At 41.1% G+C, this 144,179-nt stretch overlaps 5 protein-coding genes across 5 annotated transcripts; 2 read left to right on the forward strand and 3 right to left on the reverse strand.

The window, feature by feature from the left end:
- Positions 1-11,621: 11,621 nt before the first annotated feature.
- On the forward strand, positions 11,622-14,490 carry LOC114548075 (docking protein 1). The gene is made up of 3 exons (XM_028567782.1): positions 11,622-11,677; positions 13,061-13,230; positions 13,396-14,490. The coding sequence occupies exons 2-3, from the start codon at positions 13,078-13,080 to the stop codon at positions 14,290-14,292; spliced, it is 1,050 nt and encodes a 349-aa protein (XP_028423583.1). The 5' UTR covers positions 11,622-11,677; positions 13,061-13,077; the 3' UTR covers positions 14,293-14,490.
- Positions 14,491-23,790: 9,300 nt separating this feature from the next.
- LOC114563074 (neuronal membrane glycoprotein M6-a) lies at positions 23,791-49,506 on the reverse strand. The gene is made up of 7 exons (XM_028589858.1): positions 49,470-49,506; positions 35,500-35,692; positions 33,088-33,244; positions 30,884-31,037; positions 27,517-27,593; positions 27,366-27,431; positions 23,791-23,943 (listed from the first exon to the last, which is right to left on the reverse strand). Exons 1-7 carry the CDS (start codon positions 49,504-49,506, stop codon positions 23,791-23,793), a joined length of 837 nt encoding a protein of 278 aa, XP_028445659.1.
- A 14,360-nt stretch (positions 49,507-63,866) lies between these two features.
- On the forward strand, positions 63,867-93,393 carry wu:fc21g02 (formin-A). Its single transcript, XM_028589871.1, has 14 exons — positions 63,867-63,972; positions 69,325-69,370; positions 72,002-72,149; positions 72,235-72,292; positions 72,742-72,823; positions 77,125-77,240; positions 83,603-83,771; positions 86,533-86,663; positions 87,547-87,630; positions 87,773-87,802; positions 87,956-88,024; positions 88,181-88,336; positions 88,871-88,993; positions 91,172-93,393. The coding sequence occupies exons 2-14, from the start codon at positions 69,325-69,327 to the stop codon at positions 91,280-91,282; spliced, it is 1,323 nt and encodes a 440-aa protein (XP_028445672.1). The 5' UTR covers positions 63,867-63,972; the 3' UTR covers positions 91,283-93,393.
- A 15,423-nt stretch (positions 93,394-108,816) lies between these two features.
- tmem109 (transmembrane protein 109) lies at positions 108,817-114,166 on the reverse strand. The gene is made up of 3 exons (XM_028600563.1): positions 113,589-114,166; positions 112,647-112,749; positions 108,817-109,640 (listed from the first exon to the last, which is right to left on the reverse strand). The coding sequence occupies exons 1-3, from the start codon at positions 113,787-113,789 to the stop codon at positions 109,270-109,272; spliced, it is 675 nt and encodes a 224-aa protein (XP_028456364.1). The 5' UTR covers positions 113,790-114,166; the 3' UTR covers positions 108,817-109,269.
- Positions 114,167-128,550: 14,384 nt separating this feature from the next.
- LOC114573414 (putative claudin-24) lies at positions 128,551-129,828 on the reverse strand. The gene has a single exon (XM_028605610.1). The coding sequence runs from the start codon at positions 129,705-129,707 to the stop codon at positions 129,033-129,035; it is 675 nt and encodes a 224-aa protein (XP_028461411.1). The 5' UTR covers positions 129,708-129,828; the 3' UTR covers positions 128,551-129,032.
- Between the last annotated feature and the right edge of the window lie 14,351 nt (positions 129,829-144,179).

A 144,179-nucleotide genomic window follows, 5' to 3' on the forward strand; every position in this document is an offset into this window, starting at 1 on the left:
GGTGAAATAAGGAAGAGGCTCGATATTTATATAACTTTATATAATTTATTTTTATATAACTATTTTACTGAAATGGTTATCTGAAACAATCTCAGAAATAATTTGTTAATTAAAAAAAGACTTGACTTAGATACCTTGACTAGACTAAAATGACGAGACTTTTAGTCGACTAAAACTTGACTAACAAAAAAAGATATGTGAATGACTAAATATGACTAAAACTAACAAGGATATTTGGCACAAGACTAAAACTAAGACTAAATTAAAAATAGGTGACAAAACTAACACTACATATTGAAACTCAGCTGAATGAGGGATATGCTGCTGTCAACCCTGGGAACTACTATCATTACTTGTCTAGGACTTCCAGAGTTTGGCTGCCCATGCATGTGAATCTACAGAGCTGAGCTTTGGGCTGCCAGGCTACAGGTAAAGTGAGTAGGCCTATGTGTCGGCGCTCTGGCATGTTTTAATCCGCCACTCGACCAGCTGACTCCATGGTCTGGCTCTGGTTAGCGGCGATACTCCGTTGACAGTTCACAGATTAACGTTAACACGACTTAATGGGGAAAAGGATTCTCAGGTGCAACATTCAGAAACAACATCGGTTCCTTAACTCCGAACCCTTATCCCCACTCAAACATTCCTCTGACCTCCCCAGTCACTCAGACTAGACTAGCCCCTCCTACCTACAGCTGGCAACATGCAGAACAGCCAATAGGAAGATAGTGCTGTGAAATTTCAAACGATACCAAACTCCATCCAAACATTTCACCCATTGTACATGCGTTACCCTGATTTTCCACTGTGCTGCGTTCTGGTTTTGTTCCGTCCTCCACCTGACTCACAGATTATATGGTCTCTACAAGTACTTTACAGAACAATCACATATTTATTAAGCTACTACCTACTTTCCACTCCAAGCACTCCTATAGTTAAACTCCAGGCCTTCTCTTTTCTGGTGTTGTCTTTATAAAAAAAAAAAGGATCTGTGATGTCTATGTATACTCTCGCTGTTTCACTTCCTGCCCGGCTGTCTGAACGCCCTGCGGCTCATCGGGAAAATAGACCTGGCGCGTATCTCAAGCAGAGTGGAGAGCCATTTCAGGCATGCTTCTGGGACGTGCCGTGGCCCGGCTGGTGGAATATCAAATGTTGACTTGAATGGCAGTGATTGCTCGCAAGGCCCGTGGCGCCTCGAGAACGCAGCGCAGACACGCCCAGAGAAAAGGGGTTATATAAAATGTGGTATGTTTTTCAGAAGTTGCATAGAAGGAGCTTTTCACACCGCTTTTCTTTAGTAAAAGGAATACAAGGAGACATTTACAAGCAAAGTGATTTCATTTATTTGAATAGAAAAAGTATACTGGGTTTTTAATAATCTCTGTTCAAAACTTCATTTATTGAATCATTTTGTAATTAGTAATGCTTTAAACTGCTTTAAACTGTATGTGGTTCAAGGTTCATTTTGTTGTCATTGTACAACAGGGTTAAACAATGAAATGCAGCTTTAGTCTCTTTATGCTACACAAGACAAACTAGCAGTAGTGCTTCCTGTAGTGCATGTTGTGAATGTGCATAAGGAGGAAGGTAAACAGCAGCAACAAAAACAGATAACATGGCTTAACATTAAAAATTCTACATCAGGAAACATTGTCTGTCAACTTTGATTCAGTTTGAGCATCATTGATGTAAACTTGTTTCCATTAAACAGTACAAACAAACACTCAGAATCAAAGAGGCACAATACACACACAAACAACTGACATTCATTCGGGAGTTCATAAACACAAACCGATTCTGGGAAAAATGGAAATACCTAAACCTGTAGAACTGGCAATACAGAATGGAGACATATGATTGCTCATTTGAAACATTATGAATTTTTACCAAGCAACCCAGACCCAACTCAACCAAATAATAGCAAAAAAAAATTAGCTAGAATTGGCAGTAAAAGAAAATCAGAAAAAAATAAATTTGACCCAAATAATTACAGAGGCATCTGTGTGAACAGTAATCTGGGGAAACTCCTTTGTCACATTATCAACTCCAGACTCATAAACTTCCTTACCCAACACAATCCCTTGAGTAAAAGTCAGATTGGATTCGTACCCAAACATTGTACTTCAGATCATATTTACACCCTACACGCCCTGATCAAATCTTGCATGTGTCAAAGATTTCAAAAAGGCATTTGACTCTATTCGGCACAGTGGTCTATTCTACAAAGTTATTGAATCTGGTGTAGGCGGTGAAACATATGAGCGCAATGCTGATTGGACTGAGCTATTAATGAGCCCGACCCAAGGCTTTAGTTTCAAATCATTTAAAAAGTATACAGCTTTTAAGAAAAACTATAAAAGTAAAGTAAGATTTAGATGTTTACAAAGCATCTTTATTACCATAACGACCACAGAGTTCCAGAGAGTCCTGCATGCTCATTACACACCATACAGTAATATACCATAAAACATTGAATGCATGTAGGCAAATCATAGGCCCCTGAACATGCAAATATCTGTAATAGCCTATTGAAGGCGTTTATGTGTTATTGTAAAGCACATTGCAGCAGTTAAGCTAGGTTAAGGATGTTGTTAGACATCCAGCTGTCTCTCCTTCTCAGCCAATTGCAGGTCAGTATCAGTGCGCACCTTTCCATCATCAGCTAGCATAACACCCCATCCCAATTTGCAGCCCCTATCAGTGGGAGTCCCTGACGACCCAGGAATCAAATGCAGCTCAAAAATCATGGTCCTGAATCTTTTCTTTTGATTTCTCCAATTTGAAAAGCCTTTCTCTTTCAGGAAGAGACTCTCCTTTTCCTTTTCCACCAACTTGCTCTTTATAGCTGACCTGCACACGCCGCACACAATGTATTCCTGCCACTCTTTGAACCAGGCGGCCTTGCAGGAGCGAGTGAACGTCTCTCCAGTGAATTTTCAGACAGGGAATGTATCATTTTGTGGTGGTCTGAAGGACAATGCACCTGCACTTTGAGTAAGCCTTTTATCAGGAGGTGGGGAAGAAGGAGTAGGCCTACCGGGTGAGGACAGCTGGTCCTGTTGCTGTCGGCCTACTGGCACAGATGATCTGGGAGATGCATCTGATTTATCTGGCTCAAAGGGAGATTTTCAAAAGCAGTCCATTATTCATTTTTGTGACATCCTGAAGTTAAACAATACAATACAATTGAACACTTACTCGATAATGTGCACACGCATCAAAAGTTCTACTTCTAACATAAAAATGTAAAGAATTGCTGTGTTTAATCAGTCATACTGCATACGTATGAGTAGACTAGCCTTATCATTTCTGACAATCACATTACTGGACTGTGAAATAGGCTATACTGAGGAATAATGCACTAAGCCACTTTCCCAGAGCCACTCTCAATTACAACTGAGAAGAGTCTGTTGTCAACCAGGCTAGGGAATCTCCCTCTCTTCCTTCTTCCTTTCCTCTCTCTTTAGTGGGGTTCAAGATTATGTGTTTGGTTTACTCAATAAATGGTCTTAATCTAACAGTCCTGTGTCCATGCTGTGTCCTCCAGGTGCTGGTGCTGAAGGCGATCATGTTTCTGGGGTCAGGAGACACCTCCAGCCTCATGTGGACAGGAAGCTGAAGGTGCTGGGACTGTCCGAGCTGATCAGCGTCCTCAGACTCCCCCCGAACGCTGAAGCCTGTCCTATGGTCAGCCTTTCTGCTGCTGCTCATGTTTGCACCAGTGACTAGATCCTGACTAAAAGCTTTGCTGTTTGCAGGAGAACATGTCGGCGTTTTGTGTAGAGACCCGGGACAGAACCATGGTGTTCGCTGCACTAAAGGACGACTGTGTGGAGTGGGTAGAAAAACTGTGTCTCCGCACGTTTCAGGTGAGAGGAAAACAGAATTGACATCAATAGTGTTAATTAATCAGTTTGTCTACAATGACTGGTTAGTCTCACATAGCCAGACCTATTTTCACAGCGCTGTCGAGATAGGTCTGACTACACCACAGATGCATTCTGGGATAGGAGAAAAAACGCTCTGGGTTGTTTGCATTTCTTTAAACCAATCACAACCGGTTTGGCCGGCGCTAAGCTCCGAACTATAGACTGTATAAAACTATGGACGGCCTGTCCGTGACGTCACCCATTGGTGTCTGAAGATCCTTAATGAAGCTCAAAGTGGGTGGCTCCCGCTGTCACCACGTTGTTAGTGCTGACATCAGGAGGTGGGGTGTGGGTGGAGCTGAGGTGGGCTGGGTAGGCTGGATGAAGTCCAGTTGCTAAAAACTACACTCACCTAGCTTGATCCTCCCAAGCTAGCAATGTCTGAGAAGCTAGGCTAGGATGTGCTCCCTGATGGTAATTTACTCATTCGTCCCAACTTGTTACTTGAGGTAAGTTAACCCGACTTTAGTCTCGCTTTGCCAGACCCTCCTCCAAAAGCGCTCTGAATGAGTGTCTGGCTACTCCACATAGCATTCGGGGATGGTAGGGAAATGTGCTCTGGTTTAATGGCATTTCTTTAAACCAATCAGAATGGTCATGGGCGGTGCCAAACTCCGCTGCAAAATAGTCGTGCAACTGAAAACTTGGACAGAGTCTAGCTAGCTGTCTGGATTTACCCTGCAGAGATCTGAGGAGCAGTTAACCCTAGTCCTCAGAAATCCACTTACCATCTCCAACAGAAAACACTGTTCACCAACTGCTCCAAACAGCTCTATTGTAGTCCAGCCTTTACTTCAGAGACAAACGTGGTCACTTTGTAACACAAGTTCAAATGCTCGCCTAGCTGCTAGCATGGCACGCCCTTATACTCTGCAACTGACTAGCAGTGGTTACCTAGTTGCTGTGCATGTGCGACTCCCAACAAAGATGGAATAGAAGTGTGATGCCTCACTCTGTAGCTAAAATAGAAAGCTCAACACACAGGGTGAAAAGAGGAGCTGCAGCAATGTGCAGTACAACAAAAATATGGTGTTTTTTTTTTTATTAAACCATGTAAACCTATTCTGATACAACCTCTAAATACAATTATGAACCTGAAAATGAGCATAATATGAGCACTAAAGAAGTGCTCATCATATGAACCACCAAGAACTCTGAGATCCACAGGCAGCGGCCTCCTAACCATCCTCGTTGTAACTCTAGAGCAGGGAGGCTGCTTTCTGTGGCTCTGCCCCAACTATATGGAACACCCTGCCAATAGACCTGAGAGAGGCTCCCACACTGAACACTTTTAAAAACAGGCTAAAAACCAGCTTTTTACTAAAGTCTATAAATAACTTAGTTTGTTGTTTGATTTGATTTGATTTATCGGGCTCTATATTAGCTGAGCCCGTAGCCACAGCTAATATAGATTGGTCCACCCAAAACTTGTGTTCTGTTTTGCTTTGGTTGGTGTGTGTGTGTGTGTGTGTGTGTGTGAGAGAGAGAGAGAGAGAGAGAGAGAGAGAGTGAGTGTGTGTGTGAGAGAGAGAGAGAGTGTGTGTGTTTTTGTGTGTTCTACTGTATATATTTTGTATACATTTTACTCTGTATAATTGCACAGTTTTTATGTCGCTTTTGTACGAAGCACATTGTTTTACATTGAATGAATGAAATGTGCTATAGAAATAAAGTTTGATTGATTGATTGATTATAGAACCAAACTCAATATAATTTGTATTTGTTATTGAGATAACGTTACTATTGTTACACAAGCTTTAAAAAGTATAAAAACGAAAACATCCCAGTCCTATAGCTAGCCAACGTTAGCTCACCTGCAGGTCCTCCTGCTATCAGGAGGAGAGGGGTCGGCAGCCTTCATACGGGCTGGACGGACTTTATAGCGGTTGTAGCAACTTAAATTCAGCCATTTGCAACCCCACCCTGGTGGTCACTCACAGTGGGTGGCCAGCGAGAGGAGACGGGGCGCTCCTGGATCAGACCACGGCGCTGGGGTTTGAGATGGCTGAATTCGAGCTGCTGCAGTGGCTAACATAACATGGTAAATGGTGCCAACCTGCCAGTATTCTCAGGAAGTGTAATATATATAAAGCGTAATAAGGGCTCAGTAAGTTTGAAAGAACAGAACACTGGTCATGTGACGATGGGTGGTCTTGTTCGACTCCTGTTTTGCAGTGTCTGCCGTAAATGGGCTTCATTCCATTTCAGATTGCTGCCGGCTGACCGAGTAAACAGTACATAATACAAACAGTATTTTGTTATTGTTGTTTTTATTGTATAAATCTTACGTACATTATGTATTTTTTCTTTCGGACTTGCTGAGCAGTTATTACGTCACTTTTCTAAGAATCCAGGCGGGTTGGGTACACGTTATTACGATGCATAACTTACTGTAAAAACTGAGCAACTTGTCCCACGGTTGCTGGTGACAAAACCACTGATTAAATATGTAGAAGTGACTATAGAGCTGCCTGATTGCTGTCTGATTCTCTGATATGAATGACCGCATTGCATTGTGGGACATTGGCTATGAATGCGTTCTGCGCATAGTCTTCTGACACTGTAATATTTTACAACAGTAACAAGAGCAACAAAATAAAATAAAAATAAAGAAATGAAAAACATGAGACCATCTTGTGAATAAATGTTGAGTAAAGTAGCGGTTATAGTTGGAAAAGATCTATAAAGAACAAAGCGATACAGCTTCCCTGATGCAAACCAGACTGACAGACTGGGAGAGAAAAAAAACATGCAGAATGTCACGAAAGATGCTTCCAGTTGAAATACATTAGTTTAAAAATGTCGTGACTATTTCAGGAATTGCCGTGAGACTGGGTTGGCCATCATGCAAACGCTTCAATTCGGCTGTGGAAGAGAGTTAATCCAAAGTTAATCAGCGCTTCCCCTGGCGGATAAAGGGGAAAAACAACAGCGAAATCCCAGGGCTGGGATGATATGCTTTTGTCCCGATTTGATTCTTTCCCGATACATGGGTGCTAGTAAAAGTATTGTGATTTGATAGCCTTGAGTATTGTGATTTTCTTTTCCTTCTTTAACACAACAAAAGTTGAATAATACACTTCTAGAGACAACACGTTTCTAAGAACAATGACATTACATGTCCGTCAGTCAGTCGGACTTTTATTTTACTTTGTAAAGAAGAACATAACATGAATTTTCTGCTTTTTCTGCTTCTGCTGGAAACAGATATGATGTAGTTGCCGTCTGCAGTATCATATAAACTGAAAATATTTAGCTCAATCATTGGTAAAGAAAATATCGATTCTAGCGGAAAGAATCGATTCGTCCCATGGCATGAAAATTTCACTTGATGAGGTTTTTTAACATTAATATGAGTTCCCCCAGCCTGCCTATGGTCCCCCAGTGGCTAGAAATGGTGATAGGTGTAAACCGAGCCCTGGGTATCCTGCTCTGCCTTTGAGAAAATGAAAGCTCAGATGGACCAATCTGGAATCTTGCTCCTTATGCCCGCCCAGAGAATTTGGCCCACCCATGAGAGAGAGAGAGACATCATGGCTTTCAAACGAGCAAAGTGGCAGTTGGTCAAGGCCACACACCCCCCCACCCCTCTTTAGATACAGTATTAGGGGACCACTAAGGTCTATATAAAAGAGACTTCAGATACAGTATTAGGGGACCACTAAGGTCTATATAAAAGAGACTTCAGATACAGCATTAGGGGACCACTAAGGTCTATATAAAAGAGACTTCAGATACAGTATTAGGGGACCACTAAGGTCTATATAAAAGAGACTTCAGATACAGTATTAGGGGACCACTAAGGCCTATATAAAAGAGACTTCAGATACAGTATTAGGGGACCACTCAGGTCTATATAAAAGAGACTTCAGATACAGTATTAGGGGACCTCTAAGGTCTATATAAAAGAGACTTCAGATACAGTATTAGGGGACCACTAAGGTCTATATAAAAGAGACTTCAGATACAGTATTAGGGGACCACTAAGGTCTATATAAAAGAGACTTCAGATACAGTATTAGGGGACCACTAAGGTCTATATAAAAGAGACTTCAGATACAGTATTAGGGGACCACTAAGGTCTATATAAAAGCATCCAAAGAGCACCATGTCATGGGACCTTTAAAAAATCGGCGCTAAAAACACCACGACACATACTTGGATCGATTTTTTTCCCCACCCCTACAGAATCCCATCTACTTGGTTTTCTAAATATTATTCTATCAATTTGACGATATTGGAATGTGCAAAATCGGTATTAAGGAAAGGCCAGGGCAGGAAGTACCATAACAATGAAGGAATAATTCCAATTTTGTATCGCAACGTTCAATGACGTGGGTTCAGGCAGTGTTAATGTTGTTACCTTTGTTTAGAGTTCTTTCTTTAGATTATTTGAAAGTTCTTTTGCAAAATGTCCTACTTTTAAGGTCCAATTTTGTATCCAAGTCTTGATGCAGCTAATCCTCATGGTATTGCTGTCCTCCCCTCAGAGAGGTGTAGCCTCCAGCTCTACTTATCTTCACATGGAGGAGAACCAGATCTATGCCTCAGCAGATGAAGGTAAATCTTTTGTTCCTATGCTTTTATCTTCTTTCTCCTGTCCTCTGTTATCGTAACACTTATCATTTAAATAATAAAATATCCCTAAACTTCTTTCTGTTTTGAATGGATTTGTTTTTTAATGTTTGAAGAGTAATTGCCAAGTGAGCATATTTTCATGGAAAAGACGTTAAAAATGTCTATGGTCACCGGTGAAAAGACGTTAAAAACTGGTTAGTAAAAAGTTTTTTTGCAATGGTAATTGGTCATTTCTCAAGTAAAAACCACGGCCTTTTATTTACCTCAACTGTAGAAGGTAACAGGCTTTTGAATTTGTGTTTGTTTTTTGGTTTTCTTTTTTTTTTGCAAAATTGTTGATTATTCCAGATAAATTAAAAAAATTAAAAATTATTTAAAGTATGCTTGTGTTAGATGCAGGCCCCAGATTCATTGATTAACGTTAACGTTAGTCTCACGTTACATACTGTAGTTAACAAGCCTGAACATAATCAACAAAACAATCAATGTTTCCTCATCAGGTAGCGTTCCCACAGAGCCATGTATCATATGTGTAGAACATATGATCAACTGTCTATCTTGTCTATTATCTCTAATGCACCTTCAGTTGTGCCACTCACAATTTCATCGTATGGGACTCTGGGCAGTGACAGGAAAGGTTTATCTTATCTTATTTCTTATCTTAATTGAACTTGTGTGTAACATTAGTATGACCAGCCACGTAATGGAGGGTAAATACGACTTGTGTCACGAAATCAAAAAAAAACAAATGAAAGGTAACGTTACTCCGGATACCGCATGACACCAGACATTCCTATCAACTAAAGTTACAGAACAGTCAAATATTTAATAACACTAACGCTTTATTTTTTTAATCATTTTTCATCATACTTGGTTATGTTTGTCCCGCATTGAAATCCACTTGGGGAGTTTTGTCTCTATAGCTCCAGGCTACCGTAACGTTTTTCCTCCCACCTCCAGCTAGCTGTGCTCTGCTCTTGTTGGCTAACAGCAGCTCATTCTTCGTTTTTTTCTTTTTTTTGTTTCAGTACCTTCTTCTCGGGTCAATGTCAAAGTGCCTAGCTGCTAGCCTTTTCTTCTGAATTATCCTCTGCATACTTCAGAAATTGTCTTTAAATTCAAAATCAAATTTCCATCTCGGTACCAGGCTTCGCAAGTTGATTCTCTGAGTTGTGGAAAATTCCGTCACTTCACTTGCACTCAGTGTTGCCAACTCTTCTCCAATGAAAGTAGCTAGCACTACCTCCAAAAGTCGCTAAAAGTAGCTAGATGACTTCATACGCTTATTTACATATTTTTGACGTTATTACGCAATAATGTGCATAAAGCTAGCGGTTGTGTCAGGTGCAGAAAGTCAGAGATAAAGAGCAAGGTAGATAGAAATAAATAAAAATCTTTAGCCAAATAATCACAAACTCACTATAACTTACTTAGGTATATTTGAAGTAAAAAATAAAGTTAAAAAAAAAAAAAACACAAAAGGAGAGGCTAAAGAAGGCTGGTTGGTTCAGTCACCAAGGACTGGATGCTCAGGTCCAGGCCGTGTCCCCCCCTCCCCTTCTACCTGCCTGTGCAGTTCTGCTGCACATGAGGAGAGAGCAGAGTGGGGGGAGCCTGCCTACTCCTCAGTCTCTGAAAAGAAGAGAGAGGTGACTGGGGGCCACAAGAGGAAAAGACCTTGCATTCTCGCGGGACAATACTGGCGTCTCTTCTACAGGAAGTCGCCAGATTTGTCGCTAGCAGTGTTGGGCAAGTTACTTCCAAAATGTAATACATTATTGATTACTAGTTACTGTCATTTAAGAGTAATTAGTTATATTACAATATTCAAATGTATACGAGGAAAACTGGCATAAACTGGTTATTCACTTATCCGTTACTGCTGTGGATGTAAACGCACTGACTCAGTGGTGGTTCTAGGAATGTTTGACTAGTGTGGACCAGGGGGGGCAAAGCGATGTCTGGAGGTGGCTGGGTGGATAATGTGCATGCACAGCACAAAGTATTTTTTTTTATATGCTTTAATATTCTACTCATTATAGGCTAAAACATACATTTCTACAATTCCCTCAGCACACGGCTCTCAGGTACCGAAATTTCAACGTTTAACGTGTTAAAAAAAAGAGGCACATTTACTGGTCGCACACTCTAAAATTTTGGTCACACTCTGGAGCCCTGCTGGCAGTAATTCTATTGTCTTAAATCAACAAGGTCATTATTGCGTTATACTGCCACCTACTGATACAGAATAGTATTTAATTTCTCTGCCAGTCATATTGCAGGCACAGATGCGCAACAATGGCAAATTATTTGCAGCAACTCAATAAAAAAATTTTTTTGGACCAATTAAGTAAAATCGGATAATTTCTCACGGCACACAGGACGATCTCTCACAGAACACTAGTGTACAAACCAATAGGGTGTTCGAATGGTATATGTTTATACTTCTCATCCAACCATAATCAAATTCACTCTCTCCGGATGGCGCGATTTATCTGGATAGGTTGTTTTTTTTGTGTGTTTTTTTTTGAACAATGACAACCCGGAATGAAAACCAGCTGAAATATGAGTAATGAGGCTATTTTTAAAATGTAAGGAGCAGAAAGTACAGATAATTGCGTGAAAATGTAAGGTAACAAAGTATTTGACACCTCTGCAGCCAGGTTGACTGACCTCTTTGTGGTGGCTCACAGACAGAGTCCAAAGGCAGGCAGGCAGGTAACAATACTCATCATCATGAACAATAAACCGACAAGGAACAAAAAAAGAGGACCGGTATGCAGTATGATGGTGCGTTCTCTTTGTCCACCGAAGTCGATCTACGAGTCGTTTTTCTGAGTTACGAACCGGAAGTTGCAAAAAGAACGCCCCCGAGGTTGTATATACGACTCGTCAAGTCGTCTGAACTCAGAGGACCCCGAGTTCGTTTCTTGTTTTTCGACACGGATGTGACGTCACACTCGAGCTACTAGTCGCGATTACAAGACGAAAAGAACGCACCATAAGTCACTGATAAGGGAAGTGAGAGCAGCTGAGCAGGAGGTCAGGTGACTGCAGGTGAGCTGGCAAGAGAGGCAGAGGGCATCTGGTGGAGGGGTGGAAGATGGCAGGTCTGGGGAGGGAGAGGAGTGGACGTGAGCAGGAGACAGGGACAGAGAGGAGACCAGGTAAAACAGCAGAGACCAGACTGTCTTTGTGACTAGAGCTTCTCAACCATAAGTCCTAAACTGGTCATGTGATAGTTAGAGAGCTACGGAATATGAATCCATTATAACTCAAATCTTTTGTATTACCATGCCAGAGTAATTGAAGACACAATGAAGGAAATAATAAGACTTCTATCCTCACCTTTCAAAGGAAATATCTCCATTATAAGCAATATCTAGTTAACAATAATGCAACTGAATGTCTTTCTCTACTGCTTTACTACAACTGTATCTGTGAATTTTATGAAAATAAACCAAAATACAACATTAAGGCCCCTCAGTAAAGGTGTGAACGCACTCGGGATGCATGGAGATGAGATAGAGCCCATTCAGAGGGGCCCTGGGTCACATGGGGCTAGATTCTCATAGAAAGTGTGTACATTAAGGATGGTTGGTGTATCTGTTCATCTTTTCTTCTTTTGATGCACTTCTAAATGGCGTTATCCATAAGCTTGTTCTATATACTATAATTATTAATAATGAAAATGAAATGTTTTATCATTAAAAATGAAAATGACGTAATAATAGATTATGATGGGATTTTTACCACCCTGGCCACCAAAATGACGGACAGCGAGAAAGTGGAACCAAACCACTGGCTGGTGGAGGCCAACAGCTCTAGTTTAATCAGAAATCAGACATGCAACTAATTTAAATAGCAATATCATATAATTCAATCAGCATCTATAGGGCCTGAACTATGAACTCTGCTATTAATTCTTTTCTTTTTTTTTTCATGATCATTTTCTCTGTTTTCAAGCCATATTTTGGATGTTCCATTAAAACTGTTGTAGTGGTTTAAGGAGAGTGGTTGGACATGTGTCAAGAACAAGAGGACACCACTCAAGTTCTGAAGCTGTATTCATCATTGGCACACAGCTAGCACACACTCTCTGTTGAAGTTGAGATGTGGTTCTTAAAGGCATAATTATATTCATATTAATAATAATAATATGAATAATCATTAGAAATGATCTATCAATATCTATCAATCTAATCAATATCTGTAACTCATCAATCGCCACAACTTGAGGTAAACCTAAAGGTTTCCTGTGCAAAGATGTGCTTATGTTCACAGTTTCTCACCAAAATGCATCGCGTGTATCCTTTCGGCCTAATTGTTGAATGCATTTCCATCCTCCTACAAATATTTTCAGTCTTCTTTGTGTATGTGGTAAACACTATGCAGTCCCACATTCTACTTGTTATTCCCGAAATTTTTAAGGATAATTTTGCTGTGAAAAATAATGTTGTCACTCTATTTAGTATACACTACATGAACAAAGCGTGTTTGGCTTGATCAAACTGCAACAATAATAATAGTAACGCCTATCTTCTGTCCAGCCTCAGAGTTCTGGGTAATGGTTCAAAAGACTGATGCAGCGACACGCTGCGGCCTGCAGGGGTCGTACTGGCTGCAGGTGGGCCGAGAGGCGCTGCTGCTGAGAGAAACACAGAAGAACATCGTTAGGGAGTGGCCGTATGAACGGCTGAGACGATACGGGAAAGATAAGGTGAGGTTTTCAATATCAAACAATCCAGCTTCCCCCTTAACTGCTCATACATACTGTGTCAATTAAAACTGAATTGTACAATTTTTACAAGGGCAGGCATTATGACTGGGGTGTTTCCTCCGATTGCTTTCCATTCTTAGTGTCTTCTTTGTGTTTTCTCACCAGCTGGCCTTAACCATCGAAGCAGGACGACGCTGTGACTCTGGTCCTGGAACATTTATCTTTGAGACACACCAGGCTGAGAAGATATTCGCCCTAATTCAGAGTACCATCAAACGGAAGAGTTCGACTATTACTTTAGGCAACCAAAACCAAGAGGGTCAGAAAGTTGTGGTTACCAACATACAGGCTCATTCCCCGCTCCCCAGAATACCAGATATGATCAGTATTGCTGCGATTCCGGAAAACAAACTGAGGACACAGGACAGTAAATGTGCTGCTTTAGAAGAGAGTGCACGTTCCCAGGAAGATTTGGTTGGTTCATCAGAGAGTTCATCAGCGCATCCAGCTCCAATTACCCTCATGCCTCTTCCACTGGTGCCCACACATCGCAGCCACTCCGGAGGACATCTTGATGGCCAATCAGAAGCTGTATATGCTGACCCAGCTGATTGCATCCAACCTGTACCAAAAGCGCAACCGACCATGGCTCTGTATGTAGACCCTGCAAGTGTTCTCCCGTTCAAACCCTTCAGCCCCAGAGAATATGTCACTCCGTCTCCTAACTCCTCTATTTCACATCCCTGCTTCCCCCCCGATCAGCCAGATTCAGTCTACGCAGAGGTGTTCGACAAAATCAGTTTGGCTCAGAATAAAAACGTTGCATATGACGAACCCATTTATACTGAGCCCATGAGCAAGGAGGAGAAGTCTGATAAAAAAGAAAGCAAAGCAGACCCATTTGCACACCTTTATGCTCAAGTCTGCAAAACAACCCAATCATTTAGCCTATTGTCGTCCTCTAACACCATCCCTTCCTGCTCTGCTTCCTCTCCCGCTAATACTGCCAGTATGAGCACAACTAATGATGATGTCATCTACGAAAACCTGGGCACCATTTAATTTAGTTTTAGTCAATTGTAGCTTGATGCTACAATGCCTAAACCAAGTCTATGCAGAGCTTGACATATATTTTTGTACAATGATTGTAAAGAAGAAATAGAGTAAGCACATCTCCTGCATGGATGGGCTTTCTGTGGTATATCCGTATACAAACTATTTTTCATTAGTTCTGAAGAAAACAGGACTGTGTGACTGGCTATTCATTAATAAAGCAAGTTACCAATAAAGTAGAACTTGTAACAAACATGGCAGTGGCGTAACTAGCCAACACCGGGCCCCTATGCAGGATTATCAAGGCGGGCCCCCCTACTACAGCACGTGATGATAGCGCAATGTCCCCGAGTAGGCTACCATGAATAGGACAGGATAAGATCATAGAGACACGGCATATAAGAGATGAGATGACTGACTGAGTTTTTTTTTACATTGTTGCGGCCCAAAATGCCTGATTTCACGGGAGCTTTTGTAAAAAATTGCAATAAAAGTTCCAATGTCTGTTTATATGTTTGTTGCAATGAAGTTGCAGAAGACAGTGAAAGTTGCAAAAAAAAGTTGCAATTTTTTTTTTTTATAGTTCTTTATAAATAAAAGGAAACTTGTTTTGATGACAATAATAATTATTACTGTTAATTAATTACTCTGGGCTGAGATTTCCTAGGAAACCTTACCAAAAAGGCTCAGGATGCTGCAAATGTTGGTATAATAGGAAAATGGCTGATGGATTTAAGACAAAAAATAATAATTTATTGAATGAATCAAATATGAACATATATGTCACTGTCAGTGGCTTGTTGATCTTGACATTGTTAGTTTATTTCCTATCCTGGCCACACACACACACACATTCATACAGTTTGATAAAGTACTTATTGGACTTTAACTTATCATTGCACTTACAATAACAAACTTAGCTGTCCTCAATTTAGGTCATCGTGTTGTCTCATCTGCGTTGTTTCCCTGCATCCTGATGTGTGTGTGTGTGTGTGTGTGTGTGTGTGTGTGTGTGTATGTGTGCCCGTCAGTCGCGGGGGAAATGGAGCAGCAGCCCCGCCCGCTGCAGAGAGCCGACAGTATTCAAACAGCAGCCGCTTCAGTGACTTTATGGTGAAAAAACGTTACAGCGTACATTGATGTTAAAATGAACACACGTTGGCAGGACGATCTGAAATGTTTTGCACGGTCTTTCGCTGTACGTTTTGTTGGTAAATGTGAGCCGTTCGAGTCACACATGTCTCGTCTTCATAAGAGAAACAAGGAAATTAATTTGACCCGTTCTCGCTCCCGCTTGGTCAGTGGCTGCACGTGGGACTGCTGGGATTGTCACGAGTAATGAAAATGCGACAGGGGACCCCGGCTGTCAATCAATATCGTCCAGTGATGCGGGCCCATGATCGGTCCGGGCCCGTAAGCACCGCTTACCCTGCTTACCGATAGTTGCGCGTCTGAAACATGGTGTGCTCACTAACACTTCCTAGATAGCACCATCATGCTTAGCATAGCACTCAATTAGCATTGCTGGACTCATGGTGAATGGGTTAAAAACGATTAAAAAGCAGAACCACAGATATTGTGTTCAATTTCACACATTCTTCCTTTTCAAAACATGGTGTCGACCTTACTCACAATACAACTCGACCGCTGATGGTGGGGGTTTAGTGTGTGTTATGCTAGTAGCAGCTAACGTAGCCTCGGCATAGCCTCGAGCAGAGGTGATGTAGTCTTCAGCCCCAACTGATGCTGACTCAAGTGACCTCATTCTCTCTGAAACACTAAAGGCTTTAGACAACCTTTTTCACATATTACAGTAACACTTCCCAACACCACTGAATGTGTAAAATGTATGGAGTTTCCCTTTTAATTAAAAGGCTACCGCACTAATAGCAAGTCTCAGACTTTTCCCATGTCTACACCCAGTGATACATGATAGAAACTTTTTGAATGCCATAAAGTTGACTATATCTTAAAATGTTACATGCATGTTTGTTGGTTTGCGTATGATGTTCTTCTGCTGTATAACTATCATATAGTCCTTTCATTTAAGATCTTTTTTTTTTTTTTTTTTTATTAAACTGTGTATAGTGTATAAATAGTCAAGATGAAATCAGTGTTTGTTACTTTAACAGAGTGCTGTATGTATAAAGTGTTTCAAGTTGTGCTTTCTAAGTCCTGTCCCGGCATACATTCTAACAATTCTGTAACCACTGTGGATGTCATGTTTTCTTGTTGGTCAAAGCGATTTCATACAACCCAACCCATTTTTTTGCAGTGTGTAATTAATGCAAAAAACAAGGTTAAAAAGGTTATGAAAAATAAAATGAACTGTCAGCACTTAAAACAGCTGTCATCAAAGCATCTCTATTATTATATATTTTTTTCTTTTTTCCGTCTTCTAGATGTAGAAAGTACAAAAAACACATTTTATTCTTTTTTTAAAATTATTTTTTGGGCATTTTTAAACCTTTATTGACAGGATAGCTGAAGAAATGAAAGGGGAGAGAGGGGGGGGAATGACATGCAGCAATAGCTGCAGGTTGGAGTCAAACCCTGGCCTGCTGCGTCGAGGAGTAAACCTCTATATATGGGTGCCCGCTCTACCGGGCACCCTCTTTACTTTTTTTCAACAATGTTTTTATTGATTTTTTTAATTGCATTTACAACTTGTAACATGGCATCTGTTTCTCACATAGGACAACGATATCATTCTGTGGTCAGGTTGGGATCTTTTCACTGCAGTAGAGCACACTCTTAATAACTCTGGGCTGAAAAATAACCGAACCTTAAAAGAACATGCCAACTTATTGGGACTTTGTCTTATTCACCGTATCCCCCAGAGTTAGATAAGTCTAACATCATCATCATACCCTTCTCATGTGCGTGTCTTAACTCTGTCTGACACACCCACCCCTAGCCTCGCATAGCACAGATGCTGGAGTAACCGGCTCCATCTAGCCTACTGCTCCCAATCAAACGTGACAAAATAACGTTTTTATAATAACTTTGTCCTTCAGCACACGTTTCATGGTCCGTCTGGCAAATTCCATTTTTTCGAAATAGTCGTCCTCAGTGAAATGTTCTGAGCAAACACGATGGTACTTGATGGTGGCTACAGGTGTGTTTGGATCTATAGCTAGGCTAGCGGTGGGTGAGTCAGACAGAGTTACGACATGCACGGAGATGAGAAGGGTGTGTATGGACTTATCTAACTCTGGGGATATGGTGAATAAGCTAAAATCCCAATAAATCGTGTTCCTTTAATCCAACTGCTGATCACCTGGGTTTTCTGGGTTAACCCAGGTCAACCCAAATGCTGGGTTGTTTTATTTGACCCAACCATGCTGATTGGAATTAACTCAATTGCTTTGTTAAATATTACCCATTCACTGGGTTATTGTCTCATTCACCTTTATTATATAAATATTGTGTAATTTACACCACCATGGGATCATTTTCACCTCTACACTTCTTTTTCATTATTATTGATATTGAACAATTATGGTTATACTCACAATAAAGGTTGGCAGTAGTCTGTAGGGAGTTGGGTTGGGTTGGTTCACTGTGTCACTGTGTCCACCGGAGTTCACCTCATGGGCACTGCCAAGGTGCTCTGGAGCAAAGTGCCAAACCCCCAATTGCACTGGGGGCCTGTCCCCATTAGTCCATGTAGGACCTGAGCATGTGTGTGTATTTCAGGCCTGTGTGTAGTGTGATCTAACAACAGAGTGAAAAAATTGTCATTTCCCCAGTGGAGATCAATAAAAAGTATAAATAATTTTTTTTTTTTATAATTATTTATATTTGTTTGGACTATTTTATTGAGAATGTATTGTTTTAAATTGCCCACCAGATGGGGCTGTTTATCTAGTAAAATGATGTCTATAGTAGGATAAAGGCAGGTAAAGTCAGAATATTCTGAGAGTGTTGACAATGTGTCCTCAGAGCAGCATGTGTCCTCAGAGCAGAATGTGTCCTCAGAGCAGAATGTGTCTTCAGAGCAGAATGTGTCCTCAGAGCAGAATGTGTCTTCAGAGCAGAATGTGTCCTCAGAGCAGCATGTGTCCTCAGAGCAGAATGTGTCCTCATAGCAGAATGTGTCTTCAGAGCAGAATGTCTCCTCAGAGCAGCATGTGTCCTCAGAGCAGAATGTGTCCTCATAGCAGAATGTGTCTTCAGAGCAGAATGTCTCCTCAGAGCAGCATGTGTCCTCAGAGCAGCATTTGTCTTCAGAGCAGAATGTCTCCTCAGAGCAGCATGTGTCCTCAGAGCAGAATGTATCCTCAGAGCAGAATGTGTCCTCAGAGCAGAATGTGTCCTCAGAGCAGCATTTGTCCTCAGAGCAGCATTTTTCCTCAGAGCAGAATGTGTCTTCAGAGCAGAATGTGTCTTCAGAGCAGAATGTCTCCTCAGAGCAGCATGTGTCCTCAGAGCAGAATGTCTCCTCAGAGCAGCATGCGTCCTCAGAGAAGCATTTCCCTCCGTGAGTAATTATGTGTCTTTACATGTATTACTGCCCACACAACATCATCACATAGGATACACTTACCTGGTTGTTATTATTTGTTATAGTAGTAACCAATCAAAAGAATTCTATAAAATTGAAATGATCTACAAAGCCTTTTAGACAAGCACAAACGTGCTATAATGTAAAATAAAGACGCAATCATTCCCTTATTAACAAGTACACAAGTGTATTATTTTCTTTTATTTATATATGCAAGCAAGTTTATGTCTTTACAAATAAAAAAGCCACTGTCTGCCCAGGCTGTTGGCACACATATGTACAAAAATGGAGGCGTGAATCAGATAAAGCCTGCTACTAAGCAACCAGAGTGAAGTACAAAAAGTCTAGATTACTATGGTGAAACAGAAAAACAATACTCCCATTGTCCAAGATGTCCAACCTGACATTAAGCATATGTCTGGAACAAGTGATGATCACAGACTGACATTATCAGCTTTAGATCTGGGCTGCAGAGGATCCTATCTTTCCTCCTGTGAGACAGAGCGGAGGGTTTATAGCTGCAAAAACAGATCAAATCTTTTTCACGGAGGGCTAGATATCAGATTTCATGTTTTGAAATCCATGCTTTAATAAGCTGACATTGTCAGTTGTCTGAATCCTTTCACAATAAGATGTGGCCAGGGGTGGACATGAAGGACGCAGGATTAGGATGCAGGATTAGGACACATTCATCTTTACTAGGAGACGTGGGTTAGATGAGGACACTTAAACAATGGAGTGCGGGCAGCTCACATCCTCTCACTGATTCCAATAGCAGGCAGTAAATATCAGATTTCATTCAGGCTACCTTTAGATCACCTGGCAAACATGACCCAATTTGACATTTTTGCTCAAATGAAATCTATTTATATGTGGAGATCCAATTCAAGAGGAATATATGTGCCAGGGTTCAGTCACTGCAGCCTGCAACCACGCTGAACTCTTCTTCACCTTCAAATGGGATTGTGCAGCTCTAATATGCTTTGAAAGTAACCTGAACTGTTATTTGTTATTTGTATATTACCCCTTGTTGCCACTGTCCATTACAGATGGTGATCTGGCTGTGTGTTGCTAGGTTACACGCAGCTTTCCTCATGCATCACTGACTCTTGATACGCATGTGGGCACACAGCAAATCAGACATGGGTCAAATTTAAATTCAAATATGGTCACAAATGTGAATTGGTTACCCAGATTTTAGTCCGAAGGGCCAGAATGAGGAAGACAATGTGAGCAGGGTGATGGCTGGCCAGAGCAATACATTACACTACATCTGCAAATGTGCTTTATTAGGAGAAACAATTAAAAACACCATGATCATATCACTTAAGACTTGCAATCATAGATTCATGCACCAGTATGCCAGAAATGTACGGCTATGGATTTCTTGTATACATCTTGATTTTGTCAAATTGCTACAATATATTGCTCTGGTGGTAAACAACTGAGCAAGCAAGCTAGCTTAGCAACACCATTAGCAACAGGAACCGCAATACTGCACACTGAAAAGTGGAAAACAAATCCAAACAGCAGAACAGCACCAGTGGAAAATAAGGATTTTTTTTGTATAGTTTTAATCATTGAAATGATGACCATTGAATGCATAACCATGCCACAAACAACAACTAGATTCACTGTCTTTTTTTACCTAGTATAAGATTATCGTCATTATTATCAAGTCATTTGTTTTCTTCAGATTATAACCAATGCTGCAAGACTATACACAGATCCCACAATGGGATCTAAATGCACTTACACACCAATAATGAGAGAGAGAGAGAGAGAGAGAGAGAGAGAGAGAGAGAGAGAGCTCACAATGGTCAATAAAATAAGTGCACAAAAACTATTTTTTTCATTTATCTGAAGTTAAAAACACTGACAAGACATCCATTGTCAGGCAATGAAATGATAGAATACTGTTACTGTAAAACTAGACCCTTAAAAATACTGAGTGAGCAGCCGAGACACACCTGAACAGGACACGAGTCTGCTGGAGTCCACACTCATCGGAGCGTCTTTCATTCTGTCAGAGCTACATTTACACAACACAGATTTAAGCAAAATAAGCTTGGAACCAATGAGATTGCCCTTGGTTTGGGAGAAAGATCAGATGAGCCAAAGCTTAGTGTCTGCATGGACACGGAGCCACTCAAGGTCTTCTAGAAGGGTGAAACCTCAAGGCTTCTCCCTGACCAAGACCAAGTCAAGTATCAAACAGAGAGATGTGGTCACACAGTGAGGCGCCATGTTTGCCTGTTAAAGGACCATACAGGTGCACGGCTGCAGAACCTTTTCCAAGGTACACCATTAGTTTTAGATAGTCAGCCAATTGATTACTGCCATGTTGGAATCATCTGGCACAGACTCAGACCTCTATATTCCCTCTATATTGATGTATACGTGTGTGTGTGTGTGTGTGTGTGTGTGTGTGTGTGTGTGTGTGTGTGTGTGTGTGTGTGTGTGTGTGTGTTTGTGTGTGTTGGGCTCCTCCAGACTCGGTTCACCAACAGGTCATCCTTCTCCGGCTGCTCACCTCCACTGTTTCACATATATATGTATATCTTTTTACAGAGTTCATGTAGGTACAGTGCTTAATACTGCCCACAAAAAGGAAAAAGAAAAAAAGAACATTTACTTTTCCCCCTTAATAATCAATAATTTCACATTTAAAAAGTCTCATAGATTAAAAGTTGATAATAAAATAGTGAAATGTTCTTGGTGAAATAATTACGGCTCAGAGCAATGGCGGTGTGTGTGTGTGTGTGTGTGTGTGTGTGTGTGTGTAAAATGACTAATGTCTTCCTCAGTACAGTAATGACATCTCTACTGGCAGATAGAGAGTCTTCTCTTCCCTACACAGCTGGACCAATCCTCTCCCTCTAATGCTGGCTCAACACAACTTTACGTATGACACAAACATCCCGGGCGTTCCCCCTGGCCAATGAGGATTCACATCTTTGACATGTGACATGCTGAATAGGGACCTGGTCTTTCAGCGCCTCTGATTCACTGTTCCCATCTCTCATATCAAACACCTCAGCAACTCAACCCAACTCTTCATGAGAGGGACAACCAGCTCAGCCTTTACAACCTGCACCACCAACACAGCACCCACAATGCATCTGGGCACGTCACCAATGACAAACACAACTTGCTAAGAAGTGTTCATTTTGGTCACATTAGGGCTGGTTGAAAGAAAGTTATAAAAAAGAAAACATGACAATCAGAGATTAGAAAGGTGATTGATGTATACGTGTGTGTGTGTGTGTGTGTGTGTGTGTGTGTGTGTGTGTGTGTGTGTGTGTGTGTGCGTGCGTGTGTGCGTGTGCGCAGAACCACTGAAATATAGTATCATAACATGAAAATGTGAAAGTGATGTTACCCACCCCCCCACACACACACACACACACACACACCTGCCCTATATAAGTACCCCAATGTTGAAATTACACATAAATAATACTGATAAAAATGTGGCAAAATTCCAAAAAGTGAGAAAAAACATTATTTATCAGACTGATAAGAACATGACACATGTAAAAAAGATTGTGCTGAAAAGATGTGCTGTTTCTGAGGAGAGATCCCCAGTTTCCACTGACGGGATGAAGCCCCGTTTCATTAGCCGTTTCAGTTCCCGTCGGCATCTCAGCTGCTTTTATTCTGAAAGTTTAGGTGAGCTTAAAGAGCCCGACGTGTGATATAAAGTACAAATAGAGCTATTTTTGGAAAATAAGATCATTTCTGACATCATCTTCATCTGCGTCTTTTCTCAATCAAAATACATTTTCATTATCATTATTACATGAAACTATTAAGCCTGCGTTTCATTTCCAAAAGCCGGCTGTGAGACCGTGTTGAACAGGAATATGTGGAACCGCTAATGAAACTGAGCTCAGGTAGAAGAGGTACCGTAGCAGAGAAAGAGGAAAGGTTGGAGAGGGGGGGGGGGGGTTATCAAAGCTACCCATCTGTACCCGGGTACACGTTTCATTGGTCTTTCTCTGCAATACACCTTATCATAATGTGGTGACACGACACGACACCACCATAGAACACTGGCTGCACAACACCGACTGTGTGTGTGTATGTGTGTGTGTGTGTGTGTGTGTGTGTGTGTGTGTATGTGTGTGTGTGTCTGCTGTAGATCGTTGACTGCAGCGTGCCATGCTAACAGCTGTGATGTCACAGTTTAACACGGTGACCAATGGTTAGCCAGGAACACTGACACAACCAACCTTTTTCGGGTAATCTTGGCATTTTTAAAAGGAAAAAGCACAGCCGGCCAAACATATCAAACCAATCAGACGCTGAGGGCCCCTAGGGGCCATAAAGCACATTAACATTTGGAACACTTCACTGCTTCTCTTTCTTAAACCCTTATCATCTTGTATGTTTTGTGTGCTTTTTTTTATACAGGCACTGTACTGTTTTGTTAGTTTGTAACAAATGGTTATTTGAGTTTCTGTCAGTTTCAGCTGTTTCTGCACACTGACGCACTGCAAAGCTACTCTGGGGAGTTGAAGGGGAAGGAAAGCTTAGGGCCCAAAAAGGCTGAGTCCGGGCCTGGTCCATTTAGGCCTTTATATGAAGAAATCTTCAGAGTGAAATATTATGAACTCCTTAAAGTTGATTCAGCCAGATTTCCTATCTGGAACCATTTAAATTGAGAAATGATGTAATGATGGAGTTTCAGCAGTCTGCCGTCAGCAGCACCGTGCTCTCTCTTGTTTCCACTCTGAAGGGAAAGCTAAAAGTCCGGCTTAATCAAAGTGGAGCAAAGCAACATAGCGGATGCTAAGGTGTTAGCATAGATCACCTGAGCCAATGATCTACTGCATGGTGTCTGTGTTTTATCATTTTTATGTCATCAACTCATCCCTGCCTTCTCCTGTCTTTGAATGTATGTTTCGGTTTATCACTCATGTATGTACTGTGTGTGTGTGTGTGTGTGTGTGTGTGTGTGTGTGTGTGTGTGTGTGTGTGTGTGTGTGTGTGTTTGTTTATGTGTAGGCATTGAGACGTTCTTTGGAGCGTGTGGAGTGGATGTCGTGCAGCTCCTGCTCCTCCTTGGACTTGATGTCCTCGTACTTCTGCATCCGGCTCGCGTCCTTCAGGTAGCCCCAGTTTGCCGCCAGCGCCATCAGGAAGTGGACCTGAGCAAGGAGAGGAGAAGCCCGGCTTCATCAAAGTACGCATCTCAACTTCAAAATCACATCACCAGTATCACCAGAACAGTGTTTCATAACTTAACAATATATCAAATCGCATTCATCCTGCTAAATGGGACAAGCTGCCTGGTGACCTGAGCTCCATTACAACTGTCCATTCTATCAGGCATTTTATTTATATATATATATATATATATATATATATATATATATATATATATATATATATATGTGTGTGTGTGTGTGTGTGTGTGTGTGTGTGTGTGTGTATTATTATATGCTTTGTTCTCATGTTACAGTTTTGGCCAATTGCTTTCACACTGAAATCAAAAGTATTACACAACTATCAAAACCTTTTTTCTGTATTTGTAACCTGGATACAGTATTGTTGTTGGCCTTGACCAACTGCCACTTTGCTTGTTTGAAAGCCATGATGTCTCTCTCTCTCTCTCTCTCTCTCTCTCATGGGTGGGCCAAACTCTCTGGGCGGCCAAAAGCAGAGAAAGGGGAGGGAACCTTGCTCCTTATGACATCATAAGGAGCAATATTCCAGATCGGCCCATCTGAGCTTTCATTTTCTCAAAGGCAGAGCAGGATACCCAGGGCTCGGTTTACACCTATCACCATTTCTAGCCACTGGGGGACCATAGGCAGGCTGGGGGAACTCATATTAATGTTAAAAAACCTCATCAAGTGAAATTTTCATGCCATGGGACCTTTAAGCAATTGAAAAAAAACTGTAATGCCAATATTTTAATATTTTTTCTTTCAATGTTATATACTGTATGTGATGTAAAGTGGCACATTTAGTCCAAAAGGTGCTCCCAAGCCAGACAGACAGACAGACAGGCAGGCAGGCAGGCAGACAGAGATAGACAGATAGACAGTCAAAGGCTGACTAAGGCCATAGATGGGTGGGGTTGCATCAGATGCATGTAGGAAGATTTACTCTCAAAAAGGTGCATAAAAATTCAGTGTTCAAGTGTTACATGCTCAAATTTTTGCTGGGGGAGGACCCCCAGACCCACCCACATCAAACATCACCCCACAAATAAGAAAACCTATGGCTATGGGTTTGCCGGCCAGCTGTGATGAGGCCAAATGTTTGAGCCATCTAACTAACATCTACATACTGGGCAGCTAAAATGAACCAGCACTGGCTGTAACAAGCTGGGCAAGCCAATCACTGTTTTTGTGATCTGATCTGCGTGCGTTGCCTTCAGTTTATTTAAATGTGTCCGGGCTAAGCCCCGAACCTCCTCAAGTCCTACAAACACCCCTGATGTGGACCAGTAGGCCTGAGGGAGGGTCACACAAGTTAAACGCTGCAACCAGTTGGGATGCCACAAGGTTGTTTCAAACCAACACTAGGGAGCAGCAATTTACATTCTGAAAGTTTCCCCCTTAACATATTTTCTGTGACATTCTGCCAGTTCTTCTGGACGATGGTTTCTTTCCCCAGAAACACTCCCAGGTATTTTAAACCATCTTATCTCCAGGCCAGGCTTTGGGGAAGAAGAACCTTGTAGGTTGGAGCGTAGTTTGTTGAGGAGGGGTTCCAGGGAGAATGCGTAGAGCATCCCGGACAGGAGGGAATCTACGCTTAACGTCAAACAGCCACCAAATCCCCAAACCCACCAGACTCCATGTAAATAAACAGTACTTTTATCATTGTAAAACAGACTTCATTCAAAGTCGATAGGAATAAAATAAAACTATCAAAGGAGGTCTTAGTTTCTCTTTCCACTGTTCCAACAATCACCACTCTGGTTTGGTTAAAATAAACCCTTAATTCACCCATTTACATGTAGAGATATGCTGGCTTTATACACGCTAAAAGTACTAATTATTTACATGGATAATGTAGAGCAGGCAAAAGGGATTTGTGGAAGAGAAAGCATTCAGAATACAGGTTTGTTCTATTGGCAATGTAATACAATAAAATAAATCACCTGGGGAAAACAAGTCACAAAGGAAAAAAGTGCTGTCCTGTATGTGGTCACTAGGGGGCACCAGAGTTCAACAAGCTAACACAACACAGCTGCTGATGCTCAAAAACCATGAGCTGAAAGGTCCAGGTCCAGACCACACTCTATAATTTACAGAGACCCAACAATTTCCCATGTGCAAGCATTTGGTGCAACAGTCATGAGGAGGTGGCACCATGTACGGCAGCCTCGGCCACAAAGTATTAAAATTAAATGAGCTGGTTTGACCATGGAGATGGGAGATACGGTTAGCTTTACCGCAGGCATTGTTTGCATGGGTGGTCAGTTTCAGTGTCAGTGGTCAGTGTAACGTTAGTCCGCTAGTGTGGCACGTATAATTGTACAAAACCTCTCTGGGTTTTCGTTCTGAGATGGGATTCTGTAGAAACACAGGCCAGGCTGGCCTCCTTTTGGTTTGTGCATCCAATTAACCAACAACTATCTGACATTTTGGCTACAGTGTGGTTAAAGCTGAGCTGACTCATTGGCGGACAGTGGAGGGCAGCTTCTTTTTGCTGTCCAGGTGGGCGTTCCCATTAGCCTTGTGAGACCGTCCTGATCTTGCGAGCTCCAGTTTTCCACTCGCAGATCAGTCTGGCATCTTGAGGCAGAGAAAATTTGGAGCCGTTAACCAAACGACCGGGCCAATCAGTGTTGGTTTTGAGGTGGGTTAGGTGGTGATAGACCGATGGTTTATCCAATCAGCTAACCAGTATTTTCAGACAGCGGTAGCCCTAATTCTGTTAGCCGCTCGCTAATGCTTTTTTTCTCTTGGATCCTTCTTTTGGAATATGGTCCAGGAACCTGAAATGGTGACTTTTATTCCTAAATTCTCGTTACACAAACGGCAAATCTCCTTTACCGACATGTTGCTTGCATGCTGAGCTAACGAGCTATGCTTTGCCTGCAGCAGCAGGGGCGGGCTTGTGGTTGTATTTTCATACGCTTCGTGGATCTGATTGGTTGATTTGGCCCGTCGATCACCAACATAGGTGATAGACAGATGGTTTATCCAATCAGCTAACCAGTATTTTCACCCCTTCCCAAAAGTTCTCCAACGGAAAGTTCCCAGATGGATATGCCGAGCAAATGCGAAGCAATCCATCTGGCGGAGTCAGGTTACGTTCCCATAGTGCCATGACGTGAAAACTACAAATAGGTGCTTTGAGAATTGTTTCTATCATTTGCACTTCTAAGGACAAAAACTAATGCAAACCCTTCAAGGATAGAACATTGTCTTTTTTTTTTTTTTTTTTAAAGAGATTTTGTACAATATTAGACTTTTGAATATATAGCACTGTAGGTGTGTCCATTTCATTCCTACAGTAAAGTAGATCCACGGGTTGGAGGCCATGCCTATTAGTGCCGATTAGTACCCCCCGCCCATGGCCAATCAGATATGAGTATAATGGTCCTCACCATGGCGATGACAGCAGCTCCTGCTCCTGCCAGTGTGCACACGAACAGATGGAAGGTCAAGTCCAGCTGTAACACAAGAAATTCTGAGCTTACATTGTTCTGCTCTTTGTCTTGAAACAGGTCACACATTATGTCAGCTGGCTCTTCTCACCTCGTTGGATTCACACATCTTGAAGAACTTCTCAGATCCTGTACACACCTTTCTCTCCTCAGAGATGGCCACCGCTCCTGATGAACACACAAACTCCTCATTACTCTAGCCATCTATTTAACGCTGATAAATCAACTGAAGAACTTTCCTGCAGCTCTGAAAGTGTCTCTGTAGTTATTGAATTAGATTGGCAGAGATTGCTGGTGCTGCACTGTGAGCAGAGTGTGCTGCTGGGGACAATGCACTCACACTGACCTCAATATTATCCAAACTTTCATGAACCAGTGAAATGCTGTAATTATTCCCTATGAGAAATGCCCATTAGATGCAGTAATGAGTCTGCTGACAGCAGGCCAGTCTGCACTTTAAAGTGGACAGCACATGGCAGTGCTGCCAGAGACTGCACAATGCCTCTTGGTGTCTTTGGTTAATCAAACAATTATAGACCTATATCCATTATATGTTCTGTTCTGTTGCTAAAGTCTTTGAAAAATGAAATATTCATATTCAACTTTTACATGATCTCAGTACCAACAATAACACAATTTCAATCTGGCTTCAGGTCTAATGACTCCACAACTACTGCCCTTCTTTAAATCACCAATGATTTGTCCCATGCTCCTGATAATGGTGAACTCACACTGATCATGTGATGCGTAAAGTCAACTTTGGAATCAATATCTTACATCTATCTATATACAGCACATTATGGTTGCTTTTAATCTTGCATCAAATAGTGGACTACATACTAGACTTGCATGCATGTACAAATCACCAGCAGTAAATATTGTGCTAGTACTAGTATTGAACTACAAGAAGCAAGACAGTTGCAAGCCTTTAATTAGAGTTAAGTAAAGCTTTTGATGGGACAGTTAGGTCCTAGAGATGTGGTGACAACAGCTGGGCAGAGGGGGCCCAATTTGATTTTTTGTCATGGAGCCCAAAATTCCTGGCGGCGCCCCTGCACCGCACCGTCTCGTTGCATTGGTGTGAACTAGCAGCTTTCAGAGCGTTGCAGACCGGAGCGTTGCGAGTAACTGGGGGATTCATCTCGTCTCGTCGCTACTCTTTGGTCTGAACTCGCTATGCACCCTCCCCCCAACACACATACACACACGGATACATGCTAATATATTGATTACACCTAGTGTGTGTGATACAGAGTGAAATTGTAAGTTGTTTTAATGACCTGCTTACCTTTAGCTACGTTTTCTTGAGGTAAAGGAAAGGGGATATTTTGGTTTGCTATGGAAAACTAAAGTCTAGCTAGAGTGAACGAGGGAAATACAAGAAATGGTTAACTTAACAAGCTAATCACAACTCTTTATTCATTGGCAATAATATAGCCTATCTCTATAGTAGGCATATTCTAAAACAATATCAATCCCCATAGAATGTTGTTGTCACTGAAAACTAAATGTCATAGGGTCCCTGTTAATGCTATTGTACCGTTATGTCCTTCAATTCATGGAGCAGATGAGATGGGTATTGGAAGATATTTCAGCAGAGAGAGAGAGAAGCATGAGATTGGCAGAGCAGTTGATCCTGATTGAGGTCGGTAATGGTCTATAGGTCTAAGGATTGTTTTGTAACAATAAGCATTTGTTGGCAGGCCTAGGCACTATGCATAGCCTAAATTATTTCATTATATTTATTATATTTGCTAGCTATATTCTAACCAATTTAACTTTCTTCATTCATTGGCTTTGATAAATTAAATACATATGTATATGTTGCCTAAGGCAAGGCTAAAGATGAGGACATGCCCACAGATACACATGTGAAAATAAAATGAAAGCAATCCTACATACAGTACATACAGCATATAAAGTAATCATGCTGAGTGGAGAAAAAGTTTCCCAGAATGTTGTTATGTCAAGTCTTTTTTTTTATTATTATTTGCAAACTTTACAAATATGTTATACAGTGTTTGAACAATTTGGCGTTGATATGTCTGGTCGGTTAAATGTGATATAGCGGTATAATGTCAATAGTTCGATGTCTGTTGCTAACCAACTTAGCCATAGCAGGTTTCAGATTTGTTTATCAGTACCATAGCAACGCTAACTTCCGCTCAGATTGTCGGATAGGAACCGTCCGTTGCCTGTCGTACAAGTAAAATTTTTTGAACGCATCCGGATGACCAACGGACACACCACACCACACTCATTCGCATCGGTTCGGACCCATTCGCATGCGGTCTGCAAATCTCCATAGGAAATGAATTACTTCCGGTCGTTACGCAGCCGTAGCTACTGTGCCAATGTAAGGGTTAGAGTTCCTTTCGTCGAAACGTCTAGCGGATCCGATCTAGCATCTACCAGTTATAAGAGCTCCAGACTCTGCATACGGAAGAAGATTGAGATGGTGGATCGCTAAAACATGTGAAGCCAAAAGTCAACTTTGACAGTTTTAAGCCACTTGCGTGATCCCTGGAATAGCACAAGAACTGAGACAAACACGTGTCCAAGTCCAAAGGCCGTCTAGCAACATCTTCTAATAAACTCAGAGGCACAGACTGGGGTTGTTCAACCACTAATAGAGTCCAGGTTAGTTCAGCTTCATCAGTCCTTTTCAGTAGGGAGAAGATTCTGGGCTCCATTGTGGCACATGGTACACTGTGGGCTTTCTATTGGTAATTTGGCAATGTTTTCGCACACACACAGGTTTTTCCATCGTGTGTGCCAGTTACTTGCCTGCACAAAGTGGGAGGATGCACACAGTATGTGTTTTGTCAGTAATCAGGCAGTGCAGGGAGAATTTGCAGTCAAGGATTATGAGAACATGTATTGCAGCACAATATGAATGGCAGACTGATTTCAAAAGCTGACCAACACCTTCGGTGGACAAGAAGAAACCCATTTCTACTTTAATAAATCCATAAGGGAGGAAAAAGAGATGTTTCTTTCAAACTGTATCATTTAGAGTTGTGATCTGAATGATCAGTATGGACAGCAGTTCTCCTCAGGCCAAAGCAGCATGGAAGAATTTGGACTCAGAAAGCTAAGACAGATAGAAGCTTTCCTCTATCGTCTCCATGGTTTAAATTCAAGTGAGTGGAATACCAGTGTTGAAAGTTGACTGCACCGTAAAAAGCAGTCTTTACTCCCTGTGGCATATGAACATAGAAGATAGGTGTCTCTCTTATCAGATGCATTCTTTACTTTTTTATGTTTCTTTACTTTTCTGCTACAGGACTTGTGAATTTGCCCAACATAATGTAGGCATAGGTTGTCTGCTGCCCTAACTTTAAAGAACATTGCATAAGATAAAGCAGAGATGATAACTATTTTTATTTCAAGAGATGGATATCTATTTTAATAATATATTAATATTTAAATATATGTAATGTTACCATGGCACATACCAAACTGACGCAGGTCCAGGCAGAGGTTGGCTCCCTCCACCAAGCTGGTGTTCTGACACATGGACCAAACATTGAAGTACATAAAGACCGGCAGGCTGGTGAATGCTGTCACTCCGAGCCAAACCAGGAAGAACAGGTAGGCCAGGAAAACGAGCTGAGAACACAGAGACAGCACATCAGCAGGGACAGACAGGAGGGATGGGTCACACCATTCAATGGAAACCATTTGTTAAAAGTTGTAATTGCAATGAAAAATGTATAAAACATTGTTAAATAATAAAAACCCACACCATTCAAAGATCCATGGTGTTTTAGTCTCGGGTTTACAATTTTTTATTATTGCTAAACGACTCAGAGACTGGTCTCAACTGAAGCCACATGTGCAAAAGTCTAACTACAGTCTGCATTACCAACAGTCACCTGAACTAAACAGTTCACATCTCCTGCAAAAGTCATTCCTAACAACACAACTCTTCACACACGTCTCAACACAGGCTCAGTGCAGCCACACACTCACAACACAGAGTAAAAACACCAAGACACAAATTACAGTACTTTACACTAATCAATATTTTATTTAAAGAAACAATATAGATTGTAGATTGATGTGTTACCAATTTTTACGTAAGGTAACAAAGCAGGAATGAAAATCAGCAGTTTGCTTCAATATAGTATTTTGTCTCTAGTAATTAATGGAATTACTGGAAAAAAACTAAAGGTGCATAACAGTAACAAAGAACAGTGTGACTAATAAGAATGAAACAATTATACACTTTACTGTTTGAGACAGTGAACAGGTAAAAGAGCAAATATACCAATATGTCCAGGTAAGATGTCTGAGGTTACATACTCAACTATAAAAAAAAATGTAAAACACTATATCTTTACCATAGTAAAACTGCATTGTTACTGTTTTTCAGAAAGTAATGGAAGTGAAAGCAATGGAAACACCACATTCATTAGTATTTAGAGATGACGCAGACCCCCAATGTCATGAAGAAAACATGACGCATGATACTGGAGAGAAGCAGGATTAGTCACACTATTCTTTGTTACTGTTATGTACCTTTAGTTTTTTTAAGTAATTCCATAAATTACTAGAGACAAAATACTATTGATGCAAATTGCTACTACTATTGAGTAGTGTGAAGTTACTCAAACTGTAAAGAGGAAAAGTGTGTCTTTGTGTCTTGGTGTTTGATGCAAGTGTTTTTACTCTCAGTGTGTTGTGAGTTCTGAGTGTGTGGCTGCACTGAGCCTGTGTTGAGACGTGTGTGAAGAGTTGTGTTGTTATGAAAGAGTTTTGCAGGAGATGTGAACTGTTTAGTTCAGGTGACTGTTGGTAATGCAGACTGTAGTTTGCGTTTTGCACATGTGGCTTCAGTTGTGACCACTGTCGTTTAGCAATCGAAAAAAAAAAACTGTAACAAATTACTAACAAGTCTTAAACAATACAGCTGCTTAGCCTTTCAGCAGAAATTGCAATCAGCAGTGTTTGATAGGCACCAGACTAAAATCCATTCTGTTTTGAATGCATGGTTTTGACAGCAGTGTGTTAGCATTTGAACAAAGTGCTGTAGATCCACAGTGTTGTGCATGTTGTGGGATCAGCCATGGGATAAGTGTGTAGACTTTTGAAAACTGTGTTCAAACAATGAAAGAAGAACTTGAGTTTGGTCCACATGAACTGCTGCTGTGCAGGCTGTAATTAGAGTTTTACACATTTGGCTCCAGTTGTGCCCACAGTTATTTAGCAATCGAAAAAAAGAATATTTTAATGTAATTCACAGGTATATATATATATGGCTTGGCAGTAGCTCAGTCTGTCATGTGACATGAAAGGTCTCCATTTGTACATGTATAGGTCTGGGCGTGCATGTAATAAAAAAACAAAAGAGTGAAAAAATGGAATTTCCCCTTGTGGGATCAATAAAGCAATCTTAATATAGCTATCAGTCTAAGATCATCAAATGTGTGACAAAATTACTTTTACATTCTAAACTGCATTTAGTATGCAAAGTAGACTCATTTATATTCAATTGTGTGTGTGTGTGTGTGTGTGTGTGTTGTGTGAGGAAATATCATATTATTAGACTTATCATTAACTACACAATCAGTTACTGCCAACTAGCCAAAACATCTTACTACAAGCCCCCTTTCTGAGAGAGTCACAGTGGAAAACAGAATGTCCGTGTATGACATACGAATGCAGTGAGGCAGCGTCCACACGCAGTGATTTTGAACTCTCCATAGAGATCCCTGATGGCTCCGGTGGTGAAGAAGCCCTCCACCAGCAACAGCACTCCAAACACAAAGAATCCAGCTGCCAGGCCATAGATGATGTACTTCAGGATGTCGATACTGTGCAGAGAACACACACACACACACATAAGAAGTGAAGATGGAGGATGTCGCATAGTAGAGGAATTACCGTATAGTACAGGAGAAGCTCACAGGCAGTTTCGACTTACATTAGCTGTTTAAGTTTAATTACTAATGTTAACTAGCATTTTAGTTAGCAATAATTAGTCTGTGCCTATGTTATCTCCTTACATATACCTATGCTCTCTGTCTCTGCAAGATTTGGAATGATTTCTCTTGGCACAGCTACCAGAAGACTTACAACTTTCAGACACGTTGCTCACGTCACACATCTACGTCGTCAAGCTCAGTTGGAGGCTGCTCAGTAAAGGCCATTTTACAGTTGTGGAGAGGCTCCATGCAGAGCTCTCGCCGTAGCCTACATAGGTGGCCTGATGTTTATACTTGTGCGCCGGTGTGTGCGTCGAGCCGGCATGTGTGTGTGGGGGGGGAGTGGGTGATAGAGTGAGGGAGAAGTGAGAGAGTGACGGCGATTAGCTTTGGAGCGAGTAGCGACTCCAGAGTCGTAGTGAGAGAAACAAAGCGTCTCCTCTGTGTTTTCTGACCAAGGTGGGAAATCTGTAGCAGGTAAAGTTAACCTCTCCTTGATTTCACGTTGTTTATGGAGAAGGAGAACCAGGAAATGAGCCGGGGGAAATGCAACGCTACCAAACCACGGCCCGAGCGACGCGCGTCGCTGTGACGTGTAGTTACATTTTTCGAGAGGTGCGCGTCAGGCTACGGCGTAGAGTCCGGCATAGACGCAGAGGGGTCTGCGGGGTTCTGCGGGGCTACGCCGTTGATTTTACACCCAACTATAAAATGGCCTTAACACTCAGCCATCACCGGAAAAGTGCTTCTAATAGACTTCACTGGTCTCCGTGGTCTCCGGCGTCACATTGTCTATATATTTAAATGTCTATGTGCGCGCTATGGTTTCGTCATATATTTCCACAGTCATGTGACAAGGGCCATCTTCAGGGCTGTTTTTGGTTTTGCAGTTACCCATGTTTTGTATAATGTAATTTTATTATATTTTTTTAAAGGGATCGATAGCTTGTAAGTATCAAGTATCGATACCACAGTATCGATCTGCCCATCCCTAGTTAATGGTACACAGAAGTCCAGTGGGACTTGTGGGAGAGAACGAAATGCATCGGATAAAGTGATTATTTTCTCTAATACAGTCAGTAATAAATAAGTCATGACAAAAAAATTATTTATTTTTCCAAAAGTCTGCTATGTTGGCAATTATTACTTAGCTTGTTTGGTAGCTTGATGGATAGTTAGTTAGCTAGCTTGCTAATTCCACCCACCATGTTTTTATGCTACACACTAGAAAATGAGACAAACAAAGTCGCTCATCTGACGAAAGCCTTGTGATTTTCTACGCTGTGAGAAGAGTTTGTGAATGTTACACAGTGTGTGAATGTAACACAGCCTATTTACTGGAGTTCCACAACTACACATATCCTATACAAGTACAATTTTGGTTGCATTTTTTGTGTCCCCCTTCAGAAGTTTGTTGTCCCTACCGTGAGCATGGTAAGTAACTTTCATCTAACAGATGGGGATCTGTTAGATGAAAGTTACTTACCGTGCTCACGGTAGCCACGCCCACTTCTTTTATACAGTCTATGGTTGGACCACATTTGGCCCTGACAGGTGACAAACTGACAAAGACTAAAGGCGGCGTTTTATGTTTTCCTCTGTGGGTGCTTATGGGCGCACGCCCTTTAAAAAAAATGTTTGCATTTCAGAACCTTAGGAAATGGACAGCGGCCGACATGAACACCTATTAACTTGATAATAAAGCCACAAAGTAGGCTATCTTTCAACTCAGGATGGCGCCACTTCTCACAAATACAGATATGGATATGGAGCAGGGGACTGATAGTGACATAAGCAATCACACTATGACAGAAGCTCCACTTAGCACCAACTGCATTGTTTAATTTTAAATGAATGTAGTCTACTGGCATTCTGGCAGACGTGGGTGCTCGGTATTTTATCAGCACCTATAACAAAGACTAAAGGCTGCAATGGTCTTTGCAAAAGTGATGGAGAAAAAATGCTAGAGCCTTCCCAGTAATGTAACTCAAAAGTAAAGATTTTTCCTGTGATCAGTCCATCCCTACTGTTATGAGAAACTTGTGGCATGAGTGGAATGTAAGGGGATTGCAATTTATAGTTATAATGCCAAAACATGAAAACCCACAGGTTAGGGTCCTTGGAGGTAAAAATAAGTCACTCACATGGTGAACACATCCAGTGTTTCTCCCGGGGCTCTGATGACTTCAAAGTAGTTCTGAAGGATGGTGACGGTGCCGCTCAAAGCCTCGTGGCCACACCCACAAAACAAGGCCACGCCCATGTAGAGGAGGACCGTAGCGATGAGGGAGGCCCAGGGCAGACTGCCCACGCAGCGCTCACAGCACTCCTTACAACCTTAACACACACAAACAAACAGAATTCATCTTTCACATATTCAGTATGATGAAATAAATAAAGTTGAATCTATAAATGAGTACAGTCCAGGCCGCAGAATGTTCATATGTACGAATAAGATGATTCAGAAAGCTTTAAAGCACATATACGCACCATGGACATAATGATATGAGGCACGCGCATTTCTGTAGGGTTAACACTCAAAGTGAACTAATCAACCCGTCAATGAGAGTGAATATACTGCGTCTCAAAGTGTCTTCTCAGACTTTATCACCTCTGTGAAGAAAAGTCATCTTTTTTTCTTTTTGTGATTAACATTTTTTTTATCATACAATTTACAACATTCCACTCCTCATCCTAGCCATCTCTTCCCTTCCCAAAGCCCATCTCTGACTGGCTCAGTGAAGTAAGAAAACACAGGGTGGATTGATATTTATATGTGAACGCTACCAGCCTCGGATAATAAAACTATATTGGGGTGGAGGTTAAACTAACTAGCTGTCAAATTGATGGATGATAACTGTAGTGTGAATGCACAGCAGCTGTTGGTCACATGTCTGGGGATGAATGGACTCACACTCTATAGTTAGGCTACCTGTATCACACACACACACACACACACACACACACAGTCATCGTGCAGGTTTAATTGACCAGGCTTGTTGCCATGCCAACCGGGGTGTGGCAGGAGCCTGCTGACCCACTTTGCCTGTAGCGTTGTCATGGCAACAGTGTGGCTCTGCAAGTATTACAGTCACACTAATGCACACTTTCACACACACACACACACACACACACACACACACACACACACACACACACACACACACGGTCAGTGTTCAGCTTCCTGAAGGAACAGAGGAACAAAGATGGCTGCTGCCCAGTAGGAATCTACCATTTTACACTGACTGAATCCATTTAATAAAAGATTCATGGCTGCTATGCTACATGCTAATGTTGCTCTGTATACACACAGCTGAGTCATTTCATGTCAGTTTATGTTTATAAAGCCATGGAAGCCTTACATAAAGACTGTGATTGGTGCAGTGTGATCCAGGAGTTAGGAGCATGAGTGAATGTGTTTCTGACACACCTTGACACTGTGTGTGTTGGTGAATGTGTGGCAGCCATGTTATAATCCTGGTCATATTTCCATATTTGGGCTGTAAGCGCAGGAAAGACCCGCTGACCTGCTAAAAAGTGGGACAGGCTGAACACACACGACTGTGTACTGCATCACTGTACGGCTGGCTCTTTTCTTTGTTTAGGAAGATTTGCAGACGTGAAACGACAGCGAGCATCTATTGGCTGTCCTGAATGGATCTGCAGCATGGATGTAATGCTTCTTTAGTGATGCACACAATGACTCTGATCTGTTTATCAGACATAAGTTACACACATGATGGCTGCTACATAACATTCCCTCAGAGCATAAGGGTATCTTAATATCTTTCACTATTTCATTAATGGACATTTATGGAAATGTATATACATATACATATATATATATATATATATATATATATATATATATATATATATATATATATATATATATATATATATGAATAAAGAAATAATTATAGAAAATTAACAGAATGCTTGAAGATGTAATTTGTGGCAAATGTTATTGTTAGTAAATGTCTTTTTCAAGATAAAACCTTTACTGCTAAATATATAGTTGATAATAGATGAGGATATATTTGGTTTGTTTTTAGCATTTACCATTTTTTCCAACGGAAAAGGCCAAGCCATGTTTGTTCAAACAACGTATTGTTTTTTATTTTTGTTGTTTTTTCATTTCAGGTTTTAATTTTTCAGATAAAATCTCCTCCTTGACACATTGTTGTAGTTAATGTAATATACTGACATAGATCAAACGTTTATATCACACATCTATGACATGGTTTATATTGGCTTCATGGTGTTTGAATGGGAGCGTCCTGGATCATGGATACATTCTTGCTGCTTTCTGTGCACAAAACAACTGGACACTGTGATGTTAGTACAGCCCAGTCTCTGCCTAATGATGCTCATACCGTCCGTCCCACACTTGGGTCCTGCGCAGCTTACTGACAACATTCTTATTCACATGATCATAACTAACTCCCTTGAATGTGATCAAGTTTACGCAGTTAACAAGCTGCATTCAAGTGGATCAATCCTTTTGACTTGAATGAATGAATGAGATCTTTAGTTCAAACAATTAAAAATAGTATATATATATAAAATGAATACAAGAACAACAAAACAAAATTAATAAAAGATAAAATCAACAGGGATGGATAGAAGCCATGGGCTTTTCAGGTCTTTACCATGAATGAAATCACAATCCAATAAGATAAACTAAACATTTTCAATAATACAAAAATACTACTATTTTTCTTGACTTTACAGTAATCACGGATCTCTCCTGCGGCATATATTGTACCAAATCATCAGAATGAACACACATACACACACACACACACACACACACAAACTCACAAATGATTCTCCTAACTGCCAATCAAATTGTCTGTTGGTCCACAATTCCCTCTGTCCATCACTCACAGTCTGAGCTGTGTGTGTGTGTGTGTGTGTGTGTGTGTGTGTGTGTGTGTGTGTGTGTGTGTGTGTGTGTGTGTGTGTGTGTGTGTGTGTGTGTGTGTGTAAGGAAGCAGTCGGTCGTTTCAGGAGTCAAACTCTGTTCCTGTTGTGGGTTTGACATGCCAGATTATGACTCCACATTATAATAAAGGTTTGTCTGGATATGAGTTGTTGTACGGGATGCTTTTCCCCTTCGTTGAGCCACAGTAGATGCTGACTGGATGAAGAAATGGTTCATCACCAACAAATTGTTCAGCTGCCTCAGAAATCACTTAGAGAAGAAAATAATCCATCAAAGTATTGCACAAACAATAGGCTAGGGTCTGCCTGGAATGGTTTAAAAAATATTGTAGGTTCAGAAAGCAAACGCACTAAAAACTCCTGGGTTATTTTGTCAACCCAGTTTCTGGGTTATTTGTGTTGGGTTAAAATTATGGGTTATTTTTTCAGAGAGTAACCCATTTTCTGGGTTTTAGGGCTAATATTTTGACCCATTGCCTGGGTTGTTTGGGTTTCTGGGTTATTTTTCAAAGAGTAACCCATGTTCTGGGTTATAGGCTTGGCTTTCTCTCTCTCTCTCGCTCTCTCTCTCTACAATGTATTTTTTGGTTAGTTGTCTTGACATCGGACCATCTTATTTTCTCCTCTAAACGACACTTTGGTCCCTGGGGCAGGGAGGCGAGGTAAGCATTTTTATCTTTCTGGTATATTGTTGCAGAAAATGTGCTTGTTTAAACCGTGCTTCTAAAATAAACGATCTTACGTTCCATTAGCTAACTTAACTAGCTAGCTAGCTTGTGAAGAGTAACTGACATTTACGTTATTTCAAAGGAGTCGTTAATGGAGACATGTCAATGCTGTATCGTTGTTAACTATCTATCTAGCGCTATGTCGGTTTGTACATTCAAATTAACGTTATCTAAGTAAGTAAGTTATCGGTTTTCTTTTTATTAAGATGTATCTGAGTCACTGTATGCTACATTGGCTGGCTAGCTAGCTAGCCAGGTTAATGCTACCACAAATGTTAGCACGCTAAAACGTAGATAACATTGATTTAAGTCGGTTTAAGAAGATGTTTATGAATAAAACGTTACTAACGATAGCTAATCCACCGACCGTTAGAAATGTACGGACATTATTATTATTGGATATTTTCTTGCTGAAAAGTGAACATGCAGAAAAAGGAGGGAAATTTGTATTCAGCTATCACGTAGCCTATTTTGAATGCTCACGTTTCCATGTTGGATGTATTTTTAATTGTTTGTTAATGTTACTAAAAGTTATGTATTAAGTACTTTATCTAGTTCCTTTTCAATAAAAAATGCTAAAATGTAATGCTGACAAACCGCCGGTTCCCGCCCGGGGCTGTGGTGTACCTCTGATTTATACACAACTCCCTGGAAGTTCTCTGTACATTTATTTTTTAGGATGAATATACAGAACAAATTTGTAGAGTAGTTTAAACTCGTTTTTGAAGGAGGGAAATTTGGACAGCCAAGAAAAAAAATCTATTGTTTTTTAAGGTATAACCTTTTACATAAATCAGGCTTTGAATGATATATGAAGTAATACCTAATGTAAAAACCTTAGGAATATAAAGAGGAAGGAAACTTGAAAGTTTGGTCTAACGTTATGTAAGTTCCATACATTTTACAAGTGAATAGTGTAATACATTTTAACAACATTAAGATTAACATTACCGACATTAAGACAATTATTTTCCTGTATCATAATTTTTCTGAAATGTTTCTGTTTAAATGCAAACAAGGCTTTATCTACTGCTAACTTTTGGGGAAATAGACAGGGTAAAATAAACATGTAATTGTGTATCTGTTTTTTTGTAATAGTCTGAAAGAAGAAAAATAGCCCTCAGCCTCCTCAACTGCACACCCCTCAGCCTCAGCAGCATCAGCCACCTCCTCAACACACCAACACCTTTTATATTTTACCTGGCAAAGGGACAGACTGTATTGTTCAGTTTGCTATTTTAAGGAACATTGATCCTTGATGCCAAGATTTGGGTCAAATATTTAACCCAAAAGTTGGGTCAAAAAGAATAACCCAATTTTCTGGGTTGAAATAAACCAGAAATTAGTTGGTCCCTTTTTAACAAAGGAGTTGGGTCAAAAATAACCCATAATGGGTTATTTTATAAACGTATGCGTTTATAAATGAATGCACTTCACGCAAAGGTTGTAATTTATAAAAAACAAACTTGACAGGAGACAATAATATGAATTGACGATGCAGATGGTGAGGTGGTGAACTGAAGTCAGACTGCAGAAAGTAAAGTGGGAATAACAATTACTCTTAATATTTTATGCCAAAGAGTTGGAAGCAGTCGATAGTCATCCCTGTGGCCAAAAACAACTATCCCAAAGTTCTTAATGATTTCAGACCTGTGGCCCTGACTTCTCTTGTAATGAAGTCCTTCAAAAAACTGATAAAGAGATATCCTTACCAACTCTGAACATCTACTTTACACTCTTCAGTTCGCATATAGAGCTGGCCGGGGAGTAGAAGATGCCACTGCGACCTTAATAAACCTTGTTTTAAAACATCTTGAAGGAAATAAAAACCATGCCAAGCTGCTATTTGTTGACTTCGTTGATGGATGCACGTCTTGGGAATTGATATCCACTGGGTCACCCAAGGGCTGTGACCTTTCCCCCTCTCCTCTATATTCTTTATACCGATGACTGCCAATGTCGGCACAAAAACAGGTTGATTTTAAAGTTCGCTGATGACTCTGTGATAGTCAACCTGCTACATGACAATGAGAACAGCCACGGTCCTGTAGTTGATGAATTTGTAGATTGGTGTAACAATGCATTCCTACACCTAAATGTGCAGAAAACCAAGGACATGTGCATTGATTTTAGACACAAACCCACTAACAACCAAAATACCATTAAGAAGGGACAGACCGTAGACTCTGCTGAAACCTATAAATATCTTGGGACCACAGTGGATAACAAGCTCTGAAGCGTTATGTAAAAAAGGCCAGCAGCGCCTGTATTGCCTGAGGATACTGTCCAAGTTTCATGTCGACAAGTCCCTCATCATTCTGTTCTACAGATCTTATATTGAGTCTGTCCTGACCTTCTCCCTTCTCTGTTGGTTCGGAGATCTTAACTTCAATTCCAAAACTGCACTAAACAGAGTTGTGAAGATGAGCAACAAGATATTGGGTGTCCAACAGTGCACATTATCAGACCTGTTCCATGGACAGATAGTCAGGAAAATAATGCTAATGCTAACCGCTCCGACGGTTCCCACCCCTTATTCCTTGAATTTCAGTCCGTGCCGTCTGGCTCCCGTCTAAGATGTCGATCTGTAAGGAGTAACAGGTAAAAGTACTCCTTTATACCTGCAGCCATTTCCTTCTTGAATAGGGTTCAGAGGAGGAGTCTTCTTTGATCTTTGATCTCTTGGCTACCTCATTTCGTCCTCTTTCTTTTCTTTCTTTCTTTATTCCTTGGTTGGTTATATATTCTGGTCTGTTCACTATGTGTTGAGGATGTCAGAAATGTTGATAAAAGGGGTTGGTGATGTAATGTAATGGATGCTGATGTTGTTGACGATGGTCATTGTTGATTATACTGTGTCAACTTTGTAGGCTGATATGCACTTTTTCCTACCCTATGTAGGTTACTTTGACGCTGCTATCCATGCACCTTTACTGGTATTTATTTGTCCACGTACTGTTACGGTTGTGTTCCAGTTGGACTATATGTAGAACTTGTATGTATTTATGTGTCTTGTATGTGTTTATACTTGCTGCACACCTAATCACCCTTCATGGACACAAATAAAGTTGAAGTTGAAGTTGCTCATATATACACGGGATTCACTCACAGGCAGCACAATGGACCTGGTGTTTTCATTTCTTATTTTTGTGATCCAATTTTTATTTATATATAAAACAAACAAGACAGACCAGTTTGAGTATAGAAGACAAAACAAACAAAACCAAACGAAAATGATAATATATGAAAGATGCTAACAACATACAATAATATCTAAAATAAAATAAAAAATCCATCCACACATAAAGAGGATAACACACTTCCTTTTTCAAACTTCTACAAACTGCCAATTGTTGTGCTGTGGACTGACTAATTAGAGAGTTAAGTTTGGATACAAGACTAAACTGAGTGCCTGAGCTATAAAGTCTGTGTATTGTGTGACTGTCCATATTAGAGCCCCAGGGAAATCCATGGGCATTGAGAGCCGCTCTAAGTTGTAAATAAAAGAAAACTGTATAGCCAGAAAGACTTTAATTATCCTTCAGTCCTGGAATGCTCAGTCTTTTGCCATGTGCTGTCAGATAACACGTGTATAGCTTTTCTGCTCAGTGAGGAAACAAATAGGCTTACCACCCAGTGTAATGGAGTAGTTATTAAACAAAGGAACATGCAAATTATATTTATGAGACACTATCATTTTTCCTATGGATCGCCAAACCAGCATTAGATGAGCGCTGACGGACCCAGACTTAACCAAACTGTTTGTGGAATATTGGAGTATTATTGAAACATTTTCGATGTGGTTTGACTCTAGCTTCTCCTATAGGGTGCCAGGAATTTGTCACCTCGAAGCTGAACTCTGTGCTCAATCAATGAATAGTGAATGACCAAAAGTAAAAAATTTCAAGTTTGGTATATTTTGGCCACCTGTGTTTTTCGATAGTTGGAGAATAGCCATTATTGTTCAGATAAATTTGTTGAATAAAGAATGACAGAATGACAGTGTGTGTGTGTCTGTGTGTGTCTGTGTGTAAGGAAGCAGTCAGTCGTTTCAGGAGTCAAACTCTGTTCCTGTTGTGGGTTTGACATGCAGGATTATGACTCCACATTATAATAAAGGTTTGTCTGGATATGAGTTGTTGTACGGGATGCTTTTCCCCTTCGTTGAGCCACAGTAGATGCTGACTGGATGAAGAAATGGTTCATCTCCAACAAATTGTTCAGCTGCCTCTGAAATCACTTAGAGAAGAAAATAACCCACCAAGTGTACACAAGCTACTCATTCTGTATTGATACATATTAAAAAGTATTGATTACAAAAGGCTTTTGTTCTGTAAACTATGTCCTAGGGCACTACCTGCAGAACTTCATTCTGTTAGACGTTTGTGTCAAGGAACAGAGCACTATCCCCTATATGTAAGCAACCCCAGTCTGTCCTCATCTGGCACAAGGCTGAGCTAACATGTAGGATAAAATAGTATCTCAGGAGCTGTGTGTTTGCTACAGCACCATCCTCTCTCTCATGATCACCGTAACTCTGCAAACTTCTCAGGCGTTACGCTGATTACGAGATAGAGAGAGGACGAGCAGCAATGTCAGAGAGAGGAGGAGGAGGACAATGGATGGATGCAAACCCCAAAAACTAGGATAGTCATTCATCAGCTGATAATTTGAAAGGGTACACTTTTGGAATATAAGAATTACAGCATTTAGTTTTTGAAATAACAAAAAGTCCAACCTGCTCTTCCTTGTTTCTGATTGTTTCACAGCAGTGATGTTTTGAACATAGACTGTTAATATTAATGGACAGAGCATGTGTGACGTCACCCATTGGTTTGTGGAGATCTGCTATGAGTCGTTGAGTTTGCTGTTACGGGCGCAGCCATCGTGGTTGCGGATGTGATGATTTTAGACGAGAGGGAGGAGTGAGGGAGGAGCCATAGACTGTTGGGCGCTATCTGACTGTGACGTTAGCTGAGAGTTGGCAACGCTGCTTACACTCCACGTTACACACTTTCACTGGCAATCTGGATGCAACTGCTGCTGAAAGCTAGCCGACCTAATTCGAGGTAAGATTTAGCTTCGCTAGGTTTTAAATATATCTTTGTCCCATAGTTATATTACATATAAGACGCAGACTGTCAATCACATCATAGCCACGCCCTAAAACACCCCCTTTTTTTAGGATAATACTGAATATTATACCTAAAACAAAAATCAAATGCATTCCATGCCGGTAAAAATACTCCAATAAGACGCTATAAGGCTCTGACACACCAACCCGACGGCCGACCTTCGGCAGAAAAGGCAGTCGGACTGACTGCCTCCCAGAGTTGGTCCAAAAAGTTCCCGCGGAACACACCGAAGCGACGCAGACTTCAGCGTATGTTCTGCGCGTGCGCAAGACATAAAACGTCTCCATAACAGCAGGCGGCGCTAATCTGTATTGTCACCCCAAAAATAAAAACCGGCAGCTGATTGGACGAACACATCACGTGGGTCTGGCTGCTCCCGGATTTTACAACCGGGCATAATGGCGGCTTCGGTCGGAATACGATCTCATATTTTACGAAGATAGTTCACCGAAACGTGTTTCTGGAAATGTTTCAAAGCAAAACTATGTAACTTTTAGCTGCAGCTGTAGTTCCAACAAGACAATCTGTAGGGGGACCGAAGCGGCGGGTAGAGCGAGCTGTAGTTCTAATGAGACACCCTGTAGGGAGACCAAAGTGGGAAAAGTTACATAGTGTTGCTTAAGCGAGAAATAGGCCATGCAGTTGCTGAATCAGTCTTCATTTCAGATCGACAAAGGTCAGTTTAAAAGATTTTTGTCAGATTTTGAGAGGCGTTAGTTATCCTGCAAAAAACTCATCCCGCTCATCATTTCTGGGTTAGCGCTCCACCAATCAGATTGGCCATTGAGTCAGAGTGCACGCCTTCCGATTCAACATGTCAAATTGGCCCAAATGAAGGCCGACGGCTCCCTCCGACTGACGACAGGACGGAACACACCAAACAGACTCGAGTCACTGACCTCGCCAGACTGTCCGACAGCTGATAATCGGGTTGGTGTGTCAGGGCCTAACCGATAACTGTGATAACTTTCAGATCCATAAGCTGTTCCGACCACAAATTGCTGGTCGTCTGTGTGACATCATCAGTCTGTGTGACAACATCCTATCTCTCTCTCCTTCACTCACTGTCTGTCAGCTGCTCATTGTTTGCCTTCTTCTAAAATAATACAAACACTAAAGCAGAACCAGAAAAACCAAGAGGTTATACATATGGTGTTGCGAGTTTCAGATATTCTGTCCAATGAACAAGCGATCGTTTGGACCATGTGACGTGTATTTACAGTGTTTGGTGTGTTTCACAAAGTGCAGTGTGAAAGCAAAACCAACCAAATGAAAAATGCAACTTCACCCCCGAATCGCACCGAGTCCACCGAGCTATATGTGTGAAAGCGCCCTAATACTTTAATCATTGAAATATACTGTGAGCCAAAACCCATGTCTTCCAGAACCTGCCAAATGTAGTGCCATTCAAGGCTGTCAAAGGCCTTCTCAGCATCTAAACATATAACAGCACATGGTGCCGACACTTAAGTAATGCCTTCAATGATATGCAGGAGACGACGGACGTTATCTGGAGCAAGGCGAGATTTAATAAAACCAGTATGCTCATGGTGTACTAGGTGGGTCATAAATGGGTCAATTCTAATTATTTTAATTTCTTATGCCAATGGGAGGTAAGGGAATTACCTTCAGAGATTTCCTCCTCTCCAGTATGTTCTCTCTCCCCCCCTTCTCCCCTGCTCTCTCCACTCTCACCCTCTGTGGGCCTGCTAAATCAATTTGTATTGACCTATCCATCTCTCCATTAAGTTGCTTTCTATTAGTGGTCATAATAATGAAATGGATATGAGGCAAATACACAAAGTCCACTTTTAGTTGTATGACTCCTGTCAGATTTCCCACTGACCTCTACAAGAAATCAGAAATTAATTTTTCACGAACTTACACACCAGTACCAACGGTTCTTATTGCTGATGTATTCAACAGTCAGTTAGAGTAGCCAGTTCTTTAGGGGTTAGCTCCGGAGACTCCAGCCCTGTCTCCCCCAGTGCTGTCCCACCACTACTACTACAGCTACTGTAAGCTATTTATTGAGTTGCCTTGGTAAACAATTCCGCGGTGTATACCATACAAATGAAGCCAGCTAGAGTTTCCCCTCCAAACCCAGCCTTGTTCCTCCCAATCTCCAGCCAGATTCCAGGCACTGGCAATCCCTGCTCTGACTGACCAGACTTTTCAAAAACACACAATGGTGTTACTTGTTGAGTTAGGGGTAAGACTATAAACTTTGTCAACGCTGTCTATGTCAAATTTATAATTATTCGTGAATTGTTGTAAATTTGGCAAAACGTAACACATGAAGTTATTTCTGTTAGTCAATGGCGCCTAAGTTTTCATTTCTCTAAGTTTTATCACAGCCACGGGTCTCATGGCAGTTCGCAATATGGTCACGTTATTGAATCGATTGAGTCGTGGACAGGACACGATAATGTTGTTTTTTTCGTGTGGTGATTACGAATTTTAAAGCAATGTATTGCAATGGGAAGCATATTTTGTGATCACAGAACAATGACGGTAGCGAGTAGTATTGATAAGGCGAAAGTCTGCGCAGGGAGGTTGGTTGGGGTGGTGGATGGGTCAAACAACACAGGACTTTCACCCCGGGGAGACCGGGGATCATGTCCCGCGTGTTGCGGTTCCTTTCCTTATCTCTTCCTAACCACAACTGTCCCGCTGTTGTCGGTGTGTCCCACACGTGACAACACAGGACTTTCCCCCCGGAGACCGGGGATCGCTTCCCGCGTGTTGCAGTTCCTTTCCTTGTTATTCTCTTCCTAACCACAACCGTCCCATTGTTGTGGCGTTTCATTTCCTCGTTGTTGGGTGCCCCTGCGCCCGGGGAACGCGTCCCGGGGATCGCATCCCACATGTGGCGGTCCGTCCTGTTGTTGTGGCCGGCGTGTGGCGACTCATTTCCCCATTGTTGTGTCCCCCAGAGCAGGTTTGAAAATTGTGACCTGTACACGTTCAAAATTCGTGACTAAACACAAAATAAACGTCAAAATCGTGACCTGTAAACATATCAATAAATCAAAATAACGTGACTATTTCACGACCTGGCGTGAGACCGGGTTGTTTATCAACACCGTTGTGACTGGTTTAATAAAACGGTTAGTGTGAGAACTTTATTCTGGTTTCTGACTCGTAAGTGGATCATTAGAGTGAGCACGGGGATTACGTAGGTTATTCTTGGATTTCGAGTGTTGAGATGGCGGACATCTTATAACTTTGTGAAACCCTGTCTACAAAAAAATCATAAATATTCCTGCCTTGTTGTTAATTCAGCATATGTAATACATTATATTGCTTTTTTCTTTGTGTAAAAATCATTGTGTCAGTGTGTCCCGGCCTGTCGCACAGCTGAGATGCTGCTCTCCCTGTTATTACTAAGTTTGGGAAACACTTTGGCTTTGACATGCTGAATTTCCATCATGTGTATTACAGTACATACCATTGTAGACAGACAGACAGAGAGACAGTCAAATTCTCACTTTTATGCATCATTTCATTTTCAATTTAATCATTAATCATTCATTTAATCCATTTTTATTATGAAATGGACATGATAGGCTGGACATACTCAATGGGTATGCATGCTGTATAATAATTAGTAGCCTTTAACCAGACTTTAGAATCCTACTACAATCAATGTTACATTTGTCAAAGATGAGTGGTTTGTTATTATTAATATAATTATTATAGCAACACAGCCATCTCTTCAGCCAAGTTCAGCACAATAAGCAGCTATCCTTGATTTAAACTGATGTAGGACCCTGAGCAGGTCTCTGACATACTCTAAATAAGAAGCTGTGCATCACAGTGAGGCCAGTGAGAAAAACACAAGGAATGGAAAGAATTAAGCCAATGTGGGATGGGAGCTAAAAGGATGAACAGAAGGAGTGGGGGTGACAGCTAGTAAAGAAAACAAAATGTCTGAAATGAAAAATCACGTTTGCTTCAAACATCATGCCTCCGCATCGAGCTTTCTGATTGGCTAAAAAAGATTCCTTGCAGAAAATACACATGAATCCGCCTATCACACAACAGAAGACAATTCCATAACACTGTTACCATGGATACAGTGTTAATAAACGTTAATACGGTGATAAAAGCAAATCATTGCTCATTAAAAACCCCTCCATCAAAGTTTGCATGTCTGAGTGCGTGCACTGCTCAGATCTGATTCAGACTGGATAAGGTGCAATGGAGAAAATGGACACGCCCATTTTCACCGCTGACAGCAACAACAATAATATGGGAGGATGAGATAAAAAAATATGAATGCAAAAAACAAATATACATAGAGGGCTAGACAATTATTTTAATAGAATGTTTAAGATTAGAAATAGGCTAAATTAAATGGAGGAAGAAAGGGAGGGATGGAGGTGAGGGAGAGATGAGTCAAAAGAGAGGGTTAGGGAGAGAGAGAGAGACAGAAAAAGAGAGAGACAGAGAGCTGCAAAGGCCCAGAGACAGACAGATGGAGTCAGAAAATCCAGTTTGAAATCCAGTGAGTCAGAAACCAAAGATAAAGGGAGCGGGCTAGTGATGGAGAGATATGAAGAAAATGGAGGGGCAGGGTGGGAGCGATAGACAGACAGCAGAAAGACATGGAGACATGCAGAGAGCGAGGCAAGAGGAGAGGAGAAGGCGTTCAGACAAGCGTGAAGCATCAACAATGGAGGCTAACAAAGAAAATCCCCACGGAGGCATCAATCACTGCTCCACTTATCCCTCCTCCCTCACATTTTGGGCTTTATTGCTAGGTTTTGTCCCACACTCTCACACTCTTCTACCCCTTTCCTCCCCCTGCCACTCCCACCTCCTCCATCCATCCATCCATTCATCCATCAATCCATCCATCCATCCATCTGTCTGTCCATCTGTCTGTCCAGCCTCCAAAACAACACAAACCCTCCAGTGTCTGCCATCTCTTCTCCATCTTCAACCCAAACAATATGCAGATTTATGCATCCATTCATCGAAACACACAACAAACATGGGTTATATAATCCGAGCAGACATATAGACGGCATGATTAAAATTCACAGCCTATCGTTCCATTCCTGCTGGGATGAAATGATGAGGACAACAGTCTGTTTGAACTGTGCCAATGAAATGTGCAAATTCAATGTGCTACCAATAAAACTAAACAAAATATTTCTGCAGGACACGTATGTTGTCTTCTTTCCCTCTGCCCACACCACACACAAAGGAAGCCCATGATACTGACAGGAATTGCTGTACATAACAATGGCACAGCTGATTAAAGATAAAAATGAACAAATTACTCCTCCGTCTTACCTTTCTGGCTTTGTGATTCATCCATGTTTTCCTCCATTGTGGCAACTTACAGTCCCTTTGTCTCTGTTTAGTGTAAAGCTGTTTAAAGCCCCTTGCTAGCTCTCAGTACAGTGTGCGTGTGTGCGCGTGTGTGTGTGTGTGCTTGGGAGGCTGTGTGTGTGAGAGTGTTTTTTTTCTCTCTCTGTAGATGATGGAGGCTCAGGGAAGTCCCTGTTCCAATGCTCTGCTCTCTCTCTCTCTCTCTCTCTCTCTCTCTCTCTCTCTCTCTCTCTCTCTCTTCACTCTGCCTATCTGGGCTACTCTAGCATCTGCACTCTGTTTCTATAGCTTATATTGATTTCAATAGTGTATGTATCTAAAATAGTAAACCACAAATTATATAATATTTTCTTAGTATGAAGCAATTTTTACACTCAGTCGAATTAAATCTTTATTGTTGGGACATTATTAGAAAAAATAATACAAGGTATGCTAATGAGCCATGACAGAGTAAACCCTTTAATTTAATATAAAAACAAATGAAAAGCAGTTGATTTCAGTTTTCATGCAGTGAACAAGTCTCACGATTGTGGGTTTCTGTTGTAGTTGTTTCCTGTTTTATTTTGTAGTCTCTGCTCTGCCATGTTATGTCTTGTTTTACTTCCTGTCTTCTGCTTTCCCACCTGTGTGATTGATGTTTTGCACCTGTGTCTCATTGTCCCCCCTGTCTTGTGTATTGAAGTTCAGTCATCCCCTTACTCCTGTGCGAGTTTTCCTTGTGTGCAGCCTTTGAGCATTTTTCCTTGTTTCCTGTGTTCCTGAGTTCCTGGTTCCTGTTGAGTTTGACCATTGGCTGTTTTTTTAACTTCCCCTTTGCCTGTCGATTTTGAAACTGCTGCCCGTGCGTTTTGTTTGTGCTTCAAATAAAGCTTTTTGGATTTTACCTACCGGAGTCATTCTTTTGTGGGTCCATTGCCTCTGTGAGCGTGACAACAACGCACTCTGACAAGATCCTAGAAAATAATTACACATAAACGTAGACTAGCAAGGACACCTTGAAAGCATCCTTAGTTACGGGACTAGTCGGAGCAAAGCACACTGGAAGACACCAACAAAGAGCACTCATCAAACAAGGCAGCTCTACACAATCACATGACAAAGATTTGAAATGACGTGATGAAAACAGGTATCGCAAGTGTAAGTTTCTCAGACTTCACACAGCAATACATAAGAGATAGAAAGCTCTGAGCAGTACTAAAGCAGTACAAAATACCTTGGAACTTATATTAGCCATGATAAGACCCAGTTGTGTAAGGATAACTTTCTTCCACTTGTGAAAGACTTTAAAGGGGTGATAGAATGCAAAACCGATTTTACCCTGTCATAGTTGAATAACGACAGTTCGGTGGGTAAATAGGACATACATAGAAGCTCAAAATCCCGTTGACACCCCTTTACTATAAAAATCTCATATTTTGAAACTGCCGCTGAAAACGGGCAAATCTTAACAAAGCTGGAAGTTGACGTCAACCTCCCAAGACCTGTACCTTTGTCACGCCCATGGGTGTATTAAGAGTTAGTCATGCCCCAACATTTACATAGTTTACACAACTGACCTGAGATCAGGTAGTCTTCTGAATCTAGGTCACGCAGATCTCTACTATTCCATTACAAAATTCACTTCTGAAACTTTGTTATGCGAGAAATCAACTATGTAAAGCTCAAATATGGGCTGTTTTACGAAAATGGATGTCTAATTGCAAATTTTGTCCGACTGTGTGTCGGAGTTCAGCGGCCGGTGCTGCCAGTGCTGCCTGGGTTGCTGCCTCCCCACCTGGCCTTCCTTCACAGACCCCGGCCTGCTGTGAGCTTGATTGAGCTCGGTCACGGCTGGCAGCCAACGGCACTCCATAGCCGCGCAAAGTCACCGTTTTGTGGATTAATGGACTACAAAACGCCGCTGCCTGGACAGAGCTCCAGGGCCTGCAGCTCCCCTCTTCCTGCTAAATACCCAGTGTGTGTGAGTGAGAGCACGGTCAGCGAGCTTGTTACGCCAGCAATCTCTTACCACAGGTTACAGTTAATCTTATAATGTGTGTAATTATACTGTATTGAGTTATTTAAACAAACGATTGGGGAAATAAACGCCTCTTGTCCGCGAGTCTCATTGATAGAGCCCGCGGTGAGCTGGAGTCCATCAATGAGAGCTAGCTAGCCTCCTCCTAACGAGACCTCTGAAATTCACAAAAATTGAAATCGGACAAGTGTTAGCTAAGCTTTATAAGACATTGGGTTAGATGTTATATAAGTGGCGTGATGAAATTCAAACTGTAAATATACTATAGTTATGCTGAAAGGGTAGCTAGCTGCAATCGTTTCCCATTGTATTGAATGGGACATATAGCTAGGTAGCTGCTCGTCCTAACAAGACCCTGAGTTCATAAGAATGCCTTAAAATCAAATTGGACACAACGGCAATAAGACATTGGGGTAGATGTTATATAAGTGGCGTGACAAAATTCAAACCGTAAATATATTATAGTTATGCCGGCAGCCGGCCGCGGAGCCCCGGTAGTGCAATATCCACAAATGGTGACTTTGCGCTGGGTATGGAGCTCAGCAGGCTGCCGCTTTCTCGTCAGACTGTGTGGAGCTCCTAAAGTCCGACACGTCTTACCAAATTTGCAATTAGCCATCATTTTCGTAAAAAGGGCCATATTTGAGCTTTATATAGTTGATTTCTCGCATAAAAAAGTCTCAGAAATGAATTTGGTAACGAAAAATTGCAGTGTCTGAAATATGAGATTCTGTCGCGTCTCTAATGGTTGTGTATTCGCGATTCGCTCAACCAATCAGCGCGCGTCTCTAATGTGTGTGTATGGCGATTCGCTCAACCAATCAGCGCGCAACTCATCTAAATATTCATGAGCATACCATATTTGGAAGAAAAGCTCTTGTTACAAATAGGGCCAAAACACAGGGATGCATAGGGCCAATAAAATATCAACCAGGCCATTTTCAGCCCAACCAATGTTACATACCCCATTAGGAGACCATAAGGAACAGTGTGAAATACCCTATAGAATCATTCTATCACCCCTTTAAGAAAGATGTTAGGCAGTGGCAAGACTTTAAGAGTAAACCTTCTTTAAGGTGATGTTGCTACCGAAATTCTTATTTAAATTTCTAACTATTCCTATAACGCCTCCTAAAACCTTTTTTAAAGAGGTAAACTCAATAATTTCTTCGTTCATTTGGTCAAATAAAGCATCTAGATTGAAAAGGAAACTTTTGTATCACTCAAGAGCAGAAGGGGGTCTAAATCTCCCCGACTTAGAGTTTTATCATGTAGCAGCTCAGTCATTTTATATTGATCGCATAATAATAAAACAAACGAAGATCCATGGATAGACATAGAAAACAATCAATTACAGTGTAACAGTTTACTGTTAGCACTTTTTTCTAAGGGCAACATCAAATCAACACATTTTGTTTTTAATAGTACATTAAAGGCCTGAAAAAAATTCTCCATCAAGAAATAGGGCTTCCCAGGCATATACCTATTTGGAGCAATCATAATCAGAAATATGCAGAGCACACAACTTTACTGGGAAACATGGATAAAAGGTGGAATCAAGCAGTTGTCAGATGTCACAAACCACAACACTGTTGCACCATTCAGTGAATTAAAAAGCAAATATAATCTAAAAGATACAGAATTATTTAGGTATATGCAACTTAAAAACTGGATTACCTGCAATTTTGACTTGGAAAAGAACATCAGCCCTGAAATGTCTAACATTTTAAGCCAAAGTAACAAATAAAGGAGGCTGATCGGCTCTATGTACAATTTACTGATGAGCATGGAAAGCAGCGATGCATTATTACAAAATATATACAATAAATGGACAGAAGACCTAGAGGTTGACGTTAAAGAAAAATGGAAAGAAAGCTTGTCACTAACATACAAATTAACTACTAACGAAAAATCTGCGTCTAATACAGTTTAAGATAATGACACGAATATATTACATTAGAGATAAAATAAACAAGTTTGATAACACATCATCAGATATATGTTTAAAATGTAATCTATATGGTGACTCCCTTATGCATGCCTTTTGGTACTGCAAAGGAATTAAGAAGACTTGGGACAGTATAGAGATTTGGTTTTTGACCACACCACAGCACTGAGACGGCTCTTGTTAAAATTCTTTAATGACATCCACTTAAACACAGATGGTGGCAAAATTTCAGTCTTGATCTCAATGTGAACTTGATCTCAGTGCTGAATTTGACTGAGCATACAAATATGACGTGCAGAGTTCCCCAAGGCTCAGTTCTGGGGCCTCTTCTGTTCAACATCTACATGCTTCCACTGGCTCAGATTATGGAAAACAATAAAATAAGTTACCATAGTTATGCGGATGACACACAAATTTACATAACCTTATCACCAGGGAATTATAGCCCAATACAACAACTGAATATGTGCATTGAACAAATTAACGACTGGATGTGCCAGAACTTTCTTAAATTAAATGAAGAAAAAACTGAGGTGGTTGTTTTTGGAGCAAAAGAGGAACGATTAAAGGTCAGCACTCAGCTTCAAACGACAATGTTAAAAACAACAGACAAAGCCAGAAATCTTGGTGTAGTCATGGACTCAGACCTGAATTTTAAAAGCCACATTAAGACAATTACTAAATCAGCCTATTATCACCTTAAAAATATATCAAGGGTTAAAGGACCTTTGTCTCAGCAGGATTTGGAAAAACTTGTCCATGCTTTTATCTTCAGTAGACTTGACTACTGTAACGGTGTCTTTACAGGTCTCCCTAAAAAATCAATCAGACAGCTGCAGCTGATTCAGAATGCTGCTGCCCGAGTCCTCACTAAGACCAAGAGGATCACATCACTCCAGTTCTGAAGTCTCTACACTGGCTTCCAGTGCCTCAAAGAATTGATTTCAAAATACTTTTGCTAGTTTATAAATCACTAAACGGTTTAGGGTCAAAATACATTTCTGATCTGCTACTACACTATGACCCACCCAGACCTCTCAAACTCCCAGAAAACTGCAGGTCTGCTGCAACTCTGTTTTTTTAAATCCAGGCAGAAGACCTTTCTTTTTAATGTTGCTTTTCTTTAAATAACCTATTTTTAACTGTTCTTTCTTTAAAAATCTTATACTGCACTGTACATTTTATTCTTGTCTTTTAATGATTTTAAATTGTTTTTAATTGTTTTCTAATTGCTCTTTACATTTTATTTTTTGTCTTTTAATGCATTGAAATTGTTCTAACTGTTTTTTTAATGTTTTATGTAAAGCACTATGAATTGTTGCTGAAATGTGCTATACAAATAAAGCTGCCTTGCCTTGCCTATCTAAGTATACTAACAGAAAAATCATATTCTCTCCAAAAATGTGTATTTTTCAAGATATAGGGGGAATAAGATATCCAGCTAGTTGGCAGATACTTTTTTCCTCTCTTATCTTTAAAAAATGTATATTGCAAAACTGGAAAAATAAGGAACCACCTTCAATAGAGAATTGGAAGGCCCTAATGAAGTATTATCTGAGTATTGAAAGATCAATGTTAGAGGACAAAAATATAAAGAAACAATTTGATAGCCAATGGAGCCAAATTTATAATGCCCTCCAGAGCATGTCTTTAGAACCCCCTTTATTATTTTATTTTATGTGTGTGTTTGTGTGTGTGTGTGTGTGTGTGTGTGTGTGTGTGTGTGTGTGTGTGTGTGTGTGTGTGTGTGTGTGTGTATGGGTGGGGGTGGGTGTGGGGGTGCGGGGGTGGGTGATCTGTATTAAATGAGGACCAGCAATGTGCGGGTAAATGGGGATGGGGGTGGGAGAGGTGGGTGGATGGTAGGGTGGGTTGGTGGGGGTGGGTCGATATAATCAATAATAAGTATTCAGGGAAGCATAGTATATAAAAAATAGAGATGGAATTCTGACAAAACTCTGATTTTGATGAAATCTTTATTGATTTATTTTCTTTTTGTTTATTTTTTTTTATTTGTTGTTTTGCCTTTATTTGATGTATTTCCTGGAACCAAATTATGATGACCCACAGAAATTAATAAAAATAAATAAAAAAAATAAAAAACAAGAAAGCTCAGAGCAGGCTATATTCATTCTGTTTTTATCCTGAAGCTCTAAATGTAAAGAACGGGTTCAAGATATCACTCTGGTACCTCTTTCACACCAATGGCTTTACCAGGGTTATACCCAGGAAGACTGTGTGTCTGAATAGGGTAACCCTCCTCCATATACTGGGCTTAGCGACCCAGGTGGCAGGTGGGTTGGATCAGGGTAGACTAGGGTCCATTTCGGTCTGAAATGCGCACAACCTGGGTCACTAACAGCCGGGCCGTGACAAATGATGTGATTGTTTGGAAATGACAGTGGGGTAGTCGTCACAGGTTTCCGCCTATGTTCGCTGCACACTTTGCACTTCACCGGCTAATCACTTTTTTTTGCGAGTAACTAACTGAAGTACTCTATATAATTTAATGCGAACACATGAATGTTGAAATGAATGAAGATGACTATCCCTATGTTAGCCGTGATATAAATGAATGAAGCTCAGCGCTCACCTTTCGGAGGAAATTAGTCAACTCAGTGTCCTTTTGGGCTCTAAGCTGTTTCCATCTTTTAAATGCATCTCTTATATTTACCCGTGTTTTACCTCGTCTCTGGTTATGCAACCATTTAGAAAGATGGTGAGATTTTTTTGTAAGGGTGGGTAGAATGAATCTGTCTCCGTTGATCCCGTTCGTTTGTTTGCTGCTTTCATGGCTGTCCTAACGATACAGCTGTAGCGCGCTGGGTTTACGTGTTTTACAGGTACATCTGGCAACCCGGCCTGGCTGTCAACGCTGATAAAAGCTACATAACCAGGGATATTTGTTCTCAGCTGGGAGACGCAATATCGCGGAGGCCAAGAATGTTAAAAGGCAAGAAGTCAACGGCCTGTGGGGATGTTAAGAAGCATATGCACTCAGGCGGACCTGAAGCTATGTAAGCACAAGATGGCGGCCCTGCGCCTGGATCTAAGAGGCAGCAGTCTCATAACATGACGCCAGACATGGGTAACATTTTTGCAGCACCAACCAACATCACAGCCGACTTGGAAGGTACTGTATGTAAGTAATTCTCAAGAGACATAGCCTTCCACCTTAATCACCAGAATAGATGAGGAGTGTGAGGAGAACCTGGAAGCAGCCGAGAAAGAAGGACAAGCTGATCCAGCAGCTAGCAAGAAAGAGGTAAATGTGCTCTGGGAAAAGATAGAAGACATGGAGAATCGTTCGAGATGCAATAATGTTCGTTTTGTGGGCATTCCTGATGGCAAAGAAGGAGATGCAGTAAAGTTTTTAGCGGAGCTGATGTGGGATTAACTGGAGATAGAGGGAAAATGCAATATCGAATGTGCACACAGACTGGCCGGCCAGCAGCCCGGGCCCAAGCCCAACAAGTACATTTTGATTGACAGCTTTTTAAAAGCCCGAACCGGTTTACAGCCTGACAATATTCAAATCTGCACACGCACACAGCTCTTCAAGAATGAGTCATTTATAAAAAAAATGTAACATTTATTAATTACTAACATAGGCCACTTCGAAGTTGGAACAAAGAAATAAAATAAGTCCTCCAGAGGCCAGCCTCCGTTTCACCTCCTCAGCATCCATTTTCGCCTGACATTTACCGCGCAACCCGGAGCGCAAGCCCGAGCCCGGCCGTCTATTTTTTTTTTTTTTGCAGGATGGTAGGGGAAGACTCATGAATATTCATTAGGGAAATCATGCCTGAATGGCTAGTACTCGTTGCCTGCTCTGGTTGGGTTGGTTAGGTTTACGCAAGAGGAGGGTTAGATTTAGGCAAGAGGAGTGGAATTGGTTATGGTTTGGGTAAGAATGTCAGGGCGAGCCAATTAGGGGTGAGTCTTCCCCTACCACCTGCAAAAAAAAAAAGACTCGCAGCCCTTGCCAGAATTAAAACCGAACCCGACCGATCTTCAGCTCTAGGCCCTTTATAAAGCCGTGCCATCAATGCCATTTTTGAGCCCAGAGAGGATCTCATTCGCTGTTTTGAGACTTTGACCACAATACCGTCAGAGAAGCAGGAGCTTTGGCCATGCTACTGGAAGATCAGGATTTTAAGTTCTTTCTGGAACTTTATCACCACATCATGCCATATGTAGATTTCCTATATGCCAATATCCAGAAGAAGAACATTGATTCTGTCCATGTGAAAGGGAGCATCCAGCAGTTCACACAGGAAATACAAAAGATCAGGTAACTGTATTCTTGTTAGCCATATGATCATTATTTGCTTTCTCTTTCATTGTTAACTCTCTTTCTTTTTCCAATATTATTATAAATTCTCTTTGTCCTTTGCAGAAATTCTCTCCATTTCATTAGTGAGCAAAGCAGTGCCTCTTGGCCAACAAAGAGGCGTCGGACCTCTGTCCACCTCTGGTACCTCTGTCCACCTCTGGTACCACTATCCACCCCTGGGCCTCTGTCCACCTCTGGTACCACTGTCCACCTCTGGGCCTCTGTCCACCACTGTTACCTCTATCCACCCCTGGGCCTCTGTCCACTACTGTTACCTCTATCCACCCCTTTTATCTCTGTCCACCACTGTTACCTCTGTCCACTCCTGGTACCTCTGTCCACCCCTGGTACCTCTGTCCACCCCTGGGCCTCTGTCCACCACTGTTACCTCTGTCCACCACTGTTACCTCTGTCCACCCCTCTTACCTCTGTCCACCACTGTTACCTCTGTCCACCACTGTTACCTCTGTCCACCACTGGTACCTCTGTCCACCACTGTTACCTCTGTCCACCCCTGGTACCTCTGTCCACCACTGTTACCTCTGTCCACCACTGTTACCTCTGTCCACCCCTCTTACCTCTGTCCACCACTGTTACCTCTGTCCACCACTGTTACCTCTGTCCACCACTGGTACCTCTGTCCACCACTGTTACCTCTGTCCACCACTGGTACCTCTGTCCACCACTGTCACCTCTGTCCACCACTGTTACCTCTGTCCACCCCTGGGCCTCTGTCCACTACTGTTACCTCTGTCCACCCCTGGGCCTCTGTCCACCACTGGTACCTCTGTCCACCCCTGGTACCTCTGTCCACTCCTGGGCCTCAGGTTTTGGGTGTGTTGTGGGTTTAGTGCAGAGAGAAGGAACCACTGGACGCAGGATTCTGGATTGTGGTTGAGACCTGACTGGCTTCAATTTTCTCAATGTCTGCTGGCTTTAGTACCTTTATGAAACAGTGAAAAATACTGTATATGTATAAGTATAAAGCATTCTTATTGATAATTTATTTGAAAAAGGTGACAAAATAATTGTTACTGTAAATTGTGATTTTTTAAAAATAAACCTTAGAAATAAATCTCTTACACAGACAAAAAACTATTACTGAAAATAATATATAAAACATAATACATACAGTATACTGTTAAATATTTCTACCTGGTTAAATTAAAAACAGCAAAGAATAAATTTGCAACATAAAAATTAATGATCAAATTAAATATTAAGTCAACTTAAATGCTACTGCTTCACCCTGCGCCACTACTTGCTAGCCACAATCATCTGACATCAAAAAACCTCTTTAACATTAAATAAAACCACAAACTGCAGCTCGACACCCAAACAAACTTATAGTGTCTACAAATTAACTGAATTGGCTGTTTAAAACAGATTTAATAAAATAAAGTAGGCCACCGCTTAAACTGCTGACCTTCATGTAACATTGAAAAACACAGTCAACAACATGGTGACACAGATGGAAAAAAAATCGCAAAACTACGTGGACAAAAAAACTCAAATGGCTGTATTTTTCTTTTGAAAGCCAGTGCAACAGTGACACCTAGTGGCCTACTCCAGGCTACTGCATTACATTTACATCATCCTTTTTAATTCTCTCTCTAGGTCTGGGACACCATCCTGGGACACACTAGGGAGCGCTTCTCCTTCACAGACCACTTTGTTGCAGGGGGACAGGTTTGAAGAGTAAAGATGCACTGAGCAACATCTTGAAGGTTGTTCGCAATGCTCAGTGGAAGCAAGCTGAAGACAGAGCTCAGTCTCATCTACAGCAGGGAAGAGTTCAAAGCCTGCGGTGCTGTTTATGGAGAATAATCTCGAAGAAGTCTTTTCAAAAACTGTCACTCTCATGAAAGTTGTCATAGCCACACCCATGGCCACGGCTGAAGCTGAGAGGTGCTTCTCAACCTTGAAAAGAATAAAAACCTTTCTCAGAAACACCATGACCCAGGAGAGGTTGAATGCACTGGCCATGTTGTCCATGGATAAGAGACTTCTTGTTACTGAGATGACTGACTTTAATCAGAGAGTCACTGAGAAATGTGTTGGCCAGAAGGAAAGGAGAGCTAAATGTATGTTCAAGTATAGTAAACATGCTTTTTGGTACTGGGTGGGAGGATGTACTGTAGTTAAAACCCAAGAGAGTCACTGTCTTCTTGTAAATTGAATTTTGTATGGTATTGTCTTGCTCTTCTTAAATATATAGCTGTTTGAATAAACTAGTGCTTGTTGTTTTGCTGAGCTTTGTGTGCTGCTTTCTGTTTGTTTGCCCCCCCTCCCAAAAAAAACAACCGCGCCCAGTTTTTTTTTCCAGTTTTTAACCCTAACCCTTACGTTCTAAAAGCAGCCTTTTTTATTTTTAACAGTGGAAAACGCGGTATGAATACATTTTACTGACTTTACTTACTTACTACCAGCATCTACCCCTTTGCCTGTAGGTGGGTCCCTAAGCTCCTGAAAATAGGCTCTAATTACTACACTGTGAAACTGATTGTTTGAATGTATTCCCAGTCCCAAAATACACTATTTCAAGGGCCACTGCATCCATAAGTATTTTCTCTAGAAAAAGGAAGGATCTCTCAGAATGAATACAAAGCAGAGAAACAGGCAGATCCCCTTCTATTTGTCTTTGAGGTTGTTCCATTTCTTTTTGACCAGTTTGGCAGTTACTGCCAGGCCTGAAGTGGTAACACAGTCCCTGAGCAACACTAAACAGAAACATAAAGCCAAACACTGCCACTTTAATCACACATTAACCATTCACCATTACAGATGGAGAATGCTCAAATCCGACCCACAGCCCTTTGCTGCATGTCTTCCCCCTCCCCTCTTCCGCTGTCCTATTGAAAAAGGCTAAACAAGTATGATATTATTATAAAATTATAAAGAAAAAGATAATTAATACTCACTCCCATTCAGTTTTACTTGAATTTCATCTCCCGATGAAAAGGCTCTCGTTAGCCGCCCGCCACTCAATGAGGGCCTGCCTTTAACCAGTTCTTTTATTTTCTATTTTTTTTATTTTATTTTGAACTAAAAATAACAATACAATAAAATATAAAAAAAACAAAACAAAAGTGTGTAACAACACACCAAAAGGAAAACAATATCTATAAAGTGTTACGAACAAAATGTTCAATCTGTCCGAAAAGGAGGCGGGACAAAGCCAGAGCTTGTTATTTTTCCCCACCCCTCATTCAACTTTAAACAGTTCAGAATCAGAATCAGCTTTATTTGCCAGGTATGAGGACACATACGAGTAATTTTGCTTTGGATTATACAATGTTCATAATGTGCTTACTCATACAAAAACAAACAATATATACACACACTATAAACAGAAACAATATAGACAGGTTGAGGCAGTAGTGCAGTGAAGAGTGCAATGTGTGCAGGAGTAAATTATTTTTATGATAAATTATTATTTTAATTATGGAGCATAGTGCAAAGGATGCTAGAATAAATAAGTATTATGTTATTATATAAGTATTATATTACAATATGAACAGCTCTGAAATAGAGAATGATGAATAAATAATAAGTGAAACCAGTAAACAGGGGCTGATTAGAGACAGTGTTGCTGGGTTATTGCTCAGGAATTGAACCTGACACTGTGAGTCAGAAGTCAGCTGTTCATCAGAGTGATGGCTTGTGGAAAGAAACTGTTCCTGACTCTGTTGGTTTTGGCGTACGGTACTCTGTAGCGCCTACCAGAGGGGAGAAGCTGGAACAGCTTGTGTCCGGGGTGGGATGGGTCTGCAGGTCCTGACTCTGGAAGTGTATAAGTCATGAATGGAGGGCAGGTTGGCACCAATGATCTTTTCTGCAGTCCTAACTGTCCGTTGTAGTCTGCTCCTGTCCTTTTTTGGTGGCAGATCCAAACCAGACAGTGATGGATGTGCAGAGGACAGACTGGATGATGGAGTGGATCAGAAGCTCCTTGGGCAGGTTGAGCTTCCTGAGCTGTCGCAGGAAGTACATCCTCTGCTGGGCCTTCTTGATGATGGTGTCAGTGTTGGGCTCCCACTTTAGGTCCTGGGATATAGTGAATCCCAGAAACCTGAAGGATTCCACACCCGACACAGGGCTGTTAAGTATGGTGATGGGGGGAAGAGTGTGGGGGTGGGGGGGCTCCTCCTGAAGTCCACGATCATCTCCACAGTTTTGAGCGTGTTAACTCTTGTAAGTCAGGAAGTTTGTGATCCACTGACAGGTGGAGGCTGGCACAGTGAGCTGGGTGAGTTTGGTGCTTTGGTTCCTGTATATTATACATTTTGTATATGTATGTATCATATGTTTTTTATTATATTTCCTACCAAACATGTTTTACATTTTGTACCAAACAACCCATTACCCTACTCACCCACCCCAGTACGATCAGTATAATAACCCCCCCTCACAATCATCTCTCTTCATCCTCATGTTTGTACAATGTTTTAGCACCTGCTCCAAACCATTCCACAACCTCAGCCCACAGATCGTGATGTAGGCTACATACGTTTTAGAGTTGTTCTTATTTTGAGCCTTTCCAGCAGTGGTGTAGTCTACGTGATACACAGGCAAACGCAGTATACCCACTAGGAAAACTTCAGGATTTCCATATACACACTTAAAAATGCACAATGACATGCAACAATATACTTTCCATTATAATTTTGATATATTTTGAATTGTCATTTGTGTTTTTTTTCTTCGCATAGGCTAAATAAAGGTATTTCCACCGTAAATTGGTGCAAAAAAGTGTATCAGAATGCAGGAAGGCCCCCAAGGCCCATCCTGGCTCATATATATAGGCCCATACATATACAGTACAGTATACCCACTACAATACATTAGACTACACCACTGCTGGAAAGGCAGAGTGGCTATAGACAAGCAAACAATTCAGTCAAAAGTACAAAGACAGTAACCTGACTCCGCCAGATGGATTGCTTCGCATTTGCTCGGCATATCCATCTGGGAACTTTCGTTGTATGAAAATACAACCAGTAAACGAGAATTTAGGAATAAAAGGCACCATTTCAGGTTCCTGGACCATATTCCAAAAGAAGGATCCAAGAGAAAAAAAGCATTAGTGAGCGGCTACCGCTGTCTGAAAATACTGGTTAGCTGATTGGATAAACCATCTGTCTATCACCACCTAACCCACCTCAAAACCAACGCTGATTGGCCCGGTCGTTTGGCTAACAGCTACAAATTTTCTCTATCTCAAGATGCCAGACTGATCTGCGAGTGGAAAACTGGAGATCGCGAGATCAGGAGGGTCTCACGAGGCTACAAAGACAGCCCTCTAGTACAATGTTAAAGTGAAATAAAAACATGAACCTTAACTTTACGAATCGGCAAACCGATTTGCCTGTGACTCTGAGACTAAAGCTTGCTGTTGAAACAAATTATATGTTATGTTAGCTGTCCCGCCGGACCTCAAATGTTGTAAAGTATTATCAGCAAAATGTATTAGAAGTATCCAAAAAAAGGCTAGTCATTATGCAGAATTGCTCCTTTTTAAAGTGTTCTATTATTAGGCCTATAGAATATTAGGCCTATATGGTGCTGTTTTTAGAGAGTTTTAATGTTGAGGTTTGTCAATGTGGAGCCAGTTTTAGATAATATGTATACTACTGGGTAGTAAAGTAATCCTGGCAGTTCCTACAATATCCATTAATAACAGTAATAATAACATGTGTGTACATCATGAGTTTGTGTGGAGTGTATGGCTTGACTTGTGTATGTTATTTGGTATGAATTTTGCCTAGAAATGCAGTAAATAAGCAATAAAAGCAGTATAAATCACTAATGTCCCTGATGAAGGTGTTTGTAACAGGCAGACTACATCGTGATATAATCAGGGGATCCCAGGGGGCTCCGCATTCTCAGCACCCGTATTCTCAGGAATTCCTGTTGCAAAGGGCCATGTTGTAGTTAATTTTAAGAATAAAATGTTTAAATAAATAGACTATAACAGTGTTGTCGAAGTGAGGATACGGGATTTACCTCCTTGCACTTTTGTGATATTTCCGACAGTACCCTGAAGGCAGCACGTCTTGGCCGCTCCCCAACCATCTCCTCTCCAGTCCAACCGGCAACTGCGGCAGGGAGCCCCTGATACTGAGCCAAAACCGCGGCCGGACAGACAGACCAACACTGGAAGGTAAGAGACGGACTTTAGGCTCCAGTCCCATAATGAAGTAGGGTGGGTGTGACTGAAACACACTGAATTCGTGTTTCCTAAACGTCCACTATAATTAATGGCGTGACTCATTCAGACAAATGCATATTTCTCTCCAAACTCTGTGGAGTAATTCGCTTAATTCTCTAGAATTCTCTCTTTGCCAGAACTAGACTTCTGGCAAAAAGAGAGAATTAAGCGAATTACTCCACTATGGAATGTTCGTGGAATAGATCGGAAACAAGTATTTTAGAGTATTTTTCCACATATTGTTATGTTGTGTGTTAGGGTTAGTTGTTATGGTCCGGATGAGACGCCGCCCTGCCCGACTGTGTGCCTGTGTCTCTACCCTCAGGCTGCCCCTCTGCTTCTCATTAAAACAACATGGCTCCAAAGTTTCGGCATGAGTGAGCTCGTTTTAAAGGCACATTAAGCTTTTTCTCCCCCACGTTAGCGCGCGCTCGGTGGGAGAACTTGACAAGGTTCGCAAATGGAGGGGTCGTCTGACTTCTGACGCAGTGTTTTTTTTCTGCCACGCCCCTGCCTTCGCAGTAAACGGAGCATGGCCGAGCCACACCTTTCTACAGTTTGACATTTAAGATCCAACAGTAAGAGGCGCGGGATCACAGGCTGCTGGAAGCCTCCATCCTTTGTTGTTACATGGTGATCTCACATACTGCCAGGCCCTCTGGCTGTGAGGCTTTCAGGTACTGTCGAAAATATCGACGGTAAGGGAAGCTCGTTCTAACACAGGGACCGAGAAGGAGTGAAGCCGAGAAGGAGTGAAGCCGAGATCGAAGAGTGGCTGATGGTCGACCACTGTGGTACATAGGCATATGCCAATCCCCTGGCGGCACATGCCGCTCTCTACAGCAGCATTTGCCAGTGGCTGATGGCATATGCCGGCATAAACCGATCCCCTGGCGGTAGGGTTGCACAATATTGACAAAATGCGATTATGAATATTGCGATATCAATATTAATTTCAATATTTTTAAACATATGTAAAATTACAAAAGTTACGTGAAAATGCATCAAAATAGATTCATAACAAATTAAACAAGTTTTCTTATAACACAAGGTTTATTTCAACTGACAGTCATATTGGACTGGTACAACATGAATAAATAAATAAGGACCATGTCTACAGAAAAGGACATGTTCTACTGGTTGTACAGCATAAAAACAGTAAATAAAGAGAACAGGACACTACTTTTCTTTCACTTCTCTGATTGGTTCCGTTTAGTTGTGTCTATCTATTTCTTCACTTACACTGCCACTCTGTCGAAATATGCACCCGTGGTACGCTCCATAGGGTTTGTCACGTAGTGGACCCGTGAGTTGACGTGCACTAACATGTGCAAGTGGCACAGTAACTGTCCAGTGAAACATGATCATTATAGCGTTTCAAGTGGGCTCTAAATCAAGCACAACTAAGCCACACAGCCAACGGACGGGACGCAGCGCTCCACAATATAAACAAAATATTGCATACTTATTGTGACACTTTAGATATAGGCTAATATTGCACAACGTGATATCGCGATAATGATATTGAGTCGATATATCATGCAAAGGTCAGTGACAAACAGTTAAGTAATTTCATATATCCTGGCAGATGTAACCAAAGTATAGCGCTAACATGAGCTAACATGGCTATTGTTGGCTTCGCTACCGTAGTGGCTTATTCCATGGATGTATTAAAGTACCACAGTGGCATATACTGGTATCGTACCGCCAGGGGATTTGCATATGACTATACCACCACCATAGACTGTAGCATTTTACATATTTGTATTTTGACGCACCTTCCGGTCTTTTCGTGGTACTTTACGTTTATGATCATCATCAAAACTTTTAGCAGAATTGATCAATACCCACATACTCAGCGCTGCTGCTCATCCCACAAATGCATGTTCCTTACAAATGGGGCACCATTTGAAAGGGAACTAAACAGGCTTTCCAACAGTATAAGATGTATTGCCAAAAAGCATTGTTACCACAGAGAAATAATCTACCGAACACAAATTTCCTTACTTTTTGTGCTAAGTTTAGTTGCCGCCGCTGCTTCAGCATTTTATAAAATGTCAGGTGATCATTACCTAAGTGTTACAACTACTGGGACTTTAAAACCATAAATCCTTTGAGAAATTGACAGCAGATAGTTGTCCTCAGAGACAGAGTTAACAGTTGCTCTGATTTGTTAGTTTATTATTAGTTTATTATATGTGATCACTGTTTCTTCTAGCCCGTTGTTCATTTTGTATTTGACTTCATCTCAGACGTGAGCTTGTCCTTTATTTTTATCAGATGAAACAGTTGTACACAGAGCAGCATAGTTTAGGAATAATATAGGTGCCGTTGTGCTAATTTAAGAGCCAGGCCTCCTCAAAATAGAAAGGCAGCAGAGACAGCTGCAGCCTGACTGCACACACAGCTCTACATCACTACTGATAAGTGTGCCATTTGCGCCAGTAAGATAAACTAGGGCTGGGCAATAAAACGATAACGATATGTATTGCGATAGACACATAATCAATATCAATAGAAAATGCGGTCGATAAAACGTTCGATAACTTGTTTTTCTTCATCAAAAGAAACCAGAGGTTGTGAATCAAGTTTGGTTGCATGAACAAAGGCCCTCACTCTCTGGCAACCTAGCAACGTGGGGAGTGACACTCTAACAGCCAATCATGTAACAGTATCATGTTTGGTTGCGCCACATCGCTGTCTCGTGTTCTTCAATAACAGAACCGGCGTGGAGTGGAAAGTGAGTGCCGCAGCGAGCGAGGAAATCGTTGATAAAACAGGAAAAGTCAGTATGGCAGTTTTGGGGATTTTATAAGTCTGACCGTAGTCAGACCAATGTCGTCAGACCAACACTGGTACTACCATAAACTTGTTTTACCACTTTAGCCACGCTCACACTTTGGAGCACAGCCATATTCGCCATCAACGTTCAACAACATCTGCAGCTGCTACACGGCACAAGCAGTAGACCACCATGGAGAGGTACTCTGCATCAGCACCTTACTAAACGCTACAAGCAGCAGACCACCATGGAGAGGTACTCTGCATCAGCGCCTTACTAAACGCTACAAGCAGCAGACCATCATGGAGAGGTACTCTGCATCAGCGCCTTACTAAACGCTACAAGCAGCAGACCACCATGGAGAGGTACTCTGCATCAGCGCCTTACTAAACGCTACAAGCAGCAGACCACCATGGAGAGGTACTCTGCATCAGCGCCTTACTAAACGCTACAAGCAGCAGACCACCATGGAGAGGTACTCTGCATCAGCGCCTTACTAAACGCTACAAGCAGCAGACCACCATGGAGAGGTACTCTGCATCAGCGCCTTACTAAACGCTACAAGCAGCAGACCACCATGGAGAGGTACTCTGCATCAGCGCCTTACTAAACGCTACAAGCAGCAGACCACCATGGAGAGGTACTCTGCATCAGCGCCTTACTAAACGCTACAAGCAGCAGACCATCATGGAGAGGTACTCTGCATCAGCGCCTTACTAAACGCTACAAGCAGCAGACCACCATGGAGAGGTACTCTGCATCAGCGCCTTACTAAACGCTACAAGCAGCAGACCACCATGGAGAGGTACTCTGCATCAGCGCCTTACTAAACGCTACAAGCAGCAGACCACCATGGAGAGGTACTCTGCATCAGCGCCTTACTAAAACGCTACAAGCAGCAGACCACCATGGAGAGGTACTCTGCATCAGCGCCTTACTAAACACTACAAGCAGCAGACCACCATGGAGAGGTACTCTGCATCAGCGCCTTTATAACTGAGGGGATTATAATCAGAGCAGGGTTAAGTTTAAAATAAAAATGTTTAAATTTAATATATTTTTCTCCTGGTCCTTATTTTAAATAGGTCATAAAAAATATCAATAATTATCGATATCGACCGATATGAAAAACTTATATCGTGATACAGTTTTCAACCATATCGCCCAGCCCTAAGATAAACCAACATTTTTAGGGGGATTATAGTGAGTGGTTGGTAGTTAGTTCATCAGTTTGAATTCAGATCATATTTACATCACAGAAAACAGACCTACTGCACTGGAGGAAACGCATATGTGATGTCAGAATACAGTGTGAAAAAGATGTAAATCAGATGACTAATAAATACCAGGCTACACTAATCCACAGCAACTTTTGACTATATAATATGTTCACACTGGAAAAGTGACAAAAATAACTATGCTCCTAGTATGCACATTATAAAACATTTGTTTTAGAAAAAAAAAAACATTTTTCCTACTCCCAAGTTTATTTGGCATTTGAATGCTGAAGTAGCAGTTTGTAATCAAACTGCAAAAACTGTAGACTGTGTAAATGAGCTACACCTCTGGTTTATTCCCTTATGGACATAAAGGAAAGCATTGTCATCAGTCATGTGAGTGTGGCCCGTTGTTTGTTGCTTCCTCTGTGGCTGGTTGTGTTAGTGTAAAGGTCTTTTAAGTTGTTTAGGCCAAGGACCCCTTATCTGAGATACATACATATATTGTATAAAATTAAGATGTATCATAAACTGGGCCTACAATAACGTGTGGGAGGCCTAAAGCCTTTACACATGGTGCATACAATACTAAGCTATTGAAATAATAATTATTGACATATTCATATATATTTATACATTATGTTTTAATGTTAAACGCACATGTAGCACAGTAAATCCTTGAAGCTTAACTGTATCTGTGGATGGCTACCTTAGTGGCTACCTTAAGTACAGGCTAGTAAACCTGTCATCAATACTCAGAATTCTGATAAAACCATGTTCATCACCACACTGACTGACTGCCAAACAGCTAGGTAGTTAGCCAATGATACAAGGAGACTGTTGCTTAAGCCTGTGCTATAAATATTAATATTGTATATGCTGTCAACCAATAACATGGCAGTGTTCTGTCATACCCATCAGTCAAACTGCCCCGAGCAGTGGGACAGAAATTAATTACAAAAAGATAGTAGTCCATTAAATACTCATCACGTTATGATTTAGGACTCATCACATTATGATTTAAGACTCATCGCGTTATGATTTGTGACTCATTGCGTAATGATTTGTGACTCATCACGTTATAATTTGGGACTCAGAATCAGAGCTTTTTTTTTTTTTTTTTTTTGTGAATGGAACAGTTGCTTCATAACTCTTTTATTTGTGAATACATCTAGGGATGAAACATTCAAAGCTCTTCTGAATCTGCTTTGTTCATGTGATTTTACAGAGCAAACAATGTAATGCTGTGATATGTGTAAATAATAATATTGATATGATAATAATAATGTGTGTGTGGGCCTGCAGATGATGTGGAGCGTTGTGCTGCTGCTGGCTGCTGCCCTCCCTGCGGGTGAGTCTCTGAAAGCTCTCTGTCTCTCTGTCTAGACACATTCTATTCTGTTTATCGTAGCCTGTATGAAATGTGATCTAGATTTAATGTAGGTACACACTCCAGTGTGAGCCAGTTTGACAAGTAGCTGCCAAGATTGCTGATTTTGCTAGACAGTTACACTGTCAGAATGAAACCAAACAGGTTAATTTGCATTCTTTACACAGTCCACAATTACTTCCTCTATGATTTAATGGACTTTTTCCTCCTTTGAATGTGTGAAGTGTGAAGCACTGTATTGATATACCTGCTGGAATTGAAGACACAAAGCTGTGATATAATGTTGTAAGAAATCACATCTTTAAAAGTAAAGAATATATGAAAGTGTTTCCCCTAGGATTTTTTTCAAGGGGTGGGTGGTGTTGTTGCTGAATCAATAAAAACAACATTGATTTACACATCACACTAATATTGAGCAACAGTAGAAAATAGGGGCAAGGTTGCGTGACTTTGGCAACATTGAACGTGTATTAGCAGAGAGTATATGCCGCGGAATGTACGTTTTAACAGCTGTGTGAATCACAGGCGAGATGTTGAGCTTTTGCTTTGGGATTGTTGTTGTTTCTTCAGTTTTTTGGAGCTGGCACAGCGCTGTGATACATCAATCTACTGTCAGCTGTTATCTGAGGACGCAGGGGAAGGGAAACAAGAAATAAAAACTCTCAAAACGAAACTGCCAATACGCTCATTGACAGTCATTAAGTCGTTTCCTGTATATCGGTAGTTTAATTGAAAAGAAACAATGACACTTGGTGATCCATTTCTTTGTAAAATACCTCGCATAAAAAATATAAATAGAAGACTGTCCTATTGTTCCGTTTTTAGAGCAGATCTCGGCATAGCATTCTCGATTCCGAATCTTTGAGGGGTGGAGTTGAAATGGGTCACATGCCTATTTTCACAAATCAGAGGAAAGTTTTATTTTGATTCAATGGTGGTTTGCTGTTTTACAGGGCTTTTTCAATGTAAAATAAAGCCACACTAGAGCTGTCACACGCCCACTACAGTATCACCGTTCACTGTCCCCAGCCTATTAGCACTCCTCACCTGTTGCCCGTTTGAACTCGTTATCTCATCTACAAGAACCCTCTCCATGGCTCAGTTGTTGTCTGGTCTCATCACTACAGGACTCTACATGTCATATGGACGCGCTCTTTTTCTTTTGGCTGCTGTGCCAGGTCTTCCTGTGTTTATTTCCTGTGAAGTTAAGTTTGTTTCCTGGCCTTTGTGCATGAAGTTTTTTGGAACCGTTTCAACTTGAAGTCTTCTGAGTTTTTCTGTGTTTTTTGTACTCGTTCCAAGACCTCCATTAAAGTTGTTTGGATGGTATTCTGTGTCCTGAGTCTGAGACCGTGACAAGAGCGCTGCTTACTGTGCTCCAAGGCTGCAAAAAACTTGCGCATGTTAAATATGAAAGCGATGATCGGATTTGAAATGAAATTCTCTAAATGATTCCAAAGGATTCCAATATGATGGAGTATCTCCTGCCACATGAATACATGTAAATGTTTTAATAATTTAATAGCATACCACCAGCTGTTTTATCAGATAAAATACCTTTCTCATACAGTACCTGCCCCTACTCCACCCTTCACACAGACCTGTTGGTGCTTTCTTAACGTTGCTCACGGTTCAGTGCACGCAGTCGAATTCAGAATACACTGTATGTGCTACTAAAGTAGCTAACAGAGCTAGAGCGTGTAAACAACTGTGGGATTAAGAGAGAGTGCTTGAGTGAACTAGTGTAGGTTTAAATTTAAATTGGTTAATCAGCTGCTGTTATGAGGAATAGGACAAAAGAAACTTGAGCTGCTGAAGCGAAAAGCTACCAGCAGCAACAAAGAAGCAACCACCAACGCAACACACACGCCGCGGCACGCCAGCCAAGCCGATGTAGCCAGTTTGATTGATGAAAGTGGAAGCTGCTCCGTTTGAAGGATATACAGGATGACTCCGCAGCAAAAACCGGTTCAAAAGACAAAGAGAGAAGATCACAGTGTAAAAGTGAACCACCACAGCAGCAAAACACAATGAAGGTAAAGGGAAACCTTTCTGATCTTCAACCGCTGGTGTCACTCCAGTGCAGGCGGTACATACAGATGAGTAGCGCTCCTTTTCCCTCCATGCCGGAGCATTTGGGTTCGCTCCTCTGCCGATCACACACAAACACATTACTTGAAGCCTGACAGGATGGGTCTTCATATGATATAGAGAATCCAGCTGCCCTGCAAGGTAACACTGGCACCCGCAGTGGGAGAATCAAAAAAGACTTTAACCAGAATTGTCAAATACTTGTATAAACTATTTATAGTATCAATAAACAAGAGTTATCTCAAGACACTTTATAGAGTAGGTCTAGACCACACTACAATAATTTACAACAACCGTTTTGACAGATTGGCACATTGTAGCTTTAACGTCTCTTAGCCATTTGAAAAGATTACATTGTACATTGCCATTTTTGTGTCTTAATTATGATGCATAAACTAAATGCATACCACCACACTTGAACAGGAAGTTTTCTTTATTTTGCCCCAAATATTTAAAAAATGATGTTTGTATTCGGCCTCATTTTCTCTCCCTATGTTTCAGAGTCCTATACTGTCGTAGACCTCCATGAGCGTTTGGCCCATGGTCGCCAGCTGAAGATCTACCTGCCCAAGAGTGTGGAAACGCTGGACTTCATCCCCGCTGATGAACCCGGAAAGACCTTCACCTACTGGGAGAGGGGTAGACTGAGGTCAGAGACTGTAGGGATGGCCGTGTTCTGCCCGCTGCTTCCATTGTTGCTTCTGTCCATGTGACTGTTGTTGTGTCCTCCGCAGAATGTCCAAAGGCAGAGTGTCTGGCACCGGCACCGACAGACGCTGGTACATCGACAAGGTAACCAAAGTCCGAATTAATTAAACTAGTAGTTGATACAATTAATTAATTGTTGTCACTTTACCTCGTAACTTTGTCTTTAATTACTCTTGTATAGTTTCTATTTTTACTCTTATTCTAGTGGTATTTACCTCTTATTATTATTATTATTATTATTATTATAAATCTTTTGACTTCCCTATTTATCTGTACTCATTTCTGTCTTTGTGCTGCTGCCACAACTCAATTTCCACTCTAAAACTTCTTCTAGAGGCTTATGTTATCTAACTTTATCTTAGGGCAGTAGTGGTTCTTGGGAGTTGTGTGTTAAGTGAAATTGCCTCACGTGTCCAGACCCATTCAGCAGTGTTACTTTTGTGTAATCGGTGGTGGAAAGAAACACCTGCTCATAGTGTGCCAGTGGTTGTAGGTTGTAGAGTGTTTTAATGTGGTCTGTATGTTTGTCTCAGGTGACCTATGAGGACCAGGGGACATACATCCAGAAGGACTATTGGAACAAAGAGATTTCCACTGTCAAGGTGGCCGTCACACGTGAGTTAGCCAAGGCTTGTATTAGCCATGGTTGCTAATTACTTTGAGAACATAGCTTTAAAGGAGAACTCCGGGCAATTTTTACGTTAATCTTGATTGCTATATGTATATGAGTACTGCCGATAGCAAAAAAAACGAGCCGAATCGGAGCTAGCAACACGGAGCTGCTGCAGCTAATGCCGAGAGCTCCCACTCAGCTAAAACGGCAGTTATGGGGGCATAGGATAAAGAGTGCCTTTGTGCCTCTTAACAGACACAAAATGCAATTAAAATGTCTGTGCAACATGAACAGGCCCCTTACATGACAACAAGATGCATTTAGCAACTTAGCCATTGTTTAAATTCACCTACCCTCTTAGCTGCTAGCTGCCGTCTGGGATGAGTGAGTGTGTTCAGCCAGGCTTCGGTAATAATCATCACACAGCAGTTCCATGTGTATTTGTAGCATATATATCCATTTTGTGTGCTGTCGTTGGTAAATATGAGTCTCTGCAGTGGCGAATTGTGTGGTAGTTTCCTTAGCCAGGCTAGCAGCCCGGACCGGCATCCTTCTACTTCCTAGCCGCCTCCCTCGCCTGCTGAGGCCGATAACAATGCAACAAGCGCCCGCTTGTCTGGTGGAGGTCTTTAGAAGACCGTTCAAGCCTTCGCGGCGAAAAATTGTATTTTATTTCACCCTCACAAATAGGTAATTGGCACTGTAGTGGTTATGACCATATTAGTGACTAGTAACAAGTTCTTTTGTTTTGCATTGTTTAATCTTGCAACCGACTGTTCTGTGTAGAAAATGTCCAAAAAACTGTTGTCTCTGGAGAGACTGTGGGACCTGCCAACGTAACGCGAAAGTTTTCTTCGCTGCCTTTAGGTCGGCTTGCCACACTCGCCGTTGTTGAAAAGAAAACCTTAATAAAGAGTCATCATTCAAAAGCAAAACCAGTGGAGTAAACGGTACAGTGCATTCTAAGATTACTGACAGACATGATGAAACACATTTCCAAAATTTAAACACCTCCAGACATTCCCAAATCATGTCAAAAAGGGCTCAGGATTCCCTGGGAGCAAAATGTGCAGTTAAGGGATTGTCTGGCTGTCATCCAAAATAGTTTACTGGATGTACATACGTTTTCCAGACAAAATTATAATATATCATCTGATGATTTGAGTTTCTTGAAGAAAAGAAAATGTTGGACCAGACTCTGAGCCAATTTACATTGAGGAAAATAAGTATTTGAACACCCTGCTATTTTGCAAGTTCTCCCACTTAGAAATCATGGAGGGGTCTGAAATTGTCATCGTAGGTGCATGTCCACTGTGAGAGACATCATCTTAAAATCAAATCCAGAAATCACAATGTATGATTTTTTAACTATTTATTTGTATGATACAGCTGCAAATAAGTATTTGAACACCTGAGAAAATCAATGTTAATATTTGGTACAGTAGCCTTTGTTTGCAAGTACAGAGGTCAAACGTTTCCTGTAGTTTTTCACCAGGTTTGCACACACTGCAGGAGGGATTTTGGCCCACTCCTCCACACAGATCTTCTCTAGATCAGTCAGGTTTCTGGGCTGTCGCTGAGAAACACGGAGTTTGAGCTCCCCCCAAAGATTCTCTATTGGGTTTAGGTCTGGAGACTGGCTAGGCCACGCCAGAACCTTGATATGCTTCTTACAGAGCCACTCCTTGGTTATCCTGGCTGTGTGCTTTGGGTCATTGTCATGTTGGAAGGCCCAGCCTCGACCCATCTTCAATGCTCTAACTGAGGGAAGGAGGTTGTTCCCCAAAATCTCGCAATACATGGCCCCAGTCATCCTCTCCTTAATACAATGCAGTCGCCCTGTCCCGTGTGCAGAAAAACACCCCCAAAGCATGATGCTACCACCCCCATGCTTCACAGTAGGGATGGTGTTTTTGGGATGGTACTCATCATTCTTCTTCCTCCAAACACGGTTAGTGGAATTATGACCAAAAAGTTCTATTTTGGTCTCATCTGACCACATGACTTTCTCCCATGACTCCTCTGGATCATCCAAATGGTCATTGGCAAACTTAAGACGGGCCTTGACATGTGCTGGTTTAAGCAGCATGCATGATTTCAAACCATGACGTCTTAGTGTATTACCAACAGTAACCTTGGAAACGGTGGTCCCAGCTCTTTTCAGGTCATTGACCAGCTCCTCCCGTGTAGTTCTGGGCTGATTTCTGACCTTTCTTAGGATCATTGAGACCCCACGAGGTGAGATCTTGCATGGAGCCCCAGTCCGAGGGAGATTGACAGTCATGTTTAGCTTCTTCCATTTTCTAATGATTGCTCCAACAGTGGACCTTTTTTCACCAAGCTGCTTGGCAATTTCCCCGTAGCCCTTTCCAGCCTTGTGGAGGTGTACAATTTTGTCTCTAGTGTCTTTGGACAGCTCTTTGGTCTTGGCCATGTTAGTAGTTGGATTCTTACTGATTGTATGGGGTGGACAGGTGTCTTTATGCAGCTAACAACCTCAAACAGGTGCATCTAATTTAGGATAATAAATGGAGTGGAGGTGGAGCTTTTAAAGGCAGACTAACAGGTCTTTGAGGGTCAGAATTCTAGCTGATAGACAGGTGTTCAAATACTTATTTGCAGCTGTATCATACAAATAAATAGTTAAAAAATCATATATTGTGATTTCTGGATTTTTTTTTTTAGATTATGTCTCTCACAGTGGACATGCACCTATGATGACAATTTCAGACCCTTCCATGATTTCTAAGTGGGATAACTTGCAAAACAGCAGGGTGTTCAAATACTTATTTTCCTCACTGTATATCAGAATGGATTAACGATAAGTCTGTTTTCCATGTATTGTCAATTGGCATAGGTTTATTTGTTGCCTTTATCAACAGAGAATATCATTTACAGACTAGACCTTGCGTACCAATACAGGAATATTAACAATGTAATTAATGCAGAGGTAGTTCTTCCCACCAGGGAATTCTCACTTAAAGCAGAATGCAACCGCAGGTAGAAGAAAAAGGAAGAAGTTGGTAGATTAAACTGTTGCTGAATTTCCTGAAATGTATGGAGACTGTGATATTTTTTAATATCAGAAATAATATGAATTCCTTTGTTAGACCAGTGAGGAAAAAGACAGGGCGCCCTCCCAGAAGTAAGTCATAGTTATAGTTATGCAGTGTTCTGAGCAGCCTGGATGGAACGCAGCAGGTAATACAACACTCATTATAACCAGCATAGACTTGAGAGATGACTTGGACTTGAGCTCAGAGACTTGAGACTTGACTTGGACTCAAGCTCAGAGACTTGAGACTTGACTTGGACTCTAGCGCAGAGACTTGAGACTTGACTTGGACTCGAGCTCAGAGACTTGTGAACATCTTTGGCGGAGACCATTATGAATCTCACTGTAATAAACAATGAAGCACATAACACCCATATCCTCAGACACATGGAACAGATGTGATGCCGGAAACAATGTTTGCACAAAATGTCAAACTGTTAGGTCAGCCAAAATGAATAATACCACAATCACCTGTAGTTCTTAGATATGTTATGTCAGTATGAGCACCCAAAATGACATTTCATTCATTTATTGTATTTGGATGTGGAGGGACATCTAGAGCAGGTAAAGAAAACCAAACCTATGCATGCTTAGGTAGGTGAGAGAATATATTTGTGCTTATGTGTTAATAGTAACCAGGAAGTCAGCTAGCTATATTGATATAACACAAAGAAGCTTCAGATAGCGTAGCAGGGTTTCCCATATCACTCATCTTCATTAGGCTTGTACATTTTGAACTGTTTATTGAATAAACTGAACTGGAACGTGACCTTCTGTGCTGCTGAGATGAAACTCTTTTGAGACACAGTTGTTTCTTCAAATTTGTTTTTTAAAGGAACTTCATTAATGATCATAAATGAACTCATTAGCTGTGTAGCAATGATCAAGTTAGCCAATTAGCTTAGTTTGCTACTTATAGCAGAAGTTCAACCAAGATAGTTAAGTTGCAAGCTAATAAAAAGCAGACTAACATTAAAACTGAATTTTGTAAAGTTTATAAAAGTAGGTATGCGACTACCTATAAATGACTAAAGCTTGTCACCGCCTGTGTGCACGCTTCCACCACACCCAAAAAATGTGACTGATCACTACGCTACAAGTGGGAGCACAGAATAGATTTCCGTTTCCTCAAAGTGAATTATTCTCTGTGATCATAATCTCTCAGAAAAAAAGAATCTGTGTGCTTATAGAAGCTTTTTAACCCTCAGGACAGAGGGACAAATCTAACTCTCGTGCTCTGTCTTCCAGCCAGACACAACTACGTGAAGCGTATAGCAGGAGAGAGTCTGGACATCTCACTGGAGGGCATCGACCTGGCCAACGCTGTCCTCTCCTTCTCTGGGGAGGCTGCCAACGTCACACTGGTGAGGAGGGGGGGATGGGTGGATGGATGGGTGGATGGATGGGTGGATGGATGGGTGGATGGATGGATAAAAACGAGCAGGGAGGGGGATGGATGCATTGTTAAAGGTGCAGAGGTATAACCCAGTCTCACGTCAGTTTGTGATGGCATCACGAAAATAAATCTATTAGATCGTGATACCATCACCATTTACGTGTTGGGGTCACGTTTTTTAAACTAATGTATTTCAATGAGAAGCATCTTACGTGATCACAGCACAATTCGTTCTGGCAGTCGGGCTGCAGCATACAGCTTTTATATTATTGGTATTTTTAGCCCAATAACCACTGTTTTAATCGACATTTATTCACCAGATCTTATCACGGTTTATAAGTTATTATTTCGGTCTATTTCGACCAGGGAAGCTGGATTGCTTTGTTGTTGATTGATATTTTTAAACAGTCATGAAAATCACTCACCTATCGGGTCTCCGTGGTAACGCGGCTAAAAAAAATGGAGGCAAAGTTTATCAAACTTGGAGCATGTAGATACAGGAAGCTTTAGTTGAGAAAGGAGTTAAAAGAAATGGCGGTGGGCATGAATAGAGGACAAGAGGAAAAGAGTGGAGACGGGAAGCCGTTTAGCACTTGGTGCCTCAAATTGAGGGAGCCTGGTGCTGCTTCTACAGCGCATGTTGAAGGAAGACACCGTACGACAGTAGCGGTAAGCCAGGGCTTGCTAGCTAGTCATTAGATGCTAGTCACAAAGCTCTGTCATATGAGTACGTTACCGGCAATGGCCGCTACCGTTGCGACTGCGACTGTCCCTTTACTGACCGACCGTTATACAAACAATACGTGTGTGCACGTTCATAGCGGAACATGATTTGTCATTAACGATGGTCACTTTTTAAAAGCTATCTGAAGCCCAAACTGCCTTGATAAAGCTGTCTGTTTGGAATTAGCATGGCAAGTATTTAAACATAATGGAGTTTAGACGTCTAGCTATATGAAACGTTTTTAATAAATGTACATGACAACTAATATATAAATTTGCTTTTTTGATGATGACTTGGCCAAAGTAGTAAAGTTTAGTTTTCACAACGATTTATTGTAGGATTATGATATTATGGCAATATGTAAATCCACATTGACTCTTTATTTAACATATGATTGGAAGAAGTAAAAATTGATTTTTTTTTTAGTTTTTAAAAATGATGACTTATTATTGTGAAATGTCAGAAGGACTTCAACTGTTTAGCCAGTCAAATTAACTTTAATGAGTGCATATTGAAATATTACACTGTTGGTTGGCAAAAAATGCAATCTCAAAATGCATCAGATTGAGGCTTGTAGGATTCTCGTAGGGTACAGATTTGATCATTGGCAAATTATCAAAGATGTTTTATCAATATTAATAAAGTTATGAATATGGTTATTAATAACTTTATCAAATCGACAAACAATCAAAAACGGGGCACCACCCTGCAAGTCAGGGACCAATAATCAAACTGTGGAACAGTCTCATTCTGTGGTAATCCTTTAAAAAGGAATTAAAGGAAGGGGTGAATCCAAGCACGGACCTGATTGACCAGCAATTATTACAACAAGTACACAAACAATCACAAGCAACTGCTAATTAAGCATAATAAGATTTATTAACGTCACAATTATCGGTGGCTAATCAATAATCCTTCACTAATAAACTCATATACCTTTTTACAATATCACAACCAAAAACAAAGCAAAACAAAGCAGCATGTGTCATGGACACGTCTGTGGGTGTGGGTGTGTGTGTGTGTGAGAGAGGAGGGGCATGTCGACATGTATTTCTAACACAAAACTACCCAAAATGGCTACTCCTGTGAGCTGCACAAAACTATTTGGCCTCAAGAGGGCGGTAGTGGTGCTGCGTGCACGAGGAGGGGCTGAAGAAGCCGGGGGTTGCTAGGCAACGCGCACGCTTAGTCGGTATGGTAGCTAGTTCCTGTGTTAACTCTGTCCGAACGTAAGCAGATTCCACGTGTGAAGCTAGCCTGCAGCGTTAGCTCGGGAGCTACGCGGCTAGCCTGTGGGTGTGTGTGTGTGTGTTAGAGAGAGAAGAAAGAGAAGAAGAATAAAGAAAAAAGGCACTCTGATCTTAGTTATCGATAATGACCCAGTTCTCCTCAGCCACTCAGGTCTGGGCTAACGTGTAGTTTAGGACAGACTGAGACTTTTGACTTACTGAGGGAAACTTTTGTCATTATAACTAATTCAGTGACTAACAGCTGATTTTTGCGATTCTATCGCAGACAGTAACTAAACTCCTGAAAGGAGTGATTTAAGCAGGTAGCGATTACAGTTATACCCAGCTACTTAACACAACATAAATCAACGAGTATAGTGATCAATTTATACATTCACAGCACAGATTAATAATCACATATGGACCAGTACATGATTAAATCAGATCACATTAATGGCAACAATGGTAGCTAACCCCTTTTGCTCATTAATAAACACACTACTTATCTCTGCCCAGACGTAAGCCTTCTTACGGTGTGTTCAGTCCGTTTGTTTCTGTCCAGAAATGAACGGAATGGGTCCCTGGCGCCGTCATGCCACGGAGAAACGTCCCTCAAAAAAAAAAAACAGCAAGGGGCAAGTTTAGTCGACTTTGAGAAGAAAAACGTTGTTTCCTTCTCACTGCAGATATGAAAACACTGGTGTGTTTTCAAGGATCCACCGAAATAAAATCCACATTCTCCAGAAAATGGAAGTTTAGCACAAGCGCTTATGGCGCCTCCTTTCAGCAACTGAGTTGCAAGTGAAGACCGGGGGAGTTTCCTAGGGTCAGGTTATTTATAGGTTAAAACCCACCTGCTGTGTTTATGGTCCCGCTGAACCAATAGGAAGACTCAAAACTCTTGAAAGGGTGAAAACTACACTTTTGTAGTCATTTGACTTCCTGCCAGTTGTGAGGAGTTTCCCTTCTGGCTGGCATTTCGCATAGAGGTGTGAATTATCCCGGCTTTGGGGTTTACATGGAGGCCAAGATTCCTTTGTCTTGGTCACATGTTCCTTTGTCTCTGAGCACATGTGTGTCCTGTATCCAGAGGTCAGTTTAATCGGAGGTCTTTTGGTTAAAATCAGATTTAACCAAACTCTTGGTCCCCAACAGGCTTTAAATATGGAATATTTAAAATTTTCAATGTACGTAAGGGATAATGTGGAACAACGACAGGGTGATCAGGACCCCGACGTGAATCTTCTTTCAGCGGATTGATTGATAGCTCTCCTCCAGAGTGAACAGAACTGCGTCCATGGCAACGCTCTGCTATGCATGGCAACGGTGTGTTATACTTAGCAACGGTCTGTTATCAAGAAAATAACAGACCGCATTCTACATTAGATTTCAAGCTAGCCATGTAATAAATATATATAATCAGTGGTTTTGTCACCAGCACCTTTGTGGTGCATTAGCAGACCTTAAGGACTAATAATTTCCCAAACATAAATTACTTCTTGAAAGCTTTTCAGGTGGCTGTAGTTGTTGGATGCCTCATGGATGCTATTTGTTTTAATATATATTAGGGCTGTCAAATGATAAAAAAAATGTAATCGCGATTAATCGCTGAATTTCTATAGTTAATTGTGATTAATTGCATGTTTTATCACATGATTAAAATTCTATTATTTTGCATTTCAGAACTGTTTTTAAGTACATATTAACAATGGAGAAAATTGTGTGAATCTAGTCACACATGTGAATCTAGAGTAAATATTAGGGTTGGGCATTGTTTGGTTTGAATACCGGTGCTAAAGCAGTACTTTTAAAACGGTACCGGTGCCTTAAAGGAACACGCCGACTTATTGGGACTTTAGCTTATTCACCGTAACCCCCAGAATTAGACAGTCCATACATACCTTTCTCATCTCCGTGCGTGCTGTAACGCTGTCTGACGGCTCCAGCATTAGCTTAGCCTAGCACAGATCCTGCAGGTGAATGGTTCCAGTAATCCTACTGCTCCAAATTGTGACAAAAGAAGAAAAAAAAACGTACGTAAAAAAACAACATAACATGAGACACAGCCATCTTCTAACCATAAACAAACCGGGAACTATATTCTCAGACAGGCTTGCTGCGAGCATATCACTCCGCCAAAGTACTATATTCTTCCGCCTAAGAATATATAAAAGATGGCTGTGTCTCATGTTGTTTTTTGTACACGCTGTGACTCTACAAATCACAACATGTAAATAGGAACATGTTGGCGTTATTTTGTCACTTATTCGGAGCAGTAGGATTGCTGGAACCATTCACCTGCATGTTCTGTGGTGGCTTGATGCCGCTGGAGCCGTCAGACAGCCTTACAGCACGCACGGAGATGAGAAGGGTATGTATGGACTCCTCTAACTCTGGGGGTTATGGTGAATAAGCTAAATTCCCAATAAGTCGGCGTGTTCCTGAACCAATACTTTTTAAGAAAGTAAAAAAAAAAGAAGGGTACTAAACAACAGTTGGCGACATTAAAGAACAGCTTGTTTATTGCTAAGGCCATTTGGTCAAAATTAAATGATTTGATAATAATGTAATAACTTTAACAATAACTTATTTCACTAGTAAATAGCTGTTGAATAGGGCTGAACGATTTTTGAAAATAATCTAATTGCGATTTTTTTCCCCAAATATTGCGATTGCGATTCAATATTCGATTATTTTTTTAAGCTCTTTGTCTTCTGATTTGTTTGTCTTTGTTGAATAATACATTGTATAGTATGAACAACACACAATTACACACTAAACAGTTAAATAAGTAAAAACCCATACATACATATATACACATATATATATATATATACACACACACACACATATACATTATATATATATATATATATATATATATATATATATATATATATATACATACATACATATACATACACACACACACACATATACATACACACATATATATACATACATACATTTACATATATACATACATACATATATATATACACACACACACACATATATACACACACACACACACACACACACACACATATACATACATACATACACACACACACACACACACACACACACACACATTTTTTTACAGTGCACAGAGAGGAGCTGCCTCCAGCCCCTCCCCCTCGTGAAGTTGCGTGCCGACACCGTCAACACAGCACTAGCTCAGAGAGGCTATCGTTACGTTAGCTCTAGCTCAGAGAGGCTATCGTTACGTTAGCTGCTGCTGGTCTTGCCGTGGGATTAACTGTACTAATGACACCGTTGAAACACCGCGGCCACGCTGCTGTGAAAGCTCCCCGAACCGTCATTTATCAGTCTGATTGTTACCCCTCTCAGTGGCAGCTCCTCCACCCATATCTTTATAACGGAGCTAACCGCTAACCATAGCTAACCGCTAATCAGAGCTAGCTCGTTGCCAACCGAGCCTTCAGTTCTGCGTGCCTGTGTCCATTAACTGCATGTATGATCTCGAGCCCGAACAAAACCCTTCATTTTATTAAATTGGCTGTAAAAGATTTAAACTTCAACTCAGAATTGTTTGAATGACAGAGATCAGCTCAAGGTACAGTGTAGCGTTAGCGTGCTAAGTTGATGCTTTCTCTGCGTAGTGCAGACTTTTGCTCTCGCGAGTCATCAAATCGAGACCAAATCGCAGCCTTAGCGATTAGGAAATCGTGTTTTAACATATCGCGTTTTAACATATCGCGTTTTAACATATCGCGATATTATCGCAAATGCAATTAATCGTTCAGCCCTACTGTTGAACGACAAAAACAACCACCAGATGGGAAAAGGGCATTTAACAAAAACTTTGAATGCACCACGAGGCTGTTACCAGTTTCATTGAACGCACAACGTCTGTGTTTTTCCGACAACGGCAGCTGCAGATTGTTACATCCCAGTGTCGGAATCCTTTACACTGAAATACAGACAAACTACACCGTTTAGTGTTAGCTGTCAGCATTTTAACTGTGTCCAGCTACTAGCTAGCGGTAGGCTAACGTTAGTTGCTGTCGATGGTAGTGTTAACTAGCGTCACATGCAGCGATGTTTCTTTTGCCTGTAACGTCTGTTTCAGAGCATCAGAGAGAAGTGCAGGCATATCAGTGGCACCGGAATGAGGCACCGAAATCCGTGTTGCTATTCCAGCAGCAGCAGGATGTGTTATGAGGAAGTAACGCGGCAAAAGGTCAAAATAGTAGCCTGTTAGGCACAACGCGAAGCCGAGTGAAGTGAAAATAAATTAATAAATGCGTGCGATTAATGCGGAAAAAAATAAATAAATATATATTTTAAAAGCTAGTATAAAATTGCCTGTGATTCCAGTGTGATGCTCTGACAGGAGTTTGTCTCCCTCAGGTGCGTGATGGTGCTCGGGTGTCTCAGGACCTTCCGGATTATTGGGACCGGGTTGAGACCCACTCCATGAACATCGAGATCAAGAATGTTAACACCAGCGATGTGGGCCATTACACCCTAAGAGACCGCAGGAACCGGGTGGTGTCTATTACCAGGATGGACCTGACAGGTGGGTCCCCTTAGAGTTGGCTATTGTTTGTTTTTGTTTTTTCAGTACTGGTGCTAAAACCATTTAAAAATGGTGCTGGTGCCTTAACTCTGCCCGAAGCCATAATATAACAACAATAACTTATTCCAGCAGTCAGCTCCTGTTAAACAACAAAAAAGAAGAACCACTATTTGGCAGAAGGGAACTTTCTCCAGGTGCACCTGAATGCACCATGAGTTTACGAGGTACACTTGAACGCAGCATTGCATCAAGTCAGTGTTTCTGAGTTTCAGAGTTTCTCCAACAGTGTCCTTGCTGTCTCAAAGGTCAGCTAGTCTCCTCTGTGTCTTTAGCGGCAGACTGTTGGACTTCCCATTGTTAGAATTAGGCTTAGGCCTGTCACGATAGTCAATAAATCAATTAATCGCACGATAAAAAAAAATGAGCTCGATAATTTTTCCAGCCGCCATAATTTCCAATTGCATGCTTGTTTGTTTTCCTTGTCTCTCTCTACCAAAGAGACTGGAGGACCACTCTCGGTTCCTTAGCGTAACGAGGAGTGAACCCTCTTGTCAGTTGCATGGTCTTTGTGTGGGCGGGACTCCAACCGGAGAGAGAGAGAGAGAGAGAGACAGAGACAGAAAACGCAGGGTTTCCCGCAGCACTTTGCAGTTAAGGCGGCGTAAAAAAATAAATAAAAGTATATGAGTGATATCAGCCGTGTTACTCGGCGTCCTGTTTTCTCCCTTTCATTCCAAACCACACAGCTGCTTGTAGTGTTTAGTAAGGCGCTGATGCAGAGTACCTCTCCATGGTGGTCTTCTGCTTGTAGTGTTTAGTAAGGCGCTGATGCAGAGTACCTCTCCATGGTGGTCTTCTGCTTGTAGTGTTTAGTAAGGCGCTGATGCAGAGTACCTCTCCATGGTGGTCTGCTGCTTGTAATGTTTAGTAAGGCGCTGATGCAGAGTACCTCTCCATGGTGGTCTGCTGCTTGTAGCGTTTAGTAAGGCGCTGATGCAGAGTACCTCTCCATGGTGGTCTGCTGCTTGTAGTGTTTAGTAAGGCGCTGATGCAGAGTACCTCTCCATGGTGGTCTGCTGCTTGTAGCGTTTAGTAAGGCGCTGATGCAGAGTACCTCTCCATGGTGGTCTGCTGCTTGTAGCGTTTAGTAAGGCGCTGATGTAGAGTACCTCTCCATGGTGGTCTGCTGCTTATAGCGTTTAGTAAGGCGCTGATGCAGAGTACCTCTCCATGGTGGTCTGCTGCTTGTAGTGTTTAGTTAGGCGCTGATGCAGAGTACCTCTCCATGGTGGTCTGCTGCTTGTAGTGTTTAGTAAGGCGCTGATGCAGAGTACCTCTCCATGGTGGTCTGCTGCTTGTGCCGTGTTGCAGCTGCAGATGTTGTTGGATGTTGATGGCGAATACGGCTGTGCTCCAAAGTGTGAGCGCGGCTAAAGTGGTAAAACAAGTTTATGGTATTACCAGTGTTGGTCTGACTATGGTCAGACTTATAAAATCCCCAAAACTGCCATACTGACTTTTCCTGTTTTATCAAGCCTAGTTAGAATCCTTTCCAGTGAAATACAGACACAGGCCACATTGTTTAGCTCTCAGCATTTTAACTGTGTTGAAAGGAATATGCCACCGTTTGTTGAAATAGGGTTATTCACCGTCTCCTCTATATTTATATAGGTGGGCAAACGCATTTTTGTCTCAGTACATGCATTGCCGTAGTCCGGCAGCCCTGCCGCTAGCGTAGCTTAGCGTATTGAACGGAATGCTTTGTTGCCGTTAGCATGTCGTGGGTAAAAGTGACCCAACAACAACAAAAACAAAACCTAATTACTTCTTGTGACCTGCATATTCACAACAAGTACAAATAGCAATGCAGATTAAGACTAGACTAGGATTTCCTAGGTAGATATTGATTTGGGACTATATTGGGTGGAAGCACAGCCGAAGCACTGCTACTCGTGCACAGAGATATATTTCGCGTCTGCGCGTAAGCGCAAGCTTATCTGTCCTCTGTATATTGACAGAGAGCAGAGCTCCGACCGACACTCACACACACACACACGCAGAGGTGCAGACGGAGTAAACTACGTGGGCTCTGCAGTTTTGTTGAAGTCATAGTGAGTCACAGCAATGCCAATAAAGTGGTTTCAAGTGTGGTTACAGTTTTTCAAAACTTCATGCAGACAGCGTTTGCTGCGATATGATATTAATGGAGAGGCGAAAGGTTGTAAGGCAAGGCAACTTTACTTCTACAGCACCTTTCAGCAACAAGGAAATTCAATTACATTACTTTGCACTTAAGTTAGTTCTCCATTCGTTCAATGTTGACAACAGGGCAGTCACCAAGTTTATTTTTAAAGTTTTGTGTTGTTTACATTCCTTTGCATTTTAGTTAGTTCAATATTAGCCTTTACACAATGTCATTTGTATTATTTATTAATTATTTATAATATGTTCATGTTGTGGCAAAAAGGTTTTTTTTTTTTTTTATTTTTAAATATATGATACCAATCCTGAGTATCTGACTGGCGCACCCCTATCCAAAAGCACAACCAGTTTTATTAATGTTACTCTGAGTGAGCAGTGTTACCAGATTTTTTTAATTTTGATAACTTAAATTGATTCACAATTAAGGTGGAAAATAAAAGTTTTGTGTTTAATGTATTTTTGTTGATGTTGAAATGTATCGTTAAGGAACCGGTTTCGAAACTGAGGTATTGAGTCAGGCTAAGCTAAGCACCTCCGTCCCCCTCTTTCCCCCCTGTAGACCGCCATGAGTACACACAGGGAAACCCTCTCATGGCTCTGCTCTTACTGCTGGGCATCCCCGCTGGGATCTGCTGCTGCTGTCGGAAGAAGATTTTCAGGAAGCAAGCCGGCACCAATGTAACGCTACAGGTACTAACAGCAGGCACAGACAGCAGTGTTTCCCACAGATTAGAAAGCTATTTGTGGCGTGGGAAATGCAGCTGAATGAATACGCTGCTTGTTTTAAATAGCGTTAAAAATAATAATAATAACAAAACGCAATATGTGGTGGCCGGTGTTGATTGTATGGTGCACCGCCACAAATTAGTCTGTGTGGGAAACACTGGACAGTGTTACATAAATAACATAAAGGAAGCTATGTCAGCGAACATTTCTTACAGGAAATGTTCCATAGTTTGACTTTCGGTCAAAGTGTAAAGGCAAGAGCCTGGGCTACTTTACTTCATCTTATACAACCAATGTGCTGAGCTTGGTTCTTGGTTGTGGGAAGAGATGAGGTCAGAGCCTTAACACCAAACATAAATGAGTATCTGAGTGTGTGAAACATTTACAATGAATACATTCATATGTGAGAAGGTGTAAAAAGAAGATTTGCACAAATATTTGCAGTTACACATCTATCGGTGTGTTTCTAAAAACAGTTCATACATAACTCAATTGTTAACGTCAATCCCAAGTTTAGCTTCCAAACAATTCCCCATTGGCTATTCAGGCGGAAGCGTCAAATGTGGGACAAAAGAACTTGCCCTTGCAGATTTTGTACCATTTTGTTTCTATAGACAACCCGTTTATAAGGACTGATGTTTCAGTCAGCTAACTCGAGCAGAATGATAATAATATGAATGTAGAACAATATATAGTTCCAGCTTGTGAAATGTGAGGACTGTTCTTTTTAATATCGTTGTAAATGGAACATCTTGGGGTTTAGGACTGGTCACAGAATGTTAATCAACCGTTGTTGCCAAAGCACAACAATCAACATATATTAATATCTCTCTTTGTGTGTCTCCAGGCCACCCCATACACAGTCCACCCTCCTCCCAGCGGTCCTGTTGGACCGTGTCCTCCCTACAGCAGCCCCGGGACCCCAGGAGTGGTGAGAGTTGACTGATCTTATGTGATTGTGCTGTCTGTGTCCTATCTGTAGATAGGCTAACTTCTCCAACATGTCTTCATTTAACTGAATGCATGTCCCAGTGTGTTTATACCAATGTCTCACTGTGTTTCTGTGTTGGCAGGTGTACTACCACGGCACTGAGCCCAGCATGGTACAACACACACACACACACACACACACACACACACACACACACACACACACACACACATTTTTTACTTTTTATTTATTACATCACACATAGCATGTGTTATGCTAAACTGAGACACATTTTTTTCTTGTGCCCATGTGTGCTCATATTCAGGGTCCTAAGGAGCACCCCCCACCTCAGCCCACTGGCCCAGGACAGTGGAGCGGCCCCCCACCCTCCCCAGTTAGTATCCCACTCCAGGCCTGCTTTCATCACTAACCGAAGCCTAACATGCTCTGACAACATGGAACCCAACGCTCTTAGTTTTCCTTCAACGCTGATTGATTTTTAGTGTTTAGCGTAATAACTAATCTATCTCCTGATTTTCTTGGTCTGCAGGGTTTTAACCCGGCCTACCCACCCCAGAACCCGGCCTACCCACCCCAGAACCCGGCCTACCCTCCTGCTGGTGGAGCTATGATCCCCCCTAACCAGCCTCCACAATGGAACGGTCCACCACCAGCCCAGTACCCCACCGGACCTGTAGCGCCGATGGTACGATGCGTCTCTTTAACTCAAAGCTGCTCATTTTGACAACATACTGTAGCCTTTCTTCTGATAACGGACCATTTCTGTTGGATGTGTGCACAAATGAAGTTCAGTAATTGTGATTAATTTAGCTGGATCTGCCGTGCTGCATCGATTCAATTTTTTATTTACTTCAGGTCTAAAAGGCTGATTCATGTTGCTGTTTTAGAGAAAAAGCGTAATGATTATATTGCCTATTCAAACAGCAATTAGTGTGTTTCAGAATGAGCCGCAGAGTGTCCCTGTTCCTTTTGAACATTTAGTGGAAATTGGGAAGAAAAGGCCCGAGAGCTGTGTAAGTTAAACACAGTGCTCGACACACGAGGCGGGAGTAAAACATGGGACAACGTCAGCTAGATGTAATGCAGAGAAACCCCCCTGCCTCATGCTCACTTTTCCCACCTCTGTGATCAAGACCTCTATGTGTGTGTGTGTGTGTGTGTGTGTGTGTGTGTGTGTGTGTGTGTGTGTGTGTGTGTGTGTGCGTGCGTGCGTGTTTAGGGTTATGCTCCAGTCATGCATAGCTCTCCTCCAGCAGCAACCGTTGAACCTGTTCATCAGGACGTCAAGATGGAGAGTAGGATTTCCTCACCGGCTGACCCCCTGCTGACTGCCACACCACAGGTACACACACACATATATAAACACACACACACATACACACAATTGAACTTTTCCTGCTACAGATTTCCCACCATGGTCAGAAAGCACAGGGGAGACACTTTTGCTACGTTTACACGTATCAACCAATCACGTCCTCTTTCTCTCTCTCGGCTGCCTAAACCTCAGTTTGTCTCAGTTTACATGCAAACGTGCAAACAAAGTTTTCCAAAATCTCCACTTTGGCCGGAGTTTTTAGTAATAATCGTTTTCTGTGATAAAAATGGGGTTTTTGTGTAAATGATGAAAATATCTGTGTCTTCCCTTCGTGTAAACGGGGCCTTTGTTTCTCTCACTACTACTCTAGAGTCACTACTCGCTCTGAAGATAATCATCATCACTCACTCTACCACACACACACACACACACACACACACACACAAACTCTCCACACAGACATTCCGGCCCTGCAATTCTCTTAAAGAGATTGTCCCATACACCAGCGCACAAGTATAAACCTCAGGCCATTTACGTAGTCTATGGAGTAAGCTCTGCGTGGAGCCTCCCTGAAGCATAAATCAGCCTTTACTCTGCATTCCTTCAGCCCATCCTCGTGGAGGAGGACCAGAGACTACATTTAATTGCTACTGGGGTAACACAGCCCAATCTCTGACCAAACTGTCAGCGGGCTAGTTGCATTGTGGGTAATGTAGACGCAAGGTTTTCATCTACTCTGTTACTCTCTCTAAGCTAAGTTCATGTCATGTTAGACTGTTCGACTCAACTCTTTCTAGTACTTTTGAAAAGAATGTAACTTTAGAGACTGGTTGATAGTTAATTCAGACATTAGTAGTAATAGGAGTAGAGCTAGTAGGGACGAGGTCCCAGAGATGACCAGACTAGCTGGTAGGGGGTGGAGGAGGCAGGTGGTTGGGTTAGAAGCTAAAACCAGCTGAGACCATGTTCCAAGAGAGTGTCAACTAGTGCTGCAACAACGAATCGATAAAATCGTTAAAATTCGATTACTAAAAAAGTTGGCAACGAATTTAATTATCGATTCGTTGTGTCGCGCAACTATTAGGCAAGCTAGTCGCGGAGATAAAAAAAAATTGAGTTGAGCGCGGAGCGGAGCAGAGCAGCGCGGAGCGGAGCAGCGTGGAGCGGAGCAGCGTGGAGCGAAAGAAAAGAAAAAAGCGCAGAGCGGGGGTAGAGGAAATACGGAGAGAGACCGGAGAGACCCGTAACGTTGTTCTGAAACACTCGGCGGAGGCAGAGAAATCAGTACAACCCAAGTCATCCAAGGTGTGGGAGCATTTCACACTAAATAAATCAAAAACGTGTTAATTGCAAGATAAGCAAAAGCAACATGGCATGGCACGGGCGCACCACGGTGATGAGTCAGCACCTAAAACGTAAACATGTTGGAGTCCTTGATGAGGAGGAAGGGAGTTCAACAGCAGGGTAAAGTCACTACACTATCCTACTTCTGTTCTGTTCTGAAGTGAGGAACGTACCGTCCCTCCAGTAGCTCTTCTGGTGCTGCTGTTTACTCGTTATCCAGCTGACTAGCATGACAAGCTAGCGTTAGCTCGGTAATAACAGTAATAAAGCAGGGGTGGTATAGTTTACAAGACTAAAGACACTGTTTTATTCACTCGCCTTTTTTTAGCCCATTAATTTTTCAATCTGTTGTCATGTATATATTATGTGCTTTGTCCCATATCAGTTATTGTTGACAAATATAATAGTGTGTGGTGTATAAACGAACTTAACTTGCACTTACTACAATGATGGTAATAATTTAATGAATAAGTGTGTGTGTGTGTGTGTGTGTGTGTGTGTGTGTCTGTCTGTCTTTCTGTCTGTCTGTGTGTCTTGTCTGTATCTGCTATTTGGGTTACTTACCTTTACACAACTATTAACTAAAACAACAAGTATGTATGTATTGAGTTGATGTAAATTAATGCTTTTTTTTTTATCCGATTCATCGATTAATCGAAAAAATAATCGACAGATTAATCGATTATTAAAATAATCGTTAGTTGCAGCCCTAGTGTCAACGTTTGTAAGAACAGAAACTAACTTGGAGCCACAGTTTATAAATGCTAGCTAAAAATGTAGAGCTACCTACATGAAAGAACATTCAGTTCATGTGTCAGCATTTTCCAAAAGCTCGTTTTCCTCATTGACCCCCCCCTCCAGGCTGGAGCAGCATCCTGTCCGGTAGCTCCGGGGTCCGACATCCTCAGCTCCTCTGATGGTGCCTACCAGTTCAACATCGACGGAGGCAAAAACTCTAGCAGCTTCTTGTAGGGATGCTGACTGGTGGAGCAGCATCCTCGCTGTCCTGCTGCAGCTGGAAACAGTGGACAGCATTTGGACAGTAAATTCTATTCTTTAATGTGGTAATGTGGTATTAGGCAAATGAGCAAACATGTATGGTGTAAAATCTACTGGCTCAGACAGCTGAGGTTTGGCAGGAGGAGTCAATTATTTTGGGGATCCAATTTCCAGAGGTGAGGAGACAATGAAAGGAGGTGTTTTCTTCAAGCGTTAGCATGTGGAATAGAATTGTAACATCAACATCATAAGTACATCCTAAACACAGGGCTGGGTTCAGTTTACCGAAGGTTTAGTTGTGTGGTTTCTACATCTTTACTGATTCCTGCCCTGCTGTTTCTCTGTGTTTAGCCAGGAATACAAACCAGTCCGCATGGGGAAATAACTCGATAGTAACAGCTAACATACAAAAAATGAAAAATGCTTCACTGACAAATTAGTTGCCTTGAGTTGTGCTTTGATGAATTAGACTTAAGCAGCCTGTGTACTGAGTGACTGTCCACAGCCATGGAACTGAGCAGAGGTCTGTAGCTGGGCACTGACTGGGTCTGTGTGTAAGATGTCTCAGAGTGAGCCACTCAACAGCCCTGTCCCTGTCCAGTTACTGTACAGCTTCACACTCGGTCTGAACACACCCACAGGGCCTGTTCAATGGTCAGCCGACTGCACTGATATACTGTTGCGCTTTTCTAGCGCTTTACTATACAAGTCAGTTTCAAGGAGGAACTATTTTCTCTCTACCGGACTACACTCACCAAAGTGTCCTCATGGACGAGAGGCTAGTAACTGCTCGATAAAAACATGAATGGCATCCTGCTCAGCTGAGCTGTAGTGTTAGCTAGCTCAGGCGAGCTAGCAGTATGGGATGTAGTTTGGTAGAGAGAAAATAGTTCCTACATCAAACTGCTGGTCATGACTTTTGGAAAGAGACATTTTCAGAAGTCATGACTTCGCGCTACAAGCCAAGGGCCGTAGTTCCATTATCTGGGAGAGAAGGCAGACATCTCTTTGATCGATATCTTCAACACTGGGCAACTCACACCTAAATTATCTAGACTGATAAATAGCACTACAGGTTAGAGGAAACATGTATTTTTGATTTAAACTGTTCCTTTAAAGAGCCCAGGTACCAACAGAACTCCCAAATCATGACATCAGATCATTTTCCTAAGTAGAGATGTATGAAACCGAATTGTGAAAACAATAGCTACCTCATTTTTGGATTCTATGCCTCTTTATAGGTCAACACTTGTCGAGTTTGTATTGGTCAGTGGTACTGTGTGTGTGTCACATTGATATTGCCTGAATCCTTTGATAGTAATGCTTCCATTCATTGTAAATGCTAACAGCTTAACTGTAAGAATGCTACCTCATGCCTCCTGACCATTACAGCAAAAAACAATCAGAGCCTGTGTGCCTGCCGTTTATCACCCAACTACAGCTGAGCAGGAAGTAGCAGCATTCACAAACTCTGAGTCAGACAGTGTAGCAACTTCATGTTTGTCAGTTAGAACTATTACTTCTGCCATAAACCTTTTGAATGTTCACCTTACAACCACCAACAGACATGCATTGTACTGTAAGTGGCATCACAGAAGCCTTTCTTTATAGTAACAGAGTCTTTCGTTGTGTTTCTGGAGGTCCGTAAATACAGTGAAGCTTGATCTCCACAGGCTAGATGTAGATGTAGAGGGTCTTAGGGCAGCGGGACTCACTCTGGGTCCTGCATCTGGTGTCTGGGCAACTGGGTTTTTAGAGTAACATAATAAACTGGGACAAAGATATTCTGAACAGCAAGACGAGGTGGCTTTTTTACCTTTGTGTTCAATGTTATTTTCTTTGATTGTTTTATGTAAATGTTACAAATGATATTTACGAAGTGTAGATGTAGTAGATGGTTGTGGGTGTTGATGGAGTTGGAGGGACTTTTAAAACTTCTGTTGGTTTCTCCAGTTGTGTCCACCTCTGGATCTGCCAATGAACCTTGGTTTCCTGCCTCTCATTTTATATCTAACATTATAAAGTATACACTCTGTATATGGAAGTGCAACTTTGTGATAATAAAACTATGTATGAATATGAAACTCTGGAGTTTCTTTCATTTTCAACTCTAAGCTGAATTTGGCTACTCAAAGAATTTCACCATTACAATGATTTTACAGTGGACTTCCGCTAGATAGATAGATAGATAGATAGATCTAACAATAATATGTACTTGTCAAAGTTAAGGAAACTTTATTATCCCAGAGGGGCAATTGGATTTACAGCCAGCAGTACCACACTCCAGACAAGCAATGTAAGAATCATAAAAATACAGGGAGACAATAAAGAACAAAAAACAATGGAGCATAACATTCAACAAGTCATAAATAGGTCAAATGTTAAAACTACCTTTCTTTGTTTAAAAGGCAAATAACAGTTGGAATAACCAACTTTTGAGCCTGCTGGTTGTGTAAGTAGACAGACAGTATCCGCGGCCGGACGGAAGCAACTTTGCCTAAGCTTTTGCCTGTAGCTTGTCAGATTAAGCTACAGTTAATTATTTAGGGTTATATAAAGTATTTAATTGAGCAACATTCATTAATAGCCACAAAAGGAGTAATAATGGATATTGTTTTAAAATAGAAATAGGATTATAATCATTTTTAAATAAAATCTGCATTCCCCTAGCATTATGTGTGGCATTATTGACTACTTTTACTCTAATCTTACATCAGCCAGTAAAAAAAAGACAAAAAATATAAAGGCTTTTTTAAACTGCTCTGCAGAATATTGTATGTGACATGGTTGACCACATTAGTTGCCAATGAACATGTCAATGTGATGAAGAACATAAATTAACAAGTTAAAGTGAGCTGGAGACTCTCTCATTCTGGTCTGGTCTCCTCACGCTATGCAGACTGGACCAGAGTTCATGGTGAGCATGGTAGACCTCCTCACTGCTGGGCCTGTGCCTGGATCACCCAGCTCGTTAGATGTTCACTGCTCATACTAAGCCCTGGAAACAATAGTTGGCCAATATTGGATAATAAAATATAATACATGATAGGTATTGTGTGGTTGAATTACAATAAGGAATGGTCAATGGTAAGTACTGTGGCCTCACAGCAAGAAGGTACTGGGTTAGAACTCTGGTGACTCCTGCTTGGAGTTTGCATGTTCTTTCCGTGTCTGCATGGGGTTTTCTCCAGGTGCTCCGGTTTCCCTCTCCCTTTTACTTAATCGTAAGTCGCTTTGGATAAAAGCGCCAGCTAAATGACATGTCATTTAATGGAATGGAATGAACAAGTGAACTAAAGCACATATAATAAGACTTAGAACATAACACCGTAACAACATATAACTCAAAGAACTAAATAACAAAAACTATGTGCTGCTGTGTGCATCTGTGTGTTGTAAATAAAATAATTGGTACCAGTCCTGACTTTGCAATGCATTATTTTCTGATCAAGATAACTGACATCTCCTTGTAAGCAATATAAATATTCACTGCCATTGTATTGTTGGAGCAGCAGCAGATGGCACAGAATCATACAAATGTTTAATGTTACAACCAAGATCTCTCTCTCTCCCTCTCTCTCAGAACATACACTTTCACAAAGGCTGGTGCCTGTTTATCATATATTGTATGGTGCTGTGGACTCAAGTGGCAAATCTGAATCAGCAAAGTGGCCTACTGTAATATTCTAGCAGTAAACCACAAGTGTGGTCCAGTCTGCAGGGCCTAAGGAGACCAGGATGAGAGAAGGAACATGGCAGCTTCCTCACTAATATGATGAGAAGTTTGCAATGTGGCCCAGTTGTATCTGCAGGAGTTCTTCATCACACTCAAATTACAGTTTTTTTACAATCACTCATTTCAGAACCCTGATGTCATTTTTCAAAACTCTAGACACAAAACTCACAACGGTCATCACTTGTAACACAGGCTGTCCAATGTTCAAAACACTGCATTGTGCATTCATATCTTTAAAGAAATATTGCACTTGCACAATCATTGGATCAAAAAACTAATTTATGGTGAAATACCATTGAAACATTACTTTAGATCACCCACACACAAGCTACTCATAGTTTCACTGGGTCATCGTTCTTACAGTCATTACAGTTTTTTACAATCACTTTTGCACTAAGTTCAGAACCTTGACGTCATTTTTCAAAACTCTAGACACAAAACTCACAACCAATGATCAGAATACACATTTTTCAAAACTCTAACACTTCTTTCAATTGCTTGGATACAATGCACATAAACCAAATATCATTTGTTCATTTAACAAAGATCACCTGTTCAATATGACACAACTTAACATCAAAGTACTACTATTTCAAAAAGCAATTCACACATTACAGTTCAGATGATTGTCTATTTATTTCATTACAATCATCTAAATATCAATTGATACAACTACTCAAAATGATAACTGTTGCATTACTTTTAATGCATAGTTGTATGGAAACAGACAAACAATATTCCATGTTTAGATCATGAAAGTTTCAAGATAACCAGATTCATTGTCACCATTAGCGTGGACCATGAACCAATTAGACTACATTATCTATGGGTGTAATATTTCATCATCATACTTTACAGTTTTTTACAATCCCTTTGCTACTAATTTCAGAACCTTGATGTGATTTTTCAAAACTCTAGACACAAAACTCAAAACAGTCATCACTTGTAACACAGGCTATCCAATGTTCAAAACATTGGATTGTGCATTCATATCTCTAAAGAAGTCTTGTACTTGCACAACCACTGGTTCAAAAAACAAATATATTGTTAAATACCATTGAAACATTACTTTAGATCACCCACACACAAGCTACCCATAGTTTCACTGGGTCATCGTTCGTACAATCATTAAATATTATAGTACAAAATAGGTGATACATGTTTCATTATGGTACTACAAGTAAATACATCCCTGTAAAAGTACTGCAGTAGTAGAGAGAATACTACATTGGTATAAGTATATATATATATACTTATACCAATGTGGTATAAGTATATATACATATATATATATATATATATATATATATATATATATTTATCCAGGTAAGTCGATTGAAAACAAATTCTCATTTGCAACGACAACACACACACATATATATATATATATATATATATATATATATATATATATATATATATATATATATATATACCATACCTAGAGATTGGCATGGTTTGATTTCAGTTAGTCTAATAGATGGTTTCATTTGCATATAGAGATGATTTTATGGAAAGTACCCCATGCCAATCTCTAGGTATGGTAAAGGGTATGTGATGATGTGGGGGTATGGTGAAGGGTATGTGATGATGTGGGGGTATGGTGAAGGGTATGTGATGTGGGGGGTATGGTGAAGGGTATGTGATGATGTGGGGGTATTTTAATGCCAAGGGAACTTTATCAGGATGCAAAGTATCCTGGATCCATGAAATAACTGGCCTTTAAAAATAAAAATCTGCCGGCCTTTATGGGAATTTAAAGGTCCAATATGTAATATTTATACTGTAATAAATCCAAAAATGACACCAATGCCTCATCAGATATTAAGGAAACATGTTAAACTGAAATACTATCTTTTCTGACAACAATGCTAATTTCAGTATTTTTTCTTTTTGAAATTTACATTCTGTGACGAAATTTATGTTTATGTTTTGGTCTGTGTGTTGTTATCAACGGCCCAGTTTGACAGGCAGGCCGGGTTGCCAGATATACCTGTAAAAATGTAAACCCAGCACACTACAGCTGTAACGGTAGTACAGCCATGAAAGCAGCAAACAAACGAACAGGATCATGACATAAAAAAAAGAAAACGGCATGTTTCTAACAGTTGTGTGACCAGAGACGTAACAACCCCCTGGTAAATATTGGAGATGTATTTGAAAGATGGAGACAGCATAGAGCCCAAAAGGACGCAGAGTTGGCTTATTTTCTCCTGAACAGGTAAGCATTAGCTTCATGCTAATTTATCACAGCTACTAGGGACGGGCATTTTTTGTCATTTCAAGATTTGTGTACTCACATTGAATTATATAGCTAGAGTAACCGAGTTGGTTACTCGCAAAAACAATTGAGACATAGCCAGTAAAGTGATCCCGACTGGTCCTGGCTAACGGCGCCATGCTAACCCTGCTAACTGTTGTCATGGCTGTTTACAGCGTGTAGCCTCTTCAGCGGCTGGAGCCGACAACGGTGAGTTATTTTAAGCCACGAGAGGGGGGCTGTAAATCGGAAAGAGAGGACTGTGAGTTTGCAGTGTGTTTAGCGATTGTTGCCGTAATTCTAAGCCAATGAAGTGTGTTCCGTCGGCAAGGTAGTGGTATTTTTAGCGTTTCGTATTGTAATTCTAAGCCGAGGAAGTGTGCCTGACTGGCGTGTGGAGAGGACGTGAGGTTGTTGTGTTTTTAGCGATTTATACTGTAATTTTAAGCCGAAAAAGTGTGTCTGTCAGTTAGTTACAGAGCTCCGCGTGAGCACGGGCTTTTATGACTGTCAATATAGCCAGCATCTACCGTTAGCTACTCCGCTGTGCTGTGGAGTAACGTCTGGCTATGTGAGACTAGCATCTAACGTTAGCTACTCCGCTGTGCTGTGGAGTAATGTCTGGCTATGTGAGACTAGCATCTAACGTTAGCTACTCCGCTGTGCTGTGGAGTAATGTCTGGCTATGTGAGACTAGCATCTAACGTTAGCTACTCCGCTGTGCTGTGGAGTAATGTCTGGCTATGTGAGACTAGCATCTAACGTTAGCTACTCTGTTGTGCTGTGGAGTAACGTTTGGCTATGTGAGACTAGCATCTAACGTTAGCTACTCCGCTGTGCTGTGGAGTAACGTCTGGCTATGTGAGACTAGCATCTAACGTTAGCTACTCCGCTGTGCTGTGGAGTAATGTCTGGCTATGTGAGAAAAACGTCAAGCAACATTGTTGTGAATGCTGCGGTCTCAGCCTGGCAACTCCCGTGAACTTCGAGTCTGGGCAGGAGGGGGCGGGGGAGACGACTCTCCAGTATTTTGAATTGGTAGTGCAGTAACTATTTTAACCGCTAGCTGCCAGTATTACATACAATATTACATATTGCACCTTTAACATAGGGGTGTACTTATTTATACCCCCTGTATTTTAAGGAAGAACATTTATTTATTTACGATACATTATTCATTCACAAAGAAAATTGGTGTCCTTAAAGATTGGATTTTTCCTAATTTTTTTAATTAAGGCATTAAGATCAATTTGCAAAAGATGACTTTTGTATTCCTCTTTTTAGTCAACTTTAGCATGGGTGTCCTAATTATTTCACGACTGTAAATTATATATCTCAATCATCATTAGCGAGTTGGAAGAATTGGACAAGAAATTCCAAGGGCCTGAATCCATACAGTGCAATACTGTCAATACTGTAAATAGTCTGAAAAGTTGGTACATGGGACCATAGAAACAGTGTCTGGTAAACAGTAGTACAGTACAGTGAAGGTAGTACATGGGACCATAGAAACATTGTCTGGTAAACAGTAGTACATTACAGTAAAGAATGATGATTAAATATTACATCCATAGATACTGTATTCTAATTGGTTCATGCTCCAAGCTAACTGGTGACAATGAATCTCTGTATCTTGAAACTTTCATGATCTAAACATGGAATATTGTTTGTCTGTTTCCATACAACCATGTATTAAGAGTAATGCAACAGTTACTTATCATTTTGAGTAGTTGTATGGATTGATAGTTAGATGATTGTAATGAAATTAATAGACAATTATTCTGAAATGCAATGTGTGAATTGCTTTTTGAAATAGTATTACTTTGATGTTAAGTTGTGTCATATTGAACAAGTGATCTTTGTTAAATGAACAAATGATCATTTGTTTATGTGTATTGTATCCAAGCAATTGAAAAAAGTGTATTTTGATCATTGGTTGTGAGTTTTGTGTCTAGAGTTTTTGAAAAATGACATCAAGGTTCTGAAATTAGTAGCAAAGTGATTGTAAAAAACTGTAATGTAATGTACTACTGTTTATCAGACACTGTTTCTATAGTCCTATGTACCACCTTTGAGACTATTTACAGTATTGCCAGTACTGCACTGTATGCATGAAGGCCCTTGGAATGGCTTGTCCAATTCTGCCAACTCGTTACTGATGATTTAGATATATACTTTATATATATACTGTATATATACATATACACTCGTACCACATTGTTCGCCATGCCCGAAGGTTTTTTCCAAGATGTTTGGCTAATTGCAATGTAGATGACATGGCCAGGTCATGTTTGTAAATGATAAGTTGTTCTCAAACAGTTTACCTGGATAAATAAAGGTTAAAAAAAAAAAAAAAAAAAAAAGATGAGAACCTGTGGCCAAATACACAAGACAGAGTTGATGAAGATGTAGAATACAGTAATCACTTCTTTGTTTTGCTTTTTACAGTACAAGCAAGTTGAGGAACACTGCATTTGATGTCTTTTCTTTTTTGTAGCTAATTATTTTGCTTTGATTCAAATCAACCTATGTTGTGATCGTATTGTATTGTTTTTCATCAATACATTTCAGATTTTGTTCAATGATTTCACTGTCTGTAGTATTCTCTCTACTACTGCACTACTTTTACAGGGATGTATTTACATGTAGTACCATAATGAAACATGTATCACCTATTCTGTACTACAATATTAAATGACTGTACGAACGATGACACAGTGAAACTATGGGTAGCTTGTGTGTGGGTGATCTAAAGAAATGTTTCAATGGTATTTCACCATAAATTAGTTTTTTGATCCAATGACTGTGCAAGTGCAAGATTTCTTTAAAGATATGAATGCACAATGCAATGTTTTGAACATTGGACAGTCTGTGTTACAAGTGATGACCGTTGTGAGTTTTGTGTCTAGAGTTTTGAAAAATTACATCAAGGTTCTGAAATTAGAAAAGTGATTGTAAAAAACTGTAAATATTGTAGTACAAAATAAGTGATACATGTTTCATTATTGTGCTACATGTAAATACATCCCTGTAAAAGTACTGCAGTAGTAGAGAGAATACTACAGACACCTTGGAATCATTGAACAAAACCTGAAATTTATCACTGAAAAACAATACAGTACGATCACAACATAGGCTTATTTGAATCAAAGCAAAAATAATTAGCTAGGAAATAGAAAAGAAAAGACTGTAGTAATATTACTGTAAACATCAAATGCCGTGTTCCTCAACTTGCTTGTACTGTAAAAACAAACAAAGGAGTGATTAATGTATTCTACATCTTCATCAACTGTCTTGTGGATTTGGCCACAGGTTCTCATCTACATCACAATGGATGTTTTCATTAGCCAAACATCTTGGAAAAAACCTTCTGGCATGGCAAACAATGTGGTACGAGTGTATATATATAGACACAGCACTTTACAGTATATATGAAAATGAAACTTTCATTATCTAAACATGGAATATTGTGTGTCTGTTTCCATACAACTATACATTAAGAGTAATGCAACAGTTATCATTTTGAGTAGTTGTATCTATTGATAGTTAGATGATTGTAATGAAATGAATAGACAATCATCTGAACTGTAATGTGTGAATTGCTTTTTGAAATAGTAGTACTTTGATGTTAAGTTGTGTCATATTGAACAGATGATCTTTGTTAAATGAACAAATGATCTTAGGTTTATGTGTATTGTATCCAAGCAATTGAAAAAAGTGTTAGAGTTTTGAAAAATGACGTCAAGATTCTGAAATTAGTGCCAAAATGATTGTAAAAAACTGTAATGGCAGTTAAGTTGGTCAACCATGTCACATGAATATTCTGCAGAGTTGCAATAAAAAGAAGCCTTTTCATTTAAGTGGTCAAGTGGTTTAGCCCTTGTGTTATCTTATAAATTGGGTCATTATAAATGTTATGGGCATAACAAAATTGACCATTTCATAAAGCATGAAGTAATTTATCACTCAATTCTGGGTTACCCCTTTTATCCAACTTCATTCCACTCATTAGTTTTACACTTATTTTTTGCATTCATGGTCAACAGACCTCCTTTACATGAATTATACCTAATTTCTAAGTAAAATGAGGATATACGATTAGTTGTTTTGGATTATAACAGACTGGTATATTCAATTCAATTTTATTTATAGTATCAAATCATAACAAGAGTTATCTCAGGACACTTTACTGATAGAGTAGGTCTAGACCACACTCTATAATTTACAAAGACCCAACAATTCCAGTAATTCCCACAAGTGTACTTTGAGTACACTTGACCCCAAGACTAGTGTGATTAGTGTGAACACATCGGTGCCTGAGTCCACCTGTCTCGGTACAGTTCATGTGTTCTCCCGTACGGCTCACAGCAGGTGTGAAAACCAACTGCACCAATACATGGAAGTGTTCTGCTATTTACCACGACTACGAGGACTTTTTAACCAGGTCCTCAAACTGTCTCAGTTTAAGACTGATGCCTCTGTATCAGATGGCAGCTCGGTGCCCCAGCAGGAGGCTGAGAGCCCCCCCATGAGCAGAGCTTCTCCTCACTGAACCCATTTTCTTTCTCCAATGCAGTTTTTCAATTATTAAATCTTTGCCTGGTGAACACTTTCTCTGTCATTAGATGCACAGAATTTGCGACAGGGAAACAGAACCATGAATCTAGTTTTATAGATGGAGTCCTCCAGCCACGGTCTCCCACAGTACCTGCCTAGGTTTATGTGGTGCAGTCTCAAAATTTATAATAATTATAATAATGCATCTGTGACACCGCTCTCTCGTTGTGTCTCTGTTTCATAGGGAAAATCAGATATTAGTAAAACATTATTTCCATGTGGTATTTATATGATTGGTTGAACCAACGAGGACAAAATAAAATACTCATTTTTTAAATGTTGGGTGAAGGGGGGGGCTAGAGGTGTTAGTGGTAGGGCTACTCCCTCTTAGTCAATTGGTCGACTAATCGGTCGTTTTGGTCTTAGTCAACTTAGATTTCTTTAGTCCATTAGTCATGTTTTATGCTTTTTTCATGCTGAATGACTTATTTCCAAGAAACGTATGAGCACATCTCTGGTAAACACAAGAATTAAAGTGGTGCTTTTGCATGACTCTTTGCGGAGAAACTCAGATTTACAGATCTGTCGCTTATATCAACTAATCGAGTAGTCGATACAATTGAACAGGCACGGCGCCAGGATTCCAGTTTTGGATGGGCCAGACCAATTGTGGGTGGGCCTTAAATTAAAAACGTTATCAAATCCCTGTTTAACCTAATACAAATGACTGGCTAATATACTGTTATATTATATATATTATATGTGCTTACTGTTAGGTTTAAAAAAGTTAAAGCCAGGCTATGTTTGGAAAACAATGTTTAATGCAGCTAAATTTAATCAAGTAACTACACTAATCAGCATTTGACTGCCTCACCCAAAACCTAGCTTCTAAAGAATTAATCAGGTCATGTCTGACATTTAGCATATGAAGAAGACTCATTGTCCCCACAGGAAAGGTAACTATTGTTGTCTCTTTTTGGGGAGCCATCCCCTGTTGAGCTAGATGTGATTAGAACAAAGGAAATGCATATTACTGTAGAATCAACACTTCCATGACAAACAACTTTAGTCTGTGACTTGAAATTCAGAGGTGGGTTCTTATCCTGAGAGACAGGAATAAATGTGGGAGCAGGAGAAAGATTCGACACTACAGCCTGTGACCCCGCAAGGGGAAACTGCTGCAGTCCGCTGTTTACAGTGTATTTGTTTTGTCATGTCGCATTGCTGCTAACTGTGACCCGACAGGGGAAGCATGTTTTGCAGTCTGCTGCTGGCAGTGTTTTATGTTTTATGTTTGATTGTGTTTTTTTGTGTGTCGTTTTCATGTTGTTTTATTAAACCTTTTGGTTAACTTTCAATTCCCCCAGCCTCTCCTCCTTCCTCCAGAAATCAGAACGAACACGTCTTTTAGAAAATTCTTAACACATAATAAAGATTGTAATAGCTTGATGCTATTTATATGTTGTTGCATTGTAAAAAGTTTCGGTGCAAAGGACGGACCTAACTTGACAACAGTAACAAGCTGTTATACAAAATAGAACTGCGCCTGCAGCTCTGTAGCGGGTTATGAATTGATTATTTTAATCCATATATCTCATATAACGACATAATACAATACAGGCAGAGTAGCCACATACCTTAATTCAATTCAATTCAATTTTATTTATCAAATCATAACAGAGTTATCTCGAGACACTTTACAGATAGAGTAGGTCTAGACCACACTCTATAATTTATAAAGCCCCAACAATTACAGTAATTCCTTCAAGAGCAAGCATTAGCAGTGGCTATTGCGACAGTGGCGAGGAAAAACTCCTTTTAGGAAGAAACCTCGGCAGACCCAGACTCTTGGTAGGCGGTGTCTGACGCGGCCAGTTGGGGGTGTGATGGCGATAATAGTCGCATTAAAGATAGTGGAACATTGACTTTGAAGGTAGTCGTTGTAGGTCATGTCACAGCAGGGCATTGCGGGATGAAACTTGGCGCTGCAGAGCATGGGTGGGTGCAGCAGACGCAGCAGGACGCGTCCGGCCGTTGAAGGGAATAGCAGAGCATAGCTCTGCGAAGAAGAAACATAAGGACTCCGGGGAGTAAACTCCCCAGAGCTAGGTTAGTAACAAGCAGTTCTGGGACAGGATGCATACAAAAGGAAACAAATGAAAACATTGATGTGAGGCTGTACTGGCCTGCCTCCCTCTACTCTCACTTTATTATTCATTATATGATCAATAAATCTGATGACTACGAAGAGAAGCAGGTGGGCCGGGTTAGGCGGACGCTGCAACTCCTCACTTCTTAACTATAAGCTTTATCAAAGAGGAGAGTTTTCAGTTTATTCTTAAATGAGGTGATGGGGTCTGCCCCCCTAACCCAGACTGGGAGCTGGTTCCACAGGAAAGGAGCCTGGTAGCTGAAGGCTCTGGCTCCCATTCTACTTTTAGAGACTCTAGGAACCACAAGTAACTCTGCATTCTGGGAGCGCAGTGCTCTAGTGGGACATTAAGGTACTAAGAGCTGTTCTAGATAGGATGGTGCTTGACCATTTAGAGCTTTGTAGGTCAAGAGAAGGATTTTAAAGTCAATCCTGAATTTCACAGGAAGCCAATGCAGAGTAGCTAAAACAGGAGAAATATGATCTCTTTTCTTAGTTCTCGTCAGAACACGTGCTGCAGCATTCTGGATCAGCTGGAGAGTCTTAAGGGACTTATTTGAGCAACCTGACAGTAGGGAATTACAATAGTCCAGCCTGGAAGTAACAAATGCATGGCCTAGTTTTTCAGCATCGTTTTTAGACAGGATATTCCTAATTTTGGCAATGTTACGAAGATGAAAAAAAGGCTGTTCTCGATGATTGTTTTAGATAGGCGTTAAAGGATATATCCTGATCAAAAATAACTCCTAGATTTCTGACAGTAGTGCTGGAGGCCAGGACAACACCATCCAGAGTAGCTATATCTTTAGATAATGAAGTTCGGAGGTGTTTAGGTCCCAGTACAATAACTTCAGTTTTGTTACAGTTTAACATCAGAAAATTATAGGTCATCCAGGATTTTATATCTTTAATACATGCTTGAAGTTTAGCTAACTGACTGGTTTCGTCTGGTTTGATTGATAAGTATAATTGGGTGTCGTCCGCATAGCAGTGATAGTTAATTGAGTGTTTCCTAATGATATTACCAAGAGGAAGCATATATAAGGAGAATAAAATTGGTCCAAGCACTGAGCCTTGTGGAACGCCATGTTTAACTTCCGCGTACTTAAGAGGATTTATCATTAACATTAACAAATTGAGATCGATCAGAAAAATAAGACTTAAACCAGCTTAGTGCAATTCCTTTAATTCCGACTAAGTGTTCTAATCTCTGTAACACAGCGGTTCTCAAAGTGTGGGGCGCGCCCCACTGGTGGGGAATAGAGACGTGACAGGTGGGGCGCGCCAAACGGGAGGAAATGTTCCTTTTCATGCCTTTATATCTTTATCCAGACATCCCAACTGTGGCTCCTTGACGCCCGCAAATGAGATCAAATCACCCGGAATCTGGAGCAAGAACGCGCATTAGACTAGAGAGTGACTGCGTGTGTGTATGTGTGTGTGTGTGTGTGTGTGTGTGTGTGTGTGTGTGTGTGTGTGTGTGTGTGTGTGTCAGGGTACCCGCGGGGTCTTAAAAGCATTGAAAAAGTCTTACATTCGATCGTCTCAAATTAAGGCCTTAAAAGCCTTGGATTTGGTATACAAAGTCTTGGATTTCGTTACAAAGGTCTTATATTGTTTGCCTTTCCTAGGATTAAGTTCATACCGTAACAAAATGAACTGTTACTAATGTAGGCTAATTAAAAATTGACCGGAGCCCGTCGCTGGACGCACCGGAGGACCGAGACACAAAACACGCCTCTCTGACCGGTACAGGGGGGTGTGGGGGGTGTGATGAATGTGTCGGTGTGTCGAGCCTGGCTGGCCACTCGGCGCCTTCAGACAAAGCTCAAGATAACAGGCTAACGGATTATTAGCTAGCAGCCGCCGGACTCTAACATCTGTTGATCCGTGCAGGACTTCACTGTGAGCGGACTGTTTAGAGACCATGTGACCGGCAGGTAACGTTAAAGGTTCGCTGCTACTGTAGCGGAGCTGCAAGGAAACCAGGGCTCTCAAGTGTTACACATTGAGCGTGACTGTCACGCACTCCCGCCACACACTGTATTTCTCACGCGGAAAAACTATTTATAACATATTTAATATTCTGCAGCGCCCAGAAGTTTTCTGGCGAGCCGCTCTCACTATGGAACTGACAGGAATCAAGCGTGGCTCCCCTGGAGTTCTTAGTCAAGCCTGCCACTTATCAGCCAATCAAAAAAATAGAAAGGGGCTATACATATACAATAGCCAATCAGAAAATAGCACTATTGTATCTGGGTAAGATTTAACGCAACAACCAATGAGAAAAAAGCATAGAGCAGCGTACAGACACTTCCCTAAACATTCCCAAACAGCTCTGTGTCTGTCAGAAGGTCTGAGATCTACCGTATCAGCACAGCAATCACGTAATGCACAGCAGACTATGATGCAGGTAGATATTTTTTATTTTTTTTAGGTACTTTATTTTTCTCAAAATATCATGACTCCTCCAAATCTCAGAGAACACAGATATATTTTGAATGTGCACAAAGTTTTGAACATGAGCAGAAATCTTGCTCAAAACACATCTGGAATATTACAGTCCAGGGGTGTATTAATTCATTAAAATGAATGAATTTATCATTGAGGTGAATAATTGTCATATGCACATTTAAGGAGGTTACTTCCTCAACAAAAGTTGTCACTGCCTGTCCTTAAAACTTAAGAGCCCTGAGTAAATGCTGTACTGAGCTGTGTGTTTTCAGTGTTAAACACAACTGCAGCTATTCATGCACGACTGTTGTTGGTGATCTCCAGAGGTGGAAGACTTACTCACATCATGTATTTCAGTAAAAGTAGAAAAAACTGTGTTGTAGAGTTACAAATTACTTGTCAGTTACAAGTCCTGCATTCAACATTGTCCTTAAGTAAAATATACTGTACTTAAAGTACCAAAAGTAAAAGTGCTCATTATGCAGTGTAATATATCTTATATTATTGGATTATATTATATTATTATGCCACATCATATCTCTGTGAGATGGGCTTTTCAGCTGTTGCTTCACTGAAAACAAAGTACAGATCTCAGCTGAACATTGAGCATGACTTGAGAGTGGCAGTATCAAGCCTGCAACCCCAGTTTGAGAAATTGTCCAATGCAAAACAGGCTCATTGCCGCCACTAATGCAGGGATAAATAGACCTCACTTGCCAAATGGATTTCTCTTCTTTTCTTTTTTTAACAGACTGCAAAGTGGCGCTGTTATTTATTTTCTATTTTTGAACTTGATACAAATTTTGACACAGCTGTACTTTTATTTTCTTTATTTTTGAACTTGCTGTTATTGGATGTAGATTGTTAGTTTGAATTTAGATACAACTTGTTACTATACTGATACTAGTTGTTCAATAAATTGGAACAGTTTAAGCTTGTTGCGTATTTCATTAGCATTGTGTTGGGCCGATGGGGGCAGGTCGGGCTTGAAAATTCCACCTTGTCCAAAGTGGGGAATGACCGAAAAAGTTTGAGAACCACTGCTGTAACAGGATTGTATGGTCAATAGTGTCAAAAGCAGCACTAAGATCTAATAAAACAAGTACGGAGTCCTTTGTCTGCAGCAGTTAGAACATCGTTAGTAATTTTCACCAGTGCCGTCTCTGTGCTATGTTTTCTAAATCCTGATTGAAAGTCTTCAAATAAGCTGTTGCTATTGAGAAAATCACATAACTGATTAGCGACTACTTTCTCAAGGATCTTTGATAACCTTACTGTTATCATCTGGCGGTCCTACACAATTAAACTCCCTAAAGAAGAAGTGACCGGATACTTTAGCACTGGTTGAGTTGCGGGATCATCCACGGAAGACCGATCCACAGGGCTATATGCATAAGGGCTATATCATCCACTCGCGAGGGCAGAGGCAAAGGCACTAGCACCGGCGATGGTCGCGCTAACCGCGCTAGCATCGCGAGATGGCCGAGATAAAGATGTGCTAGGCGTTGTGGATCTCAGCTCTCCTTCATCTCCTGGTTGCAGCGATGACTCTGAGACCGTTCGTGCACGTTTAAGGTACCTAAACAACGACTGTTGCAACATTGTACTTTGCTGGAAATGATTTTCACACTCTCAGATCACCGGGAGATAGCCTAGCATACCTACAAGTCTGCTGAACTTGCACAGAAACATAAAAATAGACATGACCATTTTTTTTTAAATTGTTTTTGAAAACTAAACATTTAGACAATTTTAGCACAAATTATGAGATTATTTGCCGATTTTTAATAATTCAACAAATTATAATATATTTATTAATTAATGTTTTTTGAGGAAATGTTTTGGGTGGGCCTGTTGAAAAGTGGGTGGGCCTAGGCCCATAACGCCGTGCCTGCAATTGAAGGAGTGTTAGTCGACTAAGAATTTATTCAAATCAAGCACAGCCCTAGTTAGTGCAGCAGAAAGGAGGACTTGTCTTTGTAAGTATCATTACTTTTATTACAAGTTAAAGAAATGGTTTTGAACATGCTAATTAGCGTTGTTGCCAAAGTGAGATAACAATATTGATATGATGTACATACTAAATACAGAGCTGGAGTCAGGCTAGGTTAGCCTAGCTTTGCATAAACACTGGAAACTGGGAATCCTAACCAGAGCAGAACAGCTCCTAACCCTCCTGCTTTATCTAGAACGGAGAACAACCCAACCTTAAAACCAAAAGTCAAATGGAACCTTGGAGAATGGTGAACCCTCTACTAATGAACATGTTCCTGTTGGCTTGGTTTATACAGAAACATGAAAAGAATCATTTGTGTTTAGCAGGAGTTACACACTTCTACATTTTCATGTTTGTTTCTACACAAGTTAAACAGATAAGATACAAGAACAGGTTGTTTCCCAGTTTCTCTATGCTAAGCTAGGCTAACCACATCTGTGCTCTTCATCTAACTCGAGAAACAGTGAAGGAGTAGTAAGGAGTTGTTCCCCAAATGTTTCTTTAATGTTGTAAAGGACGGACAGAACATGGACATAATGCGTATTCCTTCCCACTGTGGACATTCTTAGAATGAAACTGCTATTAAAAAGAGAGAAACGGTATAAAAACATGTAGACTAATAAAGCACTGCTTCCAGGAATGACTCAGTCATCAAATAGGGATGAGTAATGAATGACATTATAGAAAACTTCCAAACTGCAGAAACCTCTTTCTCTTGAAGTTCCAGAAGTCCTTAAAGGCATCATGTGGCATGACGGAGGACAGACACGGGAGACAATGGACAGACGTAGTCTCAGTCCCTCCGTCACTCCTCCGTCCTGCTCCAGCGCTCCATGTCTCCGAGCCGTCTCTCCAGGATCTTCAGCTGTTGCTCCAGCTGAGCCGTCCTATCAGCCGCCGCAGAGCCCCGCCCCGTCCCCACGCCCAATAGCACGCAGACGCACACCAGGCCAGCCAATCGGATGGCGGTGGTGTCTGTGTCCACGCTGCGGTCGCTCAGGATCAGGCCAAAACACAGCAACGCCACGGCCACTTTCAGCAGCCACAGAGCCCGCCTCAGAGCCGAGGCAACCAATCCGAAGACAAGGGAGATCAGCCAGTAGCCAATGAGAGCCAGGAGAAGCCACTGGGTCACAAAGATCAGGCCGTCTGGGGACACTCTGGGGACGGGGACACCTGCACAGGAAAACAGCACAGCACAACTGATTCATCCAGGATCACAAAGAAATGATCATTTCATTCAAATAATGGTGACAAACAGGATCCATGTTCATATTAACGAGTCAGACAGACGGGCTCAGTGTTGAATTGAACCAACATCCTCCTGATCCACCCTAGGAAGATTTCACCTTTGACTTCTGATCCACACATGACAATGTCTCCGTTAACATTTCATGTGAGGATATTAAACTATAAACGGACTGCAACCAACAATTATTTACATGATCAATTAATCTCCTGACTACTTTCTTGATTAATTGTTTGGTTTATAAAAAATTCTCTTTGTCTAATATCGTTAAATGACTCTTTTGGTCAAAAACACAGAGAAAGTTCAATTTATTATTACATAAGACAAAGAAAATGTACAACAATTACACTAACAGAATCCTTGTTTAGGGTTTTTGTGATCAATCTTTTATTTTGTATCTTAAAATAAATTGTAACCCGGGTCTCACACACACACACACACACACACACACACACACACACACACACACACACACACACACACACACACACACACACACACACACACACACACACACACACACACACACACACACACACACACACACACACACACACACACACTTTAGTTTTCTCAGTAAAAGAAGAACTCTTTCCCACAATCCATCTGTGAAATTAACTCCCTCCCCACCTTCAATCCCAGCTCAACACATATTTCAGACTAGCAGATTCTGTCTGACCAGGCCCTTCTCACTCACTGCTGCTGCTGCTTTTCTTCTTGGTTTTGTTTCCATGTAGCAGTCTGTCTTAAATAAAATTATTCTTTGTATTACTATAGAACATGTTTATTACTATGGGTTATGGTACTCACTAATACCCCTTTCACACCAATGGCTTTACCAGGGTTATACCCAGGTAGACTGTGTATCTGAATGGGGTAACCCTCCTCCATCTACCAAACAAATGATGTGATTGGTTGGAAATGACAGTCGGGCAGTTGTCATAGGTCACCGTACTCTTAGAAAAAACTAATCTAACTGTGCTTCATGCTGGGTTTTCACCATAGACTGTATACAACTAGGATGTTCACAGGCAGTGTCTACTGTTTCTTCATTTCTACTGTTGGTTTGTTATTGTTACCTTCCATTTGACCTTTAACTTAACTGCACTGTACAGCACATTGTAACCATGAGTTTAAAAGCTGCTTCATAAATAAAGTTTACTTACTTACACTGTTTATTTTTCTTCTTAGTAAGTTTGCTTTGGTTCTAATCTGTCTAAGGGAGCTTTCACACCTGACAGTCCGAACTAAGGTCCGGACCGAGGTTCATGTTTTTGCATTTGATCCGGTAAGTTTTGGCAGTGGCGTTTTTTTGCACGTGCAAAGCGGGCAGCCGCCCTGGGCGGCATTTTTTCATGACACATGGGGGCGGCACGAGCACTTAAAAAAAAAAAAAAAAAATCCTCGAAGTGGTTTTCTACTGTATTATCTATCATTTCACTGTGTGGGGAATTGGCAAATTGGCGCCCCTGCTTGCTGAGAAAGTACCGTGCACACTACACAGAGAAGCTGTGAGAAGGGGAAGGGGGGGGGGGAAAGGGGGTCAGATCACCTCTGGGTCGAACGGGTTGCTGGGCATAGGCGCTGATACCGTGGGTGCTCTGCTAATACTGAGCACCCACGAAGCTGATCGCGGTTATGTGTGAGTTAAACTTTTCATCTCCAATCCTATCCTGAGTTGAAAGATAGCCTACTTAACAGCTTTATAATGGAGTTGATAGGCATGTGTGTTCGTGTCGGCCATCTGAAATGCAAACATTTTTTGACAACTTTTTTAAAGGGCGTGCGCCCGTGAGCACCCACGGAGGAAAACACAGGTCGGCACCTAGGTTGCTTGGTCTCCCAAATGGAACGGTCCGAACAAGGGGGGGGGGAACGGGGGATGATAAGGATCTATTGGAGATCTACTCCAACTTTTGGACTGCTGGATTTGGATTGCATTTACTCTGCCAGTCACTGTGGCTGAAGCAGAGAGGAGCTTTTCAAAACTAAAGTAGATTAAGTCATACCTGAGGTCAACCATGTCCCAGGAACAACTCACTGGCCTTTCCTTCAGTATCAATCATTCAATAGGGGAGCAGATTTCATACGATAACATTATTGATGATTTTGCATCAAGGAAGGCCAGAAAGGTCAGGTTTTAGTTTTAGTTTGTGTTTTCTGTTCTTAGTGCAATAGTGTAATAATCAGATTCTCTTTAGTGCATTTTCACATTTGTGTGATGAAGGATTTGTGCTATTTAGAATATTTATTCTATAATTTATTTGCATATTATTCTTAATATTTTATATTATTGTTGCTTATACATAAGTGAAAGAGAAAATTATATTTCTCAATTGCACAAATCCATAAGAACATTTGAAAAACACACTTAAGAGAATCCAGTTATTTAACTATTGCAATTACAACGGGAACACACTTTTTAAGTAGCACAATTTCCACCTCATGAGACGAAGTCCCAACCATCGAAAAAATGCTTTCACACTAGAAACAAACCGGATCATGGTTCAGCTTGAACCGGACCGAGACTACCTCTTTTGTTCGGAGCAAATTTCGGCCGTTTGGTCCGGTCCGTGGTCTGGGGGAAGTTTCACACCTGGAATTTTGGTTCCAGGTCTGAAAGTCCGGACCAAACGAGGTAGGTGTGAAAGCCTCCTAATAGTCTGACTGCTCGTGTGTCGTTTCCGTTATGATGAAACTGGACTTACGGTTTAAAAGTGCTCATATTATGCTTTTTGGCTTTTTCCCCCCCTTTCTTTTATTGTGTATATCTGCGTCACTTGGTAACACACGTTATAATGCTCGCCTAGCTGCTAGCGTGGCACGCCCTCATACTCTGCTTCTGACTGGCTAGTAGTCCTTGCCTGGGTACAGCACATGTGCACCTACGCCTGTGTGATGGACAGAAGAGACATGGCTGTGTGGGACGTTACCTTGGACTCCGGCAGCCTGCAGGATGTGTGAAACATTCTGGAAGAGCACGTTCAGAGCCGCGGACACAGCTCCCGCCGCAACTGCCAGGACCTGAGAGAAAGCCTTGGGGGGGTAACCAGGGGTTTAGAAGACAGGAGACATGTTTAACACAATGCCTGCTTTACCTACATTAGTCTAAAGGCCTTTTTATGGTTTTGCGCAAGCTCCACGCAGAGCTTTTGCAGTAGCCTAGTAAATGGCCTGATGTTTACTTGTGCACTGGTGTGGTCGAGTCTAGTATGTGTGTGTGTGTGGAGCAAGTACCGACTCCAGAGTCATAGTGAGAGAAACAAAGTGTCTCCCCTGTGTTTTCTGACCAAGGTGGGAAATGTGTAGCAGGAGAAGTTAACCCTCTCCTTGATTTCATGTTGTTTATGGAGAAGGAGAACCAGGAAATGAGTCGGGGGGAAATGCAACGCTACCAAGCCACGGCCGAGCGACGTGTAGTTACATTTTTCGAGAGGTGCACGTCAGGCTACAGAGGGGTCTGCGGGGGTACGCCGTCGATTCAATGCACAACCCTAACAAGGCCTTAGTCAGTCCACACATGGAAGCAGGAAGTAACCCTCACATGACAGAGAACTTTCCCTCGAGAACTATAGATGTGAACATGTGAAATATACATGTGAAATATGTGAACACATGGATGGATGTGAACATGTTCCAGCACATAGCTAACCTGCACGTCAAAACGTTTATTGATAAAAATAAAAATGTAATCCTAACCCTAAAACATGTCATTTTCCCTTGAGGGATCAATAAAAGTAGCCTATATCTTAAAATAGCCTGACATATTTCTGATTCTTTGTCAGACACTACATATAGCTACAAATCTATAGCCTATTAGCTTCTTGAGTAAACTGTTGCACTCTCTTACTGACTCCATTGTTTCCATGTCTCACCTTCTGTACCGAGAGCAGCGTCTGCTCCCCGGCCAGCCTGCCCAGGTAAGTCCTCCCCTCCACGGCCAGGTCGACCAGGGCTGTCCGGAGCTCCTGGATCCCGGAGCGGCTCTCCCACACTTCCTCCCCCGAGACAAGCAGCAGCGAGGCGCTGAGCACACACAGCACGCTCAAAGCTCTGCCATCTGAATGGACAAACATCTTAAAAGTGGATGCAACAATAGCGATGTGTTATAAAAGACTCCTATGAGCGACAAAACTTAACGGTAAACTCTAACGTTAACGTGGACGTGCCAGGTAAACAACGACGGGTGGTGACGTCACATAGGATACGGAAAAACCAAGTCCATTTAGTGGAGATGGAAGAGAGTGTGCCCCCACTGGCTCAGTGTGCAACAAGTCTCCAAGACGGCTTGACCCAGCTCGCTGACCAACAGTCTTCGGCTGTTTTCGGCCTTTTTCGGAACTCAGGCTTAGCAACATTAGGCTCGTTCGAGATAAACTGCGCCTCGTCTGTAAAGCGGACGAGAGCAGGCGGGAGCAGCCGGGGGCGGAGACAAAGCCGCGCAGCAAACAGTTTCCAGCAGCCTTCAAAGCATGGACAGGAAGTCACACATTTTCATTTCATATCAAAAGATAATATTTCTAACTGATTATTAATTATATTAGCTTAGCACAGTCTTATTAGTGAAGTGGAAGACACTATAGCCTACCTTAATCATTTCTGTGTCATATGACATGATATTGATCATATTAACTTTGTAATTACATTAACAAATTAGCGCAATCCACGCTCTCCACACTCAATCCCCCATTCACTCAGAGAGCGAGAGAGAGAGAGGAGAGAGGACACAAGGAGAGAAGCACAGAGGACAGAAGGAGAGAGGACAGAGAAGAGGAGAGAGAGAAGGAGAGAGGAGGAGAGAGAAGGAGAGAGGGAGGAAGGAGAGATGAGGAGAGCAACCACCATTTCCTCCAGAAACTCCCACATATCTTCCATTCAGTGAAAGACAAACTTGAATGGCTTTAACTGATACCTCGTCTTCATCCATGGCTGCACACAATAAAGCCCAACACGGTTATTTTACAGTTGTTGCATATTGCTTACACACGTGATGCAACATGTAGCTCATTGTGTCAAAACTTTTCACACAAGCCAAGATATACCCCTTTCACTAGTCTGCCTTTTTGTTTTGTTTAATTCTATTGGCACCGCCGCTCTTACTCCCTCTCTCTGGTACGAGACACCCATAAAAAGAGTTGTGAAGCCAACAGCAAAGCCCAACTTTACTTTTAATGAAATAAAACAAAGAGAAATGTTCTCCCCTCGTCTTAAAATTGTTATAAATCTAATCTGCTAGAGGAAAAAGTGCACTGGTTATTGGCGTTTCTTTAAACCAATCACAATCGCCATGGTAAGTGCCGGACAGAGCAACGGTGCCTCTGCAAAATAGTCTCGGGAAGGAAATTGTTTTGGTGGAACATGTGTACGTTCAAAAGTCGTTTTTAAACGTGCAACAGAAAACTCAGATTGGACAGATAGTCTAGCTAGCTGTCTGGATTTACCCTGCAGAGAGTGTTAAATATCAAGTTTCCACCTGACCTGCCTCATTCATGGACTGTCAATCACCAGTGAAACCACGCCCCTTTCCAAACTTATATAACTCTGCCCTTCAGGCCTGTTACACTCTTTGTCCTCCAAACAAAGCAGGTAGAGCAAAGAGAGGAGTGATGTGAGTCTAATGGACTTTTTCGTTGTATAACACTTATATTTGGTCACATTGAATGTTATGTCTGAAAGTTTGATGTATATTGTTTGATTTATGTTAGATTGCAGAGTGAAATCCTGTTTAGAGTTAAGAGAAAAACCAAGTACAGATTGTGGATGCAGTGCAGACTGTGGATGCATTACTGATGTAAGTCAAGCTGAATCCAACCTAATTTGTTATGGTTGATTGTTCAAGGCTATTTAGATCTGTGACATTTTCTTTATATATTTATTTGTTTAGACAAAATCATCCACCCATCCATCCATCCATCCACCATCCATTATTCACTTGCAACCAATGTAACCCTTTTCCCTGCATTGACAACAATAAAACTTTGGAACGGCACTGGATCCTGTGTTTAAATGTGCACACCACATCAGATGTTCAGTGAACCAACACCATCAGCACTTAAGAGTTTTTTCAACTAGAGTAACCTACTTCCTTGTCCAGCTGCTATGAATGAAATGCATGATGATGATGGTTATATGTTTGTGCTTTAGAACCTAATCACTGCTAGACAATCAAAGTAAGCTGTATTTCTCTCTCCCTACTTAACTGTACAATGACAGATTCAAGTAGCTAAAAATAATTAGTTCTGCTGGTGTACAGTTGGACTGGAGTATGTGATGTTAGCTGTTCATTGAACATGACGTGTAAAGCCCCGCCCATTTCTAGAACTTAAGGTAATTGTTATGCATTGCTCCCGTGTTGACCCAGGTCATATCTTAATTCTCATGACCAGAAATATACCCATGTAGACTGGCTTGGTTTACATTTCCAAAAGAAGGGTTGAACCCTGATCAGGTAACCAGGGCCCAACCCTGGTCAGTGGTGTGAAAGAGGTATAAGAAACAACACTTGGAGATAAATATCTCACTTCTATAGCAAGATGAAACTCTGCAAACAAACTTAACAATCCTTTTCCAAAATGGCATTTTTGCAACAAATTGATAAACCCGTGCATCATTTGAATTACTCTTTCAAAGCAGCAACAACACACTGATCTACTTCATACAAAAGCCTGCTCTCTTTAATACTTTGAGTACGTTCTCATAGAAGCTTCTGTGAAAGATTGTTCCAGTACGGAACATCTACTTACATTTCAATTAAAGTATCAGAAAAAATTACAAATAATTGCAGTAAAATTACAGTGCAATGGTAAACAAAAATGGTTTTGTAAAGGATGGGGTGAATGGTTTATGTTAGGGTCTGGAAACATTCAAATTATTTTATTTATAGTATCAAATCTTAAGAGTTATATCAAGACACTTTACAGAGAGTAGGTCTAGACCACACTCTATAATTTACAAAGACCCAACAATTCCAGTAATTCCCCCAAGACCAAGCATTTAGTGCGACAAAAAAGCGGTGTCTGACGGTGCCGGTTGGGGGGTATGATAAACAGTGGCAACTATAGTCACAATAAAGATAATGGAACTATGACTAGAAATAGTAGCCGGGCACTGCACGGCGTAGCAGGGCATAGCAGGACCACAGTGACAGCTGCAACCAGGATTTAGGTGCCAACCTAATCCAGGGAAAACTGCAGGGTGAGAAAGCATAAGCGCACCGGAGAATAAGCTCCCCAGAGCTAAGTTATTAACAAGCATTTCTGGGACATGGATGCACACAGATGGAAAGAAAGACGAGAGAGGAGCTCAGTGTGTCAAAGGAAGTCTCCCGGCAGTCTAAAACTATAACAGCAGAGAAGCAGAGATAGGGAGGGGGCGTGCTGTGACTGTGGCTACGCAACCTCTCCCCGCCGGTCTATGAAAAACGCTGCAACTCCTCACTCCCTAACTATAAGCTTTATCAAATAAGAGAGTTTTAAGTTTACTCTAAAATGTGGTGACGGTGTGATTAAACATCACCTCATTCACATCACAGACAATATCAACCCTGGCCGGGGAAATATGGCCTTGCATTGCTTCCAGAAGAGGCATGCAGGTATGTGGTTGGCCGCCGTACACTTTCCAATGCCAAGCTGAAAATAATTCCTCAATCGGATTAAGAAATGGGGAGTAAAGGGGTGTGTGAACTGTGAAGTTACTGTGGTTGGTGAACCAGTTCTGTATAGCAAATAGCATTTATTTTAATATAAAGTGTTAAACTAGCATGTTAAACTAGTGCTAACAAAATCCTGAGACTCAGCCTTCTCTCTCAAAATGCCAAAAAGTGCAGAAGTCCAAGTATTGGAAGATGGCAAGGGCGGGGTGAATGGATGACATAGGGGTGATTCCAGAATTCTTTAAGTGGGATGGCACATGGGGGGACCAAAAAGCAGTCAGGGGGGGGCCCAGGGACTTTTATCAGAATACAGCATAGACAATCTGCTTAGAAATATAGGAAATACTGTATTTAACTTGTCTTTAACCCTGCTGAGACATTGTGAAAGGATGAAGAAAAGAACATATCCTGCTCCACGTGTGCAGTTCAAGTGAAGTTAGCAGCACGGTGGCTCAGTGGTTATCACATCACAGCAAGTAGGCACTGCAGAATTGGATCCCCGGTCCGTGCAGGGCCTTTCTGTGTGGAGTTTGCATTTTCTCCCTGTGTTTTGCATGGGTTTTGCAGGTGCTCCGGTTTCCTCCCACCACAAAGCCACGCATGCTCGGTAACTAGGAATACATATGAAAATTAGCCATCTGGCTAACACTGGCGCATTTACAGAAATGTTGATTAATATGCATTGTCCTAATCAAATAAATGCATGAGACTGTGACATAAGAGTCTCTGGATGGTTGATTAGCAGTGCTGTATTTTAGGAATACATAATAATTTTGTTGCAAAACTGTCAATAGTGTTATTTAACAGATTATCTTTAGTATTCAACAATAACAGGTTAATACTGTTAAATCCTGCTGTAAATTGACACCAATCATTCACAGTGCAGCAGTATATAAAGTCAGTAAAATCTGGCTTTTCATTCAGACACTGTGCAGTCTACTGATGCACCAGCAGACGGCGCCACATGATTTCTTATGACGAGTAGAGGAAGCTCTGCAGCTTCATGGCTTTAAATGGTTTTTCTTCAAGGAAGTTCCTCTTGAACTCAATAACTGTTTTCAAACGCAACACAAGTCACTAAAATAATAAGTTTCCTTTAATTGGTTTCTCCAGGAAACCTTTATAAATGATGAGGAACTTATTAAGAAGCAGATGGCCTTCTGACATCTTAAATTTGAAAATGTCAAAGTTGGACCAAACTTCACAGCTGGGCTCAGGTCCCTGCAATACAAAAATAACTAAATGACTTGACGAACAAATTATACAAATGCATATATTGACATTATGCATTTTTATGTCTCTCTGCGTTTCTTTGTGGTTGCTTTGCATTTTTAGAGCAAATGGAAACATGTCTCTGGTCTTTATTTTTTAAGTCCCCCCCACACACACACACACACACACCGTCCCATCTGACTTTCAATGACTTCCTGTCTTCTGCTGCTGTTGGACTCGGATGAAAACAGACTCTTTTGTTCCCGACTGTTACAATGCTGGGAGCTCTGGTCCACACTCTGTTTCCCATGGAACACACACACACACACACACACACACACACACACACACACACACACACACACACACACACACACACAGTTAAAGTACTAACAAGTGAAGGCTTTTGTAAACAGCCTGTTTTCAGCTTTGTGGCGATGCATTTCCCAGCTGATCCAGGACGCTTTTTAAAGACTTTATTTAGCTTCACAAGGAGGATGATTTTCTCAACACATAAATAAACACTACATCCTTCAGTTTATCACAAACATTCAAAATCAACACATCTGGAGATACATGGTTTTTACTGGACAGGAAGGGGATGAAGAACTGTCATCTGTAAAGTATCTAACGCTGTCAGACTAATGGAGTGTAGTACAAAGTACAAGCTTTCCCTCTGAGATGGAGTGGAGTAAAGTAGAAAGGAGCAGCTGTAAGTGATTCATGTGAGTGTCATAACCAATAAGTGATTATTGACCGTGCAGCCAACTCCTGGCTGAGCTCCCAAGATGAACCCCTTCATGTCTGTGTTTATGTTGATATGCGATAGAGAAATTTTGAAAACAGGTGACAGAAAGTCTAAAAGATGGTTTCCTAAAGTCATCTTCAGGCTGAGATGATGCTGAATAAATCATCTAATGAACAAGTACTGTACTTATGTTCAAGATACGAGTAGTCCCATACACTGTAAAAAACTGTAATTTTATTTTACAGATTTTCCTGTATTTTACACAAAAAAATATCAATCTAAACATTGACTATGAATGTACGTACATGTCTGTAGAAAAATAATGGGAAAAACTGTAACTCAGTGCATTTCCATGCACAGCTATAAGTTCAGTGAATGGACCTTTTTCACAGCAGACATTTTGACTTGTCATAGTAGGAAAAGCACAGCTGAAATATATAACCTTAACGATGGCTCAATTCCATCAAGTGTAAGTGTAAGCTATTTCAGTGAGTCAGCATGCACAATACCAGGGCCTCTCCTAAGTGGAATGCAGCCATCATTAATGGTTTTGAATACACTTGTGCTTTTCCTACTATGACATGTCAACATGTCTGCTGTGAAAAAGGTCTATACCTGGGTTCTGCCAGTTCTCCCCGGATACATGAGAGTGGGGAAGAATGAGAAGGATGACGTGGATGGGCCAACGAACCGATGAGCCCTCTAGCGAGCAAGCTAGCTAACTAGCCGACCGGCCGGCCAATAAATTACTAAAATTTAACAACGTAATGTTTCATTTACACACTCTCACAGCATAGGAAAGCACAGTGTTCTCGCCAGGTGAGTGACGTCTTAATCTATATCGACGCATTTCATTTCCGGGATTGCACCGGTGTTGACAGACAGCTAGCTAGACTATCTGCCCAATCTGAGTTTTCTGTTGCACGACTAAAACTACTTTTGAACATACACTTGTTCCACCAAAACAAGTTCCTTCCCGAGGCTATTTAGCAGAGGCACCGTGCCTCCGTCCGGCGCTTCAGCATCACCCAAGACGATTGTGATTGGTTTAAAGAATTGCCAATTAACCAGAGCACGTTTTTCTCCCATCCCCGAATGCTATGTGGACTAGCCAGACCTTCCTCTACAGCGCTGCAGAGGAAGGTCTGGCTATGCCAGACTAATGACATCTCAGCCATTATCTGTAACCTTAACCAGTGTTGCATGAAGGCATGTTGGGTGGAATTAGCGGCCGCAGCGACTGTTCTATCCCTCCACTTGTTTGCCGAGACACAGCATTGACAGCCCCGGACAATCTGTTGAGCCATCTCCCGGTGTTCCCTGCTGTCTGCGGGAAGGGTAGCAGATGGACCATAAGTAAGTAAGTAAGTTTATTAATATAGCAATTATCACAGACAGAGCCAATAAGTGCCTCACAGGCCAAATAAATAAATACATTTAAATGAATTGATGATCATACTCAATAACAGTAAATCATAACAACTCACAAAGGCTTAAAATACATAGTAGTACAGTCAACAATGTGGCTAAACGAACGCTTGACTTTGTCTTTAGCTGTTTTTTAAAAGTATCAACAGAGGCTGCTGCTCTCAAATCATAAAGCAAAGCATTCCACAGTCTAGGAGCCATTGTTTCAAAAGCTCTGTCACCTTTACTTTTCAGCTTAGTATAAGGAACAGCCAGTAAGCCCTGATCATCTGCTGACAACATCAGGCTGCAGCAGATCACTAATGTAGGCCGGTGCCTGACCATTGATGGCTCTGTATGTAATTACAAGAATCTTAAACTGGATCCTAAATTCAACCGGTAGCCAGTGCAAAGAGGCCAGGATAGGGGTAATGTGACATGCCCTCCCTGACCTTGTCAGCAGCCTAGCAGCAGCATTGTGGGCCAATTGTAAACGATCTACGGATGATTTACTGAGGCAAGTAAAAAGAGAATTACAGTAATCCAAACGCGAGGAAACAAATTTATGTATAATTATTTCTAACTCAGCGTAGGATACAAAACGCCTGACTTTTGCAATGAGGTGGAAGAAACAGGTGTGGGTTAAGGACTTGTAGTGTAATCTATATATAATCTAATCTAATCTATATAATAAAACAGTATTTTAACTTAGCTCCACCAGATGCTGGGGGAATCTTTGTCTGATTGATAGGTGAAAGATAGACCTGTATTGTATCTGATCCGTGTACACGTAATTGTAGATTGCAATATCATTCTTCACTAAAGCTTGTTATTCATTTTAACTGGACGAATCCTGAGTCTTATTTCGAATCCTGAGTCTTATTTCTCTGATCTAAAGTAAAGTAAGTAAACAAACACTATTCAGAGTGTAGTGACCATAGAATTGGAGTCAGATTAAGTCTGGCCTTTTTAGGGCCAGACCGGTCATTGGTCACATTTTAGCTAAAATTCTTACAGGTTCTGATTTTTGCTGCGGACAGCATTGTAAGGTGGCTAGCAGTATTGGGTTGCTGAACTCCAACGTGCATTTTAGACTGAGAAATCTTGGTGTGACTTAAGATCAGGCTCGAGTCCTTAACCCGCACCTGTCAGCTGGACACCACTGAGCGACAGATTACTGTCGGCCCGCTTCCTCCATCAACACGGCAAGATGACAGTAATCGTTGCTTATGCCCCCACCGATGTCGCTGATGAGGATGCGAAGGATGCCTTCTTTGACCAACTCCACCAGGCTGTTGGCCAAGCCTCACCACATGACATCACCGTCATACTCACCGATGCCAACGCCACTCTGTCTAGCAGTGAACGGTCCACAGGCTCACCTGTTGTTACAACCTTTGCTGACAGGTCTACAAACGACAATGGCAACCACCTTCTCCTTCTCTGCCACCACAACAACCTCTGTGTCACTGATACCTGGTTTCCTCGGAAGCTCATCCATCACTGGACATGGTACAGCCCAGATGGCAGAACCAGGAAAGCGCTGGACCATATCCAAACATCGCCACAGACTTCAGTTGCGCCATCCGCCGCACCTTTGATAACTTGGCTACCGACAAGGTGAACGACTGGCAGACCTTCAAGGAGAGTGTCATCCAGTCAGCTCACAATGTCTTCGGATGCTTTCGACCCTCCCCGAAAAAAAGCCTTGGATATCGGAGACCGGCGGCGCGAGGCAGTATCAGCGACTAAACCGCCAGCACAACGTGGCTATAGCTGAGGATAAGGGAGAAGTGGCTAGCAGAAGCTAAACAACTAGAGTCCGCGGCCAACAATAACAACATGAGCCGTGTCTTCAGTCTGCTGCGCCAAGCCCGTAATGGCCCCCACATCAAGACAGCCCAGCAACTGAAGCAAACTGCCTCGAACGCTGGAAAGAGCACTTCAGCTTCCTTCTGCAGCACGGTACCTTCCCAGCCGATCCCGCCATCTCATCGGTCACTAACGCTGCAGCTCCTAGTGTGGTCTGTAGTACAGACCCTGTCTCACCTGAGGAAGTCAGAGCCGCTCTGGGAAAACTTAACAACAGGAAAGCCCCCGGCATCTGTGCAATAACCGCTGAGATGCTAAAATCAGGCGGTGAAAGCATCGTCGAGTGGCTTACCCACATATTCAATGAAGTGTGGGAGACAGAGAGGCTTCCCGGCGACTGGACCAGAGGAGTCATCCTGCCCTTCTGGAAACGTAAGGGTGACAGGCTAGTCTGCGGCAACCACAGAGGCATTACCCTTCTATCCATCCCCGGCAAGCTCTTTACCAGGATCTTGCTCACTCGTGCTCTTCCAGCCATCAGAAGCAGCCGCTGTCCCCAGCAGGCTGGCTTCATGCCTAACCGATCTACAACAGATTAAATCTCCGCCATTCGCTTGCTAATAGAGAAGACCTATGAATTCTGTAAAGATCGCCATCTTTACATCGGGTTCCTAGATCTGAAGGCTGCTTTTGACACCGTCTGCCACACTTCACTGTGGAGTATCCTACACGCCCTTGGAGCACCACCCAAGATTGTTGCCCTGTTCAAGCTGCTTTATAGCAACGCTCAGAGCTGTGTCCGCATCAACGGCAGAGACTCAGACTGGTTTTCCATCTCCAGTGGTGTTCGCCAGGGCTGTGTGGCTGCTCCTGATCTCTTCAACTGCATCATTGACCATCTGATGTCTAGGGTTTGTGAGCGGGTCCCCGGACTATCCCTCGGCAGTGACAGATAATGGGGACCTAAAACCAGAGATCACCCGCAGAAGAGCCCTGGCTGCGTCAGCCCTGCAGTCTCTCTGGAAACCACTCTGGCGACACCAGACCATCTCACGCAAGACAAAGCTCCAGATTTACAACTCAGCAGTACTCTCCATTCTGCTTTATGGTTTATGGAGACGTGGCCCTTAAATAAGACACTGGCTGCAAGATTAGATGGCTTTGATAGCAGGGCTCTCAGAACTCTCGAGAACATCTGGTGGCCCCAGCAGGTTTCCAATCAAGTTCTTAGAGCCCGCACGTGCCAGCCCAGAGCATCCTGCCTGGCTGCACAATGTCGCACCCGCTGGTTCGGCCATGTCCTCCGCCTTCCTTCTGACCGTCCGAAGAGAGCCATTCTCCAATTTGATCCGAGGGCCGCAGGCTGGAGACGACCATGAGGTAAACCCTGCACCCGATGGCTTGACTTCCTTGTGGGCGACCTCCAACAACATGGAGTTGCGGTGGAAGATGCGGAGCAGCTGGCACAAGACCGGCTCAACACACAGGGATGGGATACCCCCCTACCCATCGCAGGAGCAAATAGAATAGATAGAGAAATGAATTGGTTTAGTACTTTAAATACATTTCTTAAATCAGATAAAATATAATAATACAAAAATGTGTTTTTACAAGTGTAAATATCCTTCATTAAACATTAAAAAGCAAAACAAATACACATGATTTCATGTGCAATTATGGAAAATTATGTATTTTTTCAAGAAAGTTATTTCTATTTTACTTTCTTTTTTTTCTTTTTTCTTTTTTGGTGTCCAGCTGCTGGAATATTACCGTTTTTTACAGGGACCCCTGTGGGATGTGGGTGGACAGAGCTAATGTTAGCAGTTAGCCAGAGCTCCGAGATAGCTGGTTAGCTCAAAGAGCCCACAGAGAACTGAACGCAGCTTCCACACTGATACTTTATTCTACAACATGGACCATACCATGCCAGGTCTCCACGGCAATATAGTATTTACTAATCAGACATGAGCTGTAGAACATAGAGCATAACCTGAACCAACTCATAAATGATGTCTCTCTTGTCGTCCTGAGGAGAGTAACTGTCTGCACCCTAGTACATCACAATAATAAAAAAGGAGGCACCACCTTGTGGTTGTATTAGGCATTGCAGATATATTTCTGTCTTGCATTGTACTCCATTTCATAGTAAGATATTGACAAAATGTGATATTGTGATATCGATTATGAATATTACGATATCAATATAAATTTCAATATTTTTAAACATATGTAAACTTACAAATGTTATGGGAAAACACATCAAAATAGATTCATAACAAATAAAACAAGTTTTCTTACAACACAAGGTTTATTTCAACTGACAGTCATATTGGACTGGTCCAACATGAATAAATAAATAAGGACCATGTCTACAGAACAGGACATGTTCTACTGGTTGTACAGTATAAAAACAGTAAATAAAGAGAACAGGACACAACTTTTCTTTCGCTTCTCTGATTCGTTCTGTTTAATTGTCTCTATCTATTTCTTCACTTACACTGTCACTCTGTTGAAATATGCACACACGCTCCCCATAGGGTTTGTCACGTAGTGGACCCGTGCGCTGACGTGTACTAACATGTGCAAGTGGCACAGTAACTGGCCAATGAAATGATTGTCATTATAGCGTTTCAAGCAGGCTCTAAATTGAACACAACTAAGACACACAGCCAACGGACGGCACGCAGCGCTCCACAAAATATACAAAATATTGCATACTTATCGAAACACTTTCGATATAATATTGCACATCGTGATATCGCGATAACGATGTCGAGTCGTTATCGCTCGACATCGAGCGATAACAACTCAAAAAAAAGTGATCCGTTTCATCCAGAAAAGTACGCTTTTTTCAAAAACCAACATGGCTCAGTTCAAAATTTTGTTTCAAAACAAAACTCCTTGTAAATCTTGTACTTTCTACTGCACTACATTTGTCTGACAGCTTTGGTTACTTTTCAGATGCATTGCTGTAGATGAAACCTTCCAACACTCTGCACAGGAGCTAATTAGCGCTGGAAGTCATCTGTAAATCAGATCAGAGCAGCTGTTATCGGCCGACCGTTTGTCAGTGTTGGCAGATTGAGCCGAGGGTGGCAGTGTTTCCCTGTTTGGCTTCATGATGAGAGGTGCTGTGAAACAACACTTCCTGTCTGTAACTCGCAGCTCCATTGTCCCAAAAAGGAAAAGAGTAATTAAAGAGCAGCTTTTAGGTCCTGCAGCGGCGTCTCTTTCATGTTTGTTCTGGGAGTGTTTCGCTCAGTGTGTTTATGTAGCGCTGTGAGGACAATTAACCCTGCCGGCATCATGACAAAATATTTCTAATCAATACAATTAATCACTCTGTACGTTTTTTTTTTTTTTTTTTTTTTTCAACCGGGACTCTATTTTCCCATGGTTCTGTGTCTAAGTGACTGATGGGAACCACAGTTTTTGAAATTGGTCCAGTATTAAGCGAGACAAAACAAGATGCCCTGTAATGTAAATGGACAAATGGGCACCGTCAGTTTCCATCCAGTAAAAGTGCAGTTTTTCCCTTCGACTGGCTGAAGTAAAACAATTAAAGCAAATATGTATGGAGTAAATCCAGTGAAATATGTTGGGGGGGGATTTAATTATATGTTTTGTTAACCCTCTGAGGACAAAAGACGCACCAGCAAGTCCAAGCAACACTCCTACTCAAAAAGCGATATTACACAATTTAATTTTAGACATTTATTTACTATTTTATTCATACATTAAGCTTCTTTTGTTTAGTAAACTCATTTCAAGTACCAAAACAATTGAGTGTAGGTATGTTTTCACAAAAAATCAGAGAAATATTTTGGGTTTAGGGCCAAGTCATCTCTTTACGCATTGCTCTGGAACAATTTTGGGTGTCACTATACGGAAAGCTGAGTTTATTCAGAACATTTTGATATGAAACACACAGGGATCAGGTTGTATACAAAAACCCTTAAAAGGAGATTCAAGAAGATATCTATAAATGCCCTCAGACCTCAGAGGGTTAATGTATGTTTTGTGAAACGGGCAGATTATATATTCATCTTCTCTCCACTCCTTTTCATTCAGGACTTGTGTAGTGGGAATGTAGATGATCTTTTTATATTCTTGTCTTATTTCTGTGTTTCTGATTCTCACATGTTGAAAATAGGAGCCACAAAGTCTGGAACATAATGTGTATGACCACCTTGGGGGAGATAGTGTGCTGAGGGGAAGACGTCAGTTGAAACTGGTCCAACAGATGTCTCCTGTGTTTTGTTTTCTGTTAGTGTCTGCTAAGTAGTGCTGAGTCATGTTTACTAGGGAGGGATGTGCCCTTGTACTCTGAAGTGTATATAACCAGTGTATTTTTTTTACTTGTTGAAAGACGTTTCCACACGGTACTATGTGTGCTCTGTGAAATTGTGTTTCCTGCTTGCAAGCATAATAAATACAAAGACCAAACTTGGTTTTTCTCACCTCTCTTATTTCACTCTCAAAACACCCTGCTTGACATGTGGTATTTGCATTCAGTTGTGTGTTTGTTTGATGGATGAAATCAACTTATATAAATATAAATAAACTTATGTAAAAGTATGTTTTATGATGATAAAATGAGTGTTTATTTAAATGGAGTCTGGTGGTGCCAACTGCAGCGTCCCTGTTTAATACTGGACCACTTTCAAAGATTGTTGTTCCCATCAGTCACTTAGACACAGACACATGTTAAAAATAGGGTCCAGGTTGGAATAACCAAAGTTACTCTTACTGTAATTCACCAAAGTTACTCTTTGGTGAATTACCTCCCTGTCCAAGTCACGTGATGCGGTCGCCGTGGTGACTGATGTGGAGCCAGCTGCTGCTGGAGGCAGATTATCATATAATGACTTGATTGTGACACTACAACAAAGGCAGCTCTCAGCTCTCATTGGTTGGCTGCAGAGAAGAGCCAATGAGACGCTGGCGCTCAGACTTCTGTCTGCAGATTCATTTTCATACTCAAACATGTTTCAGATGAACACATCAGGGCAAAAAATAATAATCATTTATCAACACATTCAATCAAAAATCATTTTCACACAGAGCCCAAAAAAACAAGCAGGCGTCAGTTTATTTTTATTCTGTAGCATATTTATTCACAATCAGAACTATAGCCTCATTCAAAGCATCATAATCATAATCATAATACTGATTGAAGGTGAAGCAGCTTCTTCTCTTTTTAATCATGAAACCACCTTTTGTGTCTAACTGCAGATGGACATATTTTTCTCCAAATTAAACCTATAAATCATTTTCCAGCCTGTTGATGACTGAGTGAAAATAATGTCGATAACTCGTAATCATATTTCATAATCAGTCATTTCTTCCTGCTGAAGGTCAGAAATGATATGTCTACAAAAACATAAAAGATGACTTGTTTGTTGATTTGATTTATTGCTGAAGTTATTATTGCAGCAACAGAAGCAATAAAAGAGGAAACAGCAGCACATTTTGTCTCTTTGGTTCCAGAAAAAAACAAACATCTGAATGATTAAAAACTGAGATATATTTATGGGCTCATATACAATGTTAAACCTGTGACATTATTCCAAAGTTTGAGGTTTAAACATTTTGAAACATTTTTAAAAAGAGTGTAAACTTTAAATAAAAAACAAAACAAAAACAAAACTTTAAATCTCAAAGTTTCCACAGTCACTAAACAGTGTCCGGATGGGTTTGGGGGAAATCAGACCAAAACAGGGCTTCATCACAAACAAACTCACAAACAACATGTCCAGTATTTATTTTGATGCTCCAAAAAGCCCAAAGTAGTTACTTTGAGCTTTTCGGAGCATCAAAAGAATATCAGTCCAATAAAAAGGCTTGTTTTCTCAAAGCAGTTCTGATTCAGAGGTTGGACTCTTAAGTCCTCAAATGTCTCGTTTTGTCCACAACTCAAAGTTTACTGTCACATAGGAGAGAAGAAACTAGAAAATATTCACATTTAACAAGCTGACATCACACAAGTTTCACTGTTGTCCATAAAAATTACTCAAACTGATTAATCGATTATGCAAATAGTTGGAGATTAATTTAATAGTTGATAACTAATCCATTCATCTTTGCAGTTGTAATTGGGAATCTATTTTTACTCACATTTGCTATGTTTTGTCTGTGAAAAGGTTTAATTAAGGTTTAATAATGATCTTAAAATAGACCCTTTTATCATCGAGCTTCCAAAACTCTGTGATTCAGAACTTCATTGAGGAAACAAACCTTTTTATTCTCTGTTGTCACTTTTGCACTTCGGAGCAACGGAAGCCTGAATTAGTTTTATAAAAATGGAATGTTTTCTTTGTTTGAACAAAGTTTTTCCTCTCTAAATGTCCTTTAAATGTACTTCTGAGTTCTTCATTCAGCAAACCTTTTTACTGTGGCTGTGTTCTCTGATGCCACTGACCCAGGTGACATAATAAAATTGGAGAAGATTTGGAAGTGGACTGGTGGCGTCCCTGATGGGTCGTGGTCTCAGACGTACACAGATTTGGTCCTGATGGGGGGTCGTCCCAGCTGCGCCCCCACCCTCACCAGGGGGACGTGGCCAGGTGTGTTACAGTCTTCCTTCTGCAAACACAAACAGGAAGTCAGCAGCAGCGTTCCGGCCACCAGGTGAAGAACTCCCGCTGTCCAGCCACAGAACAGAGCGTCTCCGAACTCCCAGCGCGGCAGCACCTCGGGCACCGACTCGTCGAAGAAGCGTACGACCGTGAGGTGGGCGATGTAGGACACCGGGACCAGCCCCAGGATCCCGGCTACCACGCTCAGCACCCCCCCAGCCATCTTTAGCGCCCTCTTGCAGCGACGGTCCTGCACCTGGCCGTGGCAGCTGTTGATGGCGTGCACGCCGGGGATGGCCAGCAGCAGCGCCAGCAGCCCGGTGGCCAGCGCCACGCACATGAGGATGCGGGCCAGCTGGATGTCGGGAGGAAGGCCCAGCAGGCCGTCGTACGGCCGGCACTCCAGCACGCCCAGCTCCTGCACCACGCAGGTCTGCCACAGCCCCAGCTCGTAGGTCTCGGTGGCCAGCAGCTCGGTGGACAGCGTCAGCCAGCAGGACATCAGCGTGGTGGCCAGCGAGCACAGCCAGGCCCCCCCGCACAGCAGCAGCCCCAACAGTTCCAGAGCCTGGGTGCTTGGCTCCATGGCAGCGGCTGCACTCAGAGTCTCAGGCTCCCCGGGTCTGAGTGTGTCGCACTCTCAACCTCCCCTCTGTCACTCCTCGCCAGCCATTACTCCTTCCAGGGAATATCCTGAGCAGGCTGCCAGCTCCGGACACCCTCCCCCCTCCTTCCCATCACTCCGGAGAAAGTGATTGGCTGGCGCTGCAAACAACAGCCTCATTCAGGCCGCATGCACGCAGGATGTCGTTCAAACGCAGACAGGATGTTATCACTGCACACTTCTCTGTTTGAAGTGAACCCCTCCACCCCACAGCGTCACCAGGCAACATACATGCAAAACAAAGTTTTACATGATTCTTGGTTCAGTAACGAGGGACGAACTGCTTTATAAAACATTAAGGAACATCCACATTAAATCTTGTATCTTGCTTGTAGATGCTTTATTTATTAACGCTTTAGTGCATAACGTTTTGATATTAATGAACGTCCGTTACATTCAAGCCATTGCCAAATGAGTTGCTACAAAGCTAATTAAGACTATCAGCTCCACACAACTCTCTACGTATTTCTCAGTATGACTATGTTCACAAGATTGTGGCGTCCGGTGACTTTCCGGTGCAGAAGCTCGAGATAATTATCTCTTCTGAAGAGTCCATCATATTTTTTTAATCCTTTGTGTCCTCCTTGGCTACTAGTAACTGTGTGGAAGAGAGGGGGGGTGGGACTAATCCAGTTCCAGTGTTTAATATTCTTCAGAAATAAAAGTTCATTGATCTTTGAAAAGGTTTACCTGCATTATGATGCCATTATCATTAAATTAAATGAAATTGGTCTCAGAACAACAATATTATCGTTTATCGCAATAATTTCTGGGACAATTTCTGGTCCAGCTAAATTTGTTATCGTGACAAGCCTGACTATGGCTTTAAGCATTAACAAGATATTATAATTTGTGTTTTTTCTTTGCAGTTTTATTTTCTTCCCAGATGTTACTTTTGGACTTTGGAGCACAAGAAACAAAAACTAAGAAAATCTGTGTTGCAGCGCCATTTCTCATTTCTAGAAACTTCAAGAACTCAAGTAGAATTTAACGTACTGTGAGTTTAAACAAAGTGTGTGTATTCCAATTTAATATCAAGACATTTTACCTGGTACAAACGACTTTTCAAAATTCATTGGATGTAAAACCTCCTGCTTGAAATGCAACCAATAACCCCCACGTAAACACACTCCAAAGAAAGTGAATACATGAGACAGGAGAAGCTCTGGCACTGGTCTGGTCTTGGTCTTGGTGATGACCTGGTCTCGGTTTAGGTGGTCTTGACTACAACACTGATATTTATTTACTTATTTATTTTACGAGGAATACGTCTTGAGATATGTCATATCATTTTCGAGAGGGTCCTCAGTAGGACTGGACAGTACAAAGGACAAGACATTACAGTACAACATACACATTCACACACATACTAACTTCCCCCACGCCCCCACCCCACACCCCTGCCCAGACATCACCAGAATGATCATTACAAAATGTATGAATAGTAATTAAGATCAAAAGATAGAGAAATACCGGAAGACTGGAAAAACAAATCAGATGACCAAAACAAAAATTAACAATTACACCAGAAAGGAATCAAGCTTTATGGAAAGCATTTACAACAATTGCTTGTTTGCAAATAAATGAACAGAGTTGTATAGTAATGAAGTAGAACTACTTCACTACTGTACTTAATGCTGAGAACCCTGAGGCCATTTTTACAATTCCTTTTCTGTCTGGTTTTATTTTCTAAAAAAGCTTGTAAAACATCAACCCTGTTGTCTATAGTCAATCAATGTACATCTTTTTTTTTTCAGGAAAAACAGGGCTATTAGAATATTTGTGCTGTAGTGAGGTCATTTGAATGTACAAAAAAGGTTGTATGACCTTAAAAACAAATAAATAAATAAAACGGAAAATTAATCTTACAGATATTTATTGATATCACACACAGAACAATAAATGCTAAGCCAATCTCCTGTCTAAAACAGTTCCCATATGTCTTGGGTGTCAAACTGTGAAGAAATAAACATTATAACTTATACAGTTGACAAAATATATACATTATTTCAAAAAAAGTCCAGACGCTTTTGCCAATAATCAAAATAATAATGTCATATTTATTGATATCACACACAGCAATGCTACACAAGCATTTGTGTCTAAACCAGTTCTCCTATATATTAGGAGTCATCCAGTGTAAAAATAAACATAATGAACATTATAACTCATATAAATGACAAACTATTTAAATTTTTTCAAAAAAGGCCCAAATGTATCCCAAATATCTAAACAGTGACGCCATTCTTCTCTGTAGAACGGTAATAGACAGGAATTACTCTTTGTTCTTGCTCGGATTCGCTCGCTATCTTTTCCACTACATAGTCTTTGTGTGACAGACCTGCCTTCCCATTGGTTGAAAAATGTCAACACACTCTCGCAAAGCATCATGGGATTTTTATACTAGACGGTAGCACGGAGCTAAGGGCAGAAATGACCGAAAACGTGATAAATTATGGACATCAAAAGGATAAATCTTGGATGTAAGAGTTCCAGTCTGGATAGAAAACCTTCTGTAAAGGATACGAAGACAACAAAGACACCCCCGTGATGGCTAACTCCTTAGCTTTTAGCAGGAAAAGACGGTATTTTAGATCCCACTAAAATGGAAATGTGCCAGAGTAACTCCAATCCATAAAGGAGGTGATCCATCCGATCTTAACAATTACAGACCTATTTCTATTAATAGCAATGTGGCAAAAAAATGTGAAAAGCTAATATTCAATCAGTTATATAACTATATTAATCATTCCTCTATTTTTTCTCAACATCAATCTGGTTTCAGACAAAAGTTGTCTATCACAACTGCCCTACTAAAGCTCACCAATGATGTGTCATCATTCTTGGATAACAATATGTTCCCCAAAGCAATTTTTAGAGATTTAAAGGTCCAATATGTAATATTTGTACTGTAATAAATCCAAAAATAACACCAATGCCTCATCAGATATTAAGGAAACATCTTAAACTGAAATACTATCTTTTCTGACAACAATGCTAATGTCAGTATTTTTTCTTTTTGAAATTTACATTCCGTGACGGAATTTATGTTTATGTTTTGATCTGTGTGTTGTTATCAACTGCCCAGTTTGACAGGCAGGCTGGGTTGCCAGATATGCCTGTAAAAACCCAGCGCGCTACAGCTGTAACGGTAGTACAGCCATGAAAGCAGCAAACAAACAAACAGGATCAACGGAGATAGATTCTACATGACATAAAAAAAAGAAAACAGCATGTTTCTAACAGTTGCGTGACCAGAGACGTAACAACCCCCTGGTAAATATTGGAGATGTATTTGAAAGATGGAGACAGCTTAGATCCCAAAAGGACGCAGAGTTGGCTTATTTTTTCCTGAACAGGTAAGCATTAGCTTCAGGCTAATTTATCACAGCTACTAGGGATGGGCATTTTTTGTCATTTCAACATTTGTGTACTCACATTGAATTACATAGCTAGAGTACCCGAGTTGGTTACTCGCAAAAACAATTGAGACTGCTAACTGTTAACGTTACCGGGAGGACCAGGCAAGCAACCCATGGCTGTTTACAGTGTGTAGCCTCTTCAGCGGCTGGAGCCGACAACGGTGAGTTATTTTAAACCATGAGAGGGGGACTGTAAATCAGAAAGAGAGTTTGCAGTGAGTTTAGCGATTGTTGCCGTAATTCTAATCCAATGAAGTGTGTTCCGTCGGCAAGGTAGTGGTATTTTCAGCGTTTCGTATTGTAATTCTAAGCCGAGGAAGTGTGCCTGACTGACGTGTGGAGAGGACAGTGAGGTTGTTGTATTTTTAGAGGTTCATACTGTAATTTTAAGCCAAAAAAGTGTGTCTGTCAATTGGTTACAGAGCTCCGCGTGAGCATGGGCTTTTAGCTTAGCTACTCCGCTGTGCTGTGGAGTAATGTCTGGCTATGTGAGAAAAGCGTCTAGCAACATTGTTGTGATGCTGCAGTCTCAGCCTGGCAACCCCCGTGAACTTCGAGTCTGGGCAGGAGGGGGCGGGGGAAACGACTCTCCAGTATTTTGAATTGGTAGTGCAGTCACTATTTTAACCGCTAGCTGCCAGTATTACATACAATATTACATATTGCACCTTTAAACTAAAGCATTTGACCTTGTTAATCACTATATTCTTTTAGATAAACTTCATGCCATTGGTCTCTCTAAACAAGATCTTCTCTGGTTCAACTCTTATTTACATTTTCGATATCAGTGTGTCCTTATCCAGGGTAGTTTATCTCGCTTTTCTATCATGGAAAAAGGTGTCCCTCAAGGATCATCGTTGGGGCCTCTTTTATTCTCAATCTTCGTCAATAATCTCCCCCAAGTTTGTTCTGATTGTTCTATACATTTATACGCTGTTGACACAGTGATATATACTTCTGATACAATGATATCTAAGATACAGAACAATCTTCAATATGATTTTGATACTATTCAAAAATGGCTCCAATATAATGACCTTCTGTTGAATAAGAAAAAATCAAACTGCATGCTTTTCCCAACAAGATCTGCTACCTTGAATCAGACTTACCTGTTATTTAACTTCTTAGATGGCACCCCTCTTGGGTGAGTAGATGAATATAAATACCTTGGCCTTTGGCTTGACTCTCAACTCTCCTTCAAAGCACACATAAACACTATTGTAAGGAAGTTAAACTGCAATCTAAGGATGTTGTATCGTTCTAACAATTCACAGCTGATAAGGTTAAGAATTGTGAAACAACTATTATTTCCAATTATAGACTATGCTGATGTAGTATATCAGAACACTACTGAGACCAATCTCAAGCCTCTGACTGTTGTTTTTAATAGTATCTGTAGATTTGTGTTGAGATGCCCCTACCGAACACATCATTGTGTCCCGTGTTCCTCACTGAATATGTTGTGACCTAATGCTAGGAGACAGTTTCACTTGTTTTTGTATTTTCAAATGCATATATCTTAACTATCCACCCTATTTGAAACAATACCTAACACCTTACCAAATAATTTATCGTTTAAGACACACTGATATTTTATCCTGTAAATGTTACCTATAATCAGATGTTTGTTTGCATGGAAACTGATTTTTACAAAGAGACATTCAAAATACACAGGATTTTCATATGGAGTAATAAGCTCCAAGAATAAATATGATGAAACATAGGCAGCTACACCACCACCACTTGCACCCCTGTCAGCTCTAAACAATATTTATCTGTCAAGTTTGATTTCTTCATCTGAAATATTAGTTCAGCCAAGTCTCAGACAGAGTGATAACATCTGGTTTGTTGTAGGCAAGCCAGGCTCTTACAAGATCTATTTTGTTTGGCAGACTCCTAATATTTAGATATATTACATGTAAGCCTTTACCAATAATAGACGAGCTGTTTTAGTAGTGTAGGGACAGGGATAGGGGTGAAGCAGGGACGAGAGGGGGAGCCATACACACACGCACACACACACACACACACACACACACACACACACACACACACACACACACACACACACACACACACACACACGAAAGAAACTCTTTTGGGCATTAGCAATCAAACAGATATCCGGAGACATTCAAGGACTGACGAACAATACCAAGGCATTCCTATAAAAAGGATGCAAGGTCGAAATCCTGGTTGAGGCCAGGGAAATTGGTGCCCCTCAGGGCATGGATCCAGGATGCTTCTCTTTGTTTAAGGGGGATGGGGGGAGGGACAGGAGGGGACAGGCATGTCTTCTGACGTCCATCCACAAGGAGCCGATCCAAACATCTTACACCCCCCCCCTCCCAGAGGACTGTATTTCTAATTTGTCCGACGGCCTGTCCTTTTCCCCCACTTGTTCAGGTAGAGACTTTAACACGAAGGTGGACCTCTTTGGTTCTACAGGAGTTTACAGCTGAAGGTCTGGTACCACCACAACACTCACAACACTGTTGCCCGTTCTGCCACCACAAGTGATGAACTACACCAACCAAACTCTTATTTTGGGCTTAAGTCCAGCTTTCTGCCCTGCTCCACAAACTCTACACTCAATGGGCATCATTCACTAATATCTTCCCAAGTTATTTCTTAAATTTGTTCTTAAGAAAGTTCCTAAGAAAAGTCTACGTCTGATTCATGACGTGTTCTTAAACAGCACAATTGTTCGCAGGTGTGTTCTTAGAATGATGAATCACAATGTCTTTGTAAATTGAAAGTTCATGCCCGTTGCTTCTATTTAGCAAAGGTAAATGCCCCGATAATTCCCATAAAAGGGCATGAGATGGCAGGGCCATGTGCACACTTAGAGAAATGTCGAAAAGGCATGGTAAAGACGGTGGAGGCCTCGACTCCAAAAGAAAGAAAAACTTTAGTAATTCTGAAGTGGAGGTACTGCTGCAAGACGTTAGCGTAATACGAGACATAATTAGTAGCGTCAGCAGTGGATAGTGTAGTGTGTATTTATTAAAACAAACAAACATATAATTATATAAAATAATCAAAAACATTAGTCACAAAATTATAAAGGAGAGAAATATTACATTTTAAATTAGAACGGACGAAAACGGTATAATTACTTTGCGCAAACATGTCAGCTCTCAAATGTGCATAAGAGTGCTCTTGAGTGTGCGTAGATTCTGTTTTAACCTAAGAACAAATCCCAAATAAAAAAACATTGGAGAAGGCCAGAATCTTCCTGAAAACTGCATACGTTAAAAACTAATTTGTTCTAAAGAACGTTTGGTGAATGAGGCCCAATACTTTAACTAAAAAAGTGTCTTATGAGCTAGAAAATTTGTTAAATATCAGACGGTGCAATTTAACGCAAAAATAATCAAAAGCACTTCAATAGCTATCAAACAAAGATGACATTATCATAAAAAGTGCTGACAAGGGTGGCGCAGTACTACTCTCAGCCCTTATCAAATCCATTAGAGATTATGAAAAGAGAACTTGAGGAGTTACTCAATTTGGCAAAAAGCAGGTGCTGGATTTCAAAGTATGAACATGACTTTCTACTATGCCCACATCCGCATTTTCCTTATTCTTATATGCTCCCAAAAATCCATACAAACCTAGGAAATCCACCAGGTAGACCCGTTATTAGTGGGAACGGTATAATAACAGAACCTTCCACTAAATGTATTGACTACTTCATTAACCATTTGTAGCTACATTATATTGCTACGTTCAGGACAGTACTCAGGTCCTAAAGAAAGTAGCACAAATACAGAACATTGGTTCCTGCATTATGGCCACTATGGATTTGGAGTCTCCATACAGCAACATTGCACATGATGAAGGGTTGGAGGCCTTGAGACACAATTTAGGGTCAAGACCTAATGAACTGATGCCTCCTAGTGACTTTATTGTGCAACTGACTAAGTGGACTCCAAGATAAACTTTATAAACAAAAAAAAGTGGACGGATAATAGGTGCTTTGGACCTAATTATGCTAACCTATTTTTAGGACAGGAACAACACACAACCTGTTCAAGAACAACATTTTGATGTTATTTTGTTCTTTTCAGGCTCAGAGCAAGAGGGGCACCAGTTTCCTTGGCCTCAACCAGGATCACATCCTTTTTATAGGAATGCCTTGGTTCTGTTTTTCAGTCCTTGGTTGTCTCTTGGTTTCTCTTTGATTGACAATGCCCAAAAGAGTTTCTTTTCATGCCACTTTCTACATCTACTCGCTACATTTCAGAGAGAAATATGGTACTATTTACTCCACTACATTTATCTGACAGCTTTTGTTACTAGTTACTTTACACATTAAGATTTCTGCACACAAAACACATGTGGTTTATAAAATCAGATGTTTTATTCTAAATGAAACTAGCCAACAATATTATATGGCTTACAAGTCCAGCTGAAATGATTCAACCATTAAACACATAAGTGTTTGGATCTTTTACACTGAAAATTAGTAAAATTTATTTTTCTTTAATGTTAATACTTTAACTACATTTTCCTGATGATACTTACAGACTTTTACTGAAGTAACATTTTCAATGCAGGACTTTTACATAGTATTTTTACAGTGTGGTATTAGTACTTTTACTCCAGTAAAGGATCTGAATACTTCTTTCAACACTGACACACTAAAGTATATATTTCCATTTGGTGTTGCCTGTACTTATGATTTTGCTTTACTGACTACTGATGGCCTAGATGCTGCATTTTGTACCATGTGCTGTGTAATATATCTGTAGTGTTATGCCCCTAGAGGCCAGGTAAAACAGTAATCATGCTCTCACCTGTGATCACCTTCAAACTATAATCCCTTTGTCTTTTTGTGTCACTACACCCTATATATATATATATATATATATATATATATATATATATATATATATATATATATATATATATATAAACTACATGTATTTTGTGTGCAGAAATCTTAATGTGTAAAGTAACTAGTAACTAAAGCTGTCAGATAAATGTAGTGGAGTAAATAGTACCATATTTCTCTCTGAAATGTAGCGAGTAGATGTATATATATATATAGTCAATCTATCTGCATATATAAATAGCTGTCAGATTCATGCAGTGAATAAACACAGAAATCATATTTATATAGAAATACCAAAATAAACAACAATAATAATACAACCCCAGTTGTTTTTGTCTATCTGCAGAACTCCATTCAGAAAAAGCAGCTTTTGGCTGGTGTGTGGTGTCAAGGTGCCCTCTGGTGGACATCAACAGGATCTACAAGCAGAGCTGCAGGAAACAAATACACACACAAAAACATGTTTACATTTTTTTATTATTAGCCTGGTCCTGACCACGCTAACAGCCAGGATTTATTTAATCCTGGAACCTTTTCTGTTCACTCTGCAGTGTTTTTACCCTATTGTTATCAGCCTGGATTAAAATACAACAGGTGCATACACCTATACATTTCCTGAGTAACATTATCTTCTGCTTACTTTTAAGGCAAAGCGTACAATTGTTAATTTGTGCAAATGATTAGTAGCCTAATCATTGAATGGTAGGATTAGGACGGTTTCCATTCAGAGCAGAGGTCAGTTAATGTTTATATTTAGGCTGCTTATGCATTCAGTCGGTCCGCGATCGTCTGCTACACTTTCTCTTGCTGTTTCGTTACAGCGGCCGTGTTATTTTATTTTTATTCAAATAATGTGTTTCACGTCATCATACTTCCACAAGAAGCTGCTGCTCACTCTGTATAAAGTATGTACATGCGTATTCTCCATTTTGGCATCAGTAAATCTGTGCTCGACCTCGCGGTCTTTTGAGGAAATCCGTGGACGCGCATCTATCTGAATTAGTTCAGCCTGGCTCAACCTAGTCTCTCCTCCTCAGCCTGGCTTGGCCTTCGTGAAACGCACCAAGCAAGGATGCACAGATTAGAATAGGTCAAGCCTGGCTTTATCAGTTATCCTGGATTTATATATTCTGCTTTTGTGAAACAGGCCCCTGGATGAACTCTCAAAAGCTTATACTGTGACCACCACATATAACAGAAAAATTACATTTGGATTTGTTTCAATGCTATGGCTGAAAGTATAAATAAGCAACAAACATAGCAAGGAAAGGCTGTCATGATAAACTATATACATATATAAAAGGAAAGAAAAAATAAATGCACCTAATGAAGAAAGAAAGTAAAGAAATGGTGTGCAAAGATTTATATATACAGTGTATATATAGTGTATATATATATATATATATATATATATATATATATATATATATATATATATATATATATATAAAATTAAATTCACGGGATATAGTATTACAATATGAATATGATTATTTAATACAATTAAATAAAAATTAAATAAAACAATTAAATAAAAAAGAAGCAGCGGTTCTACTCCGAATTCCTCACGGCTAGCCCCCTCCTGAGGAAACCCATTTTGACCGCTTGTTCCCTCAATCTCTGTTCTTTGGGTCATGACCATAGGTGAGGGTAGGAACAGACATTGTCCGGTAGCTTGAGGCTCTGCCTTCCAGCCCAGCTCTCTTTTCATCACAACAGGGCAGTAAACCCAATACAATACCATCCCAGCTGCTCCGATTCACAACTCCTTCACTTGAGGTAAGGACCATCGCCTCAGATTTAAAGATTCAGGGAGGCTGAGAAGTGTGATACTTTGAACAGGGGAACCACGGAACCACCACCCCTTGAGTCTGTGCGTGCGTGCGTGCGTGCGTGCGTGCATGCGTGCGTGCGTGCGTGCGCGTACCAGGGAATTAAATAAACATTTCTATTTGTACCTCCTCCTCCTTTCCGCCCTCTTTACTAATCTTTCAAAAATTGGTGCAGGTGTTTGCCTCCCCCAGCTGCTCCCTGGCCCAACTTTCCGCCTGTTGACCCTTCACCCTTCATGAACAACCCCCAGACCCAACGGGTGGGTGTTTGTTCCTGTGGTTGGAGGTTTCTTCCCCTTAATCATCCAATTATAATATGAAGTTTAAACTATAGTATAATTACTATAACTTTAAATACAAATGAGTTGAGGGCACAGAATAGTGTGAGTTGCCTCATTAATATACTTCACAGAAATATATTCATCTGCTAGAGGTCAATCTTCGGCCGGATCGTTCTGTCACGGTGGGTGTGAGTGTGAGGCACCGGTGATAAGACCCAATTGCAAGCGATGCAGACAGACTTCTACAATTCAATGATTAATTGCCACAATAAAGGGATATACAGGCCTACAGGCAGGTAAATGTAACCCACCCCTCAAGGGAGCAGTGGGCAGCCATTTACAGCCGCCGGGGACCAAGCCAGTGCCTTGATCAAGGGCACTGACTGGAGAACTTAGTACATGTCTTTGATGGTGGGGGAAACCGGAGCACCCAGAGGAAACCCACGCAAACATGGGGAGAAAATACAAACTCCACCTGGATTCTAGCCCAGAACCTGTGAGGCCATAGCGCTAACCATTGGGCCACCATGCTGCTTCAGGTGACTGGGACTGGAGGGAAAGTCAAAGGCATCTGGTGGGCAGGCAGAGAATTTAAATGAACGGCTTTGAGGAAGTGGGAATGTGGCTGAAATGAAGGGACGAGACAGACAAATGTCCTAACATTGTCTCTAAGACAGTGTTAAGTGACTCTTCAGTAACACAGAGGTCCCAGGTGGCTGTAATAATTCCTCTTCTCCTGCTGACTGGGAATTGATCTCTTCCTAACATGAGTACATGTCATAAACAGTCAAAAGTTATAAAGTGGAGATCTTCCAAAGTTACAGCTTATTTAGAACAAACTGTTTCTCTGGAGTTTGGCTCAATTTGCTGAGTTGAGCAATGTTTGGATTTTACTCAACAATGTTTCCCTGGTTAATCAAACACAGTACCACACACGCACACGCGCGCACACACACACACACACACACACACACACACACACACACACACACACACACACACACACACACACACACACACACACACACACACACACACACGGATGGCAATAGGGGAACAGAAACAGTGTGCAGTTTTGGCTACCAGGCAACATTAGGATTTACTTGTACATCATTCTGATTACCACCACCATCTCCTTTACTTGTATTACTCTATGTATTATTTTATCTCATTTAGCTATTATGTATTTTATTCCATTATATATTATTGTTATTTACTTCATTTTATTTATTTATTTTTGCTAATTGTTTTCTTTGTATTTCATAATTGAATATGAGCTTTGGCAACACATGTCACATTCCATGCCGATAAAGCCTACTGAACAGCTGAGGCATGGCTGAAAATGTAGACGGGGCCGTTGCTTTGTCATCAGATTGTCTGGAGCGTTGCATGGCAACGGTCTCTCAAACCCTGTTCTCAGGAATTTGTGATGTTGCAATCACCAGAACTACAGTTTTTTTGCTAACACGCATTTCTCATTATTAAGTTCACTTTTTCAGAACTTCTCAGTCAGGGCATCAGCAGTCAATTGTACTTGAGTTGTAGAACTCAACTGTGGATCCCTTTTCATTGCTTTGACACTAAATGTATTCAATAACCACATCTTTCAAAATCCATCAACTCTTTTTAACCACCACCAAACCTCCGCTAATTCCGCTAATTCCGCTTAATTTTGCACAGGTTTACATACTATTGTAAAAACTGTTCAATTTAAATAGCATAATATACAATTTCTGTAATGAGACTACTTTGATACATTCTGATATATCTACATTAAAACCGAAAGTTAAAAAAGAATGCATAAACTCCTAATTGGAAACACTGAGTGCTCTCCCAGTATGGTTTACCTTTCTTCCACCTTACTCTCCATTCCTCCAGCCCGTAGAGGAACTCTTTTCTTCGTGGAGGTGGACCCTTTACATGATCAGATGTTCCTCTTGGACATGATGCATGCTGGATGATACAAGGTCTGCAGAAGATCACCAGGGTCCTTATGTATTAAACTTGCGTACACTGGTTTTCACTCACACAGTGTGATGTATAAAAAGGATCTTGCCACGAGAATGTGCGGGCCGTCCACAAAGTCTTGTCTCTGTAACGTGGCAAATTCAAAATGAAAAGTTTACACTCCAGTTACTGTCATACATCTATGACGTTGTCTATGAAAAAAACATAATTATATCTGCTGATACACCATCGAAGTTTGATCATTTATGTGGATAATGTTTTACATCTAAAGGCCAAAACCCCAACGGGAAATGCTATTAACTATTTATTTGTAGGCTACTTAATAAATTCTGATAAACACAAGGGCGTAGAATGTGTGAAAACTCCACTTACTACTAATACTTGCAGTTGCCTTCTGTATATTGCTATATTGTGCGCAGTCTGTACAGTTGCTGAGGTTTACAGACCTCAATCACGCACAGGTGGCGAGACGTACAGGTCCATCTCCCCGGGAACAAACACAGCGTTGGGTGGGCAAAGTCCTGTGTGATGCGTTAATTGATACAGTGGATGATGTGTAAGTCACCTGGGTCCCCCCTATCCACCTGGGTCGTGGTGGTTTGGGTCTACGTCGCGCTGGACTCAGTTTCCACATACTCACTACACACTATATTTCTGCCATGGTTCACTGCATTCACCGCCCTGTCACCATTTACCACTCACAGGTTTTCTTTTATTACTTATCCCAGAAGAAAAACCTCCAAACAGAACATTTCTTCCTCACTTCCATCCGTGATCAGCACCTCGTGTTTTGCAGCAGGGAAATTGGGGGTTGCCGTTGTGATTGGACTAAGAATTACGTCAGGGGCGCATGTATTAATTTCTGGGAGGAGGCAAGGTGGGGCTGGTGGCTCGTTCACGTTGATTGTGATGTATAAAGGAAAGGTGCTCTGTTAGTATGAAAGTCTTTTATACATGAGGCTCCAGGGCTGGATCAGGCATGCAAAAAGGATTTTCTACCAGGTGTATTGCAAGAGAGGACAGAAGGCGTGCTGTGGATTGAAATTGAAATGGTTGTATTTCTATATTTGCAGCCATCCCATACATGATGTGAATATGTATCGTTCTGTATTGCATAACTAGAATGACTCTATGCAAAAAGCTTTTTGAAGCATATTGCAGCATTTCTGATTAATTTCTGTGACATGTACTGTAAGGCAGCAATAAATGCAATAAATAAGTAAATGGTCAGCATTTATATAATGGTCATTATATTATATTATATTATTATCATATATAACGATGGCCAATGTTGTTCAGTGTTTTGGTACAACAGTTGATCCTGAAATGAGTGTTAAGTGTTTCGGTTGAGTCAGTGCATTCTGGCTGTGAGATTAACTGCTGTGCTAAGCTGCACGTCGGAAGACCACTGTCTGAACAGTGGTCACAAGTTCAGTGAACTCAGTATAGAGAAATGTGTGTTGTAAAAAAACTGTAATGCATATTCAACCAGTCAACATTTTAAAGAACTTGTAATCTTTCCCAATCTTTACAATATTTTTCAGAAGAAATCAGTTTCAATTGTTTCCTTTCCCACCATTTTGTGCATGAAAGAAAACATTCCAAAACCAAACAATCATTCCTCCAACTCAGCAAGACTGCAAACAGTAGGCTGTACTCAACACGACTCGCTCAGGGAGTCGGGCAGGAAAATCAAAAGGGTTGGCAAGCAGGGGATGATTAATCAGAATCTGATCATTTATATCACATATAATGTCTTCCAGGACACGCCTCTTAACATTGCGGGGAAGTTTGAGACAGTGCCTAAGGAGTGGCATACCGGGGTGGTGGTTCCCCTGTTCAAAAATGGGGGGCCAGAGGGTGTGTGCCAATTACAGTGGTACCAGACTTCTCACGTTCCTCCTCAGGCCCATCCAATTCATGTCCGACCAAAGCTAGAGCTGTGTCCGGGTTCTCGGCAGTAAGTCGGACTCGTTTCAGGTGAGGGTTGGCCTCCGCCAGGGCTGCGCTTTGTCACTAATCCTGTTTGTGATATTCAAGGACAGGATGTA

The sequence above is a fragment of the Perca flavescens genome, chromosome 2 (assembly GCF_004354835.1).
Source record: "Perca flavescens isolate YP-PL-M2 chromosome 2, PFLA_1.0, whole genome shotgun sequence".
NCBI classification, from domain to species: Eukaryota; Metazoa; Chordata; class Actinopteri; order Perciformes; family Percidae; genus Perca; species Perca flavescens.

What these genes read in the sequence shown, in the direction of transcription:
- wu:fc21g02 (XM_028589871.1), top strand. Translation starts at nt 69,325, where the DNA reads ATGATGTGGAGCGTTGTGCTGCTGCTGGCTGCTGCCCTCCCTGCGG. An exon ending in ACGGCACTGAGCCCAGCATG is followed by an intron (nt 87,803 to 87,955) that starts GTACAACACACA and finishes GCTCATATTCAG; the next exon opens with GGTCCTAAGGAGCACCCCCC. An exon ending in TGCTGACTGCCACACCACAG is followed by an intron (nt 88,994 to 91,171) that starts GTACACACACAC and finishes CCCCCCCTCCAG; the next exon opens with GCTGGAGCAGCATCCTGTCC.
- tmem109 (XM_028600563.1), bottom strand. Translation starts at nt 113,789, where the DNA reads ATGTTTGTCCATTCAGATGGCAGAGCTTTGAGCGTGCTGTGTGTGCTC. An exon ending in CGCTGCTCTCGGTACAGAAG is followed by an intron (nt 112,750 to 113,588) that starts GTGAGACATGGA and finishes TACCCCCCCAAG; the next exon opens with GCTTTCTCTCAGGTCCTGGC. An exon ending in GCAGGCTGCCGGAGTCCAAG is followed by an intron (nt 109,641 to 112,646) that starts GTAACGTCCCAC and finishes TTTCCTGTGCAG; the next exon opens with GTGTCCCCGTCCCCAGAGTG.
- LOC114548075 (XM_028567782.1), top strand. Translation starts at nt 13,078, where the DNA reads ATGGTTCAAAAGACTGATGCAGCGACACGCTGCGGCCTGCAGGGGTCG. An exon ending in GACGATACGGGAAAGATAAG is followed by an intron (nt 13,231 to 13,395) that starts GTGAGGTTTTCA and finishes TTTTCTCACCAG; the next exon opens with CTGGCCTTAACCATCGAAGC.
- LOC114573414 (XM_028605610.1), bottom strand. Translation starts at nt 129,707, where the DNA reads ATGGAGCCAAGCACCCAGGCTCTGGAACTGTTGGGGCTGCTGCTGTGC.
- LOC114563074 (XM_028589858.1), bottom strand. Translation starts at nt 49,506, where the DNA reads ATGGAGGAAAACATGGATGAATCACAAAGCCAGAAAG. An exon ending in GACGCTGCCTCACTGCATTC is followed by an intron (nt 31,038 to 33,087) that starts GTATGTCATACA and finishes CTGTGTTCTCAG; the next exon opens with CTCGTTTTCCTGGCCTACCT. An exon ending in CCTGGACCTGCGTCAGTTTG is followed by an intron (nt 27,594 to 30,883) that starts GTATGTGCCATG and finishes TGTGTTCATCAG; the next exon opens with GAGCGGTGGCCATCTCTGAG.